Here is a 121,896-nt window from a genome sequence, read left to right on the forward strand (position 1 = left end):
TACATGGAAATTAAAGAAATACATTTCTAAAACACCCATGAGTCAAAGAAAATAATTACAATGGAAATTTGGTAATATTTGAAACTTGGTGTTAATAAAATGCTAAACACTAGACCTTTATTGGATGCTGCTAAAACACCAGAGGAAAATTTAATAGGCTTAAATGCCTATATTCCAAAAATAAAAGAAAAGGTTAAAAAAAATCCATGTCAAGAATTTAGAAAAGAAATAACAAAGAAACCGCCCCCCCAAACAAGATTTAGAGTTTAATAATAAAAGAGACTATATTAATTTAATGGAAAACATAGTAGATGATAAAGCTAAAAATTGGTTCTTTAAAAATAAAAGCTAAGTTGATAACCCTTGGGTGAGACTAGTGAAGAGCAAGGAGAGAAGGAGCAAATAATCAGTTTAAGGAAAGAAGAGAGGGTCATCACCACAGATCCTACCCATAGTAAAAAGATCAGAAGAATTAATATAAACAATTTTGTGCCAATATATTTTAAAGTTTAGAGGAAATGAACAAATTCCTAGTGGCATGCAACTACTAAAACTGATGCAGGAAGAAACAGGAAATCCCGGTAGTCCTGTAACTGTTGTAATTAAATCTATCATTTAAAACCTTCACATGGAGGAAGCCTCAGGGTCAAGTGGCTTTACCAGCAAATTTAACTAAAACATTTTTAAAAGTCACATTAAATGTATTCGTTTTCTGTTGCTGTTTAACAAATTACCACAAACATAGCAACTTAAAATAATACCCATTTATTACCTCACAATTTCCATGGGCCAGGAGTTCAGGGACACACAGCTTCCGTGCCTATGCGCAGGTTCCCACAAGGCTGCAATCCAGGTGTCTGCAGGGCTGCAGTCTGATCAGATGCTTAGCTGGGGGGGAATCTGCTTCCGGGCTCCTTTAGGTTGTCAACAGGGTTCATCTTACAGCTATGGGTCTGAGGTCCCCATTTTCCTGCTCTCTCTCAGCATCCAGAGGTTTCCCAGTTCCTGGCCATGTGGCCCTCTCCACAGTCAGTTCACACATGATTTTTTGTTTCTTCAACTAGCAGGGAAGTCTCTCTCTTCCGTCTGCTTGCAGAGTCCTATATAAAGAAACATAATCGTGGGAGTGACAGCCTCTACAACTGGCTAGCTGTGTGGTCTTAGGCAAGTCATGTCACCTCTGTGGGCCTCAGTTTCCTCATCTGTGAATTGGGCATAAACAATGCCTGCCTCTTAGGATGGAAGTTGGGTGGAGAAGTTGACTCAAGAGCGCCCTCTGAGATACACAACGCTCAGGCTTTATTCTCAAGTCTGTGCTGGGGTCCAAACCCAGCAGGTCCAGGGGTTCCCAAAGGTGTGGACGGAGTCGGTGAAGAAGGAATGACACAGAGGCAGCATTCAGGTGATCATCATAGCCGGGTTCTCTTGTCAGGGTCTCCAGCCAGGTTCTGTAGCCAGTTCTCCAGCCAAGTTCTGTCTAGGATCTCCAGCCAGGTTCTGTAGCCATGTTCTCTCGCTAGGTTCTCCAGCCAGGTTCGGTCACCAGGTTCTGTAGCTGGGTTCTTCAGCCAGGTTCTGGCTAGGTTCTCCAATCAAGTTCTGTAGCCAGGTCCTGTCCAGGATCTTTTGCCAGGTTCAGTCACCAGGTTCTAGTCAGGTTCTCTTGCCATGTTCTATCCAGGTTCTGTAGCCAGGTTCTGTCTCTAGGTTTTGTGGCCAGTTTCTGTCCAGGATCTTTTGCCCTGTTCTCTTGCTAGGTTCTGTCTCTAGGTTCTGTCTCCAGTTTCTGTCCAGGATCTTTTGCCATGTTCTCTCCAGCGAAGTTCGTCTGTCTCTAGGTTCTGTGTAGGTTCTGTGTCTAGGTTCTTTGTAGGTTCTGTTGTCTTGTTACATCTGTATCTATACCAGTTGATTCCAATCCTATCAATCTCTATTCCAAAGGTTAGGGCGTTTCTTATCTCCATTCCAGGGAGTAAAGATTATGTAGCTTAAGCATGATTGTTCGTAGTTAAAGTGATTAATTACCCGCCTGGAGGTTAGTTAAGGGGTTTTATTCCCTCCCTAACTTCAGGGGAAAATCCCTACCTGGGGAAACAACCTTTCTCAGAAGGTGACCTTGGTTAAAACACATAGTGCCAAGAAGGTGAGCAAACATATTAAGAACAGTATGCCATATATGCCAGGTCCCTTGAAACAGCAAAGATGGACCGGCCCCCGGCAAGTCTGGCCAGGGTTCCTCAGCCCTTCCATCCCCACTTAAGCCAGAAACACCTCCCTCCCACCCAAGGCCACTCTTGGCAAACGGTCCACACAGACCAGACCCAGGCTCTCTTGGTTCTGGACTCTGGACTCCCAGACAGCCTCCCTCAGGGGCTCAGAGGAAGTCAAGTGCAAAGTAGGTAAAGAGGAGGGGATCCCACCAGCCAGTCCCTCCCTTCCAGCTTTGGACCAGCACTGTGCTCACTCCCTTGGGAAAGAAGGCAGCTGCATCCAGATACAGAACCTCCTTCCAAGTTCCTAGAACTTGTCCAGACTGGAGGTAGGCCCACAGTTCTTCCTCTTACCCAAAGGATGCTATGCACCTGAGCACCATCAGGTGGCCACAAGGAATCAGCCACCACCCGTATCGCCTCATCTGGGGTTCTTGAGATGACATATTATTTCAAAAGTTCAGAGGCCTGAACAGAGGGACTTCTGTAGAGATCAGGCTGGCCAGCTTCCTTAACCTCTTGGAGACCACAGGCCTCTTTAAGAATCTGATGACAACAGTTGACCCTGCCCCAGCACATAAACTCAACTTCCTCACACAGCTTCAGAGTACCCTTAGACCCACCTCCAATGCACCCACGGATCCCATAGAATTTTCTGTAACTCAGCCTAAGAATCCCTGCCCTGATCTCCACCATTTCCCTCCTTGTCCAGAAAATAAACAAGTCCCACTGCCTCCACTCCCGGGGTTCAGATCCATGTCCATGTTTTCCCTGGTGAAGTCTGCGTTAACTGCTCCAGCAATGGAGCTGGAAGAGAAAATCACCAGGATTAGCTTGTTTGAAGGGAGGGGCTTACAAAAGTGGGAGGGACTTTGTGGCTTGTGGGGATTGTGAACTGATTGTCTCTGAACCCCAGATCTGGATATTTTATTTCTTTTCAAATCAATAACTGCTGCTCCTTTTCCCAAGAGAAATCATGGTCCCACTACTAGTATCTGCATATTGGGGCACAGAGATGGGGGTGCATTGGAGAGGATGAAGGAGGTAAGGAGGCAGAGCTTAGGACATGGGAGAGACTTACCACTTTTAATTCCCTGAGGGCCATTCTGTCTTCTTAAAGAGAAGACACTGAGAAGAGTTAAGAATTTTTTTGACATTTCAGAATCATTTATTTATTCTGAAGTTGTTACTGGGTGACAGCTATGTGCCAGGCACTGTGCCAGGCACTGGGGATACGGTAGTGGCCTTTGAGCCTGGCTGGTGTGGCTCACTGGTTGAGCGCTGACCTATCAACCAGGAGGTCATGCTCAATTCCTGGTCAGGGAATATGCCTGGGTTGTGGGCTCAGTCCCCAATAGGAGGCGTGCAGGAGGCAGCTGATTAATGATTCTATCTCATCATTGATATTTTTATTTTTCTCTCCCTCTCCCTTCCTCTCTGAAATCAATAAAAATATATTTTAAAACAAAAGCAACAGTGGCCTTTGAGGCAGACATGGTTCCTGTCTTACAACCTAGTGAGGAAGACACTCTGGAAAACAACTACACCCATAATTAATAATTGATCAATACAGGGATCCAGGAATATCCTGCTCTGGAAATATATGAGGGGGTGAGAGTCCGAAGGAAAGGAGAGAAGGAAGAAAGGCACCTTTGAGGGGGTGTGTTTAAGCTGAGATCAGAGGAGAGAGCAGGAGGAACTCAGGCAGAGAAGAGAGGAAGGCCAGAGCATTCGGCAGCGGGAACTGCAGGTGTGAAGGCGAGAGTAGGTAAGAAGGAGTGTAGCTGGTGGAAGCCAGGTGGCTGGAGCAGCAACCTTATGAACAGTGCCATTGGTCTGCACTGTTTCAGAGGCCCCCTCAAGGCTAGTTCAGGGGTCAGGGACCAGGTAGGAACACTGCCACCTGCTCTTGGAAGAGGTGGGCATATCTTCCCTGTCAAACCCAAAGACACCACCAGCTACCCGTGGAGTGCTCTCCAGCATGGTGTTTGGGGAGACAACCCACCTGGGCTAAAATAACCACATTCTGTCAGGGTCCTGCCGTTCAGAACTGCCACGGAACCACAGAGTACTAGTCCTGGGAAGCCCTCAAAGACCATCTGGAGCAGAGGTTATGATCCTGGCTGCACAGCAGAGTCACCTGAGACACTTGGACAAACCCCTGTGCTCTGGCCAACCCTATCACAGACCAATTCAATCCGAATACCTGAGCAGGGCACTCTGTCACAGGTACTTTGTGAAGCTCTTAAACGATTCTAATGAGCAGCCATGGCTGAGAGTCACTATCCTAGGGCATTTCCTTTTTCTTTTTTCACAGATGAAATAACTGGAGCCCTTTAACAAAGTTATATGTCTTAGAAATGTACCCATATTCACATTATGCACCAACTGAGAGTGAAAAGGAAGTGGTCACTGGGTTTCACATTCTCTTGCTTAGTCCAGAAGAGCAGCATTTAGAAGGTGAATTTATAGTGTGTTATTTGAAAGAAAGTATTTTATGGGTAAGAATAAAGTTGCAAAAGACTGAAGTTGGACCCCTTCCTTACCCATACACAAAAATTAACTCAAAGTGGATTGAAGACTTAAATGTAAGAGCTAAAACAAAACATATAAAAGAAAACCCTGGAGTAACTCTTCATGGCCTTGGGTTAAGCAAAATCTTAGACATGACACTGAAGGCACAAGTAATGAAAGAAAATAATAGATTAAATAGACTTCATCAAAATCGCAAATTTGTGTGATGCAAACAATCCCACCAAGAAAATGGGGGGACTCCACAGAATGGGCCAATATATTTGCAAATCATATATCTAATAAGGGACTTGTGTCCAGACTATAGAAAGAACTGTCACAACTCAGTGATAAAAGGACAAATAACCCAATTTAAAAATGGGAACAGGATCTCAATAGACATTTCTTGAAAGATTTCTAAATGGCCAATAAGCACTTGAAAAAAATGCTCAGTTTCACCAACCACCAGGGAAATGCAAATCAAAACCATAAGGAGATATCACTTCACACCCCCCTAGGATGGCTAGAATCAAAAAGACAAAGGAGATGACGAAGATGTGGAGGAATGGGAAGCTTCATAAAATGCTGGCAGGAATGTAAAATAGCTCAAATACTTCGGAGAACAACTTGTCAGGTCCTCAAATTATTAAATATAAGAGTTATTGTATGTCCCAGCAATTCCACTCCTAGGTATGTATATGTATATCCAAGAGAAATGAAAACATAATGCCCACATAAAAACCTGTATATGAATATTTATATCTGCATTAGTCAAAATAGCCAAAAATAGAAATGACCCAAATGTCCATCAATTGAAGAATGAATAACTGAAATGTGTTATATGCATACAATGAAATATTATTCAACTGTAAAAAAGGAATGATAGATGCTACAACATGAATGAGTCTTGAAATCATTATGCTACATGAAAGAAGCCAGTCACAAAAGACCTCATGCTATATGATTTCATTTACATGGAATGTCTAGAACAAGCAAATCTATAGAGACAGGAAGTAAATTAGTGGCTACCAAGGGCTGGGAGGGTGGAGGGGATGAGAAGTGACTGCTAGAGGGTACAGATTTCTTTTGGGGAAGACAAAAAATGCTCTAAAATTGATTGTGGTGATAGTTGCACAATTCTGTGAACATACTAAAAACCAATGAATTAAACAATTTAAATGAGTGAATTGTGTGATATGTGAATTACACCACAATAAAGATGTTTTTTTAAACCTAGTTTACACTCCACTTCCTCATTCTGGGTGACATTGGGTCATTGCTTTCTTACTTTTTATGCTTTTTATTCTTTTCCTCTTCCATATTTTTATCTCACTCATCCATCTGGGTTTATGTTTCTTATCGCTGATCTGGTGCACCGAGCTCACTATCTCTCTCCTTCCCTCCTCCCTCTCTCCCTCCCTTCCTCCCTCCCTCCCTCCTTCCTCTCCTCCCTTGGGACCCAGCCTTCTTGTGATGAGGAAGTCCAGGCCTCATGGAGAGACCACATAAGTGTGTTCCAGCCAACGAGGAGCTAAGGTTACAGCCCATGGCCAGCATCAACTGGTAGACAAGTGAAGAAGGGAGAAGGGAACCATCACAGGATTTCAGTTCCCAGCTCCTGCACCCACCCAGCTGACAAGCCCAAGAGAGGAGCTTCCCCACGATGAGTCCTCCCCAAATTACAGATTCCTGAGATATTAGTTATCTATTACTCCAAATCACCCCATAATTTTGTGGCTTGAAACACCCATTTTTCCACAGCCTCTGTAGGTCAGGAATTTGGGCCTGGCTTAGCCGGGACCTCTGAGTCAGGGTCTTTCCAGAGCGGGGATCAAGGTGTTGGTGGGGCTCTGTCTCTGGTGCCGCTGGGAAGGCTGCCACCACTCCTGTGGTTGCTGGCAGGATTCGGTTCCTTGAAGCCTGTTGGGTTATCGCCTTCAGTTCCTTGTCACAAGTGCTTCCTTTAACATCATATGGCAGCTTACTTCATGCAAACCAAGAAGGCAACCGAGTGAACGCGGCAGCAAGATGGGAGTCACCATCATACCACCTCATCACAGAGGTGACTTCCAGCCCTTTGCCACATTCTAATCCTTGGAAGCAAATCGCTAAGTCCAGCCACACATGGGAGAGAGGATTTTACAAGGAAGAGGCTGCTTCCAGGCCGAGCAAAGTTAATGTTTGATCCATACGTTTGTGATGGTTTGCTATGCAGTATTAGAAAACACCAAAACACGGGGAGAGCGGAGAGCTGGGTAGGAAAACGGTGTTTGTTGAATATTTACTAGGTGCCAGAATCAGTTTACTGATGGCAAAGTTGAGGCTCGGAAAGGTTGAGAGACTTATCTCAGCGTTTAGTGGCAGAATGAGCATGAACACCAGTTCTATCAGATTCCATAGCCCAGGACCTTTCCACTGTATTTCCAGTCCTTTAAAGAAAAACAATCCCAGACCATGTGAATATGAAAGAGTATTTTCTGAATGTTCCCCCCGCCCCCGCAAAAAAAAAATTCTAAATTTAACCAGCAAAGATTATTTCTAAGTGTACTCACCCTGCCCACTTCAACTCGCAGTTATAAAGGACTTTCCTGTGAATGCAGTATACCCCCTTACTTCTTCAGAGTTAATATTATACCATTTCACATAAGACGCAGAAACTTTACAGTTGTATAGTTCCATTTATCCCTAATAACACCCCATCCACAGCACTCTTTATGCTATAGTTGTTTGGCAGGTATATTAAGTCTACACATACTATAACCTGCAAGAAATATTATTTTTTTAAATAATCATATGTATTTTAAAGAAATTAAGAGGGGAAAAACATGTCACCCCTGTGGTATTCCTCCCCAAAATCTATAACATCACTCTAACAATGAGAAAGCATTAGCCTAATCCAAATTGCAGGAAATTCTACAAAATATCAGACCAGTACTCCTAAAGGGTGTTAAGATCATGAAAGATAAGGAAAGGCTGGGGAACTGTCACAGGTTGGAGGTAACTGAGGTAAAAATTAATGTGAAGATTAATGCAACGTGGTGTCCTGGACTAGATCCTGGAACAGAAAAAGAACATAGCAGGAAAACTGGAAAAAAGTGTGAAACTTCTTGAGCATTGGGACAGAGTTATTCTACTCCCAGGGCTTAGTATCAAGCTGTCAACAGTGACTTCTTGACATGCTCAAGTCAGACATAAGGATAATAACAGCTGTTATTTATTGCATACTTAATGTATGCCAGACATATTTACGTACAATGTGTCCTTTAATCCTCCCATCAACATCATCAACTCTGTTTTACAGGGGGCGATGCTGAGCAAAGAGAAGTGCAGTCATGTGACGAAGGTCACACAGCTAGCAATTGCAGGAGCCAAGAATTGAACCCTGGGAGTTTGGCTTCAGCGCTCACACCCTTAACTACCATGCTTGGTGTATGGAAATATTTATTGAATTACTGCCTTGAGGAATCAGGAAGCTCCATTAAAAGAATACTTTGAATCATCAAAAATAAAAACCATAAAATATTGGAGGAAGAGGTATTTAGATAATTCTTTCTGAAGCAGCACAATCTATACCCTTGTTTCCCAACCTTTAATCAGCCTCTAGCCACCTCCTTGATTCCTGCCATGGCTGACATGACCTGGACTCTTAGTCACTTAGTATTTTAAATCAACTCAATTGTTTTTGCTTATGTAAGTTACTTAAAAAGGAAAGTGACCTCATACCACTTGTAAATGGAAAAGCAGTAGCATTTACCTTAAGTAAATGGTAACCTAAAAATAAATGCCATAGAAACAAAACAATGTCAATAAATTACAGTTACACATTGGTGCCTGCCAAAGGCTCTGAGCCTGAGGGAGCTCTGTTCTTTCTTTGCTAAAACAGGGGAGATTCGGCAAATGTTAGAGAGCTGTGGGTGACAGACCAGCACCAAACAATAGAAGAAATAAGTCTTATCTGTAATTTGGAATTTGGTGATAGGAACAGTGGCTAAAACTAAATAGAAATTTATTTCTATCTCTCACAAAAGTCCAGAGGGAGGTGGATGAGGGCTGCTATGACACCCTGCAGTGTTATGAAGAGATACTTTCTATCTTGTGATCCCATCAGGTCAGCTTGCAAGGTTACTTCAAGGACCAAGACTGCTGCTCCAACACCAGCCATCACGCCTGCTTTCCACAGAGCAGCAAAAAAAGAAAGGGGAAGAAAAAGGAACATCCCTTCTCTTTAAGACACTTCCTTGCTTTTGCTTGCATCCCATTGGCTAGAATTTAGTCACATGGTCAGAGAGACAGGGAGCTGTAGTTTTTATGTCAGGCAGTCAAGTGCCTACCATAAACATAAAAAGGAAAAAAAAAATCAGGAATTATATTATTAAAGAAAAAGAGGACAATCGCAGCAGTCTCTATGACTTTATCATTCTCCATGCTGTACTGTCTGCCTCCAGGACTCATCTTCGATGGACCGCCTGTGTCAAGCCAAGCCCAGACCTCTCCACCTGCTTCTGAAGTTGGTCTTGACCTCACTCCAAGCCTAGCAAAGCACTTCTCTTCCCCACTAAAGTTACATTGTGTTAGGAGGCGCCTAAAGCCTGTCTGGCTGCCCAAGCCCACCTCTACAGGCCCCCTGAATTAAGTGGGCTGGTACAGCACAGCACTGCTACAGAGGAGGGCGTGCTGGGAGAGCCGGTCAGCTCTGGGTTTGCTTTCCAACTCTGCCCCGCACAGCTGTGGTGGCCACCACTGATCTACTCTCTGAGATACTTTCTCATTATACCTGACACCGCATGCCAGAGGCCGGGGTTCTGGCCATGGGCTAGAAGAATCTCTGGGCTGCAGTAACTCTGGCCCAATGCTCAAGGAGTTTCACATCTTAAAGGGAAGCTACACCACATTTTACACAAAGACATCCACAAAAATAATTCTCGACATGAAGATATACAAAAGTTGCCACGGATGGTCTTGACAACCACCAGCAAGTTGTAGATGGAAACCCTCTCATACCAGGTGACCTTAAATTATAATCTGAAGAGGGGAGATGTGACATGGCCAAGGGAGGGAGGGATGTTATGGGGCACAGTCACTGATAACCTCAGAGATGGGTCACAGATGCTGGGGTGGCCATCCACTGAGATCATCCCTCCAGGGTAGGGCTGGGATCATAGGGTTTTAGAGGAGGAGGCAATATGGAGACCCCTGCCCACTGGTTCTCTATGTTTTCACTGTCAAAGACATCTTCTAATAAGTATCTCCACAATGGACTTATGTTTTAAGAGATGCTTGCCAATTAAACTGTACAAATTAAGAATTAATTCCTGTTTCCTATATTTTCACCCAAGATGCCCATCTGCCGGTCAGCAGGTCTGGCGAACAGGGACAAAATAACAGGGCCAAGCTGAGCTGGCAGATGTGTGACCCTGGCCTCCTGCGTAAGCTCATGCTTAGAAAAGCCACTTTAGATGGGAGTTTTAAAAACACCAGAAAGATGCCCAGCTGGTGTGGCTCAGTGGTTGAGCGCCAACCTATGAATCAAGTCACAGTTCAATTCCCAGTCAGGGCACATGCCCAGGTTGTGGGCTTGATCCCCAGTAGGAGGCATGCAGGAGGCAGCCGATCATCAGTGATGTTTCCAGATCTCCCTCTTCCTTCCTCTCTGAAATCAACAAAAATATATTTAAAGGGAGGGGGAGGGGGGGAAGCACCAGAAAGAGCTGCTGAGCCAGTCCCACTCTTGGCATCTTTTACCGTCTTTGCTGGTCTCCAGCCTCCTCCCAGACAGGAAAGGGTTAATCTTCCTGTCCAATCTCCTCCATTTACTTGTGGGAAAACTGGGGCCCAGAAGGGGAGATGGCTTGGCCAAGGCCACGGAGCCAAGGATGGAGAGATGGAGCTAGACCTGTGCCTCAGACCTCCTGACTGGCGGCCACTATCCTTCCCACATCTCCACACTCCCCATTGCTCAGTTCAAAACTCCAACCAGCAGTCTGGCAGCACAGTGTGGGAACCGGCTTGGCAGAGTGGCAGGGGCAAAGGGATCCCTCCCAGAGAAAGGGGTTTAGAATCATCCACACCCAAGGATATAAAGCAGAAAGGACGCCTGGATCAGAAGGCCAAGGCGCTGCCAGAATGCCATGGGTGCTATAAATTAAGCAGCCAAACATGCCAGACTCGTTATAATTACCCAACATGCTGACAGTGTGTCTGAAGGCTGCAGTCTTTATGATGGGTCCCAGGACATTAATCCGGCTTGTTAGATGATCCTGTATGGGTGATAAGAGAAAAAGTATTGTTTTTCCCAAACACCATCGAGATCAAGCTCAAGAACAGACCACCCAGAAAGCTGTTGCAACCTGTCACGCTTTAATAGAAGAATAAATTGCAATGTTTTTATTCCCAGCCCCCATGAAATCACTGACTCTCTCATATAAAGCGTCAAACTAACCTGTGACCCAGCCAGAGAAACCAAGAGTTAGCTCCGTTTCTCAGTAGCTGCGTGACCTGAAGCAAAGCCATGGCTCTCAGGGGCCTCCGGTCCTCAGTCAGAAAGTGGTGATATGGTATTAGTCCCCGGATTCGTGTGCTAGAACTGCCATAACCAAGTGCCACAGACGGGGATTTAAACAGCAATGTATTGTCTCTTAGATCTAAAGGCTGGAAGTCCGAGATCAAGGTGTCAGTAGAGTTGCTTTCTTTTAAGGGCTGTGATGTCTTTGTTTGTATCCATGTTGATTGCATGTGGCTATAGTTCATTCATTTTAATGGCTATATGAATAGGTCACAATTTTTTTAACAATTTATTTTCTGTTTGTCCCCCCCCTCTTTTTTTAAATAATACAAGTGATCTTGCAAGAAGGTTCTTGAGCTGACAGGGCTGCCTTGCTCCTCTGCAGTGTAGACCTAGATGTGGGTGCCTGGGGCAGGGGGCAGGAGCATCTTCACCTCTTGTGGATCTTGCCACACTTTTCTCAGAAGTGGTTCTACCAATTTATACTCACATCTGTAGGCATTTGGACTCACCACAGCCTTCCTTGCACTTGCTATGATTGGACATTTAAATTCTTGCCAAGCTAATGGGTAGGAAATGGTGTCTCACTGGGATTTTAATTTGCATTTCCCCCCATTAGCAGTGAGATTGAGCATCTTTTCATGGCTTTTTAAAAAAATGGTCTGAATCTTTAGGAAAGACCCTCTGTGAGGTTTAAGGGAAAGTACAGAATAGCAAGAAATTAAATCTTTACCCTGGCACTCAGTAATCCAAAACTCTTCTAACCTCTAGATAACAAATCCACAGCTACCTGAGTAGTCTGGAGGAGTTGATCGGTGAAGGCAGGAGAGAGAGAGTAACTGGGTAGGAGAGTCCTGCTCCAAGACCAAATGTTCTTCGGGGTCCCGCAGGGCGCCCCTAGTGGTAACCAATGGTAACCACCGCAAAGCCGGTCATGGATGGCAAGGGAGCCCACTGCTCTGCAGGAGCCTTCGGAGAGAATGTGAACAAAGAGAAAAAGTAAGGTCAAGAGGCTCCTGTTCTTGAGCAGAAGCCACAGGGAAATTTGGTGTGACATATTCTAAGTAAACTCTATTAAATACAAGACAGAACAGTATATAATTGCAAGTGCCCGGCCCCATGAATTTCACTGAGTGAACATTTTTATGTAACCACAACCCCAATCTAGAATAGAACATTACCAACACCCCCAATGTTCCTCTCCCCTCCCCTCCAAGGTAGGGTTCCATATGTTTTTAAAATATGTTATTCTGGCTGTTGAAGGGTATGAGAGCGGAGTTCTCTGGGTTTTCCCTTGAGCTTCACTAGGGAAAATACCTGAAATTATTAGGTCATCAGAATACCTCATGCATTTTTAAATATTCCAGCAAAGACCCAAACTACAGCAAGGTCTCTGCGGTCCTGTCTACTTGGGCGGTCGGTGGATGGGGGTAAAGCCCTGAGTGGGCTGTGGCTCATTGTCCAGAGAAGCAGTGATTATTTACTAACAGGAAGGAAAGAGATGTTTGAATATCCAGCCTGGACCGGTCTGTGTATAAAGCTGAGTGTCAACAGAGGGCGCCAGTGAGAAGCAAACCCACAGAGAGGTTTCCACAGTGCACAAGAGGAGGGTGATGGCTGAGTCTGGCTGTGGAGATAGAAAGAAATGGGCGGTCAGTATATTTCAAGTATATTTTGGTGGAAGAATTCACAGGACCTGGGATGGATTGTATGAGGGGGTGGGGGTAAAGAAAGTGTGAAGGACTAAGTCTAGATTTCCTGGGAAGGTAACTGGGCAGAGGCCCATGTCATTTACCAAGATGGGGTCTCTCAGAGGAGAGGGTTAGAATGATAATTGTGAGTTCTGTCCTGGACACATTAAATCTGGATGCTTCTGAGCCCAGCATGTGGAAATGTCAAGTCAAGAATTAAAAATAGGATTTGGGAGCTAAAAGAAAGGTCTGGATTGAAGATGTAAACCTGGGAGTCAGTGGCCTATGGAAGCTACTTAAGACCATGAATGTAAACTAGATTCCTAAGGAGAGAGAACCAAAAAGGGCCTAACCAGTTATTATATTATTATTACATATATACTAGAGGCCCAATGCATGAAATTTGTGCACTTAGGGGCAAGGGTCCCCTCAGCCTGGCCTGCGCCCTCTCACAGTTCAGGAGCGCTCAGGGGATGTCCGACTGATGGCTTAGGCCAGCTCCCCACAGGCAGTCGGACATCCTTAGCGCTGCCACAGAGGTGGGAGAGGCTCCTGCCACTGCTGCTACACTTGCCAGCCGTGAGCCCAGCTTCTGGCTGAATGGTGCTCCCCCTGTGGGAGCACACTGACCACCAGGAGGCAGCTCCTGAGTTGAGCGGGATCGGGCCGAAACCGGCTCTCTGACATCCCCCAAGGGGTCCCAGATTGCAAGAAGGGCGCAGGCCAGGCCAAGGGACCCCATCAATGCACAACCAGAGCCACGGAGGGGTGCAGGAGTTTGGCCAGCCAGGGAGGGACTGCAGGAGGGCTCCAACGGTGTGTCCAGTCCATCTCGCTCAGTCCCAATTGGCCAGACCCCAGCAGCAAGCTAACCTGCTGGTTGGAGCGTCTGTCCCCTGGTGGTTAGTGCACGTCATAGTGAGTGGTTGAGTGGCCTTAGCGTATCATTAGCATATTATGCTTTGATTGGTTGAACGGATGGCCAGACACTTAGCATATTAGGCTTTTATTATATAGGATATTTTTTACTTCAGAGAAGAAGGGAGAGGGCAAGAGAGATAGAAACATCAATGATGACAGAGAATCATTGACCAGCCACCTCCTGCATGCCCCACATTGGGAATTGAGCCCGCAAACTGGGCATGTGCCCTGACTGGGAATCAAACTGTGACCTCCCAGTTTACAGGTCAATGCTCAACCACGCCAGCTGGGCATCTAACCACTTATTATTAAACAGTTTTTGAATTGTTAATGATATGGAGGCTACGCTTTTAAAAGTCCTGTTTTTTAGACAAATATACTAAAATGTTTACAATAAAATAATATAAAGTGTGGGATTTGCCTAAAAGTAAACCAGGGGAAGAATGACTATTATGATTGTGTAGGCCATAAGTTGGTAATTGTTGAAGATGGATGATGAGCACATGGGAGTTCATTATACTAGTCTTTCTATTTTTATATGTTAGAAGTTTTCTGTACTAAAAAATAAATAAATAAATAAAAGATTTAAAGGAAAACAAGGACACAACACAGAACCTTAAAGACCTCCAGTGTTTAGCAGTCAGATGTAGGAGGTAGGAAAGCCTGCAAAGGGAACAGAAGTAGTGAAGGGTCAGAGAAGGTCAACCACACAGCAGGGGTCCCTGAAGCTAACAGGAGTGAGGCACTGAAGAAGGAGCAGATGGCGGCTGGATTGTTAGGGATTCAGAGGGCAAGTCAGATGGACTTCTAATTGTGCCCGATAGATTTAGCAACATGGGGGCCACTGGTGACCTCCATAAAGGCAGTGCCAGGAAAGAAGGTTCAGTGTCAGAAATCCACCCAGAGTGATCTCAGGAAGAAAGGAGACAAAAGAGAGCAGGAGGATGTGTAGGCACCTCTTTTGACAAGCTTAACTGTGAACAAGAACAGAGAGGCAAGAGGTTGAGGGAAGGTTTCCTTTTGCAATGAGAGAGACAGGGCAGATTGATCCAAGAGAAAGGGAGAAATCAAAGGAGGGTGGGAGGGAGGTGAACCAATGCATTGTCCAGAGAAGTACAAGGCCACAATGTTAAAAAATAAAAATAGCCACAAGTGTGTCTCTGCATAGCGCCCTGCACTTTCTAAGCCATGTCTTCAGCCTGGCTAATTGGAGCTCCAAAAAGGCTCGTGGTGATATTTGAAAATTTTCTGTGTGCCCTGGCTCATTGGATAGAGCATCAGCCTGTGGAATGAAGGGTCCCCAGGTTCGATTCCAGTCAAGGCCACATGCCTGGGTTGCGGGCTCCAACCCCAGTAGTGGGCATGGAGGAGGCAGCCAATCAATGATTCTCTCTCATCATTGAAGTTTCTATCTCTCTTTCCCTTTCCCTTACTCTCTCAAATCAATATACATTTAAAAAAAGTTTTTTTTCTGTGGAATTCGCATTTAACATACATAGTAGCTGGGGAGCTCTGGGGGGCTCTTGCAGAGACTACCCAGCTAATCAAAAGCAGAGTTTCTACTGGAGCCCATCATCTCTGGCTCCCAGGTCAGGTTGTGGGCTCAGGGATGGACACTGGGGCAAGGGGACTCAGGTGGTGGCAGGCAGGGCACAAGGTGAGACCTCTCCCCAGGGCACACCAGTGATTCTTTGGGTGCCCTCTCTGGTGTGGGCATTGTTGACCCACCACAGTGGGGTAGAAACAGGAGGGTTCTGCTCCTCCAAGACATGGCCCTCTTAGGGCAGGAAGCTGAGAAAAGCACCTCCTCTGCCAGGGAACCATCACTTAGCCTTACGCCAGGCCAGAACAGAGTGTTGCTTTTATTGAGCCACAAGCAAAGGGACAAAGAAAGCAATAGTAGGGCCCTCTGCTGTACCCCTAGGAGACAGCTCCCTGCCCCCAGCCCTCATGACAGCCCTCCCCTCTGCAGAGGGGCTGTGACTGTGACTCACTCCTCCCCAGGGAGCAGCCTGGGAGGAAATGGCGGGGAGTGCACAGGAGGAACTCTACATGGACGGACCTGAGGCAGGTCCTGGTCTCCAGGAAGGAAAAACAGAAGGACAGGAATTACCATGGTTGGCAGCAGTCCCGATCTCCAGGACGCCTGGTGAGTAGCATGCGGAAAGGACAGTGAGGGGAAAGGGTGCGTGCTCACCTGCCCTTGGGGGCCAGTTTTCTGGCTATGGCTGGGCCACCACCTCCAGCCTGGAGGCAGGGACAGAGACAGAGCTGGACCTAAATGGGCCTGTCTGCTTCTATAGGCACAGATCACCGACCGACCACCTAGCCAGGAGTGATGGGCCCCATCACACCCACAGATGTGAGCAGCTGTGGAGAGAGTCTTTTAGATGTTGCTTGCCCCAGGCTAGCATTTTTACATCCTTTTATTTTGGACCTCTTACAAAAAGAAAAGTCTGAAGCCTGATTCTCCTCTGGATCTAACCCCATCTCTGCAGAAAATAGCACATAAGGTAATGATCTGAATAAGGAAACAATGCAGGCATTCAGACCATGCTCTCTATTGCCAGAGCCCCCAAAATCTCAGTCCCAGCCCTTAACAGTTTTTTCTCAACACAGATTCTGCCTCTTGGTGCTGGCACAGTCAGGAGAGAATGACAGTGCTGGCAGTGCGGCTCCTTAGCAGCTCTCAGTGGTCAGCTCCTGGCTTGAGGTGAGATGGAGCTCTTTTGTAGGAGCCTTGTGGCCGAACTGAAGGCTCTGTCCACCTTCACTGGGTATGTGTGGAGAGCCAGCTCTGTTGCAAGCATGGGAATGCAAACATGAATATGATAGAAAGGTCCCTGCCCTCGGGCAACTCCCATTCTGGTGAGGGGAGACAGGCCATAAAAAATAACCTCCCACCCTCAGAGCCCCCAGCTTCTATGTATGTTAAATGGTGTTTACAAAGAAAAACTTAAAATATCACCACTGTCTTGCCAGCCTCATGGAGCATGAGCCTGTTTGAAGCTCCAATGAGTCAGGCTGAAGTCATGGCTTAGAATGTGCAGGGCGCTATACAGAGACAGACATGCTACAAGGCCTGGCCCAAGTCCAGACAACCATTCATGTCTTCTTTGGCCCATGTGTCCATTCATTCTTCCATCCTACAGGCATCTACTAATTGCCCTCTAGTACCCGGTGCTGGGCTGGCTACGGCAAGATTTCCGGTCACTGCCACATACTACAATCAGCTCCTCATTCAAACACTTGTTGAACACTAACACATGCCAAACACCATGCTGGGATGCGGGATCCAGAGACCAAGGTAACACGGCTCTACCCTTTGAGAACGAATCCAATTTTTTAAAAATAATAGTCTTTCTCCACATTCATTCATTCATTGCACAGGTATTGGTTGAGAGCCGGCTCTGTTGCAAGCATGGGGTTGCAAACATGAACATGATAGAAAGGTCCCTGCCCTCAGGCAGCTCCCGTAGGGTGGGGAGAAACAGGCAATAATAAATAGCTTACCACAGCAGGCTTATTGGCTCCACCCCAGCCAGTCATTAAAAAGGAGAGAGAAAGAATGTATTATTGTGGTGCTTGCTAGGAAGGCCATAGGAAGAAGCTGCTGTGATAGGCAGCAACCGAGTAAGGGAGTAATATCACATGAGGATTCAAGTCTGGGGTTGAAACAAATAAGAATTACAGAGTGTCAGGAGCAACTCAGGACTCTAGAGCAGCATGGGAAGCCACCCCAGAGACAGTGTTCTGGAATATTCTTAGATTACAGGAGCATCCAAGGACAGGGTTTTACCCTCTTCCTAGATGAAAGGTGGGGTTAGTTGATTCTAATATACCATCCAATGATACACTTAAGTATAAAGTTCTTCAACTTTATATCTAAAAAAGTTTTTTAAAAGTTGTTTTTTTTTTATATTCTCCCTAATTGCTTGAAAATTCCTTGAATGCAAACACCATATGCATTTTTCCTTCTTTCTCTCCTCCCTACTGCCTGGCACAACCCAGAAATTCATTCATTTCTTCCTTGGTTCATGCATTCATTCATTCTGCCATTCTACAGGCATATGCTAATTGCCCTCTTTTATGGGTGTTGCTTCGCTGGGCTCCAGGGAAGATTCTGAGAGTTTGAGATGTCCTTGCCCACAGTGGCTCCTGAGGCCTGAGGAAACCGAAGCTTGAATAAGGACAATTGTGGCAAAACATGCAAAAAGGCCCCAGAACTGTCAGTCACAGCACTTCCCACCCCTCGTCTCAGGGTGCCCTCTCTCTTCCTTCAGGTCTCTGCTCAAAGCCCTTTGTCCTGAGGCCTGCTCTGACCATCCTCCCATCCCTGTCCCCTGGCCCTGCTTTCAGTTTCTTCATGGTACTGTTACTCCCAATCTTACATTGATTGTCTTGCTCAAATATCAAGTCCACGAAGGCAGAGATCTTGTCCTGCTCCCTGCGGAGTTCTAGGCTCCTATCACAGGGCTTGCTGAGAGAAGGGAGGGAGGAGGACAAATGCTATCAGGTACCATAGGGTACTCTGGCAGACCTGAGCAGGCCTTCTGGGGGGAGGGGGCCCAAGGCTGGGAGGAATTCCCTGGGTGGAGAAGAGAGGACCAGGCTGTCAGGCAAAGGGAGAGGCCCCTACAAGGTTAGAGAGGCTAGAAGGAGCCACAAGCGCTAAGTGGGCTAAACGCAGTAGGAGGGGAGGCAGAGAGGTAGGTGGGGCAGCTCCAGATGGGCACTGATGCTGCGAGGTGGTCAGGGAAGCTACACAGATGACGAGGAAGGGCGGGTGTGCTTGAGCCGGGAGCCATGGAGTGGGAAGCCATGGAGCAGGAGGGAAGCTTATCGGCAAGGAGCTACTTGATTTTGCAGCTTTCAGACAGAGCCAGTGGAGCAGGGAGGCAAGTTTCAGGGTTCCAGAGGGTCGCCAAGCACAGAGGTAGAGCCTGAGAAGCTTCATGGAGGAGGCAAGCCTTGTGCAGGCTTCTGCAGGCCACAGGTCACACCAGAGGGGTGGGCTGGGGCTCGGTGAACCCTGGTGCCTTTGAAAGAGCAGAGTGAGAGGAAGGGAAAGAGCGGGAAGGTGCCAGGGAGAGCTTTCTCCAGGGCTGACAGCCACCTGCTCCTCCACCTCGGCCTTCCAGCTGAACACATCCCCTACTGCCTAGGTCAGTGGTCGGCAAACTGCAGCTCGTGAGCCACATGCGGCTCTTTGGCCCCTTGAGTGTGGCTCTTCCTAAGCCTTAGGAGTACCCTAATTAAGTTAATAACAATGTACCTACCTATATAGTTTAAGTTTAAAAAATTTGGCTCTCAAAAGAAATTTCAATCATTGTCCTGTTGATATGTGGCTCTGTTGGCTAATAAGTTAGCTGACCACTGGTAGGTGAACTTAGGCTAATTATTCAGCCAGGAAACACCTGCATAGACAGGGCCATGGCTCCCCATGGCCCCCACCCCAGCCTAGGCAGCCTTGAGTGTTCTCTGCCCACTCCCCCCACCCCCGTCTGGTGCCATCTCAAGGCCAGGAACTTGTTCCAGACACAACTCAGCCCCCAGCCTGCTCTGGGCCTCCTTGGCTCTGTCCCAGCTTGCCTGGGGTTTGGGATTTGGGTCTCTGGGGCTAAACCGGGCTTGGGAAGAGGGAAAGGGCTGTGTCTCCTTGGCTTTTGTAGGTGCCCTTGGCTCTATTGCCCTCTCCTTCCCACCTGCACACAAGAGAGGAGGGCAAGATGCACCCAATACAGAACGTCCCCTCAGAACCCACCAACAAACCGCCATCAGGCTCAGGTCTTGAGGAGGGACCCAAACTCTGGGAAAATTAGCAAGTCCATCCCCCGCCCCGTCCTACTTTTGGACATAGGGGAGACACATATTTATATAGCACTGCTCCTTATAGCTCTAAAGTCAGTTTTTGGTGCAAAAACATAAAAAAATGTATTATGTATGACTTGGTATCACATTTGATATATTTAGATAATTTTTCAGAAGAGAAAACCAACAAAACCTCTCTGGGGAAAGACATTCCTCCCCTCCTCCCCCCAATTTTGGAGTTATTTTCAGTGCCTCCCCTGCTCTCCTCTGGTGAGGGACGAGGTGGGGCCCCTACCCCACACCCAGGAGCCGGCTCTGGGGAGAGGCGCGGGTGCAGTTCTTCCGGTGCACACGCCCCACCAAGGGATGTCAAATTGATTAACTTCATCATGGTAGTGAGCTCCCTAATGTTTTTCTTTGCAATGTCTCGGCTCTAAATGATCGTGACCCAAGGCAATTTACAGTTACTTCCATTTTTTTTAATGAAGTCTGATTTAATAGTCGGAATGGTTAATGGCCTCGTCTGTCACACATAATAAAACAGAGCCTAATTGTATTTTAAAAAGGCCCTTTTGGTATGAACAGAAGCAACAACTTGATTGCATTGTGAGGCAGGGCTTTGGTGTGCACTAAGATGGCTGCCCAAGGGCGCCAGACACTTTCTCCCTCAGTCCTCATTTCACCCTCCCCTCCCACCCCCTTCACCCACAGTTCTTTCTTCTGAAGGAAATTTCTAATTCCCCCAACCAATTAAAACCCATGGCCATCCTGCCAGCTTTCTCAGGATGCTCAGCCCCAGCCTTGGTCTCCCAGGGCTTTCCATAATTATAGCCCTCCAGGCCCTCCCATGGAAACAAATGGCCTGAATCCCATTTTATACCTGGGAAAACTGAGACTGGCTTGCCTGACTTGCTCAGAGCCCCAAGGGTGGTGAGTCAGTGCCTCTGGTAGGCACTGTTGCCAGCCCTAACTATGGACACTCCCTACCCAGTCAGACACCCACCACGTGCTCCTTCCCCTGTGGCAGAATGGGCCCCTATGAGCCAGGCCAGGTGTCCTGTCCTCTCAGAATCATTGAGGTTGACCACAGAATCCAAAATCCGTGGGGAAACTGAGGCAAAGAGAAGGATTCATCCAAGAGCTCAGAGCTTGTTCAAAGGGAGCTAAGGTTAAATTTTGATCATTGAGCAAAATAACACACTTGTTTCCTATAAAATACAAAAGCAGGGCCTGTCCTTTAGGAGAACCTGGGAACACTCACTCTCCTGCCCTCCCTGCCTACTCTCCTGGGCAGCCTCCATTCAGGGCCCTGCCTACCCATGGTGTCCCAGCACTTCCTGAGAGGGCCAGCCTGGAGCCTTGGGCGAGGTTTACCAGTTAGCCAAGGCAGGTGTCACAGGGGAAGGTCTGAGGATGTGGTGCACCTCAGTGGAGACGGCCTAGCTAACATCACACTGAATGCGGGTGCCACGGGGAGTGAGGGATGGTAGAAAGAACAATGGCCTTGATGTCATGAGGCCATGGTGGGTTCGCCACCAACAAGCTATGTGCCCTTGGGTGCCTGCTCCCCTCTCTGAGTGCCAGCTTTCCCTCTGTAAAATATACCCCCGCCTTGGGTGCCTGCTCCCCTCTCTGAGTGCCAGCTTTCCCTCTGTAAAATATACCCCCGCCTTGGGTGCCTGCTCCCCTCTCTGAGTGCCAGCTTTCCCTCTGTAAAATATACCCCCGCCTTGGGTGCCTGCTCCCCTCTCTGAGTGCCAGCTTTCCCTCTGTAAAATATACCCCTGTTCTTCCTGCCTCCTTGGGCCATTGGGAGGGTCGCTGGACATAACAGCTGTAGGAATCTCACTATTGGATCATGCCAGCTCTAGAGAGAAACCTGCTCTCCCCCTCTCACAACCCTCGGCTGTGGGGACATCTCCTTTATGCCCCTGCCTTTAGTGGGAGCTTTGCTGAGGGCAGATGGGAATGCAGGCAGGCCCACAGAGCCAGTCTACAGTGAAGCCAGATTCCTGTGGAAGAAGGGGTTGGCTTGGCCCAGCTGAGGCATGCACCCTCTGATCTTGGGAAATGGGGCCTGTCTGGACACTCCACCCTTTGCCATGTAGCCTTTTTAAAGTGCTGGTGCTCGAAAGAAGGCAGAGGGAAAATAAGGAGCGTGTGGGTTCTTGTCCAGTGTCTTTGACAGGAGGAGTGGGCGGCTGGTTAGAAGAGGCATTCAGGCTTGGCTGGGCAGAGGGCCTGAAGGCTGGTGCCAGAACTTACAGATCGTCTCTGGGGGCAGAGCCCATCACTGTGCAGGTCCATCTGGCTCCTCTAATAAGGGGAAGGGAATAAGGATGGGAGCCTTCTGGCCCCTTGTAGAAAGGTGCAGGGAAAGATGGACCTAGAGTCGGACAGAACAGCTTCCAGCCTGCCCAGCTTCCAAAATATGTGATTTGGACCCTGTCTCATTTATAATGAACAATCAGTGATCAGGACATGGAAGGTGTGGGCAGACCTCACAGAGTCATCCTCACCTGTGAGCTGACATGGAGAGTCCGTATTGGGCAGAAATCCCTGCTGGCCCAGTGGGCATCAGAGAACACAGTGGGGAAAATCAGAAGGCACCAGGGATGGCTGTGGCACAGGCTCCACTGGAAAAAAAGATTAAAATTATTCCTCACAAAAAGAAAGCTTGATGACTCTCAATGTGCCACAGGTTCCACCTAAGACACAGGAACACATTCTCCTCAGGGACATGAGAAGCAAGCATTTAACCCTGATTGTCTCTGGCAGCCAATTGTATCTCGTAACTCTAAGTGTATAAAGGAACCTCAGGATGAATCTAGCATTCCCCTCAGTTCCCTCACCCAGCTCAGGTCTCATTAAATACACCCTCAATTCCTTGTTCCTCCTTCTCTCTGTCATGCTTCCCTGGCAAAAGCCCAAAGCTGGTTACATCAAGAGTCCATCTTCTGTGCTCCTTCATGTTAGCTAGGGAACAGAGCTGGAGAAAAGCACACAACTTTTGTATCAGTCAGCAGAGGGCATGCTACAGTAACAAACAGCTCCTAGATCTCAGGGGCTTATACTTCTAAGGCTCATTTTTCACTCACAGAGAACAGGTCCACTATAGGTCAGTGTATCGTTCTGCTCCACAGTGTCTTCACTCCAGCATCCAAGTTGATGGAACCACCTCTACTGGGACATGGCCAGTCTTGGGACAGAGAGAAAACCAGATATGGCGAACACAACTTGTCTCCTAAAGCTTCTGCTTTGAAGTGAAACACATCACTTCCCTTCATATTTTGCTGATCACAAGTCTTATGGCCAAGCCTGATGTCATTAAGGCAAGAAAATGGAGTTCTCCCCCAGGAAGGGCTGGTGAATATTTTAACAAAATAATACAGTCTACCAAACAAGCTCCCAGTCTCACTTAAAAGGCATGGCACTCACCTAAATGGCTCTTGATGCTACCCAGCAAGTCTCCCTGTGACTAGTCTGTTCAGTTCCCCACACTGCTATGTCACTATATTATGTCTTGCCCACTCTTCTCAAATGTCCAACACCTCTACTTTCATTCCACTCTAGCAAATTAATGATTGCTCTAATTTATAGAGGAAATAGAGACAACCAGAAAATTTTCCAATGCTTTCACCAAAGCAACCAACTTAGCTGTACCTGAGTACATGTTCTCAGCCTCCTCTCCTCTCACCACGCCTGGACTCTCCATGCTCCTATCCAAAGCCCTTCCATTTATGCACTGAATTTTATACCATTCATCTACTCCTGAATATCACTTCTGTCTCCCTTTTCTGATGGGTTATTCTCCTTAGAATCAAATAGACTGTCATTGTCCATCTTTAAAAATACTCAGTTGATCCCACATCCTTCTTCAACTCCCACCTCATTTCTTATCTCCTGTTTATGGCAAAACTCTTCCAAAAATGTTGTCTCTATACTCTGTCACCAATGAATCAACTTACCTTCTCTCTTGGCCCATTCCACTCAGGATTTTTGTCCACCACCCACAGGAACTGGTCTTGCACAGACACCAGTGACCTCCACGTTATTCGTCCAAAGGTCAATCTAGTCTCACCTTTCTTATTCACCAGCAGCATTTGACACATGTAGTCACTCTGTGCTCCCTGAAACTTGGACTCAGCGACAACATTGTCCCTTTGTTCTCCTATTTAACTGGTCATTCTCACTCTTTACTAGTTTCGACTCATCTTTCTGACCCTTAAACTTTGGAGAATCTAGGGCAGGGGACCTCAAACTACGGCCCGCGGGCCACATGCAAATACAAATATTGTATTTGTTCCCGTTTTGTTTTTTTACTTCAAAATAAGATATGTGCAGTGTGCATAGGAATTTGTTCATAGTATTTTTTTAAACTATAGTCCGGCCCTCCAACGGTCTGAGGGACAGTGAACTGGCCCCCTGTTTAAAAAGTTTGAGGACCGCTGATCTAGGACCTAATGCTTTCTAGCCATACTCACTTCCTCAGCAGCTCATCAGACATGCAGCACTGAATACCACCTGCATCTGGATGTCTCGACCCTTACATCTCTAACCCCCTCATCACCCCTAAATGTCAGATTTGTATATCTAGCTGTCTAACTTGGACATCCCCACTTGGACAACTCAAACATGTCCCCCAAAAACCCCTTGATTTTAACCCCTAAACCTATTACCTCCACCCCAACCTTCTTCAAGTCAGGCATGCCAAAAATCATAAGTATTTCTTGACTCCCCATCCTGTAATGGGGTTCCCTGCTTCAGCCCTTGCCCTCCTCCAGGATGGAAGGATTCTTTAAGACTATACTAAATCCAGGCACTCTTCTCAAAATCCTCCCGGGCTTCCATTTCAGAGAATAATCCGATGTACTCACCATGGCCTATCAAGTCCTGTGTAATCTGGCCCATTGCTACTCCCTCTCTTCCTCATCTCTCACCATGCCTGTACCTCAGCCAACCTGATGTCCTCAACTCACTGAGCAACTCTCACATGAGGTCTTTGTACTTGCTCTTCCCTCAGCCTGGAATGTTCTTCTCCCAGAAATCCACATGGCTTGCTTCCACGGGTCTCTGTTCAGGTCACTTTATCAGAGAGGTCTTCCCTGACCATTCTATATAAAATGGGCTCCTCACAACTTCTGCTACTTCATACTCCCTTGCCCAGCTTGATTTATTTTTATATCATTTATCACCATGTGCCCTATTTTTATTTGTCTTCCCCCAAAATAGAATGTAAATGACAAAAGAGGCAATTTTGTTTTGTTCATTGATGTAGCACCAGCCCCTAGAGCAGTGCCTAGCATAAAGTAGGTACCCAATAAATGTGTGAATGAATTAATGTGTATGAATTAATGAAGGCAATAGCAGAGCCCAGAGACAGGAAGCAACTCACTTCCTTGCAACACAGGGCCTAGACTATTTTGAGATGTCTATTTTGTGAGACATTAGCTCCTTACTATTTGGGCTATTTTAAATTGGATTTCAGTTCTTTTTAGCCAAGAGCATCCTAACTGAATCACTGCCATTCAGGCCAATGGGCAAGGAGGGAGCAAGAGTGCACAGGCCCCAGGCAGGAGAGTCCTGCCAGCAGCCAAGCCGAATAGGCTCAGGGAGCTGCCACTTCTGATGTGGTTGTATGAGCCTGTCCCCAGCTTCACATCTAATATGGCAGACAGTGCCTCAGAGTGTACCACCATGCTAGCTGTGTACTAAAAAACTGTGTTCACCCAGGGCCCTGGATCCCTTGGAAAGGAGCTTGGGAATGGGGGAAAGTTCGCAATAGAACTCTAGTACTTTCCCCTCAATCCATACCACTTCCTTAGATATCTCACTCCATGACTTTCTATTTCACCCACTGACATGGACTAAAAGTATGTGTCCCTTCTCACCCCAGGAAAAAATTCACATATTAAAGCCTTAATCCCTAATGTGATGGTAACTGGAGGTGGGGGCCTTTGGGGGGTAATTTGGTCAGGAAGGTGGAGCCCTTATAGGGACAAGTGCCTTTATAAAAAAAGAAAATGACCAGAGTGTCTCCTCCTCTGTGCCCCTCCCCCACCCCATATGAGAAGACAACAAAAAGGTGGTCATCTGCAAGCCAGAAAGAGAGCCCCCACCAGAACCTAACCCTGCCGGCACCTTGATCTTGGACTTAGCGGCTTCCAGAACTGTGAGAAAGAAATTTCTGTTCAATAAGCCATCCAGACTATGGTATTTTGTTATGGCAGCCCAAACAGACTAATACATCCTCATACTTAACCAATTTCGTGTTCTTTATCCCCTGCTACCTAGTATTTCCTTTCAACCTGAAGAACTTCCTTGAGCATTTTTTCTTGTATGAGTCTGGAACAAATTCTCTGTTTTTGTTTATCTTAAAATTTTTTAATTTCCCATTTATTTTTGAGATATATTTTTGCAGGAGATAGAATTCTATTGACAGATTTTTTTCATCACTACAAATATTAATTTATTGTCAATATTTTTTTATTGTTTGATGAGGAGTCAGCCATTATTCTCACTTTAGTGCCCTGTATGTAATGTCTTTTTAAAAAATATATATATTTTATTGATTTTTTACAGAGAGGAAGGGAGAGAGATAGTTAGAAACATCAATGAGAGAGAAACATCGATCAGCTGCCTCCTGCACACTTCCCACTGGGGATGTGCCCGCAACCAAGGTACATGCCCTTGACGGGAATCAAACCTGGGACCTTTCAGTCCGCAGGCCGACGCTCTGTCCACTGAGCCAAACCCGCCACGGCGTAATGTCTTTTCTTATCATGCTATTTTAAATATTTTTTATCTTTGGTATGCTGATTTAGCAATTTAGCAATGTGTACTTGTACTTGTTTTCTCTGTATATATCCTGTGTAGAATTCACTGATATTCCCAGATTTGTGTGTTGCTGTTTTTTAATGAAACTTGAAAATTTTTGGCAACAGTTCTTCAAATATTTTCCTGCTCAATTCTCTTTTCCTTCTGGAACTCCAATTACATGCAGGTCACACTTTTTGATACAGGTCATTGAGGCTCTGTTTTTTCCCCGATATTTTCTTCTAGGTGCTTGGTTTGGATGATGACTTGTCTTCAAATTCACTGATTCATTCTTTGCTTGTATCCAATCCTTTGAATTTTTTATTGTATATATTGTGTAATCCAGTTCTAGGGTTTTCTTTTGATTCTTTTCTTACAGTTTCAATATTTCTCCTGAAACTTTCTATCTCTTTACCAATTAATCTATTATTCATATTGATTCTTCAAAAGACTTACCAAATTTATTTTAGAATGATTGTCTGCTGATTATAACATCAATGTTCCCTGTGTGCTGCTTCGGTTGACTAATATTTTTCTTTGATTATGGGTCACATCTTCCTGTCTGTTTGTTTGTTTTCCCATTTCTTGTAATTTTGGACTGTATGTTAAACATTATGGATGATTTCTTATATAGACTCTGGATTCTGTTATCTCCCTCTGTAGAGTACAGTATGTTGCTCTAACAAGCTGCTTAATTACCAGCAGATCCTCTTAATACTGAAATGGCTTAATTTTAGGTTCTGTTATGGTGGGTCTATTTCAATGTTGTCCTTTGTAGTAGGGTGAATCCCTTAGCGTTGTGATAATGTATCTTTACTCCTAAAGTGTAGCTTCTGGAGTTTCAATGGGAAGTCTGAAACCAAGTACTCGGAAAGACTTGCACTGCAGTGGGAAGCTACAATAAGATAAATCTCTGCTCAGTTCGTTCAGTTTTCCAGCTGTTGCTTTCCTCTAGGCACTTGGAGTTTTAACCCCCACATGTACAATTAAGGAGTTAGGCAAGAATTCAAGAAGAGATTATACACAGATTATGGGCTTTCTACTTCTGTGACTCCATTTTTCCTCCTCAATTTCCAGCTTCTCTAGAAGCCTCAGCCCAGTCAGGCTGCTTCTTGCTGCTGGAGTTCTCCTTCTGTATTGCATGGGCCAGTAAGTACCCCCCGGGGTGTGAGGTTAGGGTGGGGACCTGTATAAACATGGATCTCAACCAGTGTGGCTCCCTTCCCTCAAGAGTTGAATCTCCTCCAGAATCTGTCCGTTTTAGGCCATTCTCCCATGCCTCCAGAGCTTATAATTACTATCAGCACAAGAATTAGTCTGATACAAGCTACTCTGTGATTATCAGAGGCTGGAAGTTCTATCTTTTGGCTGTAGATACCTTCTATAATCTGACAACTCCCAAATTTATATCTACAGCTCCAACCTCTCCCTGATGTCCAGACTTGTATATCCAACAGCTTCTGGAATATCAAATAAGCATTTCAAAGTATACATGAACAGAAGTAATGTGGTGATAATTTTCCTCCCAAAATTACTCCACCTACAGTCTTCTGCATCTCAGTAAATTGTCTCTCCATTCTCCACAGCAAGCTTTGGAGCCATCCTTGGCTTCTTCCTTTCCCTCACATTTTACATCCAATCCATCAGGAAATCCTTAAAGCATATCCATAATGAAATAGTACATCTTAGTACATATTAATAGCACATAAAAATAAGATGATAAAGGAAAGTGGTTAGGAGTATAAATGAAATAGACCAGCCATGGGATAATTGTGGCAGTTTGGTGATGGGTATATGGTTATTTGTTATTCTCCTATTCTGTTTTCATAAATGTTTGAAATGACAAAACTACTTCCCACCACCGCCATCATCACTACCATCCTGATGCAAGTCACCACTATCTCCTGCCTGGATTATTGCACATGGCTTCTGTCCTTGTCTCTATACAGATATGTCACTCTCAGCTTAGAACCCGCTAATGGCTTTCTAACTTATTTACTTAAAAAAAAAAAAAGACTATATAATAGTCTACAAGGCTCACTGTTATCTCTCTGTGTTCATCTTACTAAATTCTCTACTCTCTTGCTCATAATTATTTTGTAGAATGTCCCCATATTTGAGTTTTTTTTTCTGTTTCACCATGATTAGGTTCAGGTTCTGTATTTTGGCAGGAAACCAAATATCCTTATCTCCAACTAACTTTTACCCAATTGTTTTAGTGGCCATTAATGATCCTTACATGACTTAGTCATTACTCTGGTAGGTAAAATATGGTGATTTTCCCCATTTATTGGTTGATATTATATGTAAGCAAGTACTCTTCCTTCTCTGGGTTGGGACTATGGCGCTGAGGTTAGTGTTGGCTTCTCTGAGGTGATAAGTTCTGGGCAGAGACGGAAACAATGTGAGAGAAGTGAACTAGCAACACTAAGCACAAAGAAGGTAGGCAGGTGAACGGGCAAACACAAATCCCTGGAGATGGGACAAGCCTGGTGCATTTGAGGAAGAATGGGAGGGCCAGGAAGACTCTAGTAAACAGGAGGAGAGAGGTGCGAGAGTCAGAGAGACAGCAGGGCCAGATCACAGGTACCTTCTGGAGATCCTGGAGTTTGGAGTCTAAGAACAATGGGAAAGCAAGGATGGTCTTGAACACAGAAGTGACATAATCTTTACTTTTTTAAAAGATCAAATCGTCTTTCCATTTCCACCCTTCAGATTAAAAAGACTGAACAAATTTTGTTAATACATTGGGTTGATGAAGGCATGCGGCAAATGTAATTTGATCCAGCAATTTTACCACTGAGAACTTATCCTACAGATATACTTGTGTCTGCAAAATGAGTACAAGTACAATGTTACCACAACATTATTTATATATAAAACACTAGCACTAATCTAAATGCCCACCAACAGGGGAATGATTAAATATGGCATAGTGTATCCATTCAGTAGAATATTATGCAGTTGGAAAAAAGAGAGTATTTTTTATTTACTAATATGGAATGATTTCTAAGAAATAATAAGTGACAAGGTTAAATTACAGAATGGTGGCCCAGCCAGCATGTTTCAGTGGTTGAGCATTGACCTATGAACCAGGAGTTCATGGTTCAATTCCCAGTCAGGGCACATGCTGGGGTTGCAGGCTTGATCCCTAGTATAGGGTGTGCAGGAGGCAGCCAATCAATGATTCTCATCATTGATGTTTCTATCTCTTTCTCCTTCTCCCTTCCTCTCTGAAATCAATAAAAATATTTAAAAAAACAAATTACAGAACAGTGGATCTAGTATATTTCCACTTAAGGTGGGATAAAAGTGTTTACAAAGCCATGAACCATATCTTTTTAAAAAATATATATTTTATTGATTTTTTTTTATAGAGAGGAAGGGAGAGGGATAGAGAGTTAGAAACATCTATCAGCTGCCTCCTGCACACCCCCTACTGGGGATGTGCCCGCAACCAAGGTCCATGCCCTTGACCGGAATTGAACCTGGGACCCTTGAGTCTGCAGGCCGACGCTCTATCCACTGAGCCAAACCGGTTAGGGCATGAACCATATCTTGAAATAATATTTTAAAAAAACTGGTAACACTGATTGCCTGAGGAAGAAAAAAAAATTAATGTACATCCTGTTAACACTTTTTCAATTTTATATTATGTCAATCTATTTCCTATTCAAAAATAAAATGAATAAATGGCCACTCTGGCTTCTATGTGGAAAAGAGCAGAAACTGAGAACCAATTGGGGGCCAGTGTGGTCACTCAGGGGGCTGAGCCCGAGTGGCAGTGGGAGAGGTAGTATACCTCCACCACCATTTGAGCCCCTTCTGGTCTAGAACCTCTGTGTGTTACTGTCACAGGATATTTTTTGGAGAAGAAATTGTCCCAGTAAAATCCGCTTGTCAGGCCTTTGACAATCTGCCCACAGACCCAGCCCAAAGGAAAGAACTCCTAAAGGTGTAAAAGGCAGCACTCAAGGAAGAATTCTCAGGAACATGCACAGTCCTTGGCCATCTCTGTGGGAGGTGGTGGGATGCGGAAGCTCTGCACAGTTAGGGAAACAGACAGTCTATTTCAGACCTTAATTAAGCACCCTAGCCTCTCTGGTTACCCCCTCCCTACCCTTCCTCTTTATTCAGTTCTCTAAAGTATATGGCAGATGGCAGTTTGTGGTTAAGGGCTATCTTAGCTTTCCCGGCCAGAAAAGCAGGCAGGGTGAGTGTGGGGGTTGAGGGGCCCTTTCTATCCCTCCAACTTGGAAACTGAACCAGGAAGAGGTTTAGGAAACCCTCAGGGGATTGCAAAGTTGACTAGCTGGTCTAGCTATCTGCACCCACGAGCAGTGCCTCACTCCAGCCCCCCTTTCCAGGGGGCTGAAGACGACCCAGAACCAGAAAGACATTAAGTGCTCTTGAGCCTGTGCCAGGCCTCCAGACTCCTCTCCCTCCAGGTCGGAGTCAAGAACAGGCCAGTGACTTGAATCCTTTAAGAGCTTTGTTGGATGGTGTCCAACGTTCAGCCTGTCTGTCTGTAATTCTCTTTAAATCTGAGGTTTCCCTATTACTAAACACTCTCCTGCCCCTCTCCTTGACTGATGATTAAGCATTTAGGGAGAGGTTATTTTTTCTACCACATACCTGTTATTTGGATAGAGATTTCTTCTTAATTCTCCAACCCAAAAGAATAAACTCCCTACTTCCTTTTGACTCATGGTCTGAGGCACATTTGGGTATGGAATAGAATGGACTTGCTGCAGAAAACCTTTTAAAGAGAAGACTGAGTATAATTTAAATGCATAATAGAGTTCTACCCCATTTGCCAAAAGCCATCCTAAAGAGGGCTGATATACGCTGTTAAATGCTGGTAATTATATAGTGGAAACACGTGCCCTTGCAGACATGAAGTCAGCGAGCTCCTGCCATCCTGGCTGCCCAGACCAATTCATCTGAGCACAGCCCCAGAGGAGCCTCTGAAAAATACCCCAGCCAGGTAAACAGGGCCTGTGGAATGGCTTCTCATCCTAGAAGGAACTTAATCCAACTCAGGAATACTAAGGACCAAGTGAATTTCAAATTGTACACATATTAAAATACACTGTGGCTGCCAATCAAGTCATTTCCCTGTTCCAGAATTTCCTGGGTTTTCTCCTTACCCACTCCTTCTTCTCTACCAATACCCACCCCCACCCTGCCCCTACCACCATATCACCACTTACCTCCTCCATGCTCACTTCCCCACTGTGCCTCTGCTTAGGCCATAATCTCAAAGTCCAACGCTGCTCACCCTCCTGACCCACCTTGGCCTACCCTAACTGATCCCGCGGGGACCCTGTAGTACTTTGTGCCACAAATTGTGCTTTCGATCTTCTGATTCCACACTGCTTTATCCGTGGCAGCCTATCAAGGTCCTTCCAAATAGGGTGTGTCTTTCTTCTACATTCCCCATGGTGCTGGGCATCAAATTGGTGTTTACAAAGACCGGCTGATCAAACAACACATTTGACTTAGAAATAGAAATAAAATGGCCCCATGCATCAGGATGGCTAACCATCTCCTGGATTCAGCATCCTCTTCCTTGCCCAGGAGTTGAGGGTCAAGGGATGCAAATGACGGTTTTCTCATGCCAAAATAAATGTACCTGTCTGGTTCTCTAAAGAAAGCACTTACTGATTTAGAGGTTTTTCTGTTGGAATGAGCACGACCATCCCCCAAGGACTGGAGTGCCATGAATATTCATTAGGACTACACTGCAGTATCTATACCTTCAACTGAGATCAGTCTGACCCCAAGCTCCCAGCCCCAAATGTGCAATAATGAAGGTAAGAACTAGTTGCTGTCCACTTGGCTTCCAGGGACAGAGTTATCCACCAGATAACTCTCAGTGAGAACCACCAGAGCTTATGGTGTCCCCCATCAGACAGTCTATACCAGCGGTCGCCAGCCTTTCGGATCTCACGGACCACCAGTGGTCCACGGACCACCAGTTGGCGACCACTGTTCTATAATGCTTTGAAAGAAACTACCTCTGAAACCCAAAGAAGTGCTGCGGGGCCCTAAGGAGACCAGTTTACTTCTACAAGCTGGATTGAGTTGATCCACGGCCCGCACCCCAAACACGCACATTGTAAGGTTTGCCAAAGCCCATGATCACAAAAGAGAAAAGGAGAGCAGCCGATCAAGATGGGACTCTGTAGGAGGAGGGGGAAAAAATTGGAGGGCGGGGGGAGGCATTTCGAGGAAAACAACTTAAAAATTAATGAGCTCTCAGGAAAGGAAGGGATTCCCAAGAGAATCAATCAGGCTAGGCCTTCTGAGCACCTGTCAGTTGAGCAAGAAACATGTACTGCATGCCTGCCGTGGACAGGAAATGTTGAAGTGGACATGAAGACATAGCATATATAAAAAAGAAATGTTGGGGAAAATCCAATTTTAGCTTCTGACCTCAAGAGCTTATAACCTAAGTGATGCTAATCACATCTAACTTGCTCTTCCTGAAGGCCTGCTATACTTATGCTGGCAAGGTTTCTTCCAAGAATGCCCATGTCACTGTGTCTTGGTGCCCCACACAAGTTTTTGTGCATGTATCTCACAAGCATCCAACTGCTGCTGCTGGTTACTGCCATGGGCGTAGGTAACTGTCAACAGTGGTAGAGAAGACAGCAGAGATCAGGTTTTCACTGGGTCTTGAAGAATGGGCAAGTTTGGATATACAAAGGCCAGAGGGCTTTCCAAGGTGGAAAGGAGCTCACAATTTAGCAACGAATTAGGTGTACACCAGTATAAACAAATTACGAAGAGTGTGCCGAAAAGGAGCTGTGATGTTTGGGGAGAATAAAGAAAGGTCCATGGTGGTGGCGATATGTGAACTGGCTTTGAGGGATGACTAGTGTTAGATGAGGCTGCCGAAGGACATCCAGGTACTAGAAGCAATAGAGGCAAACACTGAAGCCAGAAAGAGCAAGTCCAGGGCAAGAATGTCCATGTTGAACCAATACTTTGACATTATTAAAGATCCCATTTTCCTTGTGCATGACCACTCCTTCTTCCCGCCCCCCCCCCTCCCCGCCCCCCCTGCAAGTCTTTCCAACAATGCTAAACGACAAAGCTTGATAATGACAGGAAAGGAAAGGATGTGTACCAGAGGAGTACCAGTTCTACTGGCTGTGACCTTCAGAGTCTTTATTTTATTCTTCTTTGGCATCTCTAGAAAGTGTGGTTTTGAGGATGAAAAAGGAGTTCTAAATTCTAAGAGCTCCATTCACATGCCAAAAGCAAAGTTTGGACAACTAAACATGGAGTTTTACCCTAAGCCATAGAGAGAGAGCTTGGGATTTGATGTAAGGAGTCCTTCCATGGGGGAGAAAGTGAATTGACTTCTAGGACAGGAAGAGAAATTTAGGAAGAAAGAATAGGTTGTAAAGAACAGCTTTTACTGCACCTTCCCACCTCTTAGGGTCAAATCTCCTGTGTGGGCATGGAGGGGTAAGGGGAACAGGGATGGGAATGTAGGATGAGACAGGAGTTGCATGATGGGTTAATAACCTATTTCCTAGGCAGAGCCTGGGGAAGGCTGTAAGTCACTCAGGAAAGTCCTGCCTGTGACCCAGATGCATACCCATTGCAGTATGGAGGCAATCACTCAGCTTTGGTAGAGGGAGATGTCAGAGAAAACACTAGGCTTCCCAAAGCTTGAGCAAGATGTTCAAAACATCTCAAATTCCAACCTCCTCCCTTGTTGACACCCCTACCCCCAAGAGCCAAGCAGATAAATGGTTTGAAAGTTAGAGGCCAAAGGCAATGGCAGAGTTGTGGTCAGCAGCAGGTCAAGCTAACATGTGAACAAAAGCCAAGGAACACTCACACCAACCAGAAGATTCAGCAAAGACGGTGGCCAATGAAGAGTCAGAGGATGGAACACCAGCAGCAGGACTGTCCAAGCATTGGAGAACCCACTTCCTGTCCCAGAGATGACCTTTACTCACCCATCTGCTGGATGCCATCTTAGGGAAGAAAACAGAAAGAGGCTTTGAAAAGTTGAGCATTTATTACCAATAGGCCATCTGAAGCCCAAGATAGGCTGAATAAGTTATCTTTGATTGGCAAATTTAAAGCCATCTACCTCTTCCCACACCCCCAAAGCCAGATGGGGTTCATGAGAGATTTTAAATTAATGATATGAAATGGAGAAACTGCAACTCTATTTGCACAGTCTGAGTTTGTGTGGGAGGTGGGAAAAGAGAAGAACTTTGATGGGGTAAGGTCTGAAAGCCCACAGGGAACATGGTCTAAAGCAGTGGTGTGCTGGCTGACACTCACCCTGGGCTTTCTAAAAATGCAGATCCCAGTGTTGGTTCCAGACCTGCAAAATGAGAAGGCTCCAGGAGAGGCCAGGGAAACTGCATTTCAACAGCACTCCTTGTGGCTCCCATTTGGAAACTACATGGCAACACTGGTACAAGAATTTACCTTGAACAGAACATCACTTCCTCCAGGTTTGAGGGAAAAGCCAAGTGCAGTCCCCAGGGGTAACTACAGCAATTGGAGAGGTGACTGCAGTAAAAAGGTGGGACAGAAAAAGAAGATGGCTGGTAAAACTTGGTCTCAACACACTTCACAGTTCAACATTGATAGGAAGTAGTTATGCAGGTTGCAAGAAACTTTTTAAAATACAGTGGGGCCTTGACTTACGAGTGTCCTGACTAACGAGTTCTTCGAGATACGAGCCGTCTCTCAGCCGATTTTTTGCTTTGAGTTGCGAGCTAAAATTTGGGTTACGAGCCAGCTTCAGATACCCCACCACTAGTTGGCGCAGCGAACATCACAGTGAACGCCACATCAGCCCAGCATCACGTGTCTCACACTTTATGATTTGACATACGAGTAATTTGAGTTACGAGCTCCGTCACGGAATGAATTAAACTCGTAAGTCAAGGCCCCACTGTATATATATAGTTATTGATTTCCAAAAGGGAGAGGGAGAGACAGAAACATAAATGATGAGAGAGAATCATTGGTTGGCTGCTTTCTGCAGGCCTTCTACCAGGGATCAAGCCCACAATGCTGGTATGTACTCTGACCAGGAATCAAACAAACCCTGACTTCCTGGTTCATAGGCCAATGCTCAACCACCAAGCTATATCAGCTGGGCAAGGAACTTTGTCTTAGTTTTCCTGTTGTCTGTTAAACAGGAGCCTGTGTAGGCTATAGGAATGGGCAACAGAATGAAAATCTGAGGAGGAATAACTAACTGGAAGCATGTAGGGGTCTTGCAGAACCAGCTAGGGCTCAGAGCACCTGGCTTAGCCGTGACATAAGACAACTTTCCCTCTGCCACTGAACTGAGGTGAGGAACTGGCAATGAGGAGAATGAAAATTTTGGAGTCACTGTGGCAATAGCAGGGGGGTCACCTAAGCGGTAGTAAAGACACATCTCACAGTGGGGCCTCTCAGAACCTGGAGGTAAGATCAGCTTCCTTTGAAAATTTTAGCTCCCATTCCACATTTAGTAAAGACAAAAATACCAATATACTTTTATGTTAACCCTCACCTGCAGTTATTTTTCCATTGATTTTTAGACAGTGGAAGGGACGAAGAGACAGAGAAATCATAAATGTGAGAGACACATTGATTGGTTGCCTCCTGCATAAGAGCCTACAACTGAGGTCCGTACCCTTGACCAGAATCAAACCCAGGACCCTTCAATCTGTGGGCCATAGCTCTATCTACTGAGCCAAACCAGCTAGGGTGCCATTGTACTTTCTATGCTCATTGTATCTGAACAATTACTGCTAGCTGATCAATAAAACTCCTTGGTTCTATTGCACACTTTTATTTTAGGACACTTGTAACAGACAAGACAAAAAAAAAAGTTTGGTTCTAAATAAACTAGTCAAAGTGTATACTCAAGTTAGAATACATAAAAATCATGCATGAAAAGGATGTCTAAAATTTTTATATTTAATTGCAAACACCACATTTTAAGTAGACCAACACATCTTTTGTGTTGCTTAAAGCAAGTCTAGAGAAATTACATGTCCATTATGGCTTGTTGAATGGCTTAATGCATTTTAGAGATTTTTTTTTTAAGATTTGTAATAGCTTTCTCTAACTGAAGGTGCTGTTAGAGAATCTCCAAACATTTCCTGATGAATATACATAAAAAGTAAAAAAAATATTACACCAAACAGTGGTTTTCTCTGGTTGTCATAATGTATATTTTTTTGTTGGTGTTTTTGTATTTTACATAAACAATAGGCTTATTAGAAAGTTAAAAAATATTTTTAATAGTCCTATTCACTGGGCTGCCATTAAAAAAACAAAATATTTTTGTGTATTTACATGAATGTGATAATCAAAATAAACTCTGTGACCATTAACGATGATTGTGGAAAAGGGGAGCCCGTTTAAAGATATATTCTGAGAGAAGTATATTTAGTTCTCTGGAAAAATGTGGTAAAGAAACAGGCCCAAGAGGTTGAAGGCTGAGGTCAACAACACTTTCTAGGGTGGCCAAGCACAGCTGTCACCAGAGACGCTCACTTCCTAACTTCCTCCATCGCAGATTCACTCTCCAGACAATTTCTTATTCTTGTCATATAGAAACAGGACACAGATAATTGTGGCGTTTCTCTTTTTAAAACTTTTGTCAGTTCTGACATACACGATCACCCAGATTATTGCTCAAGCATTATCATGGTAAAGCTTCCCTAGAGCACCCCATGCTCCTGGAAATGGCCAGCATGGAGTACAGCAGATATATAACATCTCTGCATTTAAGAAAGCCCCGGAAAGGTTTGGGACGTGGCATTCATAACTATCACTGTTCGTTGTTAAAGGTTTTCTCTGAGGAATGCTTCCTTTACCACATTAATGAGGTGCTCTTCTAGGTCTGTACAAGCCAGGCTCAGGGCTTAGGGTGTTCATTTGGTCGTGTGGTAATGGCCAGGTGCAATTGCAATGATGAACCTAGAGTAGACAAGAAGATACATTCCTTTGGTTTTAACTCACCTTCACAGTGTATGTTAGTATAGGCTTCTACTCAATGCTTTATGAATTAAAAATACTTGAACCAAATAGATCCCAGCCTAGGATCTTGGGCTTCTGCACATTTTCTCTTCACTGGTGAACAAATCCAACTGTCAACACAAAGCTTGGGCATGGTGGATTGATTGCATTTGGAGCCCCAATTCTTCACCCGTCTTGTAACAAGCGCTTTTCCACGTGGCTTGCTTCTGGGGAATGCTGGTGGGCAGATGCATACAAACCTGAAAAGGGGCTTGTGAGATTGGACTCAGCTGCTGTTGACCTCTGCACCGCCATGAAAACATGCCTGGGCTAGCTGATGGAGGATGAGAAAACCGTGGAATAGGGCTGAGTGGCTCCAGTGAAGGCCAACTCCTCCTGCAAGACTCCCTAGGCATGACTAGAAATCCTGCCCAGAGCTGCCCAGCCTAAATCATTGCTTACATAAGCTGAGTGCATGTTCACTGATGCACCCCACTGGATTTTGATGGTTGCTATACACTACTTTTGTGGCAACAGATAATTGCTACAGGTTTTTCATTTATTTGACATCTGAGTGTGACATCTCTCTTGCAACTCCTCTGAGAGAGAGATTTGGTAGTAAAGACCTTCACTGTTAGCATCTCCTGACACTCTGTGGACACCAGATTCAGTCACCTGAGCACCTTTGTGCCAAGTACTCTCCCAAGAGCTCTCATTTAATGCCTCATAACCTCCCTCAAAAGTTACTTCCTCGTTTGGGGGAATTTGAGGAAATGAAAAACTTGAGGCAGACTAATCAACTGATGTATCTAAAGTCATCATAAATTGGCAGAATCAGGGCCCAAACCCAAGACTTCTGGTTCTGAGACCAGTTACATTTTCCATTACATCAGAAATGATAACTAAGGTTTAAAACCAGCAGAAAGTTATTCTATCCGGTCACTAAAGATAGAAAAAAAAATAAAACTCGTTTAAAGAAGGCAATTGACTTAAAAAAAAAAAAAAAAGGCAAGTTAGTTTTTATCCCATCATCCAAGATAACTGAAATATTTGATGATTACAGGACAGGTCTGCTTCCTTCAAGCATTCCACTCTTAGCATTATTGCTGCTCAAATGGCCTTTAAAATATTACTATTCCCAGTTGAAAAACACCCAACCAGAGACAAAATCATATAGACACTCCACCATTTCCCTGTTTTAAAGGATTTTATGTTCAATATCCCTCTTCAGCCAATCACTAATTATGTAAATTATAAATTTCAAGATTCCCTGGTGGTGACACTAATTAGAAAAAAGTACACCCATGCAAGTATAAATTAGAAATAGTAGATACACAAAATATGAACTTTTTATTTTTTTCAATATATTTTTATTAATTTCAGAGAGGAGGGGAGAGGAAGATAGATACATTAATGAAGAGAGAGTATCACTGATTGGCTGCCTCCTGCACTCTCCCTACTGGGGATTGAGCCCACAACCCGGGATGTGCCCTTGACTGGAATGGAACCTGGGACCCTTTAGTCTGCAGGCCAACGCTCTACCCACTGAGCCAAACCAACTAGGGCTGAACTTACTTTTAAAGGTGATTTTTTAAAAGAATGTTGAAACAAGCCAGATTCTTAGATATCTTTGCCTTTTATGATTTGGGCCCTAAAAAAGGTATAGAAACAAATCAATTAAATATTCCAAGAAAAGGCAGTATTCTAAGGTTAATTGCTGGGGGGCTGTAGGGGAAAACTGGAAAAGAGGGAAGCAGGACATAGAGGGAATGAAGTTGACATTTTGGCAAATGAAAATCACACCATACGAGATGTTATATCGGCATTGCTAGAAACTCTGTAATCCAAATTTAATTTACCAAATCTAGCTTGATTTTAAAATATTTGATTTTACACTTATGTTAAATTTAAGCTGAGGATACTAGAACTGACAGGAAAATAATGCTTTAAAGAGTCAAACTTTTAGAATAAAACATTTTGTCAGTGGTTGTCATTTTAGACTTTTAAAACTGAATTTTCTTTCTCTCAGATGTTTTATGCAGGTAACTTGTAGCAGAAAATTCACCCTTTAACAATTTCAGAGCATAGCAAAAAAAAAAAAAAAAAAGAAGAAGAAAAAGGAAAAAAACCACAGTGGTTTGCAGGCTACTAATTCTGTTACAGATGAAAGCACTCAATTATCTCTATAAGATTCAATTCCTTAGAAAATGTATTTGTGATTGGCCAAGCACATTTTTAAAACGTAGTGATACCACATGCTATTATTCAAGATCTTAATTTAAAAGTTGGAAGTAGCTTGTGGTTCTTGGTAAAACAAAGACACTAATCTGTTTTGTTTTTAATATAAAAAGGCCACCCTGAAGTATTTTTATTTCAAATATTGGGTTAGGCTTATTAAAATCTTCATTTTTCCCACTGCAGCCCAAACATACTTAAAACTGCACACCATCACTTAAAAGTGGGCAATCATATTATTAAAATCTTATTTATATGGCACTTATATTTAAAATAGTGTGAGCAAATATAGTTTAGAGATAAGATTGCTCACAAAAATTTTTTTTAAACAAGATTCAAAATCAGTGAATTCTAATTTAAGTTCAAGATAGGAGGTCTCAATTGCTTGCTGTAGGGCAGTGTTATCTGATCACTGCTACCTCTCATCAGAAAAACTACATAAATACAAAATTCTGCACAAAATTTTCAGAGGGCTCTCTAGATTAATAATCTTGCCGAAACCAGTTTGGCTCAGTGGATAGAGTATCGGACTGTGGACTGAAAGGTCCCAGGTTCGATTCCGGTCAAGGGCATGTACCTGGGTTGCGGGCACATCCCCAGTAGGAGATGTGCAGGAGGCAGCTGATCGATGTTTCTCTCTCATCGATGTTTCTAACTATCTCTCTCCCTTTCTCTCTGTAAAAAATCAATAAAATATATTAAAAAAAAATAATCTTGTGAGCAAAAGTTTTACTTAACACACACACACACACACACACACACACACACACATTTCAACTCATCCCCTTCCCCCAAACCACCAGCCCACCCTTGGCTGGGGGTATGGCTGCTATTCTGTCCTGTGCTCTGGCTTGCCTGTTCAGCAGCAGTCTCATTGCAGACTCTGAAACCCAAGGAGTATCTGCGGCTTTTACCTTCTGTAAGTCTAGGCTCTGTTATTAGATACGGGCTTCATGGTAGCATGTGGTTGTCAGTTTTATACTCACCACACACAGCAGTAGCTCAGGTCCAGCATTCATACACATTCTGACTCACAAACAAGAGTTCTGTTCCAAGACCTCATTTCGACTGGCTTCAAAAGTCCTCTTCGTCTATCCCAATTCAATGCATCCTTAAAGACTGTGCTTAAATGGTATTTTGTCCATCTTCTTCCAGCACATCGTTCAGAAGCACCTCCTCTCCTTCCTCTGTGGTATCTTCCTTAAACTACTTGAAAAACTTTTGAAGTGACTTTATTATCACATAGCATGAAGGAGGGTGCAGACGCAGCCAACTAAACTTAGATTGTAAAAATTGGCAAATGCCTATCTCAAAGTATTCTATCACCAATAATAAGGTCATGTAGCTTGGACTGGAGCACAGTAACACATCTTGTAGCTTCCTAAAAGGACACATTTACTTAGTCTGTTTTGGCTTAACCCTGAACTTGTTACCCGTAAGTCTGATTCAATGTTCTTGCCTTCTATTAACGTGGTCAAGTATTATGCCTTCCTATGTGCAAACTAGCATGACTTTTGCTTTTTTACCAGTTTGATCAATTCAACAAATATTTCCATACAACTTTCACTGTAGAAAATAGCTTTGATGTACGCCTTTTACATTTTCTTCTGAATTCCTACATTTGTGAACTTAACTTTCAGGTTGGGCTTATCTTGTATATTTTGATAAAAAGAGTATCTCTTAAAAAGAAAGCTGCACAACTGTATGGTGTGACTATGTTCTTGAATAGCAAATAAACCTGGTCTTAACCCTTTGGTGCTTAAAAAGACTGCATTAAAGTACATCTGTTTGATACTGACATGCCTGCTTCCCACACTAAGGGGCTTCCAACCTATTCTGAAACAAGGAGAAAAAAAGGATTTACCAACGAGGAGAAAGCCCAAACATACAACATACTTCTCCCCTACTCTTCAGCCTCTTGAGGAATGTGCCATTAGACACTAGGGTTGTTACAGAAACCTCCCCATGCAGATAACAAGTGTCACAACAGGTTGACTGGCAGGTGCTCCCAAGGAGAGGTGACAGTGGAAAAGAATCTCTGCTGGTATGTCAGCTGAAGTGATACTGTTAAGTTCAATGTTGGAAGATTCCTTTCGGGTTATTTACAGAGGAGTATGGTATAATAATTTAAACAGAATTTGTTTAAATGGATTTTCCACCAATACAAAATTGTTGATGAAACAAGTGCTAGTCCCTGAGCTGTTCAATGCCAAGTAGGCTAGTGTATTTCAGCTTTTGAGGTCCCTTTTGTTGCATCCTAAAGCATTATGTCTTAAATGGTTTGAAGAAAACAGTCTGCTAACCAGAAAATTATTGTTTCATCCTAGGAACTGAGCTCCTGCAAGACAAAGGACGTCTGATTGATCTAAAAAGTCTTTTTTTTTTTAAGGTTTTCAATTATTTCACGATGTTGATAGAACTAATTATGACTACACTATTTCCCACCTAATATTTTTCAATGGAGTCTTAAAAAAATAACATTTGCGTTTTTGTTAAGAGTACATTTTAAGAGCAAATGTGAATTTTATCTTCTAGTCTGTTTACAGTAGTTGATCATTAATTTGGCACAGGCACTCTCTGAAATAAACTAAAATGCATACATAACTCACTTGCACTGTGTGGGGGAGGTGCTGTGTGTTTGGTGGGGGGTATATTAAGCAATGCATATCTGTCTGCCAGGGGAGTGGGGTTAATTTCTTATATAATACCAAACTTAAAAAAAAAAGTACTCTTAGTCAGACCTCCATTATGTGAAATACACACAGAATTTTTTTTGTTTCCACATAATTTAGGGCATGTACAGCAAAATATACCCCCCCCTAAAAAAAAGTTCAATTTAAATCAAAACCAATTAAGACAATTAAAAATTGGTCCCATAATAAAATGGTAAGTAACTCAAATGGCTTTTTGTTTTAATGCTAGGAAAAACTGACCTTCAAAGGTGAAAGTACTGTTAACACAGGTAGAGAGCAAACAAGGTAAAAAGTGAAAGCATGTACAGTCTCTCTCTCTCTCTCTCACACACACACACACACACACACACACACACACACACACATATACATATATATATAAAAGTTCATCAGAAATCACAGAATACTTAAGCAATGTTTTCTTAAGTAGACTATTTTTTTTTGTACTTTAAATAGACTAAAATATTTGGTGTGGGTGGGGAGAAAGAAAATCAGTATTTCACAACTTTAAATTGAAAACCAGCTGTAATAAAGCCTCAGCTTATTGTTTAATTTTTAAAAATGGAACATCGTACTTTTGACAATCACAGGATTAAAGCTTACAAAGAATACATCTACCATCTACATCACAGTGCACAGAGAATGCAGTATCTGAGGACTACCATAGGGAAACAAGAACAGACTCTGCATCCATCATATTGCATTACAAAATTAATGCCGTATTAGAAAAAAACATCTCACCTCTTGTCGTCAGTGTTCTAGCTGGTAAGCACCTGAGGGGTAGGAGGCTATGAAACTAAGAGCACTGCTCAGTCTGGATCAGGCCACCAGCTCATTCACCTGCCAGTGGCTGATGCACTTAGTAATCTCATACATTATTTATGGAAAATACTGGTATATATAACACCACATTCTGGCTTTTTTAGCCGGAAGTCTGGGGAATGTAGAGGATAGAGTATCAAAGGCCATATTTTCCCTCAAGAGAGAAGAAATCCACACCAGTTTTCATTTAATTTTCATTGTGAAAAATTTAAATTTCAGATTACATTAACCCCATCAAAATGTGACTTGTACTTAAATATACACACGGGATCTGCAGAACTTAGCTATCTAGTTGCCTCTTCTCTATCTTCATTAAACCACTATTATTAGCTATTGTTAGAAATCTCATGTTCCATCCACAGTAATAAGTGATTGAAGGACACATATCCAAGTATTGGAAACGTTGACAGCCACAGGGCAGCTGAATGTCATCACAACTATTACAGCATCTATGGGACTGAGGGGAAAGCACAAGAATACCTAGTGTGATCAGCTGCTGGGGTGCCTGGGACTTCCCTGGGTTTAGCATTGAAAGTGCCACATCCAGGGAACCCCAGTCCCAGGCACACCAGGGCTCACCCTAAAAACACCACTCACTCCTCCCTTGGTATCTCTACAGAAAAGATAAAAAGTTTCAAGAGCATAAATCTACCTATGTGGGCATCAGCTCATAAATATTTTTAGAACACTTGCTAATGGCTAATTCCTAGGAAGTCCATAAATGTCTTAAAGGTGTCAATTTTAAGAATAGTTGGTAGTACTTAAACACATCTGTGAACAGTGCATAAAAGTTCATCCTTGCAAACTGTCTTCAGACAAATCCTCTAACAATTGTTTTTGTCCAGTTATACAGTATTTTACTCTTATTTTTAAAAAATTTTCAGAGCTAATAATCCAGTTTTATACGTCTTTTCACGTTTTTTAGGTGAAAGCACTTGCTGCCAACCGTTTCCCACATTCTTGCTTCATATATTGAAAAGACTACCACCAACTGGAGATTATTTCCTCAGACCCAAAGGCTCTGAATTATGTTACTTTTCACAGTGCTCCCTCCACCAGAGGATCTGGCCTTGGGGGGAACTGGCAAAAAGAATATTCTGAGATATAAAAGTTTTATTTTGCCTACAATGCTGTGATCTAGCTCAACAAGTACAGAACTGCTTTCATCTTAATCTCTGTAGTTTTTCTTGTTTTGCCCTCTTGTATAAAAATGGTTAGTGTCACAGCTTCACTATCACTAATAAAAAGAAATAAATATTTATGCCTTAAAGGTCAGGGTCAAAACAAAAATGAAGCCTGAGATAAAGATAATCTAAGAAATGACCAATTTGGGTTCTGCATTTTGCCAAGAAATAGGACTTTAATGAAAGTGACAGATACTTTCTTAGGGACTTATTCAGAAAAGGGAAAATCTCTTTGGAAGAAAAGAGACACAAAAAAAAAGAAAAAAAAGAAAGAAAAGAGACTTTAGTAGGACTTCTTTTCCTACAGACAAATTTTTAGAACTAGCTCTATGCTGCAGCAATGTAAAGGGTAGAACTTAATATAGAACCAGAAATATGCCAAGTTCTCTAGTGACTAACATTGTAAATAGCCCAAAGCTTTAAAGCCAGAGGGAGAAAGAACAGTAGTGTGAAATAGAAAATGTTATTTATATAATTCTAAAACTTTACTTTTGTTCTTATAAATCAATATATTATGGATTTCATTATTCCATAAATTATCACCTTTTTATTAGAAATAGAAAGCAAATCCCTATCCCCAACTCAGAAACGCAAACTGGAAAATTTGGAGAAATTAAGAACTTTTTCTTCTTTTTTCCCCTTGGAGGATAGAACATCATTTTTCAGGAATATTTTTGCAAGAAAAATCTAAAAGTCCTTTGTGTATAGTTAATGAATCCTTCTCACTCCCATTATCGGTGGCATTATTCTTACAAGGGGTCCTTCCATCTCAACTACTGGTGAAATTTTGAGTCTATAATGATCTCACGACAGCAAAGCAATTGATATTGAAATTAACTGAGGCTAATATACTATAGTCAGATACTCTGTGAATCAGAGATGGCCGAAAGTACTTTGGAAAGTCCATTTCTGTTGGGCACAGGTAAGAAAATCAGGTCTGCACCATCTTCGGGCTCCCCTTAAATACAGGAGAACTTAATTTGGTAGTGGTACTTCCCACGGTATCTTAAGCAGCTATCTTATACCAAAGGGAAAAGAATTAAGGGCAGGGGGTGGGGAACCACCATCTAACATTTTTTAAAAAGTTAACCCTAAGTTAGTACCTTCCAGAGACCACTGAGTGTATAATAATTTAATTAAGGGATATATATAGCAGAGCTTTATTTGATGTTAATGAATTCGTTATGATTCTGAATTGTCATTGTACCTAAAAATGGTATACTAACTTAACCGCCAAATTAGGACTCTGGCAGAATAAAAATAATTACTCCGATGGTCTGTCCATGAAAGGAAAATGTCTGCAAGCAAATTAAGATCTTTCTAGTGAAGCAAGAGAAGCATTCGATATTTTAAAAATATATGCAGATAAGTGATCCTTACTGTTGAGGTTTTTCTGAGTGTACATGTATGTATATATAAATCCATACACACACATTACATAGTTTATTTCCTACTAAAAAGATTTAAGGCAGTTACTCTATAAAGTTAGCTGTAATATCCAGGGTAAAACAGTTACCACTCAAGAAATTATGTGAACACGTTACACAAGTTCTCATAAAGGCCATCTAAATCTAGTATAGTTCCCATTTCCTGGCTGAGGCTACAAACACAGGAATTCCACACCCAGAGACCATTATCCCACAATCCCCATACATAAAACAAAGTAGTCTGAACAGTCAAAATACTCATGGAAAGCTTGAAAAGATGTGAGAGGAACTCATAATAGTATTCTGCTTGCCTTTAGAGACCACACACTATAGTCACTACTCTTGATTGGGCTAAATCCAACAATTCATTATGCTCCAAGGTGGGAAACAGGGCTAATATTGTAGGAAAATTATTGCCTGCAACAGCCAGGAAAGTTCATAATCCTAAACATAAGTTAAAATAGAACCTGATGACATGCTATTTGCTAGTCACAAAGACATTAAACTGAAGATAATTTCTCCCATCAAGTGATGGACCAATTTGAACATCAACCTTAATAAAGGAATTAGAACCCTGGGTATGAATAGTACCATCCTTTTTGGTCTTTTGTAAAAGTCAAAGGAGAGAAACATTCTGATGTACGTTGATATAACACAACTGGCAAGGAAGAGGGCAATCAGCAAAACCATTAGGGACATATGTCAAGAGAAGGGGACAAAGAATAAAAGTCAGCTGATAAATATAAAGGATTTAGCAAAGTAAAAGCTAATAGCAGAATGAAAATGGGCAATAATTTGTTATGTCTAGACATCAATGCCTTAGATCAGAGTAAAATTTAAAAAAAGACCGTGTGTTTCTATGTCCACAGACTACTCAGTTATCTAAAGAGATACGGGGTGTGGTGTGGGGGTGGTAATGGAGTGGGGCAAACTGTGAAACTGGAATGTTTGGTTATGAAAGCAACTGCACATGAGACAAGTTTTAAGTAAAGATTGTCTTGTTTACTTTATAACCCACCATCAACCAGGAGGGTCCGTATTATTGAATGAATGTCCAAAGTAATTATTTTTTAAAAAGACCGAAATATCCTAAAAGCATATTTGGACAGTTTTTGGAAGAGGTAGAGAAACCAACTGGGTATATACTCTTTTAAAGTTTGATTTCAATTAGCAAGATACTAGACTGATTGTATTTCATCTTCAAAGTTTTAGTCTTGATGGAACTGACAATAAAAGTACAAATAAAAGTGAAATTACAGTAATATTAACAACAAAGGAGAAAATCTGACAATGTTTAAAAGACTAATAAATCAAGCAAAATTGGATATGGTTTAAGATTAAAAAAAAACAAACCCAGGCATTCACAACTTGCAAATATAAAGTTAGAACACAAAGTACGTGTAAGAATACAGAATGAGATTATTTAGCTTTCAAGAAAAACTAGGCAGATTTTCTTCTTGCAAAGTGACAGGTCCCAAGAGAGAAAGTAACTCCCACAAGACTAAGCTAAGCACAGCTTGACGGTCAGGACCAAATCCCAGTTATCTTTTTATTACTCAATGCCTATCACAGTGTCTAGGAGGTAAAGAATAGGCATCATTAAATGTCTACTGAATAAATATATACCATAATGTATAACTAGCATAATTAGTTCAAACCTAATCAGGAAAGTTCTTTAAAGTGGGATGAGAAAAGAATACAGAATTATTCCAAAAAGTAGGCTGATATCGTTTTCTCTCATTTTAAACAGCATAAACTTTTCAAACTTTTTTTTAAGCAATATAACTTTTTAACAAATCTCTGCAGAACTCCAATATAGAACTGAAATGAAACTGCCACTGGTTAGAACAGATCAGTGGGAACATCACCAGCCTCCAATTTCCAAGGCCAGCCCTAAGGTGTCTCTATGGACTCGAATCCACTGTGAAAATAACCATTCATCTAAATGTGACAGACAGCATGGTCCTTCCATTCTCACTTTGTTGAGTTGAAGAAATTACCAGCACTGTGAAGAAGTTCTAAATAATGTTGCTAATTTAAAGAAAGACAAAATCCAACAAGGAAGAGATTTCACCATGAAGAATGAAAACAGTCCCTATAAAGGGGGAAAAAGAAAGGGTCCATGTTAAGAGGCCACTGTAGACAACACAGAATGCAAAGACAGCATTCCAGAAAATATGGGAAAAGCTGATGGTTGGGATTACTCCTTGGGCACTGCAGATGCTCTTTGGTTAGAGTATTTTAAGAAATGTGAATTGTGAACAGCCCAGGAAACTGCTGTATATTTGGGGGCTATCTGAATATGAAGAAGAGAAGCAGATAAACAAATGCTTTTTGGGTTCAAAATCTTCAAAAAAACTTTAGGGAGGTAAACATCTGTATCACTAATGTACATGGGATAATTCTGCCTTTCTGTTAACTATAGTTGTCCCCCCTTATCTGCTGATTTGCTTTCTGTGGTTTCAGTTACTCCTGATCAACCATGGTCTGGAAAATTCCAGAAATAAACAATTTATAAGTAAAAAACAAACATGACCATGACCATTAAATATATTCACAAAAATGTAGTCACCACCATGAAGCCAACTGCTCGACAGGTATAACTGCTCAGTACAACAGGTGCCTCCTAAGAGTTGAGTCCCAGCTTCTGGTGGCACAGAACTCCATTGCAACTGGAGCTGAGCTCCATATTGACATGCTGTGATTGGCACTGCTTCACTTAACATACCAATGCAAGAATGACTGCCAAGACCCTCCACCAGTTTCAAAGTTGTTCTCTGCCCCCAGAACTGCTCCCAAGTTCTCAATAAACACCTGCAAAGGGCAGACACTCCCCTGTTATCTCCAGCAGATCTGCGGTGGTAATAACTGGGAATTTACACAAATCACAAGATGCCCTGTAGAAGTAGTAATTAGTGAGCAGCAAGAAGTCTGGAAGCAAGCAGCCAGACACTACAATGGTGAAAACTTGCCCAAGGCCGATTTAAAGAAGGGGTTGTTAAATGGTACTGACAAATGTCGAACTTTACAGCAAGGGCTTGACAAAGAAGAAATATTACTGAGAATGACAAAGTCTATCACAAAGTAAGGCCAACTTCAACTATTATAAATTGTAGAACCATTCTGATCCTCAAGTTCGGATCTGTGTAGAGGTGTTCATATAAAGCATTCATAACTAGTGAGTTTCCTCTAAAAGGAGCCTTTGCATATCATGCCATTCTCTTTGCCAGGAATGCCCATTTGCTCCTTTCTCACGCCAAGTGTTAGTGCAAGCAACACTTCCCTCTGTTGTACTCTATCACCCTATTTATTTCCTTCACAGGCAAAAAAGCTGATAAAGGGTTATAGTGTTCACCTTTACCCAAAAGCTAAGAAAGTTCCTGGCACATATAACAGGTGAGCAATAAATATTTGAATGAGTAAAAATTTACTACACGTTTACAAGAATACATGTATGTACACACAAATATTGGAAAATGAGGAATACTTAACAGAAAACAACCAAATGCTGAAAGTACTGAAAATGACACCTGTAGAAACAGGTGACAATGGTTTAAAAAAACAAGTACCTAAGATATTTATCCTAAAAACATAAAAATTTACTAGAAGGTGACTAGGAGTGGTTATTTTTCATTTCTATTGAGATGCAAACAAGTAATGTTTAAACAGCAATAACTTCACATTAGACCTGGGAGTTACTTGCTGCAGAACGAACTACGCACAGAGCTTCTGTTCCACTCACTGCAGAGCATAAAATGTGGTTGATTCTAGTAACAAACATATATTCAGTTTTAGTTAAGAACAGCTCACACTGTAGGTGATTATAAGCTTAAAAAGTTGCTAAGCTGCTTCTCCCCAAATTTTTAAAATTCCATTAATAATTATGTAAAATAAAAGATTTTATAAACTGAATACAAGATATTTTAAAAACAGATGGCCCTTATCTGCTGACCACACCTCAGCATCACTTTTCTAGGTATTCTGCAGGTATAATTACATTTACAAAAGGCCCATTCATAAAATAATCTGGTAACTAAATCAAGTGAAACTCAAATCAAAGAGCACTAGGTCTGCTGTTGAAACATTTAAAATACCTTTAAAAAAAGTGTTTACATCTATAGATTGGCTTCTAAAAAAGGACAAATGGAATAATTGTAGCATATCCCTGAAAATAATTATACGGCCACCTATGTATTTTTTTATGAGGTGTAAGGATAAATGAATAGACTACTAGGTCACACAAGTCAAGTATTATCTGTTGAAATGTGTAAGACAAAGCAACTTACTCCATATGCATTCTTACTGTACCCCAGAAGCAACTGATGCTGGCACTATCAGTGCAACCATTACTGGCGATGGATAGCATGCTATTCTGTTTTTGTATCAGAACAAAAGTAGGAATGGAGAAGAGGTTTGAAAAGATTTTCTGCAAGGCTTTGTTACAGAAATTTAGCAGTAAACAAACCACCAACCAACAAGAACAAATGTTTAAGACTCACTGAACACATTAAGATCAAGGATTTCAAAAGTTAATCCACTTTTCTTCCCCCAAGAGTTTATTTTTGGTAAAAGGCAGAAAAATTAGTTTTTCTACAAGGGAAATCTGCTTCTAAATGATAATTTGAAAATCTTGATATATATTATATATTAAAAAAGACACACAAAAATAACGGAGAAGTGGGAATAACAGATTAGGTACTGTAACTTTATAAAAGCTTGCCTAAATCAAGAAGCAGCACACACACACCTAATTTATGCAAACTAAAAATGTATATAAACAGCACAATACTGTGATACTGGATCATGATACATTACCTGTACACATAACTACTACTGTTATTAATAAGCCTTTGGGACACTCAATTTTATGCCCAACAAGACATTAGTAAGTCTTTAAAATCTTCTCTTCCTCCTTTATGGGAGGGTATTTCTAGACACTAATTTTCCCATCTAATATTCGAATATAGGAAACGGATTCCACAAGGTGCTTTAATTGATGAGACCTCAAGTGCTGTTTTCTCGGTTGAATTTTTGGATACAAACAGTCCATGGGGACCACACACAAATACTATGACAGAAGAGTTGATACAGTAAGTCTTTTGATGGGACTGGATTGGTGATGGAACTTTATGACATGCTTGAGCAACGCACTGAAGGGGATCCCATCTGAGTTAATACTTTGTCCAACCACTGCAGAGGTCCATTCAGATGAAGTTCAATCCAGCAAGGAGTGCTTGTTACCGTCTGCCTTCTGTTTAAGAGAATACAAGCAAATAATTATGAAGTTAAGAGAACATGACTATGTTTAGTTATATGCAATAAGAATTTAGATAAAGTAAAAAGTTGAATATACTGAAACCTAAATTCTTTTGAACAAGTTTGGATATCTAATTATTTTGAAAACTGCTTAATCCTCAAAGTCTAACAAAGTATTCCCAATGACATTTTTCTTTTAAAAAGATTTATAAAAAACCTTCTTTTCCCCTTAAATTAAAATTTGTAGGGTGACCTTATTATTTACCATCCAAAATGGGACACCTTTATGAAAGAATGTAGTCACTAAACCAGGACTGCCCCATGCTAACAGGAATATATAGTTACTCTACTTATTTAACAACTACAGAATAGAAGATATTCAACTACCAAATGAAGTCTAAATAACACAGGGTTAAAGTATACCAAAACAAAATTCTGACCCAAACTCATCACAAAATGTTAAGAGTTATAGTAGTTCAACTTTCCTGGACAAAGCCAGTAATATCCCTTTTAGCAACATCATGCAAACTTTTAATAAGAAACACCCTTACTACTTCAACAAAAAGGGCTACTGTCTGGGAATCATAAATTGTTCAATGACATCCTGTCATTTCCATGTACTGATTTGAGCTGTTTTATTTAATATACAAGTCAGTAAATCTGCTTGCTTCTTTGTGACAGCCCTACAAACATGAGAAAAGGCTATTATCAACATTTCACCTCCAAGCAACACATGCTCAATATATTAAAACTGTATTTCAAGGGATGTGGTTTTTTGTAGCAGAGGGTCTAGTGCCCCATTATGCCCTTCAGATTTTTCAGTGTTCTCTGGACTAGCGGTCGCCAACCTTTCGGACCTCACGGACCACCACTGGCCTGCGGACCACGGTTGGCGACCGCTGCTCTAGATATCTTCCAACTGCAGGTGTCTGCACTTATCTGCCTGAGAACTTCTTAGCTCTGTCCACGTGTGTAGCAGACTAGAAGTGCCAGGAAATTATTATCCCCAGGAGCAGCCTTCAAGCAATGACAAAGGAATTGGCATTTAAATGTTGTTTCCTTTCCCTCTGGGTGGGATAATTCTGAATGTTCTTTACCATTTTCCAAGGTTTCCCTCAGGGAATAAACTAGTGACCCACCCGCTATAGCAGATGGATTAATAATGATACTGGCTGCCTTCCCTCCCCTACCTCACTTCCTACTTCCTCCTTCCTTACCAGTGTTTCCTCTATTTCCTAAACAAACTCTTTGCACTTGAATCCTTGTCTCAGTGTCTGAGATATACACTAAGACATTCCTAAAATATGACACACAAAACACAATAGTCCAAATCTGATCTGTATAGACTCATTGCCTTGTTCTTTTTTAATTATTATTTTATTGATTTCAGAGAGGAAGGGAGAGGGAGAGATGATAGAAACATCATTGATCGGCTGTCTCCTGAATGCCCCCTTCTGGGGATCCAGCCCAAACCCCAGGCATGTGCCCTTGACTGGAAGTGAACCTGGGACCCTTCAGTCCACAGACCTACGTTCTATCCAGAGCCAAACCCTCATTGCCTTTGTTTTGATTTAGAAACTATGTCTACTAGTATCTATGCAGCTTAAAATTGCACAAGCACACTTTACAAATTGCCTCATTATCCATGAGATATAGGCAAAACTGACCCTTTCTCATCTTCCCCTTCACTCTTTTTGTTTTGTTCTTCACAGTTTCTCCTGCCTTCCATCTATCCCTTGGATCAGACCTTTGGCAGCTATATTGCCAAAATCTCTTTTAATTTTGATTTTGCTATGTGCTGAAGTCTGGATTTTTGCTGAAGTCTGATGTTTTCCCCAGTTTGTTTTCAGTCCGATCATTTCATTACTACATTAGTTTAACCTTCAGGAAAAATTCTTCATCTAGGTCACTGAAGGCTAGAAATAAGTTTAAGAAGACTGTCACTATACCTATTTGGGCAAAAAAGTTGCACTTGAGGCATTATTCATCCCCCTACCTGTTTAGTTACTCCAGTACTGGTTCACTTATTTCTCAATATGAATTCCTTACACACCTATATTTCCTTTTTAATGTATTCCTGACTTTATACTGGGAATTGAGCTGGCATTAAAGAAATGAAAAAAACGTTTTAGAAGTCCAACCGTTAGAACTACCACCTTAGATTCAAAGTCATTAAAGATAAAAGGTTCCTGGTAACTACCCACAGTTCACAGATACATGGGTATTTTGATTTGTAAATGTTCAAGAAAGCTTCGTAATTATCCAAGTAGATATACCTGATTCTACACCCATAAAACCATACTGTATATTATTGCTTCTCATAATTACAGATTTTAAATGATCTCTGGGTTACAGAATGGCAGAGTCCACAGTAAATGCAGGGCAGTATCTCTCTCTCCCAATTAAAACTGCTTTTAGTGGGAGACCTATAATCTATTTCTCTAATCTATTCAGTTCATATTTAATTCAACTGATTTTCTACCATGTTCTGCAATATTCTAATATTTGAAGGGGGAAAAAAAGGTCTGACCTGAAAACATCATATCAGATAGCAATATTTGAATCTAATTTTAATATCAACTCAGATCAATTCAAGTCCAAAGGAAAAAAGGAATTCAGCAGTCCTTAGAGGTATCACATCTCAAAAAGGAAATAGTTAAAGCAAAGAGAACTACAGCAAAGTCACAAAGTGAATTATTCTACTAATATACCTAGGACAAAATAGTGAGAAGTCTTCATTCTAGGATATAAATATACAGCACAGAATATATTTTTATGGAAGTATATAACCAAAAGACCTCAAATCTAACCACCTCACACAACTTACTTAAGATCAGAAATGAAGTCCAAATGAAATGAAATAAATTCTGAAGAAGGGCTCAAACTGTGGAATTCTATTGCTATACTATATGAACATCTTCTTAAGTAGACATTCAAAGAGTAAGCAATATGACCTGGAGAAAGATCAAGTATTTTACTTACAATTCCATTCTTTAATATGCTGAAGTCTTCCTTTTCTTTGATGTGGAATCCAATCTATTGTAATCTATCTTACCTCTTGATGACAAATGTGCTTTTGTAAAACTCAATTATGTAACTGGTACCACTATCTTTAGAGAAGAGAGTAAGAGTCAAGGAGAGCTTCCCTCAAGTCCTGTCTCCACCCGTTACAATGTGTCCTTGGGCAAATGATCAAATCTCTCCGAAGTCTATTTCCAAATAAGTATTAGTCTGAACCATTTTTTTATTTACAAAGACTGCAACCTCATAAAGAAAAGATAATATCAGAAATTCTTAGCAATGTTGAAAGACATGATACTACATTTAAAACAAGCACAGTGCCTGACACCTAACAAGTACCCCCTTCTATTACTGAATCAAGTTCCAACTCTTAACTTTATATTCAGGTGGTCTCAACTTATTTGTCCAGACTTTTTCTTCTTCTGTATTTTCTATACTCTCCAGGCAAATTGAACTGCCATTTTATTGCCAGAAGCACCATCTGCCACGCCCTCATAGCTATGACTACTAAAATACTATACATCTTAGAATGTACATTATCTCCACCATCTCTACCAGAAGCCTTCACTGAGCCCCAGTGAAAACATACCTCCTTCTATGAACTGACATAATCCTTCCTTTACACCCCTTTTTATGGTATTTAACAATCTGTATTATGTTATAGTGAATGTCTATACATGTTTCAAGTCTATCTTCTATAATGCCAGCAACAGAAATTCACTATATTTTGAATCTAGAGGCCTCCGACTTTCTTTTATTTCACATAAAGATCTACTGACTCCATAACCTCAATGAAAACAGATATATGTGAACTCCGGACTGGGAAAAAAGAATTATGTGGAAATTTAAGAAATGAGTATGTATTTCATACCGGTATTCTGCTCCCCACCCTTTCACAAAACTCATTCTTATGGTGCACATTCTAGTTAGCTGATACACGGCTTCAAAACCCTGATTCACAGACTGAGCCAGAAGAGCAGCAAATTCCTGGTTGTTGAAGATCTTCAGATTACAGCCTATGATGGAAAAAGTAAAAAAAAAAAAAAAAATTTGCTTAGAAAGAGTACTGTTGTAAGAAAATAGCTTTAAAAGGGCGACACATATTAGAATACAAGCATGCAAATAATCTCCTGATTCCTAAAATTAACAGAAAAGATAGGTTCATTTACATTGTTGTATCCATACCTGGTGGAATTTTACACACTGTTGCAGGGTGCCAGCCGTATCTCTGATTACAATTGGGGCTCTGCACAAAGATTGCACTATCACTTAGGCACTCAGCAAAAACTTCCCCACCTATGTAATATAAGCGCACTCCTCTTCCTAAAACAAAATACATATGGGATTAGTTTTATAACATTTACTATTTCAGCATGACTTGGGAAGAGTCTTCTGGAGGAATACTAAAATAATATAAGGTACTTAGATGACATTTGCCATAAGCTATGCTTTTCTGACATCTAATTTGAAACATGCTACAGTATACTTTCCCAAATATTTCTCAACAATGATTTTATAGATTTGCAAAAATAATACATACTTATCAAAACTATTTAAACAATGTAGAAAAGTACATGGATAGTAGTATAAAAAACTTCATACCAATTATATATTTTAAAATTAAGTAAAAGAAATTGAGTTAATTTGGAGGGAATTAACTAATGTTTGGAGAAATATACCTTCATTATAATACATAGTATTTCTTTAAATAGCCCACTAAGGTTAAGAAAAAAGGTAATAAAAATGATCAAGCCCTGGCTGGTGTGGCTCAGTTGGTGGAGCATCGTCCTGTACACACCAAACCACTGGTTCAGTCCCTGGTCAGGGTACATATGGGAGGCAATCAATCAATGTTTCTCTCTCACATCAATGTTTCTCTCTTCCTCTCTCTAAAATCAATTAAAAAAAAACATTTTAAAAAAATCATCAAGAGTTTATTTCTGGTGGGCCTGACTTAATCAGGTGATCCCCTTGAAAGAGATTGGGCTGTCCCTGGTGAAAGTGATTCAAAGGTGAGAGATGGTCAACGCAAGGGACTTTCCAGTGGGGACTATGAACGCAGGCCCACCTGGCAAGGAATGTAGGTGGACTCTAGATGCTGACAGCAGCCTCTAGCTGACAGTCTGCAGGAAATGAGGACCCCAGTACTGTAAGTTCAAGGAAGTGAACTCTGCAACTCATGTGGTCGGACAAGGACCTCAAGCTCCAGATGAGAAGGCAGTTCAGATGACACCTTGATTCCCCTAGTGAGACCCTGAGAAGACTCCTAAGCCATGCCTGAAGTTCTGACCCACAGAAACTGTGAGATAATAAATTTGTGTTATTTTAGGCTGGTCAGTGTATGGTAGTATGTTGCACAATTTAAAAAACACACAAAATTCCCCCAAAAGCTAATAAAAGAACCAACAAGCCAGATTTAATATATAGTATAGATACAAAATCTGGTGCCCTGTTCTCTTATGACTACAGAATATGTGTTTAAAAATAACCATTTATTTGACCATCAGGAAAACATGAAGTCTAAAAAGTAAAGATATTTTTAGGCTATATTCTCTGATCAAAAACACCTACTAAACTAGAAATCAAAAGTTAAAAAAAAAGATAATCCAATAATTATATCAATCTAAAATTTTGCAGAAATGAAATAAGGTACAGAAAACCTTCTGTTAAATTTTTATGCAGAACCCCAATTAAAACACAGAAAAAAAGAATATTTTAAAGTAGGGTGGATATGCAGAGGCCTTCGTCACCTACAAGACACCTTCGTATCCTAACAAGATATGCAAAATTTTAAAAATCAAGCAAGATTTGAGGAATTCCACATGAAGCCAAATAGGAGACCTCTTAAATCCCTAATACTCTACAGCAGTGGTTCTCAACCTTCTGGCCCTTTAAATACAGTTCCTCATGTTGTGACCCAACCATGATATTTTCGTTGCTACTTCATAACTGTAATGTTGCTACTGTTATGAATCGTAATGTAAATATGTGATATACAGGATGGTCTTAGGTGACCCCTGTGAAAGGGTCGTTCGACCGCCAAAAGGGTCACGACCCACAGGTTGAGAACCGCTGCTCTACAGTATCACACTCACTCTTTAGTGATCAGCATCATTTATCATAGGAGGTGACTGTTTGTTAAATGGAAACAGAAGAAAACAATTGTTAAAAGAAGTTACTTTAAGGTAATAAGAGCTATGTTCAGTTATATCAGTGGTGTTTAAACATTTTTTTTTACATCAGTAAAAAGGAAATATTGAAGACCCCCAAAGAGTTTTATGTCTATGGAAACTTACCATACTAGACATTAAAACTAGGATTTAAAAAATGTATTCACTTAAAATAAAAAAAAAAAACCCTTCAACATGTTAACATAAATAGCAGGTTTATAAATAAATAAATAACCTTTCCAAAGTAAAAAAAAAAGTTAGTTCTCAGAGTAGCAGTGTATTTTTGCAAATCTCTTTAATGTCTAATTTAACAGAAGAGCACTGGATTCTCTTTAACGTACATTTAATTTCTTGCAAGCTCATATGCCATCTAGCCTCTGAATACTTCACTGTGTGAGAGATGGCAGTGGAAGAGGCAAATAGCATCCTAGTACCATTAATGAAAATAGTTTTGACCTCACGAACTTGCTGAAAGGTTGTTGGGACTACCACATTTTGAGATACTTTGTGGATTATTTTTTGAACTTCATGAAATAATAGTTGTTTTATAAATCTTGCTTCAGATTAAAAGTGATATTTTTAACACATGAACTCACTGAAGGGAGAAACTAGGAGATGTAAATGAACGGAAAAAAATTCATCATTTGTTAAAAAAAATATGAACATGACAATTTTATGATTAGTAGAGACTCAGCAAAGTAAAGTTATTTTAACACCTATTTATTGAAGGATCTCCCAGTATAAAAAACGCCAAATAAAGATAAGTCATAGAGTTTGTAGATGGAAGGATCACCAGGATTTCTTAAAAGCAATGAAGCTGTGCACTTAAACTGACAGAGACAAGGCAGGCTTTTCTGCACACAATCGTTTGATGTGGTAAACCACATAATGCTCACATTATGAGTATATGGCATTGGTTTTTCACACAGAAAAAAAACAAACATACCTATATGTCTTCTTGTCATTTCTACTGTAGCATTTCGGTTGACGTTGGAGAGTAAACCTAAGCAGAATCTCTCTGAATTTGATGGATCTGTGAAGCCGTCTACAGTAAGTGAGGGCTGTGATGCATGGAAGGTCTCTCCAACCCTCTGGTTTAATTCATAATAGGCTATTGAACACCAAAATGCAGGTTCTGAGTATGTAACTGGCTGCAAGTCTAGGGCAGAGGAAACCAAACCCATAAGAGTAAGAAATGTTGTGTGAACAATTCAAGCTAAGAACAGGCTGAATATTATCATCTTTACATGCTCTATGCCAGCCTATCCTGGCAAAAGCTCAGGAAGTAGATCTAATTTCTACGTCATGAACTCCAGTTTCAGTAGATCATACCAGATTTTCAATTTTTCAATTTCCCCCATCTCATTAAGACATCCAGTCTTCAAACTTAATAAAGCTAATTTTTGGTAGAACTAAGTGGAATAAAGCTGGAGCAAGAATTAATATAGTCGATGGCCACAAGAAGGAAAAATGTCACAATAATAGGATACAAAATGACACACTTTTGACATTTGTCTATTTTAATATCAAATCTTCAGGGGTTACCCTAATTACAAAAATATAAAGCACCCCCTTATACACACACACATAAAAATAAATAAATACAAAGAATGTGCAAGTAGAAACAGAACATGGATTCAAAAGAATCTATATATTGCATGGGAAAACTAGGATCCCATGTATTTAAGTTCTATAATTTTGATTATAAACCATCACAAGGAATATCATTTAAAAAATGACCATTTTTATAGAATAAAATCCAAATGTGTCAAATGAAGAGAAATTGTGAAATAGCAAAATAGTCCAAAAATAAACTACAGAATACTTATACACACACACATGTACATACACATGCACACACACTAGCTCTCACACAGCCCCCAAACCACATATTTGTGGTATGTGTACACATATTTACCTCTTATATTAATAATTGCTATTATAATATATATCATAAAATAACATACCCACAAATATCTAGTCGTAATGTCATAAAATTTACTGTGACTAAAGAATATGGTTTCCATGAATAAACAGATTATAATTTCTTATATGTGCCAGTAGAAAAGCGGTTTAGTAATATTGAGGCACATTACCAGTATCATTTTTAAAAAGCACTAACTTGAACAATTACTCGGTTATTTATGGGCTCCCTTTCTCATATATAAAATAATGACCAAGAGGACATTTAAATAATACAGTATAAAAAAAAAACAGTGGAGGGAAAATATTTGCAACTTACCCAAACTATGATTAACAGGGGAAAGAGTAGTAGGAGATAGTTCTGCTGGGGATCCTGAAATAAAAGAAGTTAATTTAAAAACAGATATGAAGTATTTCCAGAACTTCTGACCAAATAATACAATATATTATAATTAAGCATCACAAATAATAAATAATTTACATCCCAAGCATTATAAATATACAGCTGCTTGGTTCTGGTAGGGTAGCTCAGCTGGTTAAAGTATTGTCCTGATAGGCTAATAAGGTTATGGGTTCGATCCCTGGTCAGGGTACATACAGGAATCAACCAATTAATTCATAAATAAGTGGAACAGATCAATGTTTCTTTCTCTCTCTAAAAATCAATAAATATAAATTAAAAAAGATATACAGCTGCTTTATGTTAGTGTAATTTTGGAGGCTTCAATATATAAAAGGTAAAAAAGGCGTAAAATAGCCCTAACCGGTTTGGCTCAGTGGATAGAGCGTCGGCCTGCGGACTGAAGGGTCCCAGATACGATTCCGGTCAAGGGCATGTACCTTGGTTGCAGGCACATCCCCAGTGGGGGCTGTGCAGGAGGCAGCTGATCGATGTTTCTTTCTCATCGATGTTTCTAACTCTCTATCCCTCTCCCCTTCCTCTCTGTAAAAAATCAATAAAATATATATATTAAAAAAAAAAGGGCGTAAAACAGTCCTAGCTTCTAGTCACAGAGTTCCCCTTCCCAAAGGCATCCAGTGTATTTTTCCAAAAATAATCTATGTATCAAGTAAGTAAATATATTCTCTTCTGTGCCCCCTGTTCTTTATATACAAATGTAATATAGTTCTTAACTTAGCTTTTAAAAGATTGAAAGATTGCAATGACTAATTTGCACATTTTGCATACTTTCAATTACACCTGAAGGACAGACTCTTAAAAGAGGAACTGCCAGGTCAAAGGGCCGTGGTTCCATCATTTTGATAGATTTTGTCAAAATTGTCACCTATAGAGCTTATACTGGTTCACATTCCGGGTAACAACAAATGGTGAGGGGACGCTCATGTTACTGTTAATAGATAAGAACATGGTCTTAAAAAGTACAGTTTTAATTTGTGTTTCTCTTATAAATGACATTGAGTAGCTTTATACTTATTTATATTGTATTTCCTTTTTGTGAATGGTCTGTTCTTTTCCTTTGTTCTTTTCTCTGTTGTGGTTCTAATCACTTTTCTTACTGACCTATAGAAGGCTCTTTATGTTTAGGCATCTTAGTTAGCCCTTCCATACTATGAGTTGCAAATATTTGATTGTTTTATGACTCTTCACCCTAATTCTGATTAAGCAGTATTAAAAAAAAAAACCAACTTATGTGATATAACTTACCAAGCATTTTGAGATTTATCACACTTTGGTAAAACAGTGGTAACAATGGATATTCTTGTTTTACTCTTAACTTTAAGAGAATACTTCTAGTATTTTCCCATTAAGTATAATGCTGGCTTTGATAATGAGAGAGATAGCATTGCTTATTTGGGATTTTTAGATCAATACTTCCAACCAATACTGGTCTGCAGATTTACATTGCAAGTGCAATATATACTACTTCATAATTATAATCTAGAAGCTGTATGCCTTTCTTATGCTCTCTAACAGTTTAAAGAGCATTTTAATAACACATTCCTTAGTAGTTTGATAAGAGATTCTGTGTCAGATTGTTTGCAGTTAAACATTTTCTAGGGTTTATTCTAAGACATTTCTCTATTTCTTCTATGACAGTTGATAGCTCTATTTTTTGGAGTCAGTTTGGTAGGTTATATTTTCTTAGAAAATTACTCATGACTTCCAGTTCTAGGTAAGCAAGCTTACTCTAATCAAGAACATATGGGGAGAGGGCACAGATATACAAAATAAGAAAAAGAAGGTAGAACTGCAGACACAGAAGAAAAAAAGCAAAAAACCAAAAAAACACACAAAAAAACAAAACACAAAACCACTCAATACCACACAACTAATTTAAATACATTTGTTGTAAATTTGTTCAATAGTTATATATAACTAGAGGCCCGGTGCATGAATTTGTGCACTACTGGGGTCCCTCGGCCTGGCCTGCAGGATTGGGCCGAAACTGGCTCTCCGACATCCCCCGTGGGGTCCTGGATTGTGAGAGGGCACAGGCCAGGCTGAGGGAGCCCACTGGTGCACCATCGGGGCCAGGGAGGGACATGGGAGGTTGGCCCAGCTGAGGAGGGACTGTGGGAGGGCTCCAGGGCATGTCCGGCCCGTCTCACTCAGTCCTGATAGGCCAGACCCCAGCAGCAAGCTAACTTACAGTTCGGAGTGTCTACCCCCTGGTGGTCAGTGCACATCATAGCGAGTGGTTGAGCAGCCTTAGCATATTATGCTCTGATTGGTTGAACGGCTGACCACTTAGCATATTAGGCTTTTATTATATAGGACTATAAATTTTGTTTTCTGATCATCATTTTCTATACCTTTTGGAAAAGTTATATAAAAAAAAACATGACCAACAGCTCCCAAGCTTCACATATATAGAAATGGCATAAACGTAGAATAAGACAGGTCAGACCCCCTTGTGTACCTCTCCTCCCCACACTATTATAACCATGACACAAAATACCAGGCAGCACAAGTAAAATGGTAACCCCAATAAAAAACAAACAACAACAAAAAAAACAGATGAATAAAAAAGAGAACAGATGAAAATTTTTAGAATTAGAAGAGAACAGTTTTCCATAACAAAATTAAGTTCTCAGGTTCTTTATTTGTTCCTCATTTTGAAAAATCTGTTGGCAAGTCCCAGCAGGTACAACTAAGAAAGGTCAAAATATATTTAGAACAATAAAATAAAACTCACTGCTGTTTCCTGAAGCTGTTATAAAATAAACAAAGCTACTATTAGACATGGAGGAAACTGCCCAATTTTTAACTTCTTAAATACTTATCAGAAATGACCAGTAGTTACATTTCATTAATATAAACTAGTAGGAGTTCACTCAGAAGTGATATAAAGAATTTAGGAATTACAAAAAGAAAGATTCATTATAATCATACATATATGGATATATATACATAGATATATATAAAGTTTTTAAAAGTTCAATTAAGGTAACAATTTATTAACTAACCAAAGTTTTTTGAAACATTTTTACAAACACAGGTTAACTGACAATTAACCTACTAGTTATTCATATATACATATTGTTACTAAGGTCTGGAATTTCCTATTATGAGAAATAAAAAAATATCCTATTTCACTGGTTTGAATCATCGGTTTCTGTTACTTTTAGCTAAAACATCTACAGAAATGCTTGTGCATGTATCACTGTATGCCAGTTCTATGTTACTCTCTAGTATTATCTTATTCACAACACCCACCATCCAATCAAAAAAACATGAGAATGCAAAGTAGAAAAAAAATGATCCAGAAGCAGACCTATATATAAATCAGATACTGAAATTATCAGATTAAGAGTTTAAATGAATCCCTAGCCAGTTTGGCTCACTGGATAGAGCGTTGGCCTGCATACTGAAGAGTCGAGGGCTCCATTCTGGCCCTGGTTGAAGCTCATGTGGGAGACAACCAATCAATGTGTCTCTCTCATATCAATGTTTCTCTCTCTGTCTCTACCCTTCCCTCCCACTTTCTGAAAATCCATGGAGAAAATATTCTCAGGTGAGGATTAACAACAACAACAAAAAAGTTTAAATGAAAATTGTAAAACTGAAAAATAAGATGATCTAAAATGAATTCACTATTTTGGTTTAACAGCAGACCATAAGTTAGACTCACACACACACATTATCACTTGATTTTCACCAAAGAATCCAAGGTAAATCAACAGAAAAATAAAGTCTCCAACAAATGGTACCAACACAACTAGACAAATGTCTACGCAAAGGAATGAAGAGCAGAAATGTGTGCAGTAGTTCCCTAATTCACGGTTTCACTTTTCGTGGTTTCAGTTACCTGTAGATATGAAGCATATTCACACTATATACGCTACCACCCATTAGTCTCTTAGTAGCTGCCTAGGTTATCAAATGGACTGTTGTGGAATTGCAGTGCTGGTGTTTAAGTAACGATTATTTTACTTAAAAATGGCCCTAAACACAAGAATAGGGATCAACCAAAGAAAAGCCTTAAAGTGCTTCCTTTAAGTGAAAAGGTGAGTACAGTAAGATATTTTGAAGAGAGACCACATTCAGATAATTTTTATTACAGGATATTGTTATAATTGTTCTATTTTATACTAGAGGCCCGGTGCACAACATTCGTGCACTGGGGGGGTGTGGGGGTCTCTCAGCCCAACCTGCACCATCTCCAATCTGGGTACCCTCAGGGGAGCCCTCTCCAATCCGGGAGTTTCTGTCTGTCTTTGCAATCATATGACTGAATTGTCTGAGACCCCAAATCAGTTTGGTTTGTTGCTCACAGAATAATAGAGGCATTTTTTTTTTCTTTGCTTCATTGGTAGAGATTTCCTAGAAGTTTTAGGATATCTTCCCTTTAATTTTTCCTAGACACTCTGATTTTACTTATGTCTCTCATCTTTGCTTTCCCTCCATTCCCCATCACAACAGTAACTTGCTCCAGGCTCACTTTGCTCTAGTGTCTAGGGCAGCCGTGGGCAAACTACGGCCCGCGGGCTGGATCCGGCCCGTTTGAAATGAATAAAACTAAAAAAAAAGACCGTACCCTTTTATGTAATGATGTTTACTTTGAATTTATATTAGTTCACACAAACACTCCATCCATGCTTTTGTTCCGGCCCTCCGGTCCAGTTTAAGAACCCATTGTGGCCCTCGAGTCAAAAAGTTTGCCCACCCCCGGTCTAGGAGCTCCGTCTGCCACCAAAACTACTATTCCCAGAATTCCTGGTGCTCCCCGTGATCTTGGTTTTCCCTTCCTGCTCTGTCTCTGTCCCATGGCCTCCCACTCTGACAAGCTCTCCCTCTCTGCTCTCCGCCCGGCGCCTGTGTATGCAAAATAACCTGCCAGCTTTGTCTGGTTAATTTGCATACTCACTCCTGATTGGCTAGTGAGCATAGCAGAGGAATGGTCAATTTACATGTTTCTATTTTATTATATAGGATTGTCGTTAACCTTTTACTGTGGCTAATTTACAAATTAAACTTTATCCTAGGTATGTATGTATAGGAAAAAAACATCCTATATAATAAAAGACTAATATGCAAATCGGCCAAATGGCATAACAACCGGTCACTATGACGCGCACTGACCACCAGGGGGTAGATGCTCAACGCAGGAGCTGCTCCCTGGTGGTCAGTACACTCCCACAGGGGGAGCGCCACTCAGCTAGAAGCCAGGCTCATGGCGAGTGCAGTGGCTATGGTGGGAGCCTCTCCCACCTCCTCAGCAGCACTAAGGATATCTGACTGCCAGCTTAGGCCCGCTTCCCACTGAGCGGGCCTAAGCTGGCAGTCAGACATTCCCTGAGGGCTCTTGGACTGCAAGAGGGCACGGGCTGGGTTGAGGGACCCCCTCAAGTGCACGATTTTCGTGCACTGGGCCTCTAGTAGTATATATAGGGCTCTGTATGATCCACTATTTCAGGCATCATTAGGGGGGTCTTAATTCCTGCAGATATGGAAGGACTAGTGTATATTCATTTTATTGTTCTTGCCACACACATTTCAGCTATATTATAAAATAGGCATTTGTACACCAATTGGATCCTTGTGGTCTTTTGTGTCTGGGTTCTTTCACTTAATGCTTTCAAGGTTATTCCATGTTGTACCATGGATCAGTACTTCATTCCTTTATATAGCTGAACAATAGTCCAATGTATGGATTTAATTTATCCATTCATTATTTGATGGATAATTGGGTTGCTTCCACTTTTACATGAACACTTGGGATACAAGTTTACCATGGGTGTGTACAAAATTACTTTTCAATTTTCTTGGGCATATATCTAGGAGTGAGCTTGCTAGGTTATATTGTTATTCTATAATTTAATTTTTGAGGAACAGCAAATTTTTCCAAAGCAACTTAACTATTTTATACTTCCACCAGAACCATATGAAGACTCCAACTTCTCCATATCCCCATCAACACTTGTTATTATCCTTCTCTTTTTATTATGACCACTAGAGGCCCAGTGCACAGATTAGTGCACAGGTGGGGTCCCTCGGCCTGGCCTGCAAGGACTGGGCCAAAACCAGCTCTGCAACATCCCCTGAGGGGTCCCAGATGGCGAGAGGGTGGTTCTCAGGTGACGCACCCCGGAAATGGGCTCCCCCCTCTCTGGTTCAAGGTGCATCACCCCTACGTTGAGATGTTCCTGCATTGAGTGTCTGCTCCCTAGTGGTCAGTGCACGTCATAGCTACCGGCCAGTCGGCAGGTCACTTAGCCCTTTATATATATAGATTCCAGTAGGTGTAAAGTGGTATGCCACTGGCTTTCATTTGTGTTTCCCTGATGGCTATCATGGCATTCACTTTTAAATGTAGAGTAGCAGTTGACCATCATGGGGCAAACAGGAACATGGTTGATTCAGGAATACAATTCTTCAATATACAGGTGGGTTAGAAAGATACATTTGAAAAGCCAAATATCACTTGCAGAAAGACATTTGCATTTCCAACAATCATTAGATTATCTATCTTTCTTGGTTATCTACTACTCTGAACACCTGTAAGTATGATTACCTATAGTAGAAGCTTCCTTACCTGGAAGTCTAAATAATGGAAGGATTTAAACAACAGAATTATTGTAAAAGCCTGCCCACCCCAACTTCCCCCCACCGCCAATGTTAATTCATTTAAGAATAACTTAGATTATCATAACTGCAGAATGCTTTACTATAAACTGTAGAAATTTGTCAGGTTGTAATTTTAAGGTGTCCAATCCTTAAGATACTGACAGGTTGAAATGGATCAAAACAGACAATTACAATGACATCTACTTCACTAGCAACCTATTAGTTCTGGTGGATTATACATTATTACATAACAACTGTTTTAAAGCTTTGAAGTGCATAATATTTATTATATATTGAAATGTATTCTCCATTGTGTTTGGAATCGATAGCTGAATTAATTAGAAAGTAATTTCATTAGGTGAGGTACAAGATACTTTTTGTAAACAGTCTACTATAATTCAGAACTCACTCTTATGTTAAAAGAGCACTGAAAGATGAGTCACATCCCTTACTTCCAATTTCCTCTGAAAATCTGTTATTGGGCCAATTATGAGCTTTCATCACAAAGATATTTAATCACAGGATAACTAAAACTTTCAACAGAATCACAGAATATTTACAAAGAGAAATAACCGAGTGTTCTCAAATTCTTATTTACTCTAACAAGAACAAATTTTACCAATTATTCTGCTGGGCAGCATATGTTAATTTTTCATGGACAACAGGGCCCTTTGATGGCTCAAATATAATTAATTCAAGATAAAAAATTTTTTTGATGTGTCCCAACTTCTCTAAATTTAAGAGTTATGAATAACTCATGTGAGTTTCAAATAAGGCAAAAATGGTTATCTAATTGCTAAGGTATTTTGAAAGATTTTTTTTTTTTTTTACCTGTATCCATACTTTGGTTCAACTGTTGATCACTTGTTTCTCCATCTTCACTGATATATCCAGGAGGTGGTGTTTCTACATAAATTTAGAACAAATCAAGTACAGTTACAATTTAATCTGACCTTTTCTACCAGCTACCAAAGATAACCCAACGAAACGCTCTGATTAACAAACATAAATGTTATGTAACGTCATTATAAAAAGCAGTATTGGATACTAAGAACTTAGAATTCAGGCTCTGGTCCAAACCTTATAGGCAAAACCTTAAAGCCTACTTGAAATACAATTGAGCTGTTTGGGCATATTTTCTTAACTATTATTTACATATCTGGCTCATTCTCCTATGTATATTTTCTGGGGCAAGAGCCAAAAATATAACTTCAAAGATACCTCAGTTCTGGATCAGTATATTTCAAAGACATTAGTACCTACAATGTGTTTTGCTTTTTTTTTTTTCAAACTAATGGCCACCATGGATGAGTATTTAGATAACTAAAGGAATCTCCCCCTTGCCCCTCAGCCTCACCACACACACACACACACACAATTTCAGATTATAGAGTAATACAGGCTTACATCTTCCACTAAGTTTTATAGGGCAAAATATGATAATATACTTCAGGACTGGTCTTGAATTCTACCAAAAAGTGTATTTCTCCAAAGATTCCTAAGCAGTAATTCCTGAATATTAGAGCAGAAAATTAAATTCAAATACAGATTACTGCACAAAACGGAGGCAAAATACTCCCTGAAAATAAATAAGATTCCAGTGTGCCATTTCCAATATGTTTATTCAGGAGGCATATGAATACCTGAATAAGCTTCGTGTAAAATAAAAACATTTATACAATTTTAACAATTACAATTTTGAATGAAAAATAAGTTTAAATGATTATCAACAGTTTAATATATACATTGCTGGAAGTTTTAAGCAATTCAAATAATGCAGACACATACTTTAAAAGAATTCTGTAATTACATGTGGAGGAGAAAGAAGAGGGTTAATGGTTTTCTTCATTTATCTTTTTTTAAAAAAAATATATTTGTATTGATTTCAGAGAGGGAGAGGGAGAGATAGAAACATCAATGATGAGAGAGAGTCATTGATTGGCTGCCTCCTGCACACCCCTCCTGGGGATCGAGCCCACAACCTGGGTATGTGCCCTTGATCGGAATCGAACCTGGAACCCTTCAGTCTACAGGCCAACACTATCCACTAAGCTAAACCACCTAGGGCTCTTCATTAACCTTTTCAATCTCCCTTCAATAAGCTAACTACAAATTTTAACTTCTTAATATCAAACTCTTAAGTGTCAATACCCCAAAATTTTTAATACTGAAATTCTAAGAATACTTTCATATGTTCAAACGATGAAGAACATGAAAGAGTAATATATAACCATTATGCACTATTTCAAAGGTTAAAGGTGATAAAATTAAACAGAGCTAAGCTTTGCCAGTCTAACTGCCTATGTCTCAAATTCTAAGTAGAAATACTTTTAAATACTTTATCCTAGTTTATTTTTCACCATTTTTATCTGTAAAATAATAATAAAGTCATTAGCATTTTGGAGAAAATATTAAATTTCCTTTAGAAATGGAATAAAAAGCGAAACCTTAGGTTTTACTATCAGTCAGAGCTGGGTAAACCCCACTGTCCAAAAAAACACAAATAGGTACATTTCATTTTTTATTTCCTTCTTTGTAAAATACCCAAATCTAAACAAATAGAGAAAACACAAGTCCAAACATCTCCACAAATGAAAGCCACTAAGCATTTTGATTAACATCCTTCCAAATAATTATGGGTACATGGTCTTGTAAGACTGTATGCTTACTGGTACCTCTGTTTCCTAATATTGCTAAGTCCCACTTCAAAGACTTAAAATGGCTCTCCCTCTCCTCATGCCACACACACAACTCTAGTTTCAGCAAACTCTCTCTAGGAAATGTCCTGTTTTAGTCCTATTTCCCCATCATCCTAGCCCTCATACTGCATTCCACTCATCACTACTTCCTAACTTAAAAAGTTTGTTTCCTAGCAACCCAAAGAGCAGTCTTAAATTCCTATTTTGTAATAAAATAGTAATTAAAGAAATGCACATTTAAACAATCAGAAGATACTTTCTAACTTTAAAATTAACTATTTGGAAAAATCCTTATGTTTTAAAAATTGTCTTCAATGAACAGGCATTATCTTCATGATGAAACACATTAAAGAAATGTTTTATGTGCTTGAAAATCTAAGTTCCTTACATATTTTCAGTTGTATAAAAAAATAAGAGTGGGATAGAGGAATATTGCAAAAAGAGAAAAAAATTAACATCAAAAAATCCAATGTATACATTGGATTTAATCTTCATCCTAGTATACCTTTAGTTTCTGCTAAAAGGGGGAGGGGCAGAAAAGTAAGAAAACATTAGTTGTTCTCCTAAAAAATTGTGAAAAATTAAGGGTAGGCAGCTACCGTATCATGGAATATGTTGTTAGATCCCATAATACAATAATTAAGGCAGACGTTACTGAGACTCAGCTTAAAAAGAACTAAAATACTTCATCTCCCACAGAAATGTTACACCTCTCTTAAACATTATCTATGAAAGTAATTATTTGGTCAATTTTTAATTACATTTGTTTCAGGAATAGTTTTTTCCTGTATCATTTATTTTGCTTACATTCTATATCTCTCTTAGCTTCAACAACTAAGATAAACTTACTAAGATCTTTTCTTTTCTGCTTCTCAGAGTACTTTGATTAAAGCCACTGCAAAAGAAAATGAAATATAAAGTAAAACTTTTCTCCAGACAAAAATGTTTAATGTACGAGGTTTATACATTTCACAAAAAATAATCACCCAATAGATATTTTTCTATTTAAAATCCAAAAGAATTTTTTAAAAAGTCAAACCACAGCTTACAAATGCTTGAAAGTTTATGAATAAAATTTGTATCTATCCCAATTTTAGGAGGTTCAGAAAGCAAAATACCTGGAATGTAATTACTTTGTGGCTCAATTCCCGCTGGGAAATTAGTGTTTTCTGGAATGGAGTGGGTATAATCATCCAGAGGCGGTAGTTCTGTCAGGATCTCAGTGTGCCGTGGTACTAACACAGGAGGCAAAACTAAAAAGTAAAAACAATCCAAGTTAATGGCAAGGAGCAAGGGGTAGGGAACAGGACCTTTATTAAAAGTTTTCACACACAAAAAAAGAAAGTAGCCTGCTTAATTTTTAAAATTTAGGGTCCACCTATTTGGTATTATACAAGTTATAATTTCTGATTATGATTTTAACTTACCATATAGTTCACAATAATTTCCAAGACCCAATTTATCTTGTACTTTTCAATACTAGGTGATCCTGGTAATATTATATTACCATGAAAAGTTAAAAAATCCCCATTAGAAAGGTTGCAAAAAGATTTGTAAAATCAAATTTTCTAAAAATACAGCTATAGTCTTAAAACGTTTCAAGTTCACAGCTAAGTAAAGGTAAGTCTTTCTATATGAGTTTTACTAAATTGCTTAGATAGGAATAACGTCATTGAAATTCCTTAACAACAACAACAAAAAAAACCCAGAGAGAAAAATGACTGAAAACAGTTAATGCAGCAGACAGGTAAACAAATTCATCAGCTTATTTCTAAGCAGACTGGAATTTCCTATACTTCGATGTGAACTAATATGCTATTCCAAGAAACCATCTTTTCCACTAAGTTATATTTTCGATAAAATATTTTTTTAATTGTAAAGTATTTTTAATGACCACCAAATAATATACTGAATTTAAGGTAATTTATTAGAATCCTACACCAAAATTTTCCTGGGTCAACTAGATATAATGAACACCCAATATACTTAAGTTCAAGCATTTAATTTTTTTAAAAAACCTACTTTTCCTACCTGGTGTCTCAACTCTCTGGTAGTGGTAAGGGTTTACACATACTTCATCCTTTTTAAGATTAAAAGCATATTCGCAGTTTTCAATTGCTTTGAGTTCATGATGACTATGAAGATCAGGCCAGCGCCATAATCGGCAATATATAACGTGTGGCAGTCCTTTCCGATGAGATACCTGAAGACGACCATCAAGAGACCTATTGGGAAGCAAGGGGAAAAGAAAGGTGGGAGCTTTAAAAAAACAGAAATAGTCAAATGGACTAAATTAGTACAATAAAAGCATAAAGAAAAAAATGACAGACATTCAGTTAGTTTTAGTGAATACAAGGAAGAAAAATGTACTGAATAATATACTGAATTTAAGGTATTTTATGGATCTGATATAAAAGAAAGCAGCAGCTCTAGCAGATGTTACTTAAAACATGTTACACAAATGACTTCAGTGTCAGTGAATGGATAACCATTTGGGAAAACTAGATTTTAAGTGTATTATATAGTTACACTTGAAAAACTTAGTCAACTTTTATCTTTAATAAATCAAACTGTTATTTAGGGATTCTTTTAGGGGCATTAATTCTGTAGGTGACTGAATTATCAAAAAAGGAACTACTGTGAAGAATGGCAAATACCAACAATGATATAAAACTTACTCAAACTAATGTAACTCATTACCCAATTGTGATTGTATTGAGTATAGGGAGGTATTATTTCTATAGCTCACACATAAATGCAGATGGTGATGAGTATGATGAGATGAAATGGACAAATACCAATATGTTTAAAAAGAGAATGAGGTGATTAAAAAAAGATAACATAAAAAAACAAGTTAGCCTTGTGTTGTGTTCAGTAATCAACTATGTACTTATTAGTATACAGATGAGATTAGTATACAAGAAATGTAGCAAACCTGGTTATGTATCTATTTAAAAATTAGGCCAACAACAGATCTCAAACTGAAATGAGAATATAGTTATCAGAGTTTCTATTCTTTAGGGGATTCAATAATTTAAAGATTCAAAATTAGAATTTCATTGATCAAAACTTCAACTGAAACATTTAATAATACTTTTAATATCGGCAAGCAGGTATTTTAAATGCTATGCCTTATTTTACATTAGGGTAACATCCTAGGCAAAATTATATTAAGCAACCCCACTATAGGTCTTCCAAATACCCCCCGCCCACAAGATTGCTAGGATTTGACAGAGGGCAGAATATTCACCTGGTTTGTTCAGAGAAGCTGTAAAGGCCTGTTGTATCCCACTGATCTATCGTATTTGGTGTACTCAGTCCCCAAATTTCAGAGCAAGTGCTGTGCATAAATTGAAAAACAAAAAATTGATGTGAACATGGAAGCATGGTTATTCAAAATACCATGATGTAAAACATGAAAAATGTACAGAATACTTCCTTCACTGAGAAAATATACATTGCTTCATGTTTTCACAGGCATTTAGTACTGATTTCTATATTTTCTATATGAAGGAAGCCAATAAAATGGAACATGTGACTCCAGATAAGTTATGATTATGTTTTTAAAATGTGAACACCAATGCTCTCTAGCTTAATGAAATCATACCTATAATGTCCTTTTCAATTTCCTCTACTCACAACAAAAGATCTAATACCTTCTAATACCTATGTCATTAGCCTTACTAACAGTGCTTCATTTTATAATCCAGTTTTTAAAAAAACTTATGTAAACACAAATGTCAACTCATATTTTAAATACAGGAAAAATTCCAATTAAAACAGACATATATCTACAGTTAAAGATTTTCAAGTTATTTGAAATACTTATATATTCAGTTTTACAGAAATTATTGGTCTTTTATCACAACAAAGGACAAGGAAATAGATTTTGAAATCATTCTAATGTAGCATACCATCTTAAAAATTTTAAGAAATTTCTGTAAGGACTGAAGATATGTGAAAGCACCAAATTCTTAAAAGATAGTATAAATATGAAAACTTTGTTGTATCTAGTTTTTTGTTGTTGTTTTTTAATCAGTATACCCGAAAGCCATAGAGCAAAAAGAGCTCAAAATTTTTCTCCCACATTCCTTTTCAGAACCTGGGCAGCCTAGAGATAATTTTTCCTGTTTCCCCTGTTACTACTGCATTTCACAGTAACTTCTCCTCCAGGGGAGAAGGGAAGAAGAGGACCTTAAAAGCTGTCTAGCACGAACTCTTAACCACCAAGTTGTCTCAGGTCCTAAGTTTTACTTTAAAAAATTAGAGTCAAAAAAGGTAATTAAATTCCAGATGTACACACTACTAATGAACACTTCAAAGGCAATGTGAAAAGTGCTGTCTTCCTGTGGCTGGGCAGCACACATCCATCACGTGGGGTGCTGGGCCTCTTGCATAACCACTGGGATGCAGAAACATCTCATGCCATGCTTTGGGGCTACAGTAACTGTAATTCTAGACAGTTTAAGAAAATGTATTTTTGGACACTGTCCAGCACCTTGAGATATTTTAAAGATTCTCTGGGTTCTTAGGCTGCAGACATCTATCTTTCATTTCCCAAGCTGCAAGTCAGAAAAAGCCCAAAACCTGGAAGATAATTTAGACCTTTTCTTCCCCCGACCCCTAAATGTGTACTGACTAAAAAAAGGTAAAATAAATGGTTCTTTTATTTAAGATAGTTGTCAAATAGCTACTGGAACAATATAGCACCATGTAGTTTAAATTACAATAAAAGCAACTAAAGTCTAGAGTCTTATGAATCTAAATTTAAACCTCAGAAGGAACAGGATACAACTTACTCTTCTTTCTTGGACAATAATTCAAGAAAGGTAATTAACAAAAGATCAGACCAAGGGGCTATTCTGCTCTTATGAAGACCAGGCTGAACATTTCACTCCAATAACTCTGGGACTGACACATGAACCAGAATCTAAAAGGGCATGAAGAGCTAAAGTTGTGCTTTATTCAAGCTTTGTTAAAAACATGCAATCAGTGTAGAGGCAAACAGACCTAAATCCCAACTTTAACTCTGATACTTTGCAAATGCCATCATAGGGTATTAAGCCTCAATTCTATCCACTTTTATATCTCTCTCACAAAATTGGGAAGTTTATTTAAAAATAAATTTACTTCTAGTTAGTAAAATTTTTGCTTGGTTATATAGGAAAAAATATTTTTAAAACGAATTAATTTATAATAAAATATACAAAACACCTAGAAATAATGTTAACTATAAATGTGTCAAAACTACAAAAGTAACATTTTAATTATCAAAGAACACAAAAGTAAACTGAACAAAGAAAAATACATTTTCCTACAAAGGCAACACCATATGGACATCAATTCTGCCCAATTTATATATTCAATGCAATCTAAATTACATGTTAATAAGTTTTTAACCCAGACAAAATTATTCCAAAAATAACATACCAAAATAAACAAGAATGACCAGGAAAACTCTGACAAAGAAGAATAGAGACTGGCCCTACCAAATTCTGAAACGCATTAAATGCTCAATAATGAAAGCACTATGCAATTAGCAAAAGAATACACAAGTAAAACAGAAAAGAAGTTCTGCCTTTGAGTATAGCCTTTATTAGGCAAAACTTCCTTTGGATAAAAAGGATAGCCTCTGAACGTAATAAAATCAACTATTTGAAAATATAATAAAATCAACTACCTGAAAATAGTTGATACCAAAAACAAATAAAAATGGAAATCAACCTTTGTAAGAGAGAAAACATATTGGATGAGAACTGCATTTGTGGCTTTGTACAACCAGTGGCACCCACAGTCTAAGCTAGGCAGTGTAATTAGACCTTAAGCAGAAAACTGTGTTTTACTGACCAGCAGAATTAGACAAGGGAATTGGAAGGGGGCTGGAAAAAGAACAGGAAAATCCTGTAAGGAAGGAGCAAAAGGAGGAAAAACATCAATATATGTATGAACACTGCCCAAATCCTTGTTGACGCCTAAATTACACATGCAGGAGAGAAGGTGGGAGACTGCTGAGAACTACCACTTGGAAGTCCGAAAGAACTCAGCTGAGATTTAAACTGTTACTTACATCAGAGGCAAACAATCTGGACAGTGAGGCCACCCAAAACTATCAACACTCTTCAGAGGAAGATAACAGAATTTAGAGTCTCTACAATGTTCTGTCCCCAAAATCCACTATAAAACCACAAATTACTAAACATGTCAAGAAATAGGAAAATGTTACCACTTAGTCAAAAGAGAAAAGAGCCAACAGAAACAGACCCCCACCATGAACTATCAGACAAGGTTTTACAGTAACTATTATGAATATGTTCAAGGACTTAATGAAGAGATGGGAATCTCAGCTGAGTAATAGGATCTATAAAATGAATCAAATGGGAATTCCAGAACTGAAAATTAAAATAATCAGAACTAAAGAATTACCCTGTTGGAAGAAAGAAGAGATAGTGACTTTAAAGATGGATCAATAGAAATTACCTAACTAAAAAAAAAACAAATTAAAAAGACTGTATAAAAAAATAAACAGTCTCAGTAACTTGCAGTCCCAGAAAGAGGGTAAGCAAGAACAGACCAGAAAAAAATATTTAAAATAATAATAGCTGTAACAGTTTACAAGTATGTTCACGTTAGAGTCTCACGCAAAGTCCTGCAGTTATCATCCTATCCAATAAAATAGAAACATGGTAATTGGCGTACGACCGCTACCCTTCCCATTGGCTAATAAGGGCGAGATGCAAATTAACTGCCAGCCAAGATGGCGGCTGGCAGCCAGGCAGCTTAAACTGAACATGAGGCTTGCTTGCTTCAGTGACGGAGGACTGCAACGTTCCCCGCCTGCCTTGCCGGCCTCTGAGCTTGCAGTTTAAAAAGCATTGTAACAAATATAGAAGCTAACAAAACCCCAGAAACGAGCTTTCAGAGAGCTGTGATCTCAGAGCTGGAGTTGATACAGAGTTTCGATTATAGAATCGAAACAAACCAGATACCTGTTTTCAGCAGCTGAGGCCTCAGAGCTGGAGCCAAGCTAAAGCTGGCCCAGAATAAAAAAAAGAAAAAGAAAAAAAGGAGCAGTTGGGAGCTTCAGTCCCAGCCTGAAAACAACCTTCAGCCCCTCACCCAGACAGGCCAGGCACCCCAGTGGGGGCCCCCACCCTGAAGGGTGTGTGACCAACTGCAAACAGCCATCATCCCCTCACCCAGGCTGGCCAGGCACCCCAGTGGGGACCCCCACCCTGATTCAGGACACCCTTCAGGGCAAACCAGCCAGCCCTACCCATGCACCAGGCCTCTATCCTATATAGTAAAAGGGTAATATGCCTCCCAGCACCGGGATCAGCGGAGCCGCGAGGCCTCCCGGCACCGGGAGCAGCGGAGCTGTGAGGCCTCCCAGCACCAGGATCAGCGGAGCTGAGAGGCCTCCCGGCACCGGGATCAGCGTGACAGGGGGCAGCGCCCAAACCCCCTGATCGCCCTGCGGCTCTGTGTGTGACAGGGGGCGGGGCCACAACCTCCCTATCCGCCCTGCTCTGTTCGTGACAGGGGAAGGCACCCCAACCCCCTGATCAGCCCTGCTCTGTGCCTGATAGGGGGGAACTCCCCAACCTCCTGATCGCCCTGCGGCTTTGTGCATGACAGGGTGCGGCGCCCCAACCCCCCGATTGGCCCTGCTCTGTGTGTGACAGAGTGCGGCGCCCCAACCACCCCCCCCCCCACGGGCCCTGCTCTTTGTGTGACAGGGTAGAGCCATAACCTCCCCAATGGCCCTGCCCTGAGTGTGAGAGTGGCGGTGCCCCAACTCCCCTATTGGCCTTACTATGTGAGTGATAGGGGGGAGCTCCTCAACGCCCTAATGGGCCCTGCTCTGTGCATGACAGGGGGCAGTGCCCCAACCCCTGATGGGCCCTGCTCTGTGAGTGACAGGGGGGAGCTCCCCAACCCCCTGATCGACCCTGTTCTGTGCATGACAGGGGGCGGCGCCCCAACTCCCCAATCGGCCCTGCTCTGAGCCTGACCAGGGGCTGCACCTAGGGATTGGGCCTGCACTCTGCCACCCGGGAGCAGGCCTAAGCCAGCAGGGCGTTATCTCCCGAGGGGTCCCAGACTGCAAGAGGGCACAGGCCGGGCTGAGGGACCCCCCTCCCCCCCGAGTGAACAAATTTTTCTGCACCGAGCCTCTAGTCCTATATAATAAAAGGCTAATATGCAAATTGACCAAACAGAGGAACGGCTGGTCGCTATGACGTGCACTGACCACCAGGGGGCAGACACACAAAACAGGAGCTTCCCCCTGGTGGTCAGTGCGCTCCTTCAGGGGGAGCACTGCCTAGCCAGAAGCCCTGAGCCAGGCTCACGGCTGGTGAGCGCAGTGGCAGTGGCGGGAGTTTCTCCTGCCTCTGCGGCAGTGCTAAGGATGCCCAACTGTCAGCTTAGGCCCACTCCCTGTGGGAGCTAAATTGGGTCTAAGCGATCAGTCGGACATCCCCAAGGGGTCCCAGACTGTGAGAGGGTACAGGCCGGGCTGAGGGAACCCCCTGAGTGCACGAATTTCGTGCACCAAGTCTCTAGTCATATATAATAAGAGAGGGATATGCTAATTAGCCTGGATATGCTAATCAGTCATGACCAGTATGCAAATTGACCATCACTCAAGCACACAAGATGGCCACCACAAGATGGCCAACAGGGGAGGGCAATTGGGGGAACCAGGCCTGCAGGGGAGGGCAGTTGGGGGGTGGGGGGGATCAGGCCTGCAGGGGAGGGCAGTTGGGGGCGATCGGGCTGGCAGGGGAACAGTTAGGCGTCGATCAGGCTGGCAGGGAGCGGTTAGGGAGTGATAAGGTTGGCAGGCAGAAGCGGTTAGGGGCAATCAGGTAGGCAGGCAGGTGAGTGGTTGGGAGCCAGCAGTCCTGGATTGTGAGGGGGCAGTCGGACATCCCTCGAGGGGTCCCAGATTGGAGAGGGTGCAGGCTCAGCTGACACCCCCCCCCCCCAGTGCATGAATTTCATGCACCGGGACTCTAGTATGTATAGAACATAACTTCTTAAAGGCAGATTATCCCCTATCAACTCTGTAACTTTCTTGCTTACATAGACTGAATTAAAAAAAAAAAATTCTGGTTGGAATAGCTATTAAAATTATCAGGATACTAATATGCCAAAGAAGTCTGTATGGCCTACAGTGTATTAATTAATCATGGACTAACCAGATGGCTTGGTAGTAAACCTGGCAAAAATCCATACAGAATTTCCCTAGTATCACTTTTACAATATCAGTAAAATTAACATATTAAAGCTTTTTTTCAGCTAATAAACTGACTTGAAGTTAAAACTGAAGTTAAAACTTTAAATCTAGTGTACAATTTACCAACTATTACATGCATGGTATTTTACACACACATCTACATTAACATTTTGCACTTTGGTTCAAACAGACATTATGTTTGTTAATTGACATTCTTTCTGTATTAAGTACATGTATATGTATTCATGTACTTGTTATCGGGATATGAAAAAGAAGCAATGAGAAGAACTAAGTTAAAGAAAGTAACACTGGCTTTGAAGGCTCATACCATAGAATCATATAAATCATTTAAAAAGTACCCCTGTTCCTGCCATATTTGCATGATTTAATACAGCAATTATGTCTTAGTAATTTATTATTTTTCATGACCTTCTAGCCTAAAGAGTATATTTCTTCTACAAATCAAAAGGAGCAAGAATCTAGGTTGTCATGTGGAAAGATTATAAAGCATCTGAACACTGAGTAAAATGAAAGGGGCTAATACATTAACAGAACGGTACACACAAAGCAACTTCATTTGAGTCTTCGGATCTGTATTACTGATGTATTCATGAAATATGAACATCTACAAAGTAATCTGTAACTACTCATCCATAATTATTTCTACTTACAACAAAACAGTACTTTCATTTTAGATATGACTAAATAATTCAGAAATCAAGAGCTGATCATGATAATAAAAGGAAATCTCTATAATTACATGTCCCATATCTATGTCTGTGTACTTCCTCACCACTATACAGCTGAAGGATGGGGAATGGAAAACAAGAATATGCCTACCTTCAGATAGTTTTTTTACCTTCCATCACCAAGAAAGAAGCTTTGGGCACAACCCTGTCCTTAACAAATTAGCAAAGATAGAAGTAAACAATTAAATTTTCATTGGCTACAGGAAACTTACCTCAAAATTTCCAAACTTATTTTAAGCATTTGTTATGTACCTGGAACCATTCAAAGTGCTTTACATGTATTATGTGATTCATACATCAACCTAAAGTGAATTAACAAGACTGCTATTTTCAAGTAAAGAAATAAAATAACTCAGTCACAGAACTATTGAGGTAAGAGCCAGGATTTATATCTGGCTGGCTTAAGAGCCTACATTTTTCAAGGTACACTTCTGCAAAATGATGGCTTAAATTTCAAACTTGTATAGGAGAATGTAATGACTATTATTTTATTATCCTTGATACTCTGACATTTGGTATTAAGAGAGATTGCTCCTCTCACGGCTAACTTCTAGAGAGAGCAAACTCTTTTTTGATAAGTTTTGTAAAACCTTGAGATATTTTATTAACAACTTACTTGCAATTTTAAGTAAATAAGCTTACATTAAATCCATTTGCCATCATATTTTAAACAATTTTGTTTAAACTATGGTTTGGATTTATCCATAATATACCTTTTTCACCCCATTCCCTACCCTTTACAGTCTACAATTATCTTTTAAGACATTTTGTAGTTAAGAAATCACTAATCATCTAACATAATATAACTATTGTACTACTGAAAACAAAGCAAACTTTATAAAAATATATGGCACCAAACTATAGTGTAAGAAGCTTAAATTTTTTGACAGACACAAGCAATATTAACAAATCTACATTTCTACTATATAAAAGTAACACAAAGTTAGACAAGTTAAGTTTCTAAGTTTCAAGGAACTTTTGATGGTAAAACACAAGATAACGTAAAGGACAACCACCACTTTCCTTTCATAGAGTTAAAGGGTAGAAAAATACCTTTTAATGATGACGTAGCCTAGAATATGAAAAAGTCTCTAAAAGGCTACAAAAAGGAGAATAGAAAGTAAGGGAGATCTAAGTTGGCCTCCACAGTTTAAATACCCATGTCTGTGAATTTTCATCAGTAGGTTGCTACTTACTATGCTTTCTTAAAAGACAGGATTGCATAGCCTTACTCTCAGGCTCTTCTCTGTCAATAATCTCTCAGCAAAGGCAATTTGAGCCTTAGGTGAAGCTGGGCAAAATATGGCTCCATGCCTTCTGGATCACATCCCTTTGATGAGGGAGACAACATACTCTTAACTGCCTCCACTCTTGACAGCCTCACAACCATTTTCCTCACTGCAGCCAGATGCTACACTTAAAATTAATCTAATTTCTGAGTCTTCTTTACCTAAGACTCTTCAATGAATCCACCCTCACCCAACCATATTCAGCTGCAGTGTAAACTCCTCAACCCAGTGTAGTTCCTTATACTCCCAGGACACAAACTAACTTACAACCCTTCACCAGCCCTTCCCTACCACCACACTCTCAATACCACAGTGCTACTCTGGATGAATTGGGATTCTTCCAACGGATTTCCTCCCTTACATCCATCAAAATTCAATCCAGGCACCAATCTTCCTCCAGAAGAAAACTTTCCACAAGCCACAAAGTAGGCAAAGTTCCCCTCCCTTAGACATAGCTCCCTGAGCAAACATCTTTCATAACACCTACTGCACAAAATTATCTTTTTTTTTTTTGTATTTTTAAAGTATGTCTCCCTTAACAGAAAGTGGCTCAAGTGTAGAAATTATATTTTAACTCCAATGAGGAAGAGCCTATCATATATGTAGTGGCTATTTGAAAAATGTTTACTGAATTGAAATGCTGGATGCTACACAATGAAAACTTAACAAACATAGCTTGACTTATTCTTAGCCAATTCATTAGCAAGTCCTATCAGTTGTAATTCCAAAATACATGCCAAATTCATTCACTTCACATATGCTCAGCCACCGCGCCAGTCCAGCCTGCTGAATCTCATTTAGATTCCTATAATAGCCTCCTAATTTCTCTGCTTCCAGACCCACCACTCATTTTAAAAGACACACACACACACACACACACACACACACACGCCACAATCCCCACCACCACCATGTCCCCAGCAGTCTTTGTAAAAGTATATGTAAAAAATCCTCTAAAAGTGGATTTAAATTTTAGAAATCCATTAAAATCCTTATATGCTTTCTATTAATTTTATTCTAAAATTCAAACTCCCACAGTGCCCTACAATGCCCTATATGATCTGACTCCTTCCAAGTTTTGTACTCATTCTGTATTACTACAACTCTATGGGGCTCCATTACAATAATTTTCCATCTCAGAGTCTTTACACCAGCTCTTCCCTCTGCCTAGAAGACACTATCCTCAGCTAGCTTGGTGCTTCTCAAAGCTTAGGTTAAAACATCACAATCCAATCCAAAGCGGCTTTTTTTATCCCTCAATCATTGTCTTTTTTGCACTCATTACCAAATTATATTTTCCACTTATTTATTGTATATATCAATTCCTCAAGAGGGCAGAAACTTGGTGTTTTGTTCATCACTGTATCTCCCTCCATGTGCCTAGAAAAAGTACCTTGCACACATCAGGTACTCATAAGCGTTTGTAAAACAAAAGAATAAAACAAGAAAAATGACTCTTATTTAAGATATACATGAAACAAGGTAAAAAGAAATGAATAAATAATCTACCAAAAAAGAAGGAAACATTCTACTCTTAGTATTTGCAAGTAGATAAGCTGGGTGTTACTGGATCTATTATCAACAAGCACCCAGAGTGTATTTCCAAAAGCTCATTGAAAACATGTCAAGTGGAATGGTTTCATGTGCTATACCCATATGCCAGCCCATGTGCATGACACGGCAAACAATCCTTTTATGCAGACACTCCCAAAAGCCCTGTAATGTACATAAAAAGGAATGAAACACTTAAAAAACATCTACTACATTCTTTAAAAAACAAACAGTATTTCTCACAGTGGTACTTATCTATAAATTATTAAATTGACACTAAAACTTGACCTCTTACTAGATAAGTAATGGGTCCTTTCAATACAAGAGGTAGGTCTTCAAGACATGTCTAACATCTAAGAAGCTGCCTTACATACTGTACTCTTTTAGAAGTAACACTACAACTCAAACAAAATAATACATAAAATTCAACACAATGGTAGTAAATGGTAGTAGCCTCTTTCAACTCCTTTCTGAGTGAAGTTTTAACCAAGGGGGAAGAAATGTGTCTAGCAGTACCGCACCAAAGATAGAAAAGCACTGAATCTTTACTCAAATGTCATTCAATCACAGAAATTAGATAAAACCCATGGAAGCATTTAGGCAACAAAGGCAAATGAAGACAGTGAAGATAAAACTTAATATAATGGAAGTATTTTATTTTGCTTGATTAAACCTCACTGTTCAAGAAAATGACTTGTAAAATAAGTCTAAAGAGTACAACAAAATTAATACAACAGACTAAAAAATAGCTGTCCTATTCTAGTAATTACTATTTACAGGTGACTTGAAAGTAACAAAATTTCAATAATTCTCCTTCAGATTCCTTTAAGCAATTTTCAACAGGATGACCATCAAATTTCTGATCTGACAACACTTACCTTGGTATGGTGACACATTTAGTATTACAATTTTGAGTGGTGATAGCTTTCTCAAGCTCATCTAATCGTCCTGTTTTTTTTAGCTTCTTCACCAAACTTTTAACTGCTTTCTCACACCACTTTTCTTCCTGTCCATTCTGCTCTCCTCCACCTGCTCCTCCGGATCCACCAGCTGATTTCTTCCATCCCAGCAGTCTCTTCACAACTGGTGGAGTGAATGGCAAGATGGACGACATATTCTTACTAAAGGCAGCAATCCACACTAAGGAAATAGCCTTCCTTTTCTAACCTAGAAAAAATATGGAAAAGGCATTTAGAGGGGAACTTTAAAATCAAGTAATTACTTCAACATGGTATCAAAAGCAAATTACAAAATGAGAAATTCAAATTACTACTTTCACAACAGATTTTTCAGAAGTTCTCTTCTTCACCCATTAAAATATCTTAACTAATTTTTTAAAATTATGGAAATAGACCCTTTTACAAAAGACACAATGTTATAAGTGAGTAAATATAATAATTTTACAAATAAAATATTTATCAATACTAGACCAGTTAATCACTATTAATACTATATTAGCTTTTAATAGTGTCAATAATCAAAATACTTTCACCAAAAGAAAAGCTTTTTCTCACTTTTTAGAACTTCAATCTAATTTTCAAAACATTTCACAGAAATATTTTTTAAAAATATACAAGCCCACTCTCCCCAAAGTTTTGAATTTTCATAACTGACTTGGTATCATGAAACAAAATCTAAAGTTATAAGAAGGGAAAGTGTAAAATATATAATAAGAATCCTATATAATAAAACACTAATATGCAAAATGACCGAATGGCAGAACGACCGGTTGCTACGATGCGCACTGACCACCAGGGGGCAGACGCTCACCGCAGGAGCTGCCCCTGGTGGTCAATACACTCCCACAGGGGGCACGCAGCTCAGCCAGAAGCTGGGCTCATGGCTGGTGAGCACAGTGGCAGTAGCCTCTCCTGCCTATGAGGCAGTGCTAAGGAGCCACGAGCATGGCTTCTGGCTGAGCAGCGCTCCCATAGGGAGCGCAGCAGCGGTAGCAGGAGCCTCTTCCACTTCTGCAGCAGCGCTAAAGGACCCCTCGGGGGATGTCCGCCTGCCGGCTTAGGCCCACTCCCTGCCGAGGGGTCCTAGACTGCATGAGGGTGCATGCCAGGCTGAGGGACCCCCTGACCCCCAGTGCACAATTGCCGTGCACCAGGCCTCTAGTAAAGAAAGAAAGGTAGACAGAGAAATAAAGAAAAGGTTTGGGACCTGGCCTGTGTGGTTCAGTGGTTGAGTATCAACCTATGAACTAGGAGGTCACGGTTCCATTCCCAGTCAGTGCACATGCCCTGGGTTGCAGGCTTGATCTCCAGTAGGGGGCGTGCAGGAGGCAGCCGATCAATGATTCTCTCTCATCATTGATGTTTCTATCGCTCCCTCTTTGGTTCACTTTTACATCCCTTGAGAAGATTTTTAATTAAGCTTCTTTTAAAAAATATATTTTCATTTTTAAGTAATAATGTGCATAGTGAGTATAGTCAAATATAATTGCTCTTCTCACACCAAGATACAATTTTTTAAAATCTTAAAACTTTTATTTAATCTTGCTATTTATAACTCAGTATAGTAGTCTCCCTAACCACCCCACTCCAACCCCTCAGACCCAATCTGCAGTTTCACTTTCCAGGACTTCAGTTACCCACAGTCAACAGTAATACAAAATTATTAGATACATGATTCCAGAAATAAACAATTCATAAATTTTAGGTTGCATGCCATTCTCAGTAGTGTGAGGAAATCTAGCACTGTCCCACTCTATCCCACCCAGGATGTGAATCATCCCTCTCTCCAGAATATCCACAATGAATACTGGCCCACCCCCTGGTCACTTAATAGCTATCTAGGTTATTAGATCGGCTATCAGAAAGAGTGAAAGAGAAAGATAAAGAAACCACATTCACATAACTTTTATTATAACATATTGTTATAATTGTTCTATTTGATTACTTGTTATTATTGTTAATCTCTTACTATGTCTAATTTATAAACTTTATCGTAAGTATTAAGTATGTATAATAGGGGAAGGTAGTACGTACACACACACACACACACACACACACACACACACGAGGCCCGATGCACAAAATTCGTGCAAGGGGCTCAGCTTCATCTGGAAGGTCATCTGGACGGTAGTTCTGCTGTTCGGTGTAATCAGCATATTAGCTCTTTATTATATAGGATGGAGAGAGAGAGAGAGAGAGAGAGAGAGAGAGAGAGAGAGAGAGAGAGAGAGGGAGGGAGGGAAAGAAAGAGAAAGAGAGTTCAGTACTACCTGTGGTTTCAGGCATCCACTGGGGTGGTGGTGGGGGGGGTGTCTTAGAATGTATTCCCAATGAATGAGGGGGGGATTACTGTAATAGACTTATAATGGTATCCTTTAAAATATCAAGTTTAGGTATTATCTGTTCATTTTTCAGTGGAAAATGAGGATTTACACCACAACCACTCACATTCCTCCAATCTTTAAGATAATTAACTCCCAATTGTAGTTCTGTGCCTGATGAGATTAGCAGTAAACTACTACTTAATCATATTTCCCTTTTTGTACAACTCTTTTCCCCCTTGAGTTAATTACCTTAGTTTTTTATTGCTTAGTTTTCTATGTACCTACCACAATTTTTTCCCATACTCTTCACCAGCCCCTCAGTTAAATTTTAATGCTGATGACTTTAATTTCAAAGAGACAAGATCACTGACCACTTGAGGACAGAACTGAAAAGTTAAGATTTGAGATGGAAAATATTCAGAAACCTAGTTCTGAGAAATACTATAGAAAATCAACTGAAATAAATGTTATCAGGTATTTACCAAACTACACATTAAAAAGTAGTCGATGATGCCCTGGTTCAGTGGTTCTCAACTTTCTGGCCCTTTAAATACAGTTCCTCATGTTGTGACCCAACCATAAAAAATTATTTTTGTTGCTACTTCATAACTGTACTGTTGCTACTGTTATGAATCATCATGTAAATATCTGATATGCAGGGTGGTCTTAGGCGACCCCTGTGAAAGGGTCATTCGACCGCCAAAGGGGTCGCGACCCACAGGTTGAGAACTGCTGCCCTAGTTGGTTTGGCTTAGTGGATAGAGCGTCGGCCTACGGACCAAAGGGTCCCAGGTTCGATCCCAGTCAAGGGCACATACCTTGGTTGCAGGCTCCTCTGGCCCTGGCCCTGGTCAGAGGCAACTAATCAATGTGTTTTCTCTCACATTGATGTTTTTCTGTCTTTCCCACTAACCCTAATAAAATCAATGGAAAAATATTCTCAGGTGAGGTTTAACAAAAAAACAACAAAACGAAAATATCCATGAGAGGAGTTCCATTCCTAATCAGGTTATAGAAAAATTACAATAGACCATCACTTTCACCCTAATAATCAAAACAAGCCAGATAAGCTACAAAATCATAGTTTTTCTGAACCCATCAGAGAGCTAAGGATGCAAAAGTGGAATTAACTGACAGAAGAGAGGCACACAGGTGGTCTCTTTCCTGATGGAGGGGCTCAGGAGGAATAGTTCCACCATAAGAGAAACAAGCCTACCTTTAATAAATCTTAATAGTAACATGTAGGCTGACAAGACATATTAGAATTCCACAGATTTCACAGAGCAAATCACTCATTCCCACAGGTCTTCACCAAAGTGCTTAAAAATATGACCAAGATTGAGGGACAGAGCTGGAAAGCTGAGAGAAACTCTAAGAAGCTTATCATCTCCTTCAAATGCAATAAATCTGTCCTCTGATGGGAGAAGTATGGGATGGGCAAAAGTGAAAACAAAAAATCATTCCAAAAAGAACCATTTCCACCCAGATCCTCTGCACATTCCCAGGGCAGGGAGGTTTGCTGAGAGGAAACCCTGAAAGACATTACTGGTAGAGAGGTAGGTTATCACGATGGACACAAAAAAGCCTGGGGCAGGGCTAAAGAGTACAAAGAACTCCAGAATGACCAAAGAACAGACAGCTAGGCTGTAAAGCAGAGAAAATGCCCAAAGGTCCCAAAGCTGATGGCTCAGATATAAAGCACAAAGAAATAACTGAAATTACAATCAGACAACAAATCTTGCAGAAAGTGAAAAGCCCTAATCCTGCTCTCAAAGCACTTAAAAGAAATCTAACTAAAGTTTCAAAAAAGCCCAGAACTAGCTCCACTATTCATCTTATTGACTTAGCCCCACTATCAGGCTAATATTAGAAACTAGAAGCCCGGTGCATGAAATTTATGCAAGATGCAGTCCCTAGGCCTGGCCGGTGATTGAAGTGCGAGCATCTGGTGTGGATGGGCAGGTCCCAGCTGACCTCTGGGCCCTGGGCAGCACCTGGGCCCCCGGACACCCCCTTCCACCTGAGTCACAGTGCCCGAGTCCCCACACAGAGATGCGGTGAGCACGACCCGACGCCATGGGCCAGGGAGTAGCATGGGCCTTTGGGCCGCCCAGAGGCGCTGCATGGAAGCTGGGTGGGCAGTGCACTCTCTCCCAACCGGCCAGACAGACCGGCTCCTGCGTGAACTCACGGGGAGCCTGACCGGCCCCTGCAATCCTGGCAGTTGTGGGCTGGCTCACCCAGAAGATACCCCGCGGGTGCAGGGTGGGCTCCTCACTGCCGCCCGGCACCTGAGCACAGGGGCTTCCCCGGCGCACGAGCCCTGGCGTCCCAGGGGGAAGGTAGCAGGGGGAGTGAGAGTAAGCTCAGCAGACACCAGCATTCTCACCACATCTCTGTTCCTATCATCCTCACCCGACAAGAGATCTCAGAGTGTCCCTGACCCTCGCCAAATTCCACACCGCCCCCTGGTGGTCAGCGCACATCATAGTGAGCGGTTGAACTCCAGGACTCCCGGTGGAACAACCACCTGAGGGGACAATTTGCATATTAGGCTTTTATTATATAGGATGATGGCCCATTTTCTGGAAGTAAATAACATTTACTTCAATCTGTACTATTTTTATACAAATATTCAGCACACAATCAATTACAAGACAGAGAATAGCAAACCACAGTCAAAAGATGAAATTATATGTGAGTATGCAATTATAAAACTCACAAAACTCAACATTTTATCAAATGTAAATTACAATTTTAAAAAAGTATCAGAACAAATACATTAAAAAGTTCCATAATTTAAATGGATTTCTTTAAGAATTTCTCAAACCTTCAAAATGCCAATGCATACTGTAAATTTCAGAAGAGAGGAGGTTGTAGTTGACTAAAGGTGGAAGCCTAGCGGCATCTGCCCACAACTTGCAGGTAGCCTCTGCAGGCATACTTACACAAATGTTGGGAAACAGGGCCTAGGGAGCTATGGGAAATATTTACAATTATTTGACATGTTATCCAATCACAAACTATTGTGGGACACTGGTGGTAAGGCTGCTGTACTAGAGATATACATTTTCTTTTTCTTTCTTTTTTTTTAAAATATATTTTATTGATTTTTTACAGAGAAGAAGGGAGAGGGATAGAAAGTTAGAAACATCGATGAGAGAGAAACATCAATCAGCTGCCTCCTGCACACTCCCCACTGGGGATGTGCCCGCAACCAAGGTACATGCCCTTGACCAGAATCAAACCTGGGACCCTTGAGTCCGCAAGCCGATGCTCTATCCACTGAGCCAAACCGGTTAGGGCGAGCTATACATTTTCTTAAAAAAGAATTTTAAGTATAATTCTCAAAAAAGGACTTTGAATTCTTAGAGGACCACAACAATTACAATTTGACAGCAGCACTGTTATCTAGTGTTAGACTATAATGCACATGAATAAGCTCCATATACACACACACACATATATATATGCTAGAAATATACAGAAATATGCTAATTAACCAGGACGCTGTAACGGGTCGACCGGACAGGAAGTTGAGCGCGCATGGGGGCGAGGCAGCAGGGGCCTCCGCGCACCTACGCTGGGGGAGGGCCTGATCAGCAGTGGCCAGGGCTGCTTCAAGGGCTGGAGAGGGAGGCAGGGCCAGACCGGAGGGTGGGCAGAGCAGCGCGATTTCGAATTGCGCGCTGGGCTCCTAGTCCAATATAATAAGAGCCTAATATGTAAATTGTCCCTTTGACCAGGAGTTCGACCACTCACTATGATGTGCGCTGACCACGATGGGCCAGCACGGAACATGGCAGGTGTCGGCGATGTTGCGCTGCCAGCTCCAATGGGCCCCAACAAGAGTGGGACCTTGGTGGGTTGATGGAGCAGGTGAGCAGGTGGCGTCAGGCCAAGGTGAGTGTGAGTGGGGCCTGATCTCCCCGCCGACTGCCCTGCAGACAGCGAACAGCAGCAGTAGCGGGGGGTGGAGCCACCACCCAGCTCCCAGGCACTGAGGAAGCCAGGCAGGGGTCTGATGAATCAGGTGGAGGGGGGCGCATCTAGGGGCCCAGAGGTCAGCTGGGACCTGCCCTTCCACGCCAACGCTCTGGCTTCGATCGCCAGTGAGGCCTAAGGACCTGTGCAAGAATTTCATGCACTGTGCCTCCAGTAGTATATAAAACTACAACTTGACAAAATAAAGCAACCAAAAAATTCCATGAAATACATGTAATAATCCACTGAAGCAAATACTTAGGACTACCAAGAAGCAAAAGGTATACTTGGCTACCTTTGGTCTCTGCTAAATTTCTACTGTCACAAATCATACTGTGCAAGAAGCAAGCCAGCTATATAAACCTCAATACCATGTGACACAGACTTATCCAAGCACAGAGAACATGCTGATGAATTCAACCTTTGGAAGGGAGAGGTATTGCAAAAGTGACACCAGAGCAAAAGTCTGAAGAAAGAAAGAATACACAAGGCAGAAAGTTAATTTTTTAGGGACAAGGAAATGTTTTGAATATGAAATATAAGAAAGTAATGTGGTAGGAGATAGGGGAGAGGAAAGCTAGTCCGATGAAAAAGCTGAATACAGAAGTTAGAGCTAATGATAGGACTGTTCATTATTTTAGAGAAAATTCACATTGTTACTGAGCAACTGGATATGGGCAGTTTAGGGAAAAGGAGGACTCAAAGCTAATTGCTGCTAACTAATGTAACTGAGCAGTATGTAATGGTACACTAATCACTATTTGGAACACAGAAAGAAAAGCAAACCTGAAGGATACGGTTACAGCATCAGTATTATACATGCTTTGATATAAGCGTTCATGTTCATCACATGGCCAGAAAGCAGAGACTCAGAAGAGAGGGTGGTCAGTGCACAAATAAAAGTGTGTGCCCAAGCAAGGCAGAGACTAGTCCTGCAGAAAAGCAGAGCATCCAGTCTCCAAGCTTGGTTTGGAACAACTCTCTGGGTCCTGTTGCAGGCCCACACCAATCTTATCCTTAGAACAAAACTCTGAACTACATGAAGGATCTCTATTCCTTGTGAAAAACTGATCATGACAAGGACAATATAAGAATCATTTTATGTAAAAGTGTCTATCTTTTACTCAATCTATTCATGAGAATTCAGCCTAAGAAATGAATAAAAATTAAACCTTTGTATAACCAGAAAAAATGAAAAAAAGGGATTCCCAGTGCTAGACTCTGAGTTAACAGATTCTCTGTTACACTTTTGTTAGGAGAATGTTTCTGACGGGTTGAGATATATTCTTGGGGATCTAATTTTTCTATAAAACCTTTTAAATTATTTTTCTTGCCCTAACTGGTTTGGCTCAGTGGATAGAGCGTCAGCCTGGGGACTGAAGGATCCCAGGTTCGATTCCGGTCAAGGGCATGTACCTTGGTTGCAGGCACATCCCCAGGAGGGGGTGTGTAGGAGGCAGCTGATCAATGTTTCTCTCTCATAGATGTTTCAAACTCTTTATCCCTCTCCCTTCCACTCTGTAAAAAATCAATAAAATATATTTTTTTTAAATAAATTATTTTTCTTTATGGAAATAAAAACATGAAAAGTTTAAGGCTATTCTGGGTCATTTGAATGACCTCATGACCTATAACTGTCACATGATTTGTGTCCCATGCCTTAGAAGAGCAGTTATAACCACTTTGAAACTATGTGATCACTTAAAGTTAGCAGCCTTAAGTTATGTCTTAGTAAGCATGGCTGCCTGACATCTGGCTAATTATCTCTGGAGAATTTTTAAATTATGCAATAAAATAATATTTTTCAGTAATGCTGATAATGCTTTTTTATCAATTGAGCATTTTAAATATCTAAGGATGTTTAACCAATAGTTTTGAAATGTAAACAGATTGAATTTAGGCTTTTACAAGGAATCAATGTCAATATGTTCTAAGATGAAGACAAAATGAAATAAGAAAACTAAATTTATGATCAAGTTGTTGAAATGTGAACGAGTCATTTACAGACTATACAGATTTCCTTCACTAGTGTGGCAGCAAGCTCTGTACTGAAGTTAGAATTTTTTTTCAACATCTGCAAGAATTGAAAAATAAGTTCAGATACTAATTCTGTTCCTAATTCTAGCACTAAGTGATACTTAGATAATTCAGGTTTCAATAGAATAGAAGACTTTATCTTTACAGCTAAAGAAGAAAGCTTATCAAGTGATACCTTAGTAAAATTGGGATTATAAGATTACTCACTGGAAAGTTTCAGTTAAGTAAGAGGTCTGATTATCCTGAACTAGCAGTTAAAACATTCAAGTTATTAATAATTGTGTAAGTTTTACAATTAGCATTCTCTATGGTTTATTAAACTATAGTTCATATTCTTTGCAAAGTCATCAACTGTGCTTTCCTTTACTTACTGTTTTTATTCTGATACTAGTGGCCCGGTGCACGGATTCATGCACATTGAAAGGAAATTAATTAGAAGAAATAACATGATATAACAACAAAAAAGACATGATATAAAAACAACATTAATAAAAACAATCACTGATAAATGTATTAAACTTATTCTAATATCTCCCTATATACCACATTAAGAGTAAAAACACTTTTAGAGTGCTTAACTAATTTCCCTTGTGATGAAGTATTTACAACTTTAATATCACACAGTCTTTGAACTCGAGAGAAAGCAACATATAACTGACCATGTCCGAAAATGGGTTCAGGTAGGAATATCCCTACTGTCTAGACTGACACCAACGAGAACTTTATATGCATCGCGCATGTGCAAGTCAACCTTTATTATTAAATTGCCAGTGCGCGTCATATGTACCAGCCGGTCGGTTGGTTGGTCGGATGGTCATACAGTCGGTCACGTAGCCTTTTATATATATAGACTAGAGGCGTGGTGCACAAAAATTTGTGCACTCGGGGGGGAGGGGAGTCCCTCAGCCTGGCCTGTGCCCTCTCGCAGTCTGGGACCCCTCAGGAGATAACGCCCTGCTGGCTTAGGCCTGCTACCCGGGTGGCAGAGGGCAGGCCCAATCCCTAGGTGCAACCCCTGGTCGGGCTCAGAGCAGGGCCGATTGGGGAGATGGGGTGCCGCCCCGTCATGCACAGAGCAGGGTGGATTGAGAGGTTGCGATGCCACCCTCAGTCACGCTCAGGGTAGGGCCAATTGGGGGGATGGGGCACTGCCCCCTGTCACACTCAAGGCAGGGTCGATAGGGAAGTTGCGGCGCCACCCCGTCAAGCACAGAGCAGGGCCAATCAGGGGGTTGGGGCGCTGCCCCCCGTCACGCACAGAGCAGGGCCCATCAGGTGGTTGAGGAGCTTCCCTGTCACTCACAGAGTAGGGCCGATAGGGGAGTTGGGGCACCGCCCCCTGTCACACACAGAGCAGGGAGGATCAGGGGGTTAGGGCGCCGCCACTGTCACACTCAGGGCAGGGCCGATGGGGAGGTTATGGCTCTACCCCATCACACACAGAGCAGGGCCCGTGGGGTGGGGGTTGGGGCGCCGCGCTCTATCACCCACAGAGCAGGGTCGATCAGGGGGCTGGGGCGCTGCCACACTCACACTCAGGGCAGGGCCGATGGGAAGGTATGGCTCTACCCCGTCACACACAGAGCAGGGCCAATCAGGGGGTTGGGGCGCTGCCCCGTCACACACAGAGCAGGGCCGATCAGGGGGTTGGGGTGCCGCATCCTGTCACACACAGAGACGCAGGGCGATCAGGGGTTTGGGGAGCTCCCCCCTATCAGGCACAGAGCAGGGCTGATCAGGGGGTTGGGGCACCTTCCCCTGTCATGAACAGAGCAGGGCGGATAGGGAGGTTGTGGCCCTGCCCCGCCACACACAGAGCCGCAGGGCGATCAGGGGGTTTGGACGCTGCCCCGTCACACTAATCCCGGTGCCGGAAGGCCTCATGGCTCCACTGATCCCGGTGCTGGGAGGCATATTACCCTTTTACTATATAGGATAGAGGCCTGGTGCACGGGTGGGGGCCGGCTGGTTTGCCCTGAAGGGTGTCCTGGATCAGGGTGGGGGTCCCCACGGGGGTGCCTGGCCAGCCTGGGTGAGGGGATGATGGCTGTTTGCAGCTGGTCACACACCCTTCAGGGTGGGGGTCCCCACTGGGGTGCCTGGCCAGTCTGGGTGAGGGGCTGAGGGCTGTTTTCAGGCTGGCGGGTGACTGAAGCTCCCAACCGCTCCTTTTTTCTTTTTTATTCTGGGCCCGCTTTAGCTTTGAGGCTTGGCTCCAGCTCTTAGGCCTCCGCTGCTGAAAGCAGGTTTCTGGCCTTTGTTTATCTTCTGTATTTGAAACAATGTTGCGATCCTGCTGGCTGAAGCCCGACGGACTAAAGCAGGTTTCTGGGGTTTTGTTTAGCTCCTATATTTGTAAAATAGTTGCTTAGAGTTGCAGCTCAGAGGCCTGCAGCACAGGCAGGGAACGTTGGAGTCCTCCGTCACTGAAGCAAGCAAGCCTCATGTTCGCTTCCAGCTGCCTGGCTGCCGGCACCATCTTGGCTGGCAGTTAATTTGCATATTGCCCTGATTAGCCAATGGGAAGGGTAGCGGTCGTACGCTAATTACCATGTGTTTCTCTTTTATTAGATAGAACTAGAGGCCCAGTGCATGAAAATTCATGCACTGGGGCGGGGGGCGGGGGGGGCGCGCGCGTCCCTTAGCCTGGCCTGCCTCCTCTCACAGTCTGGGAGCTCTCAGGGGATGTCCTACTGATGGATTAAGTCACAGTCTGGCCTTTCTCTGCGGGAGCCGACCAGGCTGATCAGGGGAAGGTGCTGCCCCCATTACCCCGCTGCTGCGAGGCCTGAGCCCCGGGCTTCGCAGCTGCTGTGGCTTTGTCCGAATGGACATCTGGAAGACGTCTGCCCTAATTAGCATATTACCCTTTTATTAGTATAGATTATATATATAGATAAACCCTATCACTGCATATGTATTTCAAAAAAATCTCCAAATCTTTGGAATATTTATTTTACTTTGTCTTTTAGAACACAATTTTATATTTTAACCATGGTATTTATTTTATGATACAACTTAGCTTCTTTTCAAAGAAATCCCTTTCTGCACCCAACTACAGTAGGAAACATATACTAAATGCTAACTATGACACAGTCTAAGAGTCAGGTAAGCATTAACTCATTTAATTCTCATCGGAATCCAGTGAAATAGGTACCATCTATAATAATAAAAGCATAATATGCTAATTAGACCCGACATCCTTCCGAATGACCTTCTGGATGAGGGAAGCCCGGTCCCAGGTGCCTGCTGGCAGCTGGAGGGAAGCCCGGATCCCGGGTGCCAGAAGGAAGCTGGTGCAGGCAGCTGGGAGAAGGCAGGCCTACTCTTGCACAAATTTCATGCATCGGGCCTCTAGTTAATTATAAATGAGGAATCTGAGGCATGAAAAAGTACCCTGTTATAAAGATACTAGAGGCCCGGTGCACAAAATTCATGCACAGGTAGGGTTTTAGGCCTGGCCAGTGATCAGGGCCGATCAGGTTCCCTGCCTCCAGGCCTCCCTGCCTCCTCCTTCCCTCACTCACTCAGTGCCCCGCCACCCCCGCTGGTCACCCACCATGTTCCACGCTGCCCCCTGGTGGTCACCGCACATCATAGCAAGCGATGGAACTCCTGGTCTCCCGGTCGAACTCCCAAGGGGACAATTTGCATATTAGTCTTGTGTTATATAGGATTCCTCCTATGTATTCTCACAGACATTTTAGTTTTATTTTTCACATTTCGGTTTCCAACATATCAGGAATTTGTTTTTATTTAAGGGGCGAGATAGCAATCTAAACATCTCCTGTAAGGACAGACTATTTTATCAGCACTTAAATAATTTACCTTTTCTTTAATAATTCATAATGCCACTCCTGTCACATATCAAATCCCTGTAAAATAAATACCTGATTGGGGGCTTTATAGTCTGTTCACTGCTGTACTTGTTCATACCTATAATATCACAGAATTTTAGTCATTGCTTCTCAAGAGTATTAATATTTGCAGAGTGAGCCCCTTTCCTTTCTTCTCAAATTTATGTTGGTTATTTTAAGTTTAGCTTTTCAAATCCCACCAAATTTAGGATTTTTAAAAAATATATTTGTAATGATTTCAGAGAATATCTTTAATGTGCTCAAATTTATCAATTTAAATTTGAGCACATCAATTTAAAATCTTAAATGATATATACATGTGTACCTTCTTTAAAAATCTTCCATATGCTGTCATCTTTCAAAAGTTATAAAGTCTAAAGTTCTCTTTCACATCTGCAATTTATTTTTGTGTGGTGCAAGGCAGGTATCTTCTCCTCCCCAGCAAAGATAATAAACTGAATCTTTTCCCCTACTGATTACAATGCTATTTGTGTTTCTGAGCTCGGCCGCCCTCCCCCCAATTAGTCTATATCTGAGGCAAATAGTATGGCTTAACTACTAAAGCTACAGAATATATCTTCCTACCTGATAAAGTAAATTCTCTTTCACCTGCTGGGATTTTAATTGGAATGGCACTGAATTTACAAACAAGTGGAGGAAAACTGACAGATTTATGGTAATGTGCCTTCTAGTCATAAACACAAGTACATCTTTTATAATTTGAATTATACGTGTCTTATTTTCTCCACTCAGGTCCCACACATGTTTTTGTTTTATTTCTTCCTAGGGATTTTGTAGTTTGGGCTGCCATTTTAAACGGTGAGTTGTTTGTTTGTTTTTAATGTTTGCTGCTGATACATACACATGCCTTGGTTTTACATATTAACTTTTTTAATCAACTTCATTGATGCACAGTTATCTATGAACTAGGAAGTGGCCCTCACCAGAAACCAAATCTGCTGGCATCTTGAACTTCCCAGCCTCCAGATGTTAAGTATATAATTCAATGAGTATTAATAAATGTATACCTCCATATATCCATTGTTCCAATCAAAACAGAATAATTCCACCATCTCAGAAAGTTTCCTTGTGCCCCTCACAGTCAATCTACTTTCCTACCCCAGGCAATTACTGATCTGACTTCCATCAAGGTAATTTTACCTGTTCTAGAAATTCATATAATTGAATGATATTACATGTACTCTTCTGTGCCCCCCTTTTTTTTAACCATCACCCTCATATTTATAGTTTCTAAGAATTTTGGTCAAAAATATACGGAATTTTATCATGTCTTTTTTCCTTTGCCCAGCTAGGGTTTTCACTTGGATTTTGCTTTTTTCTTTTTGGTTTTTTACTTAACTTTATTTTGGTGGTGCTATGAATTTAAGTTTTTAAATTATAATCTAGTCAAGATTCTCATATGGGTTTTTTTTTTCCCCTTTGTTGTGTTAATGTGATGAGCTTCATTTACAGGTTTTCTAACATTTAATCATCTTTACATTCTTGAGGTAACCCTTATTAGTCATGATATTTTTTTTAACAAATACTAACATTTTATTACCTAAAATTTTTATTGCCATCTGAGATGTGGACTATACATTCTCCCTTCTCATAATACCCTTGTCCCGTTGGAGGTATCAAGATTACAGTAGACTTGCAAAATGATTTTTTTCTATAATATTTTGTATTCTGATTGGAATTACCGACTCATGTTCTGTAGAATTTGGCCATTTGGGGTTTTCACTTGGGTTTTACTTATTTGGGTTTGGATTTTTACTTAATTTTCTTTTGGTATAGGTAGGTTTCTAATGAATTTAAGTTTTTAAATTGCAATCTAGTCAAGTTTCTTATTCTTAAGCCAATTTTGGTAACTTATTTTGCTAGAAATGGTCTCTTCCACTTTATATTAAAGGTAGAAAACTTCTTAGTGTTCTTAGTTTCAAAATCTGTTTGCTGTAGTCACAACCCTTCTTTATTTCTAATACATCTATAATCTTTTTTTTCTCCACCAATCTTGGCAGTCTTTTCAACTTAGCACCCTTGGTTTAGTTGCTCCAATTATATATTTTTTCGTTAATGTTTCTCAACTTAATCACCTTCCTTTTTCTAACTCATTACATTGTATACTTAACTCATTAATTTTTACTTAGTTCTTCACTAATAAACATTTAAAATTCTATCTAAAGTTTCCCAAATGGGACTTTTGCTGTATCTAGTTTTGACAGGTAGTATTTTCATCATTCTGTTTTAAACACTTCCTAATTTTTATGAGTTGTTCCTCATCTCATAAATTCAGAAATATACAACTTCAGATTTGGGAGTTGTTGCTATTCTCCTGTTATATTTCTAACTGAATTGCACTAGGATCCAAGGATATGACTTTATAAAATATAATTAGGAATTTGTTAACATTTGCTTTGAGGTCTAAGTACATAAACAATTCTTACAAAATTTCATGAGTACTTGAAAAGAATATATGTTCTGTAATTGTTGCATGCTTGCTAACTGTACCTTCTAATCCTTTAAAACCTTATGTATATATGTATATATTTTAATATATTTTTATTGATTTCAAAGAGGAATGGAGAGGGCGGGGAGAAGCAGAAACATAAGTGATGAGAGAAAATCATTGATTGGCTGCCTCTGGCTAGAGCAAAACCTTATATTTTTAATCTACTTTTCTTAAATTACTGAGAGATGTGTTAAAACTCCTATGATTACACAGTTGTAGACTTATCCTCATAATTTTGCCAACTTTACTACATAGATTGCTACAGACTTAATATTTGTGTCACCCTTTCCCTAAACCAGCCGTGGGCAAACTACGGCCCGCGGGCCGGATCCGGCCCATTCGGCTGTTCTATCCGGCGCACGGAGCCGATAGAGCAGAGGGTTCTCTTGCTCTCCCCTCCGCTCCTTCACCAGCAGCAGTGTTAACATGGCAACGTCGGGAAACATGGCCGCAGCTCCTTCTTCTGAGTCCCGTTTAAGAACCCATTGTGGCCCTCGAGTCAAAAAGTTTGCCCACCCCTGCCTAAACCCATGTTGAAACCTAATCCCCAATGTGATGGCTTCTGGAGGTGGGGCATATGGTAGGTGATGGAGCCCTCAATGAATGGATTAGTGCCCTTTAAGAGACCAAGGAGCTCTAGCTGGTTTGGCTCAGTGGATGGAGCATCAGCCTGCAGACTGAAGGGTCCGGGGTTCAATTACGGTCAAGGGTATATGCCTGGGTTGCGCCTCGATCCCCAGTAGAGGGTTTGCAAGAGGCAACTGATCAATGATTCTCTCTCATCATTGATGTTTCTCTCTCTCTCCCTCTCTGAATCAATAAAAATAAAATTTAAAAAAAGAGACCAAGGAGTTTGCTTGCCCCCTTCAGCCTTATGAAATTACAACAAAAAGACAGCTGTCTATGAACTAGGAAGTGGCCCTCACCAGACACCAAATCTGCTGGCATCTTGAACTTTCCAGCCTCCAGGGCTGTGAGATATAAATTTGTTGTTTATAAGACAACCAGTCTATGGAATTCTGTTATAACAACCCAAATGGACTAAGACACAGATTATGCCTAGTATATATCTTTAGTCATTCCTTTACTTTAAAATTATATCATCATCCTTTTAGGTGTGTCTACTAATAAAAAGCATTTTGTTAAAATTTTTAATTTTTCATTCTCGGGTGGGGAAAATGCAGAGGAGAAGGCAAGAGAGAAGCCTGAGGACAGTGTGCTGGAGCCACAGGAGCAATGGAAGGGAAAGATCTAGTCACAGCGCTGAGAAGCCATCAAATGAAGAAGAAGCTGCAGACCTCCCAACAAAGCCTGTAACATATGATATCCAAGTTTGGATTTGCCATAGGTAGTCAGACAACAAAAAAAGCCTCAGCTATATCCATCAAACTTGGATCAAGTAACCTAGAGAAAATCTTCCAACTCTTTCTCCAAAAACCCTTTCAGTAGCAGAAGCAGCTTTTAATGAACATGAAGATAGCGAACCCAAGGAAATGTCTCCAAGAAGCAAAGATGGGGATGAAGAATATTGAAAGGGATACACCAACATCAGCAGGACCACATTCCTTCAATAAAGGAAAGCATGGGTTTTCTGATAACCAGAAGCTATGGGAGCAAAATATAAAAATCTCATCCTGGGAATTTCCATGACCAAGATGATCAAATGATATGTTTTGAAATTGGTATGTAGGGTGGGAGTCAAGTTAAAAGGAACAGTTTCCTTTTTAAAGAATGCCATAAGACTATCTTTGAAGCCTCCTTTTTTTTTTTTTAAAGATTGAGTGGTACACTAATAAATGAGTTTGAAATGTGACATAAATTACGTTTTATATACAGATTTTAAGACATTTGCTAATTTTGTAGCTTCATGTGACTAGTATCTAAAGGTTACAGATAATTAAATCAGAAATGATTAAAAAAATTTATTCTCCTTTAACAGCAAGTTCATTTTGAATTTATGTATTAGGCTTATGGAGATATTTATTCTCTATCAACTCATTTTGTGTTATCTAATCCTTATGCATTTTTCTTTATTTTTTTCTCCTTTCCCACCTCTACTGAAATGATCAAATTTTCTTCATTTACACCCCCTCATCCCCACTGACTTGGGAGTTACACATGCTGTATCAACTCTTTCAGAGTTATCCTTAAGACATTTTTCATGGGAAACTTGAATCAGTGGGTTACAGGTGAAGACAGTAGCCTATTTTAAAAAGCCATAATAAAGGAATTTAAAAAGAAAAGACAATCTCACAAGGACAGGGATAAGAGTAAGGAGGAAATGAGCAAAATTTTGATAACTGGAAAATGGATGGATGAGTAGTAACTGAACTACTAAGCGAGACTACTAATTCTAGGCTAGCTGTAGGTAAATGTCCTGATTTATAGGACAGAATCCTCAAAAGGTGAAGTAACAGCTCCAGTCATCGCAGGAACTGAGAAGGAGATGAAATAGGCAGGACTGGGTGAGAGATACTTGAGAGGCATTTAGATCCTTAGATGGGTAACTGCCTCTCTCCAGAGAACTAAATGTTTATTCTTGGCAGAGGGTGAAACAGTCTCCCTAGACTAGAAGATGGCCTGAGTACCATTAGGAGAAGCGAGGAGTAAATGAAGATGAGCTTACTGCATGCTAACTGTAGACTCTCAACCCTTCTTCCACTGGGTTCTGGCTCCCAAAATACTAGCAGCCAGACCTTTACCTGTTTAGTCAGATTGAGACTCCTCTCTGGGGTACCTGACCAACCCCAAAAGGAAAAATGTACAGATACTAATATTGAGAGTTTACCAACAAACAACCCACTCAGATCACTCTACAGTGAAACTGAAAGGAGACAAGCCTCACCCACATGCTTCGTTTCCCATCAGCTTGCTAGACCTTAACCTAGTATTACTTTGATGATCTGAAGGGAAAAAGCAAACAACAGGAAAATGCAACTTCAAAAAATTTGAGGCTTTCCAGAGAAAAAACATAGTGTAAAAATCATCAATATACACAGAGAAAGAAGAGAAGATACAGCCACCCTGAAGAAAGAGCAGCAGCATGCTGTACAAAGGGAACATTGATTAAAAGAAGAGCTCTTAAATAGCTTGATAGGGGTGCGGATGGGGGAAGGGACTAATAGGAGGATTGGAAGATAAAATAAAAGGAAATCTCTTAGAAAGTAGATCAAAAAGAAAGATGAAAAATAGTAGAGAAAAGTGCAGAAAACTGAAGGAACATCTCAGGAGGTTCAATGTCCAAACAGAATTTCCAAAAAGAGATAATGGAAGGCGGAGGAGAGGAGGGTTTATCAAAGAAAACAAGAAATATCCCCAGAACTGAAAGACAGGAATTTCCAGATTGAAAGGACCCATCAAGACCCCAGGACAATGGATGAAAACACACCAACATCAAGACCAGAATGCTGAGGACAAATGGCCTAAAATCTTCGGGGGGGGGGGGGGGGGGGCTGAGGGGGGGGCAGGGGAAAGGTCATATGGAAAATAATCAGAATGTCTTTGGTTTTCTCAACAGTAACACTGTAAGTGAAGTGAATAGAGCAATGCCTTCATAACTCTGGGAAAAAAATTATTTCCAACCCAGAATTCTATTTCCCAGGGTAAAATGAAGGTATTATTTTTGGATGTGCAACATAACCAAATAGTTACCCCACATACACATTCTCTCAAGAAAAGTCCTGAACAATATTTCATCAAAAGGAGGGAGCACAAAACAAGAGTATGAGATTTAACAAAGGAGAGAAGTGAAGAGGGATCCACATCGACTGCTGTGTACTAAGTGTAGAGAGGCAACCGGTGCAAATTGGAGCAGATTCAAAAACATGAAGCCAAGAGTAATGCTGGGTTTCTCCCTGAAGTTAAGATACATCTTAAAAGACAATGGAAGTAAAATTAAAAACAAAAAAAGACAATGGAAGCATGACTTTCACTAACAAGGCCAATAATGATCCAGGTAAATGGTTGAGAGTAAATAATTAAACAATAAAGAACAGCCTGGTACCTCTCTCTCTTATTAAAAAAATTTTTTTTTTCATTGATTTCAGAGAGGAAGGGAAAGAGAGAGGTAGAAACATCAATAATGAGAGAGAATCATTGGTCAGCTGCCTCCTGCATGCCCCACACTGGGGATCACGCCCGCAACCTGGCATGTTCTCTGACCAGGAATCGAACCGTGACCTCCTGGTTCACAGGTTGACACTCAACCACTGAGCCATGCCGGCCAGGCTGGTACCTCTCTTTTAACCAACATCCTAGCAAGAGATTTCTGATCCCATAGATTGCAGTGCAAAAGGAATTCCTGATTAGAGGAATTCCCATATATTAATATACATTTATATATGTACTAGAGGCCTGGTGCACGGATTTGTGCACTGGTGGGGTCCCTTAGCATACCTGCAGGGATCGGGCCGGAAACTGGCAGTCCAACACCACCTGCCACTCCTGCCTGCTGCTCCTGCTCATCCCGGCCCCGCAGCACCTGCCACCACCACTGCGGTCTCGGGCTGCAGCGACCAGCTGTGAGCCCTGCGTCTGACACCCATCGGTCAGCTGAGTGGCACTCCCACTGTGGGAGCGCACTGACCACCAGGGGGCAGCTCTTGCGTTGACCGTCTGCCCCCTGGTGGTCAGAGTGTGTCATAAGAGTGTGTCATAGCAACTGGTTGAACAGTCACTTAGGTGTGTGTGTGTGTATATATATATATATATATATATATATATATATATATAAATATATAAATATAAATAAATAAATGTATTTCTTTAGACCAATGCTGTCCAACAGAAACAGGATGCAAACCACATATATAATAATAAATTTTCTATTAGCCACATTTTAAAAGTAGAGTAAAAAATAGGTAAAATTGTTTTAATGTTATTAATTCACCCCAATATAACAAAATTATCATTTTAATGTCAAATCAGTATTAAAAATTGAAATAGTTTACATTCTATTTTTTAGGCTAAGTATTATACTTGCAGCCCATTTCACTTTGGACTAGCTACATTTCAAGTGTTCAATAGTCACATTTGGCTAGTGGCTAGATAGCAGTAACAGTGGTTACATTCTGGAAAGTAGATTAGGTAGCAGGATGCAGACAATCTTACTTTTCATTATTTATTAATTTGTTCCTTTTGAATTTTGTACTATGTGCATGTATTACTATTTTAAAAATGAATACATCCCGTAAATAAATATACAAATGTAAGTATCCTACTTCTGGAAATCTATCTTATGTATGTGTATAACAATAAATAAACAGTTATTTGCTGCAGCACTATTTTTAATACCACAAGACTGGAAATAACCTAAGTGTGTATCAATAGAAGACTGATGAAATACTAGTATATTATAGACACTCATACAAAAGGATACTGTGCAATAAAAAGAAAAAGTAAAAAGTATGAACATGAAATAATCTACAAGATGCATTATTAAGTAACATATATGGCCATTTGTACTAAAGGCTAACATATGCACAAAGTTGCTCAGACATGCATAAAATCTCTGGAATAATTCACAAAAACCTAGTAATGCTACTTGTGTTTGAAAGGCAACTGAGTGGCAAGCGGCAGGGTGACAAACTTTTCTATATATATATATATATATATATATATCCTTTGGACCTTTTGAATTTCGCATTACAATCCTATATAAAAAAAGGCTAATATGCAAAAAGTCCCCTCAGCCCCAAGTTCGGTCAAGGGGCAGGGCCAGCCAGCCAACCAACCGCCCATGGCCCCTCCCCTGGCCCGCCCTGCCCCAATCGGCCCTTATTGGGTGGGCCAGCCGGACCCCACCCATGCACGAATTCGTGTACCAGGCCTCTAGTAATATATGCTTGTAAAAAACAAAAACAAAACACCCACTCTTTACACCTAGGTGGTATCTTGCTTTTTATTGACCCTGCTTGCCTTCATGTAAAATTTAAAGTCCATCTATAAAGACTAGAATTTTTCTAGTTCCTCCATAGAGAGTTTGAGGCTTTTTTCCCAGTAGAGGCCATAGACGTTTCAATGACATCAGAACAGTTTTTACATAAATATATACTTTAGCACAGTTCTTAGAGATTTATCTCCCTTCCCCAAATGGCATTACAACCCCATCCCCTGCTACTGAATTTTTTATCTAGTAATTTCCCCAAGACCAGCTTTTCCTGAACAGTGATTGACTTTTCTAAGGTTATTGTTCTTGGGGACTTTTCTCTCCCTCTCTAGATTAGACATATATAAAAGAAAACAAGTCTGACATTTTACCCAACATTTATAGCTGGAGAAAAGAGTCTAATCTGTGTCTGTTCTAGTATGCCTGTGTGATTTTAAGAAATCTAAAGTATAGTCAATAATGGCAGAGATTGAAGAAAGTAGTACAATAATTGAGAAAAGGCTGCTAAACTTGGCAGTTCAGAATTCACTGATGACTTACGAAAGGGCAGTGTGAAGGAGAATATGAAAAAAGAGTGGCAAAAAACACTTCACAAAGTCCAAGACTAGAAAAAAGGGAGTGATTAAGTATAGAAAGCAAATATAATTTCAAATATCTTCAAACTGCAAATACAAAATATTCCCAAAATACCTCCTAGTATATGAATTTTTACTTCAAGAGAAAAATCAAGTTAGATACTGCAACATAAAACACTTGAAATGTAATGGTTCTGCCTTCATAAAGAATACCAAAAGTCCCACCAGAAATAGTATAAAATCATTATTAGATTTTTGGCAATCCATGAACATGTTATCATACAAGGAAGAGAAAAAAGACTACTGATGACCTGGGTTTTTACAACTTCGTTAGTCAAAGAAATCAGTACAATAAAAAGGATTAAAAAAATAAAAATACATTAAAATTCATTAAAGAAAACAGGTTTCTCCATTCTCACTGTAGCTATACTTTTTCCAAAGTTATAAGCTAGTAAGGAAACACACTGCCAATTGGAAATCTAAGTTGGCCCTGTGGAGAACGATGGGTAATGTGTCTTTTAAACAATAGCAAATAGAAAAATTCATGTGTTCAATTTTGTGAGCTGCTAAATCTAATGTTAGAGCTTGAATTTAATCCTAAAATTAGTCTTAGTTCAGTGAAAGCCGTTATTATATTGGGACTGCTAGGGAAGTTGAGTTATATTCCTTTCACCTTTCATGACTCCAGCGTTCTATAATCAGCTTGTAAACATAAATTTACATACTGGTTTATCATTCCCAGATTATAAAAAATCATCCATCAGACTACACAGGCCCAGACTCAAATTGCACGAATATTCAGTACTCCAATTGACCTTCAAATTCCTAGGTCTGTCTTGACCCTCTGCTGAGCAGCAATTTACACTCAGGTCAAGTGTATACAGTTCTCAGGTTGTGAAAGTGCAATCAAAACAAAGTCTAATAGCACTGTCCAAAGGAACCTTCTATTAGATTAAAATTAATTATAGTTAAATTTAACATTCATTTCCTCCATCACAGTTGCCTTATTTCAAGTGCTAAATAGCCACATTTGGCCAATGGCTACTATACTGGACAGTGCAGGTGTATAGCAAACGTTTTTCCCTAAGATCTATTATTCCTCAGCGGAGTTTTCAACGGGCAAGAATGACAGGAAAACTGACAGGAAAACTAAGCAGGCAGGGTTTCAGCACCCATCGACTCCCCTTACATTTTGAAATTCTGCATGTTTGTTTGCTTTTCTTAACGAGCCTTACAGATGCTGTTGTGTGCAAAAGTGTGTGCGTGCTCTAAGTTTGAAAATTAGTGATATAGAGCAGAAACGGTCAATATACAAACCTCAGGCCAAAGCTGGGCCCACCTCATGCTTAGAACAATTTATAAAGAAAAATTTAATTAGCCAGTTTACATGAACTATCTAACTACCTGTCTATGAAGTAAAATTTGGGGGAGGGATGGGGGAAACTTGGTCTAAACTTGGAAAATTTGCATTTACTGCCACAGATAGAGCATCTTTAGTAATAAAAAAAAAAAAGTTTCCACAGTTCATTCAAATCAAGGGAGAAAGCTCATTGGCCCAGCTTCCACGGCACCATTTATCAGCATTTATCAGGAGTTCATTCTGTGAACTTTGCAAATCAGATGCCCCATTCCACATTTTGTAATGAAGGATGCAATTAAGAAGGAGCATTTACTAGTATTTCCTTAATATTTACAATACTTTAACCGTTTTCTCTCTCTAGAATTTTTGGAAGAAGCTAAAGCAGCATATGAGAATGTAATTTAAACACAGGCAAATTATAAGATCACAGGTTTACTATACTACCACCTCAGGTCAAGTCTCTTTTTAATTAAAATCTTGAACTTCTAGTGGCTCCTCTAAAATTATTCTTCCTTACTGAGTACTTTGAACATGAAACTATACCCTCCCCCATAAAAGGGAAGGGAGAGAGGGGTAAGGACACTGTACATTATTAAAGAAAATGCAGCTTTTCAAGTGCAAACTGGACATGTGTGCTGAATGGATTGCAACTAAAGTCTACAGTCACGTTCCACTGCTCTAGTCTTGAGGCCAAAGTAATTCCAGTTTTTGAAAAATTTCAGAACTATTTGTAAGAATTAGTAACAATTTCATAGTAAACTCACACATTTTAATAAGAATAAAATCATTAGGATTTCTGTTCTCTTAAAAGTATAAACCTAAAGATCTAATTTACTGGACATCTGTCCTATTAATGTGGTTCAGTTACATCTGAAAAGAACCCACTGAACTACTCATGCTCTAGAACAGCGGTTCTCAACCTGTAGGTCGCAACCCCTTTGGCAGTCGAACGACCCTTTCACAGGAGTCGCCTAAGACCATCCTGCATATCAGATATTTACATTACGATTCATAACAGTAGCAACATTACAATTTGTTTGTTTTTAAGAAAGTCAAGGCTATTTATTACAAACATTACCAATTACTATTTGGTGGAGTAGATTGTTTACAAAGTAACTCTGAGATAGAAAGGAGGAGGATCCAAAAAAAAATTACCAAAGCTAATACTGTGTAGAAGTCACATGTAAGAGGAAAGAAACCCTCAACAGACAGGCTAGGCTAACTACTGTCCACGTTAGTTTGATCCTGGAAATCTCTAGCACACTCTATCTCAAAGCCTGAGTGAAAAGTTTTACATGACATCCTTACAGATGACAAAAAGAATGACTTACTCTGAAGAAAGATTTGGTATGGGGTGCTAAGCCATTTAGATTACGTTTCTTTACTAGTAGCTTAGCATGAAAGGCTTTTTAGCCTGCAACATGGCACACTGAATGGCAAACCAAATGAAAAACACTAACAGGTACTGTGCTAGCAAGTACCGTGGTTTTTCCATGAAATAAGTCATTCCATATAGTACAATGTTTTACCCCTTTAAGAAGAGCTGTTAATCATCCTGAATGACAATATAAATTATGTAGATTACTGCATTCTCATAAAGAGTTCCCCAAACATGACTTAAGCTAATTGATGAACATGCATTACTACACTTTCAGGTCTGGTCCTGCACTGAATGGTCCCAGACATGCTAGATAGGCTTTAAATATTTGTTTTTGTGTCTTGTAGATTAAGTCTACTGTCTTTACCAGGCTGTTATCTGTTTTTTCTTACAACAGACAGTGGAGGACAGTTCCCCATCCTCCCCCCTTCCCCCCACCGCACTCCCCTTAACCTCCCACATTACTCACAATCTACTTCTTTCTAATCTATTGAGGACTTAGAAGCCAGATAGCTTCACTTGCTACAAATATCTGAAATAAATGCCAAAAAGTTCTGATTAAGAGACTCAATGGCTCTCCTGTGACTAAAGCTTTAAGGTACATGGACTTGGACAATTTGAGTACCCGCGTCTCCTTTGCTTAGCTTCTGCCTCTCAAGTGCATTTTATAATAGGTCGAAGATAAGAACACAGGCAAACCATTTGGATTAGGAAGAAAACAACTGAAAACCACAACTAAAACAGAACAAAAGATCATTTGGGAGGACGCTTATGTCTGAAGCAATGTTCTAGGTACTTTAATCATGATTATTTAACCCATAAAATAATCATAAGAGGTAGCTGTTACCTCCATTTTCAGTTAGAAAACCAAGGCTCAGGAATTAAGTAATTTGCCTCAAAAAGTAACTGAGAAGCCCTCTCTCCAAAACCCATGGCCTTTCCACTACATGACATTGCAACCCAATCCTTATTCTTAAATTAGCTAATTGTCTTTACACTTTATTTCTGATGCTTTTATTGGAACCTGACCCATTCAAGTTTGCTTTCTTTCCCTAACCAGTTTCTATAACTAAAGAACAATGAATAAACGAACTAAGGCCAAATTAAGCTTAAGTCTACAAGTGTTCATCTGCTCAGAAACAAATTATCTTTGTAAAAGATCAGCCATATCTTCAGTTTGTATGGAGTGTGCAAAAATGGTGACATGTTTCCACCCCCCATACACTGACAGTTTCCAGTGACATTGAGTTAACACTTGACATCTTCTCTAATGCTGTCCTCTACATTACAGAAAGCACTGCAAGCATATTTAGAAACTGGCTCAGTAATGCATTACATGCTCCCACGATTTGCAATAACATGATTTTCTTACTCTAAACACTGGAGGACAGGGCAGGAGATAAGAGGAACTCGACTTTTCTAATTCCACTAAGGAACAGGGATAATATATTTGTCCCCTGTTAGGTACTTTACTACCTAGTTCAGGGCCTGGCACACATCAAAGACTATTTGTTTAATAAATGCATAACAGCACTCTTCTGAATTGGGTTTTGAAATCATCTTCTTTTACATTTTCTGACATACCCTTGTAATACTTAGAAAAAAATATCTTTCCTCTTACAGAAACTAAGAGCTTAAAAATGGCTCTTCTACTTAACATCAAAGACAAGGAATCTAAGACATACATGCCCCTCTCTATCCTATAAAAATGACTCTTGTCCCAAGAATATGAATAAACCTCCATCTGCCAAACTGCATACAGCTTTTAGATGCATTATAAATACACCTGTAGAACAAAGCTGCTACAAACACAGTCTCTGCAGTCCTAAAATATAAAACTAGCAGAATCAAAACCAAACAAGAAAAGCATTCAAACCTTTATAAAAAGACACAACTGAAAATATTTGCAAAATGTAAAAACTCAACAGGTCTATCTATGATCAGCAGGTTATGCAGCTAAACTGAGTGTTTTTCATCCCCAATGTAAAGTAATGAGATTATAGCAACATAATTCTAATATTTACAAAATGAAAAGGGGATCTTTTGCCATCTTGCAGTAGAAAAACCTTTGTTTCTATTAAAAAGATTTCTGCTGAAATATAAAAAGCCATCCCCAAATTCCTAGTTGAGTGTTAAAACACAAACCAAGCCTGACAAGCCACGAACAGCAGGAAATTACCCTGCACAGTTTCTTACAAGACTATTATTTTATGAATTTACAGACTGTGTAAAGATCGACCACTTATGAATAGGTACAGGTAAGTTACAAGCTTGAAAAAGCAAACTTTTTTGAACATCTACAATGTTAACTCACTTTAGAAGGTATAGGTATAAAGTAAAAAAACAGGGCTCTATGCAATTTCTTACTAAAACAAGCTCGGAAATTGATGTTTCCAATCACATTACATTAATTAAAGCTGGCCAATGAACTACTTTACAATCAATTAATTGTAATATTAAGGGTGTAAGTGGGTACTCACCTTAAAAATGTCCACAAGACTCTATTCTTATTTGCTAACAATAACTAATTTTACGGCAAAAACCAAGGAACTTTCTGAATTGAATAAAAATGTTTGCTAAATGATCTTTTGGTGGAGAAAAGTCTACAGATATCCTGGTTTTCTTAAGGCAAATAAGAAAATCCTCACACTGTGGTACACTTATGAAATCCATTTTATATTATTTCTCCCATTTCTGTGTTACATTTGCTTATTTATTTATTCACATTAAAACTCCTCAAACTCCATTTAACTAATTGGTTTACTCTTCTATGTCAGAGAAACACTTTTCAAGGCGGGTCAAAACTAGAATAACACATGTATTTGCAGTGTAATAGCCAATTTATTATCTCATTAGGCTCCAACAAGACATCCTTGCAGCCAGTGGTACACGTTCAATCCATATGAAAATCAGAAGAGAGGAAATGAAAAGGGAGCTAGGAATACAGAACCATTCGGAATTCTGAAAATAATTCAAATTTCAGGGGCCATTTTTGAAAAAGATGGAATTGGAAGTTTGCGTGACCATTTGCTTATCAACCATTACCTTACATGTGTCCCTTAAAACACCAGAATGTAAACTATTCCACACTGTCACAGGCACGGCAGAGGGGAAATGCTGCTTCCAATCGCGTTTACCTGGAGATGGCCCTTTCAAAGGCGGAGATGACAACAAACCCGTAGCATTTAGCCAAAGGGTCGAGAGGAAGGAATGACAAAAACCAACCCAGGAGCTGTTTTTCCTTTGTTTAGGATCAAAAGGAAACCATTAACCACATAAGGATTAAGTAAGCAGAAGACACAAGTACCCAACCCAGGGACAGTAGCTCCCCGCCGCCCCCAGGAGAGAACAAAACAACTCAAGTTGCACATTTGAGGACCAAGTTTGAAATACGCGAAATCCCTTCGCTCGCTCTCCAAAGGCGGGTGGGAAAACCTGCCAGGCTCCGCTCCGAGGAACTTTCCCGAGTGAGGGAGAAGGGCCGCCGGCTCGTCGGGGCGAGCGCACCCCGGCACCCCCAGACCAGAATGGCCAACAAAGGTTACGGGGCCAGAAAGCAAGTGGACGCCACGGATCGCTCGCTCCCAACACGGCTTCCCGGCGACTCCTCACCCAGAGCCGTCTCTCCGGCTCTGGAAACCCGCACCGCAAACTACCAACTGCTGCTCGCGACCGAGGGGAAGGGCCCCCGCGGGCCCCGGGCCGGCCGGCGGGCAGCTCCGGGCGCCGACCCCTTCCCGGTGGCCTGCCCGACCCCGCGTTCCCGCACCCCGAGCGCCGGGCGCCCCGCCGCCCGGACCTGGCCGCACCTCGGCACCAGCCCCCGTGGCGAGGCGAGGCGAGGCGAGGCGACGCGGAGCCTCCAGGACCCGAGCTCCGCACGAACACACCCCTGGCCCCAGGGGCCCGCCGGGCGCGCGGCTTTACCTGGACCGAGGCTCCGGGTCCCGCCCCGTCGGAGCCGGGGGTCCGGGACCTTTTGTTCCTTCCTCTTCCGAACGGGATGAGGGGCTGAGAGGGGAGAGGGGAATGGGAGGTTGGAGGCGGAACTGAAAACACTCGGGCGGCCGCCCGGCCTCCCGCCCCGCCTCCCCAGCGAGTGCCCGGCCCGCGGCCCCGGCGCGCGGGGAGGGGACGCGGGCCCGGACGCCGCCCGCGAGAAGGAGGGGGTGGGGACGCGCGTCCCGCCGCCGCCGCCGCCGCCGCCCCTCCTCCCCTCAGGCGCGCGCCCGCATCCCTCCCACCCCGGGCCGCCCGGACGACCGAGCCCTCCCCGCCGCGCCCGCCGACCCACCTCCGCTTCCGCCCCGCGCCCTCCGCCGCCGGCCGCAGCGGCGCGGCGCACCCACCTCCGGGAGGCTCGCTCGGAGCTCGCGGGCTGCTGGCTGGGAGCTGTTCCTCCGCCGCCGCGGCCGCGCGGTAGACCCGCCTCCCACCCCAGGCCGCGAGCCCCGCCGATTCGCCGGCGCAGCCCCGGGGCTGGCACCCTGCCGCCCGCTGATTGGCGCCCCCGGCCGCCCGTTAGGGCGCGAGGCACGCCGGCCGATCGCAGCCCTCGGCACGCACGGAAGGCAGGACAAGCGGAGGAGGGAAGGAAGGAGGCCGAGCTCCCGAGCAGGGCCGGGGCGCGAGCGGAGCTTCGAGAGTCCCGGCCACTACCTCCCCGCCTCCTTCCCCCCCCACCCCCGGCCCGCCCTGCCCTCTCGGCCCGACCGGCGGCGCGCGCAGCCAATCAGCGCGCGAGGTGCTCGGGGTGTGAGCCGCGCGTCGGGAGCCTCGAATCGGAAGGGAGACGTCGCTCCCTGATTGGTCCCGCCTCCCCCGTAGAGCGTGAGGCGAGGCGAGGCGCGGCCGGGCCGGCGGCGGTGGGCGAGGTGGGGTGGGACGCCCCCGGTTTCGGTTGACTTCGTCTTTGGGGAGCTCCCAGGAGAGGCTGTGGGAGGGGATGGCGGGGAAGCACGTGTCCTGCCGCAGTGGGGAGACAGCCCCGCGGTGACCTGTCCCCCTGCCTCGGCCCTGGGTCCCCTTCTCGGTCTCTCCAGCGCCATTGGGTGGGGCCTGTGAGGGCCGCCGCTGGGGCCACCTTCCCTCAGCAAGCCGCGGAGGGGCAAGTGCTCATCCCCTCGGAGGAACCGAGCCCGCCTGGAGGACAGGACGAGCCAGGGGCCGGAGGACGGTTCCGCCGAAGCCGCGGTACTGAAGCCACTCCGGGCGCGCCCCTGGGCGAATGAGCGGGCGGGTGGGCGGGGCCCCCGGCTGAGAGGTGGGGGCGGGGTCCGGGATGTAAATACGCCCCTGGGGCGGGGACCTGTGGGCTTCAGGGCCAGGGCGAAGGGTGCCAGGTGTAACCTGAAGCTTGGCTCTCTCCGGTAACAAATGCAGCTGATGATGCGTGCTGTGAACGACCCTTGTGAAGTCCGAGAAGTAAGCTCGATGCCCCTTCATCGCCGGATTCTCTTTCCCTTCATTTCTCCGCTGTCCGGTGATGGTAGGCGCCCAGCATCTGCGCTGCAAGGCCCGTAACTGCTAGTAAGCTGCTCGCTGCCCAAAGCTGGTGGGGGCGTAACTGCGCTCGGGTAACTTCGCTTTCACCCCAGGGACACCCAGGTCTCTGCTGAACTATGGAACCCCACTAGTCAGTCACATCCGGTATTTATTGAACACTTAGTACGTCGGGCAGGGAGCACCACAGAACTCAAGTTAGAGAGAAAGGTCTCACACAGGTTGGTGGGTGGTGGCAGAGACAAGGCCGTTTTCGGGGCTCCCTGTGCAGCGCTCGATTTCCTGGGCTCCTTCGTGAATTTCATGTGGCGCTTGAGCAGGAAAGGGTCACCGACAATATAAACGAGTCAACAAGCAGCACCAGCAGTCAGAGTTCTTGAAGTGTTTGCTTTCCTTTCAGATAGGACGGCTCCTCCGAGGAAGGTGTCTTGTGGAGAGGTACCTGGCCATTCCCTGAGTCTTACAGTTTTTCCAGAAGTCCTTTCAGAATCTTCATGCCCACCGTCTCCCTCCTCGAACACAGAAGTACGCTTCCCACCGAAAAGCTGTGATGAAGGACACGAACCCCGGAGATAGGCAAATTGTGGTTTTTAGTTCGACTCTCTTCCGAATCTGTGACCTTCGGCAAGTGGAACTCACCTGCAATGATAGCTATTCAAATGTAGTTGTGTGGTGATTAAATAAAACAATACATGGCCCATTGTAAGCAACTTAATAAATGTAAAATGAAAAAAAACAAACAAAAAAAAACAATACATATCACAGGGCTTTGACATTCAAAGAAAATGAGTAATTGTTAACATTCCTTCCCTCCCTCGCCTTCATGTATTTATGCTAAGGTAAACTTAGCAGAAATTCTTCAGAACTTGACCACCAGGGTGTTTTCTTCCATTGCCAGCTTAGAGGCAGCTCTACTCACCCACCTTGTAAAATAGCTTGTGAAAGCGGCCCAGGAAGCCAACTGATGGAACTGATCCATCTCCTAAGCCTCTGCTTCCATATCCCGGAGCCACCAGGGAGGACGGTCTAGGCCAGGGCAAAGGCTCTTCAATTTACAAGTAGGAAGGCTGTTTCTGGTTTTTGGTCCTTCCTGCTGACCCACGCCAACCATTTTAATGTGAAATGGCCTATTAAAAGCTACCCTGGGCCTGGCATGCATGGCTCAGTGGTTGAGTGTTGACCTAGGAGGTCACGTTTCAATTCCCAGACAAGGCACATGCCAGGTTGCAGGCTCGATCCCCAGTAGGGGGCGTGCAGGAGGCAGCTGATCAATGATTCTCATCATTGATGTTTCTCCCTCTCCCTGTCCTCTGAAATCAATAAAAATTTATTTTTTAAAAAAATAAAGCTACCCTGGGTCACACAGATATTTTTTCCTATGTGACCAGGATGTACATTTGGTATCCATCTGGGTGATGGGGGATTCCTGAGCTGGCGGGATTCCAGAAGAATCTGCTGTGGGAGTTAGGGTACAATTAAAGGGTACAGTAATTCAGTAGATGATATGCTTGAAGTTTAAGACCATCTTCCCGAAGTGTCAGACTTTTGAGTCCCTAACTTCCATTCTGGAATCCTTTTAGGATCTGTGAGATTGAATAAATGGGAGGAGGGGCAATCTGGCTACCAATGCAGTTCCCATAGGGTTTTGAAATGGGAACATGCCTACTGTCCCCTCTGCTAGAAATGTGTCTAAACCAAAGTGGGTCAAGACAGAAACTGAAGGCAGATGGAGAAGGATTGCCGTGGCAACAATCAACTGGGAAATCCACTAGGGTACTTCAAGACCTATCATCAGTAGATTCCTATTGCATAAATTATATTGAGTGAATCTTATTTTTATGTGAATAGACACTAAGTTTAACCCTTCATCACTCATGACACTGCAAAGTCAATGAAATTAAAATCAATTCAGAATCAATTTAAAAGTAATTAAGTGTACTAGAGAAACATACAGTGGGGCCTTGACTTACGAGTGTCCCGACTAATGAGTTTTTTGAGATACCAGCTGTCTCTCCGCCGATTTTTTGCATTGAGTTGATAGAGTAATTTGAGTTAACGAGCTCCTGAATGAGCTTGGTCTCGGAACGAATTAAACTCGTAAGTCAAGGCCCCACTGTATAAGAAAAATGGTAATGGTTGCTTCTGGAATGAGAACTTGGAAGTCATGAGTGGAAAACTTAAAGTTCATCATTATTTCTTCTGTAGTTTGAATTTTTAAAAATATTTATCCACGTGTTGATTTTCCAAAAGATACAACTCGTAATCCATCTCTCTTATGAAATCTGGAAAGCCTTTCCTGGATGATATTAATCTTTGATTAATCTTGGCCTGTTACTTTAGTCTTGAGAAGGTTTTTAGCTTTCTCATGTATGTATGTTTTGTCTCCCCATTTAGATTGTACATTCCTGAAGGATAAGGAAAGCATCTCATTCTCAGTTGTCTTCCCACACCCTTACCAAAAGACTAAGTAACTGAAGTGGAATACAGCATTTGTATAGCATTCTGTGTGTGCTATAGGTCCACAAGCATTCTACACAGCTTTGCCCCATCGCTCTCAATACAGCCATTGAGCATCTCTTCAACATCTGATCTCCGTATTTTCTCATCCTGGTGGAGCTAAGTTGAAGTGAGCATTGCTACTTCTTAAGGAAACATCCAGTTATTTGCGACTGAAAGGACACTGATTGCATGAAATAACCTAAGTAAAAATTGTAAACAACAAATGTTGTGGGGTTACTTTTGTTGTAAATAATGATAGAAAAAATTCACTATCAGCTGGATTTTTATCTCAATACAATGAAATTTTATGTTTTAAAAGAATTTGTATTGAAGATGTGTACACCTGCCTACACACACACACACACACACACACACACACACATTCCTTATTCACATGCTAGCTTTTGTTAAAAATGAAAACTAACATCTGATGGAGACAAGAATAAAGCATATACAAAAAAAAAAGGATCCAGCAAGTATTTATCTGTATCTGTTATGTGCCAATCATAAAAGCAATGGTTGATTATGATGGAAAATCATTATTCTGTGGCCAAAATCACTCAAGAAAACAAACCATTGAGGTAGGGTTTTTGTTTGTTTTTCTTTAAATATATATTTTTATTGATTCAGAGAGGTAGGGAAAGGGAGAGAGAAATAGAAATCTCAATGATAAGAGAATCATTGATTGGCTGCCTCCTGCACACCCCCCCACTGGGGATTAATCGAGCCACAACCTGGGCATATGCCTCAACAGAGAATCAAAGGTGACCTCTGGTTCATAGGTCAATGCTCAACCACTGAGCCATACCAGCTGGGTGAGTTAGGGATTTTTTTTTTAAAGAGGTAAAGAGACTGAGAGAAAAGTTGCCTCTTGTTGAGAGAAAAATATTTGGGGAAAACAAGTTATATTTCTTATTCTCCAGACAGCTGACAATATAATATTTCTTACTTATACATTTAAAAACATGATCATTGGCTTTATTGATCATTAGATAGCTAATTCAGTGACCGTTCAAATATTACTTGTAGTGTTATAATACAATGCCAATGCAATGAATACTCCCATAAAGCCATTTAAATATTATCTAAAATCTACATATTTTGGGGGTGGGGAAAACAGGCCAATATCTAAACCCTAAAAGAACAAATGTACAAAATATTTACAATTCTATTATGAGGGGGCATAATTTGGTAGTCATATGTCAACAGTAGGGCCTTATGCCTTATTTATAACTAGAGGCCTGGTGCACAAATTCGTGCACGGGAGGGGTCTGGCCAGCTCTCCCCGATAGGGGGGCCAATCGGGGCCTGGCCTGCTGGAGGGAGGGGCCACAGAGGTTGGCTGGCCCGCCCGTCCCTGATTGGGCCAGTTGGCTGGCTGCAGTGCGCATCATAGTGACCGATCATTCCAGTCGCATGGCTTTTATGTATATACTAGGGGCACAGTGCATGAATTCATGCACCTTGGAAGGAACTGTGGGCTGCGAGGCTGCATTGGGCACAGGGGTGGGTCTCGGCCCATCCTCTGTGTCCCCGCCTGGCCCCTCCTGCTGCGGGCCCCGCTCCTGCTGCCACTGCTCCCATGTGCTGATGGCACCAACCCCACTCGCATCCACTAATGGCGCAGAGCAATTGGGGCCAGCACCAGCAGCAGGTGTGACCGGGGCTGGCGCCATCAGTGGGTGTGAGCAGCAGCTGCTTCCCCGATCGCCCCTCAGGAGCAGGGGGAGGTGGAGAAGCTGTGAGGGGCAATCGGGGCTGGCACCTGCTGACAGCACCAAACGATCGGGACCAGTGCCAGGCGCTGGCAGCAGGTGCGAGCAGAGGCTCCAGCACTGGCTGCAGGTGTGAGTGGGGCTGGCGCTGGCAGTGAGTGGGAGCAGGGCCAGCACCGGCAGCAGGTGCAAGTGCCAGGTGGGACCATGGCGCAGTAGCAAAGAATTTTTAGTAACCACCAGAGGCTCACCCTGATGACAGCGACCAGTGCCCTGTCTTGGTCTGGTGCCCCCACTCACCTCTTCCACTATCTCACTACAACCATCGCCTGCCATGTTCCATGCACACCCCTGCTGGTCAGCGCACATCATAGCGACCTGTTGTTCAGTTGTTCAGTGGTTCCGCCATTCCGTCTATTTGCGTATTAGCCTTTATTATATAGGATAGATTGTCTGTGTGTGACAATATTGACTGAGCCAGACTGCTGGTAGGCAGGATAAGTGTATGAAAGTATAATACTCTTGGGAAATTTCAAGCTTATTAGCATAATTGTTCTGATGAATACTGAAGAGCTTATTGAACTTAACTGACTAGAGTAGACAATAGATGCATAATCAGTGTCCTAATAATTGATTTAATGAGCCCCAATTGTTTGTCTTTACTGTAAACAGTTCTCAGTTATGAAAAAGACGTTTTGGTGAGGGAGTCTGACAATTGTGTTACCTGATAAATGGCCAGAATATAATTAATGGTGAGAGAAAGCCAATTATTACTGGGTCCTAAAGACTTCAGTGCTGTATTTCAAGGGGTAAATTACATAGCTACATAGAGTTTTCTTTTCAGCTCTTTCTTGCCTTCATACAATCATGGAGCTTGATCAATACCCTTATTTTGGAGCTAAGAAAACCAAGGACTAGGCTTCTCCAAAGTTCTATGGCCACTGAGTGTCAGGGATTATACACACAGTGGCTACCTTTTCTGCTCTGGCACTGCCCACTAACTCTTCTCCCTGTCCCTGGTCTGCACCCTCATCCCTTCTCTACTCTCTTCAATCTCCCTATTCCCATTATTTTCTATGCATATGTCATGACCAACTTTTTTATAGTCAAATTAGGGGTACATTTCCTGTCTGCATCTAAACCCCAATGCTATACAACATGTCTGTTTCCAGGTTCATTCTCCCAGTGGCATTTTGTGAAAGACCTGATCCTCCTTCTAGAGAAGGCTTTTCCTTCTACCTATTCTTTGTCCCCTTGACCACCCACACATATACTAGTCCCACTATCATATCATAAATTGCTCTTTAAAATTGTTGTCACTATCTGTAATTATGCTCATTTATTTCTGTGCTGACTTATTATTTGCTACCACTCCCCATTGAAGGTAGGCTCAACAAGAGCAGGAAACATGTCTGTATTCTTCACCATAGCATCCCTAATTCAAATATATATGGAGGTGCTCAATAAATATTTTTGAATGGATGGGTAATTTTTACTTAAGTTCACTCAAACTCATCTTCTATTTGTCTGTGTGGGTGTGTCTCAGCCCAGCTCCCTAGAAAACAGCCTGGTTCAAGGATTAAGGGCCGAGGCTTTACTTAGGAGGTATTACCCCAAAGCAGCAATAGTGAGGAAAAGGGTAAGGAAAAATGGGGAGCAATGCATGGTGATGCATCACTGTGATAACCACCGCTAATGGCAAGCCTTGTAGAGTAACAGCCAGTCTCTTAACAGGTGCAACCACTTGGCCATACAGAACATCTTCATACAGACAATATGGAGTAATCACATTTTGTAGCAATCCCAGGAAGGTAGACACTTTATGTCCCCTTTTCCTGTTAGTCAAAGATTGTCCCACAGGAAGCTTAACTTCCCACACTGCCCAGTTGTGTTATCCATATTCTTTGATAGCCACTCAGAAAGCCAAGTGCCCTGCCCTAGAGTCCAGAAGTGATGGGAGGAGTCCATGGGTATGTGGCTGGTTGGCCTTGGACAATCAAACCACAAGGGACTTAACTAAGTCACTCATGGTGGCAGCTGAAACAGAGCAAAATGCCAAGAGTCCCAGAGAAGCTAACTCCCAGAAAATCTGAGAAGACTCATAAACTGAGCCTAAAATAGAGTAGCTATTACCACAGCAAAGGTAGGACCAGGTCTGTATCCAGTACCTCCTACAATAATTGTTAATTAAATTTTTGTTGAATGAATAATTGCATGCATAAGTGTCATTATCATCTACTGACTTAAGCTGAAAATTTGGAGTCATCCATGATCTTTCTTCCTTAATTTCTGTATATTGAAATGAGGACAAAATGCTTTCTGTCTCTAACTTCATAATATACTAGAGCAGTGGTTGGCAAACTCATTAGTCAAAAGAGCCAAATATCAACAGTACAATGATTGAAATTTCTTTTGAGAGCCAAATTGTTTAAACTTAAACTATTTAGGTAGGTATTAACTTAATTAATAATTTTGGATTGAGTACTTAGTATTAACAACATGAGTTCAATATACTAATATATTTATGGAATGCCTATTATGTGTCGAAGGCTGGAGATAATATGACATCCTTCTGGAACTTACATTCTAGTGAGGAAGATCAACTTTAAATAAATAAATAGTCACATCAAATAATTGCAGTTGTCATGAGTGCTAAGGAAGGAAATAAACAGTAAGTGAGAGAAGTTATTTAGCAAGGTTAGGCATTTAAACCCCTTAAGCAGATAAGTTTCATTTTATAATAATAAAGCCACCAACACAAAGTAATTACAATTCTTAAATTGATGACAAAAATACCTGTAGGGTTTGCAGCTGGTTGGAAAAATACAGGTTTATGCTTTGAGTAGGTACTTTTGTCACCCCCACACGATTTGCAGACACGACTGGCACTAACCACTGCACAATGAGACTGCTGACTGACTGGCTCACTCAACTTGTGCATGAATCGCACGCGCCTCCCCCTCGCTGTGTATCCTGCGGCCCGCCTGCTCCGCGTCTCCGTCACCCAACTGACCAACACCCCCCACTTCCGAACCACTTCTTCAAAATAGACTTGCCCAGGCCAAAAACCGACTTCTGTGCATGGGCCACGAAGTTTCAATCGCACTGTACGTGCACGCCCACACGTGGTATTTTGTGGAAGAGCCACACTCAAGGGGCCAAAGAACCACATGTGGCTCGCGAGCCGCGGTTTGCCAACCACTGTACTAGAGGCCCAGTGCACGAAATTTGTGCACAGGTAGGATCCCCCACTAGCACCCACCTTGGTTGGCCTGTTCCATGGGACTGGGGGCACCTCCTGCATTGAGCATCTGCCCCCTGGTGGTCAGTGAACGTCATAGAGACTACTTGTTCAACCAGTCATTCTGTGGTTCAGTCGATTTGCATATTAGGCTTTTATTATAATAGGATAATACATCTCAGATCCAATGTTTCCTCTCCAAGCTCACTGCCTTGATTCAGACCTTTGTCATCTTTCTTTGGAATTATTGCCATAGCTACTTAACTGGTCTTCATGTATCCAGCCTTGCTCCCCTCCTATCCATTCTCCCTGCTGCCAGGATTTCTTTTGATGCCATATTTTATAATTGCAAATCTGATGTCACTACCTTGATTAAATTTTTTTCCAGGATAGAATCAAGACTCTTTAGCATGCCTAAAAGATCCTTCATGAGCTGTCCTAGTTAGTTCTTTAGCTTTACACCTCACCACTCCCTACCTTACTCCTTGGCCCCCAGCCAGACTGAACTCCTGGCAGTTTTTCCAGTACACCATGCTCTCTCATTTCTCAGTGGCTAGGCTGTGCTCTTTGTTCTGCCTGGAATGCATTTGTGCCTGATTAACCTCTATTCATGTAGCCCCATTCATCTATTCATCCATCCATCCACCCAACCACTTACCCACCCATCCAGTATTCTTTGTAATAGCCGGGGTTCTTAGTTGCAAGCAACAGAAGAAGTTGACATTGCTGACTTAAGAAGAAAGGAATTTGTTGAAAAGCTATTGGGATGCTGACACAATTGCTGGGAAGGCTGCAAAATTAGGTTCCGACAATAAGCAAAAACAAGGAAGTCTGGGCAGCAGCTAGGATCACAGCCAAGATCACAATACAGCATGTTGAGGGAGGTGACCATCATTGCCACCACCATTCAACACAAGGTACCTCAGTTTACACTTCCAATTCAATGGCACTGGACACTGGCACCACCCATCACTGGCATTACCAGCCCTGTTGCTCCTGGAAACCAGATGTCACTCCAGTACTTGTTGTTGGCACCAGAATGGATTCTCCACCAAACCTCCTTTGCATTCCCAGAGCTCCCTCTTTGAAGCTGGGCAGATCCCTTAGGTTTACCAAGTTCAGCGTTTGTTTTTTGCAGCAGTTGCAGGCAGGGCTGGGAAGGTAAGGTGCTGACATTTTTGGCTTCTATATTGTAATTGGGATCTGCTTCTCACCAGCAATCATAAGATTACCCCAAGCAAGGGGTACTCCATAGCCGTACAAATTGTTGGCTTTTTATGCCAAGCTCTTGCAACTCCCCATCCAACTTTCTGTTGGCCTGTGTTCCAGGCAGGCCAGAAGTGCTGGGATGTCAGTGCTTCCAGGAATAAACTCCAGCCAATGCAGGAAGGGTTACCCTAGTTTCTTTGCCTCAGCGAAGGGAATAAATCTGAAGGGTTTTACACACCTGTTCAATACATTCTCTTTATTCACTTCCTTTCCTTCCCTTTCTGACTTTCTTACACCCCTACCAACACTTCCTGGGATCACCTCTCCAACTACTGGCACTCAGATCCTGGTCTCACGATCAGCTTCTGAGCAGAACAATGATGGAGCATAGTTTTTAACCCAGAAAAGGAGAGAATTAAGAACATGATTATGGGGATAGAGGACAGAAAGTGTTGATAAAACAATGAAAGGTGATAGGATCAATGGATTGGAGGACCTAGTGAAGTCTAAGAATGCCGCAGTCAGGGTACCAGAAGTAGTGACTGTAGAGTGGGACACTTTACATTGGGATTATGCTGTTACTAAAGGTAAATTTTAGGCCATAATTGTGGGAGTGTGTAAGTGGCTTGGTAGGGTGAAAGGCAAGGTCACTGCAGGTGAGGGAGTAAGGAACTGGGAGGCCAAGACCAAGAGAAAATCACCTATAGAAAAGTGGTTATCTTCGCCTTCTACTGCTCCTATGGGGTTATTCTGAAGATTTAATGTTATAATCCACTCAAAGCTTCTAGGACAGACCTTGGCACATAATAAGTGCTTAATACATATCAATGTAGGTTCACAGTGGGCATAAGATCCCAACCACACCAGTCAATATTCCCTAACGTGTGTTACAGCTTGATCCACTGAAGAAGTACTCTTTCCTCTGGTTAGGAGGCTGAAACTGCCTCTGGCCACCTACAATGCCCCACAGAGAGAAAGAAGGAATTAGGGCAACATAAGACAGAAGAGAAATATGATGGAGTGGATCCTGGCAGAGTTTGATTCCCAGAAGTCAGTTGTCTCTATAGCCAGAGCTACCCTGCCTTCTCTGTAATTATTTAGTTG

The 121,896-nt window shown here is 41.5% G+C and overlaps 1 protein-coding gene, 1 long non-coding RNA gene and 1 pseudogene across 12 annotated transcripts; 2 read left to right on the forward strand and 1 right to left on the reverse strand.

The window, feature by feature from the left end:
- Positions 1–50,027: 50,027 nt before the first annotated feature.
- SMAD2 (SMAD family member 2) lies at positions 50,028–111,087 on the reverse strand. 9 transcript variants are annotated; one of them, XM_081096906.1, is made up of 12 exons: positions 110,976–111,087; positions 82,632–82,920; positions 72,174–72,263; positions 70,955–71,148; positions 70,042–70,176; positions 67,056–67,130; positions 62,353–62,367; positions 59,514–59,567; positions 58,218–58,430; positions 55,287–55,424; positions 54,973–55,117; positions 50,028–51,075 (listed from the first exon to the last, which is right to left on the reverse strand). In XM_081096906.1, the coding sequence occupies exons 2-12, from the start codon at positions 82,865–82,867 to the stop codon at positions 50,952–50,954; spliced, it is 1,419 nt and encodes a 472-aa protein (XP_080953032.1). In that variant the 5' UTR covers positions 82,868–82,920; positions 110,976–111,087; the 3' UTR covers positions 50,028–50,951. The 9 variants fall into 9 exon arrangements, with proteins under 9 accessions (XP_080953032.1, XP_080953036.1, XP_080953035.1 ...); XM_081096910.1 differs by lacking the exon at positions 72,174–72,263 and adding an exon at positions 110,554–110,637 and having other exon boundaries at positions 110,976–111,065; XM_081096909.1 differs by lacking the exon at positions 72,174–72,263 and having other exon boundaries at positions 110,976–111,065.
- Positions 98,747–99,116, forward strand: LOC308522976 (PEST proteolytic signal-containing nuclear protein-like; annotated as a pseudogene). The gene has a single exon. The product of its transcript is annotated as a PEST proteolytic signal-containing nuclear protein-like (transcript).
- An 87-nt stretch (positions 111,088–111,174) lies between the features above and the next one.
- On the forward strand, positions 111,175–115,083 carry LOC308523184. 2 transcript variants are annotated; one of them, XR_013996306.1, is made up of 4 exons: positions 111,187–111,819; positions 112,009–112,155; positions 112,529–112,752; positions 114,523–115,083. It is a non-coding gene; the product is annotated as an uncharacterized lncRNA (long non-coding RNA). The 2 variants fall into 2 exon arrangements; XR_013996305.1 differs by lacking the exon at positions 114,523–115,083 and having other exon boundaries at positions 111,175–111,819; positions 112,529–112,905.
- Positions 115,084–121,896: the final 6,813 nt, after the last annotated feature.

This window comes from Myotis nattereri (assembly GCF_964212035.1).
Source record: "Myotis nattereri genome assembly, chromosome: 8".
In the NCBI taxonomy this organism is placed as follows: Eukaryota; Metazoa; Chordata; class Mammalia; order Chiroptera; family Vespertilionidae; genus Myotis; species Myotis nattereri.

Coding starts and splice junctions, on each gene's coding strand:
- SMAD2 (XM_081096906.1), bottom strand. CDS start 82,867: ATGTCGTCCATCTTGCCATTCACTCCACCAGTTGTGAAGAGACTGCTG. Junction 70,177..70,954: donor CCAGAGAGTTGAGACACCAG/GTAGGAAAAGTA, acceptor TTTACTTTTTAG/TTTTGCCTCCTGTGTTAGTA. Junction 51,076..54,972: donor GGGTGGGGAGCAGAATACCG/GTATGAAATACA, acceptor TCTCTTAAACAG/AAGGCAGACGGTAACAAGCA.